This window comes from Mya arenaria, chromosome 4 (genome assembly GCF_026914265.1).
Source record: "Mya arenaria isolate MELC-2E11 chromosome 4, ASM2691426v1".
NCBI lineage: Eukaryota > Metazoa > Mollusca > Bivalvia > Myida > Myidae > Mya > Mya arenaria.
In genome coordinates this window covers 49,780,833-49,898,441 of record NC_069125.1, presented here as the reverse complement: position 1 = coordinate 49,898,441, position 117,609 = coordinate 49,780,833, and the positions used below count along the sequence as shown (strand labels likewise).

Genomic DNA, 117,609 nt, shown 5'->3' with positions numbered 1-117,609 from the left:
AATATAGTATGCCAAGCTGTATAATTCCATTCATTAGGGTTCAAATTGAGAGGTCAGTCTTTTTCATGTCCACTCCTTGAACTTGACAATTAGTTGTTGAACTTCTAGGATTCCAACATTTTGAGTCAAGAATATTCACCATGTCAGTCTAAGGACAAAGCTAGGCATGGATTTGTTGTCAAGTCTTGAAAAAGTGGAAGGATTCAAAATCCTTGAATACTTGATATTTAATTAATTTGAGTTGTTGCTATACTAAGTTGACAAAGGATTGACATTGGGTGTATCTGGAGAATGTTGAATGGTCACCTGTTGGACCAATGGTAACCATTGGCAGCCAGAGTTTACCAACATTGACTGCCGCTCTCACTACGACTGTTCTTTACATCAACCTTCATCAAAGTCAATTGCCATTGGCACTGAAAATAGATGGCACCAATGATTACTCTATATCTGTGCCATGGGATGAAACAACACCAACTCGTTTCATGTTAAGTCTCGCAAGCTTGAACTTCTGATTAATTTGGAAGCAATTAAAAAAAAACAAAACATGCTAACGCAAAGAATACAAAAACTTGTGGAATAAAGTCCTAGTTAACGAAATACCATATCCCTATATCTCATATCCCAGTTGTAGTTACAATGTATAGTATCCCAGTTACATAGCATAATAGATTTTTGCTGAGCTTTATATTTCAAGCGTATTTAATGCATTTTTCAAAAATTGCATGTGCGATTATAGAAAATCATAAGATTATGACAACTATAATTGTGGCTAGATGGCAATGAGAGGAAGTGCAGTGCACAAGCACCATAATCCTATCATGTATATTAAGGCAGCACCACTCTTATGAAAACTTCAACTTGAAACTCTTCTTTTTCAAAGGAGGTTCGATTGCATTTCATGGACATTTCCTGCTCTTTTAATTACATCTCTTCAATAAAACTTTTTGCCACTCAGTATAAATCAATAACTTACATTAAACGATTGCCAAGTCAGCTTGTGCACTGCACCAATATTAAAAACCTTATTTATTTTGTCAGCAATGTAACCTCTTAATTACTGAATGGATTTTAATTAAACAACACACTTTGGTTAAGCATGATAAGTGCAAATACAGTGTACAATAACCTTAGAGTTATGGCCTCTTCTCAAAGAAATACTTTGCCATTCCTATATCCAGGCAACATTCGGGGGTATTCATCACTCCTGTGACAGCTCCAGTTGTTTCAAAATGGATATCATAACAACCAAATGCATTTCCAAACAAGAGGCCCATGAGGGCCTATGCTCTACTAGCATGGCTCTTGTGGTCATTTTCAATCCAGAGCATGTATGTATGGGTAATAGGCAACAAACATATAGTTCACTTGGAACGTTCTGTGCTTGAGTTAGCTGAAAATGTTGCACGTTCAACATCTGAGGACAGAAAATGTTGTAAGCAGATTAGTTGCATGAACTATTTTATGTGCCAAAGACAGAAGTTCATATCCAAATTATGTACATACTAGTTACAGCAAGAGAATCATATGTTTTAAAGAGATGCAAAAATTAGTTTTCATGGCAATACGTCTGAAAACAATTATTTTTTTATCATTATTTTACTCACTGAAACCGAAATTGCAGAAAAAAATACAATTGAAGTATAAAAAAAATATTTTCATTTTAGTGTGTTGTAAATCCACGCCGGTTAAGTTAAGTAAAAATTTAAAAACCAACGCCTACTGGTCCACAAGGACATATACAACAGTTGATGGCTAATTTGACCTTTGAGAATAACATGATAATATCACGTGATTATATCACGTGATCAATAATGCTACAACGAAACGCTGAAGCTCAAAAATAGAAAAGTAGGTCAAAAGGTCACAGTCAAGGCAATCAAAGCACAACATTGATATTTGTTATCAAAACTGTACACATGGTCAAAATCTCATTGCTGTAGCTTTAAAAATAAGAAAGTAGGTCAAAAGGGGTGGGGCCAGCTTTGGCCCAAGGGACATAATTTCAACTGTCTTGGTAGAGGGTGATTATATGAAGCTCCACAACAAATATTAGGTATGAGCCTTTTGGTTTGAAACAAGAAGATTTTTAAAGTTCGAATCGAAGAAACTTGTGACCCCGGAGCAGGGCCAGTTTTGACCCCAGGGGCATAATTTGAACGGTCTTGGTAGAGAACCACTAAATGATTCCTAATTCAAAATATCAAGGGTCTGCGCCTAGCAGTTTCAGACAAAAAGATTTTCAAACATTTCCTTATATAATTATTCTAAACCTTCGAACCCCGCCGCGTGGCCAGTAATGACCCCAGGGGCATAATTTGAACTAATGTTCACAAGCAATTGTGTTCAGATAGATGCACGAACGACAGACACTTCTGGTCTTTGGCCAATACCGCTAAATATCAATCATTTTGATCCCTATTTAAAAAAGACAAGGGAGAGTACAACCTAAAAACAAGTTGTCTCCCTTTAATCCTAGGCTTGGCTAAAATAGCATTTTTATGCCCCCGAAGGTGGGCATATTAAAATCGCAACGTCGGTCCGTCCGTCCGTGTGTCCGGCTCAATAACTTGTGTCCGGGCTGTAACTTTCTCTTGTATTGACAGATTATAAAATAACTTGCCACATATGTTCAACATACCAAGACTACGTGTCGTGTGCAAGACCTGTGTCCCTACCTCTAAGGTCAATATCACACTTAGTGTTTATTCACAATGGAATGCTGCATATAAGTACATAGAATATAGGTTGTCGTGTCCGGGCTGTAACTTTCCCTTGTACGGACAGATTTTAAAATAACTTGCCACATGTGTTTGACATACCAAGACGACGTGTCGCATGCAAGAACCGTGTCTCTACCTCTAAGGTTAAGGTCACACAATGGAATGCTGCATATAAGTACATAGAATATAGGTTGTCGTGTCCGGGCTGTAACTTTTCCTTGTACGGATAGATTTTAAAATAACTTGCCACATGTGTTCAACATACCAAGACAACGTGTCGCGTGCAAGACCTGTGTCCCTACCTCTAAGGTCAAGGTCACACTTAGGTGTTTAATCACAATAGAATGCTGCATATAAGGACATAGAATATAGGTTGTCGTGTCCGGGCAGTAACTTTCTTGTATGGACATATTTTTAAATAACTTGCCACATGTGTTTGACATACCAAGACGATGTGTCGCCTGCAAGACCCGTGTCCCTCCCTCTTAGGTCAAGGTCATACTTAGGTGTTTATTCACAATGGAATGCTGCATATAAGGAAATAAAGTATAGATGGTTGTGTCCGGGCTGTAACTTTCTCTTGTATGAACAGATTTTAAAATGACTTGCCACATGTGTTTGACATACCAAGATGACGTGTCGCCTGCAAGACCCGTGTCCCTACCTCTAAGGTCAAAGTCATACTTAGGTGTTTATTCTCAATGGAATGCTGCATATAAGGACATAGAGTATAGGTTGTCGTGTTCGGGCTGTAACTTTCCCTTGTATGGACATATTTTAAAATAACCTGCCACATGTGTTTGACATACCAAGACAACATGTCGCGTGCAAGATCCGCGTCCCTACCTCTAAGGTCAAGGTCACACTTAGGTGTTTAATAACAATGGAAAGCTGCATATAAGGACATAGAGTATAGATTGTTGTGTCCGGGCTGTAACTTTCTCTTGTATGGACATATTTTAAAATAACTTGGCCACATGTGTTCTACATACCAAGACAACGTGTCGCGTGCAAAACCCGTGTCCCTACCTCTAAGGTCAAGGTCATACTTAGATGTTTATTCACAATGGAATGCTGCATATAAGGACATAGAATATAGGTTGTCTTGTCTGGGCTGTATCTTTCTCTTGTTTTTTTTTTATACTTTCAAGGGCCATAATCTAGTTATGCATGGGCGGATCTGGCTGGTTTTTGAAAGGAACCGAGCTCTTATGGATATCTAACTACTGTACAAGTTTCATTGAGATACAATCAAAACTGAAGACTGTATTGTGTTCACAAACCATTGTTTACAGACGCACTGACGCAAACACATTGCAATCACATTAGCTCTTCTGGCCTAGCTAAAAAAATCAACAGCAATCATAATAGTTAATTTGTAATAAACCATGCGTAAGAATAAAGACTAGGGTGTAAAATAACGTAAACATTAAGATCAGAGATCATGGAGGGCTTTTCTATGAAATATGCTTCATATGATTGAGAAAAGCTACTGCACTCATAATACGGTAAAAGATGTCGAACTTCCTCAGACAAATCTATGTGTCATTATAAAACTGATTAACCAGGTTTATGTGAATATTTTGAGGTTGACACATTCTGGCCAACATTCAAGTGGACATGAAGCAGCTGCTGACACCCAAGTTACTATGTATAGCCAGTCGTTATATCTTTCATGTTTTTGGTGGGTTAAAAAGCCTGACCTGAGGGCATCTGCATAAGCTGGTATCAAGGCTTGCGGAGTTACGGGCAATGCAGCGTGCTCAAGGGCTGGATTTTTCAAACTGGACGGAAAAACACAAGATTGATCTTTTTTCTTGTATCTCATTCCTGATAAAATTGATATAGAAAACACTTCTTAACATTTCACCACATGGCACGTTTGACACTGTTTGGTATATAGTGTTATCTAGTGGTACTCGACCAAGTTTGTTTGTAATGTAACCCCTAGGGGTTATTTGTATAGAAAATATAAAATAAATATAAAATATAATATAAAAATATTCTTGTCCAAAAAAAATGCAGAGAGCTTTGATATTAGGTATATTGCATTTTTGCAAGCCTCGTTACCGGCTTACGCAGGTGCCCTCGGGTCGGATTTTTCTATCCGTACCGGAAACACATGATAGATTAATAATATCTGTCATGTGTTCCCGTTCCGGATAGAAAAATCCGACCCGAGGGCACCTGCGTTGCCAGGTAACGAGGCTTACCGAGTTACCGGCTACGCAGCGTGCCCGAGGGTCGGATTTTTCTATCCGTACCGGAAACACATGATAGATTAATAATATCTGTCATGTGTTCCCGTTCCGAATAGAAAAATCCGACCCGAGGGCACCTGCGTTGCCAGGTAACGAGGCTTACCGAGTTACCGGCTACGCAGCGTGCCCGAGGGTCGGATTTTTCTATCCGGAACGGACACACATGATAGATTTGTTTTCTAGCACACCTTAAATTACATTTTTATGTGAAGAAAATACATAAGAATGCGCGTTTTGTACATTTCACCAAAAAGCGCGTGCGAATTATGTTGACTGACGTCATGACGCGCAGTAATTTGTATTCATTGCATACGTCAATAAGTTCCTTCGCTATCACGTCTTTTAAGGGTAATTTTGTTTTGTTTTTAGGGAATATTTTTGTAAAGTTAATGTTAATGGAACTCATCTATTGAAATCTCATAACTATGGTTACATTAAGTGTTTAATAAAAGAAATAAAAAGTAGTACGTCACAGCGTGTGACTCAACTGGCATGAGGGGATGCCAGATGGAGTTTTCCAGCACGGCTGAATTTACCGGAAATGCCTTTCCGGTGTGCTAGAAACTTATATTTCATATAGATACTTTAAATATATCACAGATTATACAAGGAAAACTTTTTTAATATTAAACTTGAACAACCACCACTAATCCTTGGCAATCGAATGACTACCATTGGAACAGCTTAGCAACTATGGCAAACATTGATTTCCTTAGCAACCATGTATATCCATAGTTAATATCAATGTCTTCTTGTAAATGAATTTAGACCATACATTTATATCTTCACCTCAGTGTAATAACTCAATAACTGCATATAGAAATAGAAGCAGATATTGAGTTCTTGCACTAAGATATATGTGTTTGAAATAAATTTCGGTATTTGCCGCGCATGTCCAATGACCTACATTTTTTGAGCATTGATACTCTGGTGACTGATAGCCATTTTGGCCCCCTTGTTTTTTAGACTATCTGCGCGTGCGCACAGGTAGTCTTAAGACCACAAACTCCAAAGAACTACTTCTATTCATGTCGTTTTAACCCATTTTTTTTGTCTCAATGCGCTCTATGTTTAGCAGAATGACGTCGAAACCATAAAAATAGATTGGTTGTGTTGCAGTCCGAGTATGAGTTTTTGCTTTTTCGGCTATTTCCGTGCTGTAATTATGTATCCCGGCATTTTATTTTAAGCAGAATATAACTATTTTTAGATCGTTATATTTATCAGATTAATGAGGGTTAAGATAGGAGGCTCTGGTAGGAAGATAACATATTGATATTCACTCTGAGGTTAGCCCATGATGTTTCAGAAATGATTACCGACCGCAAGTGTCCCATCGCCTGCAGGATTTGTCATTATTATAACCTGACGTGACCCTGAAGCACGCTTATTTGTAATGGTGCTTGACCTTTATGAGATAAGAAACAAAAATAATTGTCAAAGTTTAAAATAGTTGTATCTCAGGTTTCGCATTGCTAATGATTCAAATACTATACATTGTAATTTACCTGCAATACAATAACAAGATACTATTCATTCTATGACTTTAGGCGTTTATATTTCTAATGAGATGTTTTCATTTTTTGCATAAAAGCTTCGTTCCGGTGTATTCTTGGCATAGTTTTAGACATTAGGCTTTCAATTTATATAAGCACACATGCCCTGATACGACAGTGAGTCATGCATACGTTTGGTAAAGCAAAGTAGTTCGGTTTAAACCTTTTTAACACCAAAAGAGTACGAAGCATTCATAACAGCACTAGTACTATTTCTACACAGGTACTTACATAAAACATTAATAACATTAAATTTATCAATAAACTTTAAAAAGCACAATCATATTCTCATTCATAAAACAGACAAGTTCCGATAATCTAAAAATAGATTCAACTACATTAACTGACCGGTATTCTAGTTTCTATATACATTAACTGACCACATGTTTGTCCTCACCGCGGGAAAACGACCATCTGATAAGTTCTGCATTTTAAAAGGTATTATTGCTAAAGTTGCTCGTAAAAATATAATCAGTTTCCTTAAAGAATTAAAACGTGTAAGTTCATAAAACTTGTCTAACGTATGCTATCTAATCAAAACACCTAAAAACCTTTAGACGCGATTGATAAGAGCATTTACTGTAACTTCAAATACATGGGGATACGTCGACTGAAGTGATATAAGCTGTGTATTTTGAATGAAATTATTGTTGAAGTTGTCTGTAAAAAATGATTGTCCCCTAAACAAAACGTGTATGTTAATGAAAGGAAATGATATATATATATATATGATGTATTGTATTTTCCTATCCTATGGTATCTAATCAAAGCAACGAAAAACCTTTAGAAACGCTTGAAATGGGGCATGCATTGTAACACTAAATACATGGGGATAGGGGATTACGACGATTGAAGTGACATTTACAAAAACAAAATGACACAAGACGCCATAAAGATATAGATATGTTTGTTTCCTCGCCCAGTGTGGGCACAAGCGCTCTCGGCACATTTTTCACTTTTATTTATGTGCCCTTCACCCATTCCCATAGTTCAAATAAAATTTGCAACTCTCACATATTTGCCCGCAGATAGTCTTTCAGCGCCTCGCGCTTTGATTAATCCAAGCATGCAATCTCCAAAATGTCTGGAACAATCTCAAATCCCTCAACAGGATCAAGCAAACCTTGTTTTTGGTTTGATATAAAGTGTGATCTGTGCAAGAACAAGGTCTTAACGATCAAAGATCAGCTAAGTAAACTATTTATGGAAATCAGCAATATTGTCCATATTAAAGGCAAAGACCTTTCTTTAATATTATTTGAAACAGTTTCTTTATAAACCAGAAGACTGTGTTTTGGTTAAAGCTCAGGGCATTACAAAACTGCTTTCACCTTTTTCAGAATTTTATAAAATGTTGTATATAATATTGACTGGTTTCAGCGCATTTCAATGAATTCAACACTGAATCCCCGAGTAAAAGAAACTTGCATTTTTATATAGATGCTGCTGAGGTTTGATCTCAAAACCTACTTACAATAAATAAAAAAGAATCAACTTAAATTAGTTGAAATTTAAATTACAAAGACTCTATTAATTCAATCATCACCCAGGATGAGACCAAGTTTAATTCAAAGTACAGTCACAGCTCACTTCTCATTGTCATACTCTAATGTTCTACCTTTAAAGACTTTAGACTTTTAACTTTCAGTAAGTTCACTTAATAAAATAAGATACGTCTTATGCTCATTAGACAGTTTGAGTAATTGGAGCTGTCAACACAATGTTTACTTCATGTTCTGATACGTTCACGTGCCTCTTAGTTATAACTGGGACAGATAGGAATGTTTCATGACAAAACATAAACAAGTTTTTCCAAATTCATTATAAATTATTCATAACATGTTTTTGCAACAAATCAGCATATGTATTGGAGCTCAACCAATGTTAAAAGAGAAAATAAAACAAGGATGTGAATTTTACACACTTTATTGTCCTTATTAATCAACCGAAATGGCAGTATACATGTATATAAAATAAAAATAAACAATATATTTTGTATTATATAATTAATATAATTCATTGTAAAAAAATCCATCAAACTTAAAATACATATTTTCTTTGAAAATGATATATATATATGTTGGTTGGTATTGGCTGTAAAAGAAGAACTTGTTGGTTGATTTGCTACAGCTACTACTAGTTGCTACAGGGCACCCTTCCCCAGGGGGACGATCATGCCACACAAGTGCTGGGAGAACACTTGCTACTAACCAGGCTGTGTCCAGAACTGGCACCCAAGTATTCAATGCTTCAACGCTTATTGCTTCAATTTAATATTAATAAGGTACTATCGTACAAACCATGGAAAAACACTGACCTGTGCAATGTTTACCTAATTAATCATATTACGAATAGTTAGACTGAGTTATTCAACTTACTCTGATGCATCTGTCTTCATCCAGGCCTAACCAATATTTCAATATTAGGTTATCAGTATTTTGCAAATGAACTAGACATAGGCATGCAAGTTTAACTAATAAATGACATGATCCTGTTCAAATTGCCAACCTGTACCACATTAAAATGTGCAAGTCTATCTGTCACCGACTTTGATAACTATATCAGAGCCGCAGTAAGGGTTGTATTTTGATATGGGATGATGACATGTTATCAAAGTTTGCCCAACTGATGACAATAACCTGAACAGTGACAAGATAATTGGCAGATAACATCCAGGAAGATATTGACACAGACATCATAAAGATATCAGCGCAGACATCATGAATGTAGGCCATACTCATGGCAATGACCATGAATCAGAGAGTGGTAAACTTGACTTTATCATTGGCTAAAATCAGGAACCAATGTCATCATTAAAATTTTATAACAAGTGTACTCTCACTTCATGGACAGTGACCTCATTTAAAATATCACTTGTAGAGAACAGTCCAATGTCAAAATTTAAAATGTATAGATTTGTGGATAGGCTTAATATTAAGTTATGAGATAAGAATAAGTCTTGCATTTCATTCATGTATGTTGGGCTTTTACCTGTCATAATTACATAATAATTTCATGTTTCATTTAGTCACTGAAGCATTGAATCCTGTGCCCCAGGGTCACAATGAGCTTGGATATGTATGGGGTCATGTCCCCCTGGAAACTACCCCACCCCTACGTCCTTATCCTGTGATAGATACAATACATATGCTTGCCACTTCATGCTAACAAAAAATGTGTTCAAGTTCATTTTTTCAAATAGGAACGGATATTTGATCATAAATCACTTCTTTCAGATAACAAACTGCGTCTTTGGTTATCATTCATTTCCTGTGCCTTAGTCTGAACCTTCAAAAGTATGTTTACAGTACTTAAATTAACCAAAAACACAGCATTGGGAGAATAACCAAGCGTTTTTTTATATTGCAAAACTTGAATCAGATGATCAAATATCCATTTATCTTCCTTTTGTTACGACTATTATCAAATATTCATATATCTTCCTTTTGTAAAGAATTAGCATTAACAGCAAAATCAATATTCAAAAAGGAAAAAAGTACAGTTTTAGATTGCATTTTTTACAATGATTGATAAAGGCTTGTATAAAAAGTTTAGAAATTCACTTTGTTATACATTCAATCACTTTCACATACAGGAAATGTCCATTGCAAATACACATAAACACTTCATTATTTTACTAACAGGACACACAAAACCAATACATTTTTTTTCAAAGCAATGCTGAACTTTAATGAAATAAAAAAGAAAAGATTTTGACAATCAAAGGCTTAATGGTTCTTGCAAAAATATGCAAATATACATGAATATACAGTCACTTTTACAGAAGAGGTAAGTAAGCTACCATTGTAAGATTCCTAACAATCAATCTACAAACACATAACCAACTCATATATTTACATAGATCATTTATTACTGTGAAGTCCTCCCCCCATTCAACACATATCCAGCCCTGTCTCCGGGAACCAGTCTCTGTTCTGTTGTCATGCCACTGCCGGGGTTGGCAGGGTCGAACAGTGCCGTTTCCACGGCAACACAGAGACACGCCCACAAGACAGGAAGGAGAATAGCACCTCTAGCCTACTGGCAATACTCAAGAATTGTTTGTTTGCTGTTGCATGACCAACCCAAATTTTTATAGTTGGAAGAAGGAAATTATTTAGATGCTTTGCTCTTTTTGTCTTTCTAGATTAATTTTGATTTTCCTTCATAAATTCTCAAACAGAAAACAGAGAGTCCGGACTGTTTTGGTCAGTTGGTCATGTAATTGCAACATGTTTATACAAATGGCTTAATGCTATATAGAATTGTTACCAGATACCAATTATCACATAAAAATCATTAAGGTGTTAAAGTTACGGTACATTGAAAAGATAGCTACCATAAAATAGTAAGTCACACATACATCAGCACTATTGAAATTGTTTATATTATGACATATAAATAACAACTGTAATATTTAACTTATGCCGTTATTCACACAAAAATTGCATTGCTGAGCACTGTCATAGATACAAATACCAAAAAAGACCAGTTCACACATGATAAAAATCTTCTGTGACTGTTTCAATACCAACAACCAAAATACATCACTAGTCATCTAAGGACTTTCATGTTCATTAAAATATAAACAATAAATTAAAGATGTTTAATTTCTGCCAAACGTTTTAGATTAAAAAAAAGTGAACTATTCTTAATCCATATAAATCATAATGTATGTATACACTCTTAATTAAAACATTTAATTAAAGCAATAAAATGCATATATGACCATTAATATTGATTAAATCAATAAAAAAATCCATTTAAAATGCTGCTTACATGACAAAAATTTTTTAATGCAGTGTCAACATCAATTAAAATATATAAAAAAATCTTTGCGAGATGAAATGGTTAACAAAAATGCGATTTCAAGACACAAAAACAGAAATATGATCCTTTCCACATGAATGATGAAGAAGCAGTATGATCTTTCGAGATTCAGTTCAGGCACAAAGACAATAATGTGAAAACATGATGAGCTGTCTCGAACTAAAAGAGAAATAATTCAGATTTCCTCAATGGTCCCTCCCCACTTGAGGCGATACTTTCGATGCCGCCACACGATTACAGAAGTCATGTGAGATTTCAGAGTGAGGTAAAATGTGGTGCACTCACGCAGGAGCCAAGCACACAGGAAGTCAAACTTGGTGAAGGGGAGGGGGCCGTTCTGGCAGGAAGTGAGAAGTGTGTAGTCGGAAAGAAACCAGAGCAGCATGTGAAGCAGGAAGAATGCCATTGCCGAGAGGCCAAACACGTACTGGAAACACAGAGACATGACCAGGCCTGAAAATAGAAGCATACATATAAAAAATCATGTTAGATGAGTATATGGGGGGTTTAACAGCTGATCATTGTCAATCCTGACAAAAACTGGGGGTCTGTTTGAGTATGAGGATTCATGCCCAAAGGAGCTAACAGATCGTTCATTCAGAATGTTGATGCACATACAAAGTGTATTAGAAGTATTATATTCTTTTTCTTTCTCAAACAGAGCATAAATCAATACATACATATTCTATGGTAGTATTTGCGTACTGAAGGTACCGGGTACATGTACCTTAGAAATGTTCTCACAGAGCCTAAATGATCTTCCAATATAAAACTCATTCACTGTTTAATTAGTTTTGACAAGTAAAGAAAAGAGAGGGTTTACACAACCATTTTCTAAATGAAGCAAACAAGTTTTTCATGTTTCATCAGGATTTACACAAAATATATATATCTTTCACCAAAGTACAAAATGTTTAAATAACTAGGTTTACGAATCAGATTTGTTTCCACCACTTCAAGTAATAAGTCTTCATTTCCTATTAAAATGTAGCAGTTCTTGAACACACATTAATATTGCATCCCAACAATTCTATTCAGCAACCCAATATTTTCATGCCCAGAACATACCTTGCAACAAGCACTCCGACAAAGGTTCCAGGAAGATGAGTGTTGGGACGGTGGCCACCCGGAGCTGGCTCCAGCGCACCAGCCTCCTGTGGAACTGGTCAACACTGTACATACCAGAATTCTGCATAGCCAGCTTGTTACTCAACTTTACCTTGTACCCCCTGGATGAACAAGGTGTGTGCCATTAGGATCACTCAAATAATGCTGTTAAATGCATTAAATAAATACTGCTTAAATTTTCATGATATTATAAATGTTTTAGTAAATATAAGAAGAAAATGACTTTAAATGGGTTTAAATAATGCCTTAGTTAAATCTTCATTTTAGCATTAGGATAAGTCAAAAGAAAAATGATTATTATTAAATCAATTCTGCCAACATTTATTTCATCAGACAGACAAATCAAAAACTCTTCAAAGCCTACCCTGTCTTGTTTGTATACATGTTAGTAATACTTTTGATGTGAACAATCTCAAGCAAGCCCATATTTGGCGATGTACTCACTGTAAGACTGCTTCATGAGCTAGGAAGAAGTCCTCCGCCAGGTACTTGGCAAACGTGTCGAGTCCTCCCGCAGTCTCCACAATTTCTTTGCGAATTAGAGATGACATTCCAGTAGAACAGTTGATGCCAGTGGCAACCGCGCTCAACATGTTCCGAGCTTGCATTGTTCCGAAAAACACCTAAAAAATGAAAAAAGTTTCCAAATATAGGAATCATTGTAATATAAAAGAAGATTAATGATGCTGTTTATAGTCAACAGAATGTCTTTAACAATGAACAGTTTCTTTGACAAATGTTTGTATATTTTCAACTTAAAAAGTTTTGGAGGATTCTGGGAGAAATGAGAGCTGACAATTCAGAAATATGAATTTAACATTCTTGCTTAACAACTAAAATTCCCAGAACTGGACTCACTTAAATGATTGTGTATAGAAAATTTAAGTTTACTAGTCTAGAATAAACAAGTTTTTTAGAGAGTTTGTATTATATTGAAAAAGAAATTTTCACACATATTCCTTATTAGCTAGACCACCAACAGACTGTTTAAAATGTAAGGGGAAAAAATCACACAGTACAAAAGTGATTTTATTAAAGCAACTGTTACTCTGCCCTATAACACAACAGTACACCCATGATTGAAATTAGTTCCAACAAAGCAGAGAAGTGATAACGCAGACAACGATTAGACACAAAGCTATGGAAACACACCATTGTAAGCAGATATAAAATACAAAGTTAACATACAAACACCCACCTACCTATCAGACTATCGAATATAAAGGAGCTATAGAAGGGAGGGGCCTATCAGTTATGGTCAGTACCTGTGAAGAATCCGTTGCTCAAGATTGTAAACAAACATAACCTATATCCGAGCGAGTAGCTTATTTGTTGGAATGTTTTTAGATGTTTTAAGATAACTGATGAACCAAGTGTTAACAAATTTGGCCTGATTTTTTTCCAAATATGAAGTCTTTAGCTCTGGCCAACTGACCCATGCCAATATGACAGTTCACAGATTGTATGGGTGGTATTACTTTCCAAGTTAACATGCATTTTTATATCAAATGTTTTTTTTCTTTGCATTAACACGTAACAGCCAAGTCTATAACCTACGTTCTTGAACATTTCAAAGAATGGTCAATCTATATAGAAACAATTTTTCATAATAACTACCGTAACATTTGTATAAAATTATGCACCCTACCCTATTAAATTTCATTACGAAAGTTTGTTTCAGGCTCACGCAAAGAATTTTGCTCCATTTTATTGCTCTCACAGCCATACTTTTGACAACATATGAACAGGCATGACTCGGATTAGGGGCAATTTAACATTTTCCCCATGAACAGAATAGAATATATATCTAGCCGAGTGAGATATAAAAAGTTCTGGTCAATGGTAGATCGCAGAAATGCAAAAAAAAAAACATATTTAAAACAGAAAGCTAGACAAATGCAAAGGGACAAAGTTGATGAGACAGTCTGTAGAATGTTTACAAACAGAAGATCACATGATCAAGCCAGTTTGTTACCCACTCCTACAATATTCAAATTAAGAAATTGAAGATATGCATTTCTTATTATCAAGAATTTTTTTTTAAATAAAAACTATACTATATGTACACATATGTTTACATATTGATGGAGGCACTATCAAACTACATTCCTAAATTTTTTATGGGATATAGTGATTTGATTTCAGGTTTAAATTTTCAAAAATGCTTCCCTGATTTGAAATGCTTTAAAAAAAACAGGGAAAAAACTCCCTTTTTACACCCCAGTTGGGTCTTTAAGGTGCACATGAAGCAAGCAATGTATAGACATGAACCAATAATCAGTTTAAAGTAAAATATTAAGTGAAAAGGACATAAAGCATGAAGTAAAATATTTGCTCATCACCTTTAACAACACATATTTGCAAGAGATCCATACATAATCTTGATTTTTCAGTTGCTTTGTTTTGAAAGTGGCTTACAAACAGGTACAGCTTCATTCAGGTTGGTACAATTACAAACTATGAAAGCAAGTCTTAACCTACATGAAACCAGTACAGTACCTTCTCATAGATGCCAGCGAAGCCCTTTCTGTCACAGCAAAATGGCATCTGGAGGACGACACCCGTGTCAGCAGTCATGTGACCCACCATGTCGTACAGGTTGTCAGGGGGAGCTGAAACAACAACAGCTTAAAGTGAACTCCAAGACTCTGACTAATTGTTCAAAAGAGATATCATACTTTGATCAATGATTTAACAGTACCGTAAACAGTAAATGGATTGACTTGCATAAAAAATAAATGAATTTACAGCCAAGTACATGCATGTCATGCATGTGTGTATATCATGTTGTAAAATATTAAAGATATTCCGATTCAGAACAAAAAACGAATGGGGAAATATTTTCTTCTGAGTTATTTCTTTACCATGCTAAAATGCACAATATTGAGCCATGAAACTCTTCTTCTATATCTTAGGATGGACGCTCTGCATGTACCTACAGAAATCTATAAAATATTCTTGTGTCTACAGAAATCTATAAAACAATCAATTGAACATTAGCTCATAAAAGAATATTCCATAAAATATTCACCACTTCAATTGCACAGTATGTACAGGTACCTTGTATTGAGCTGTCCGAAATATTGACGAGATGGTAGCGGGAGGCTTGGTAAGCTTTCATCATGTTGTTCACCTTCCCATTTGGGCCAGCATACTGAATTCCTATACAAAAAATTAAATAAAAAAAGCTGTTTGTATTTTTTTCAGACAACTTTCTTAAAATATGTGTACAAAAATATACAGATAACAGAAACCCAGTTCTAATTTCTACATTCTTATCAATGTTGATATTCATATGTATATATAATAAGCAAAGAAGATGGTAAGAGCACAACTTTGTTAAATTAGATTTTTGAAATTACTAATTTTATGTTTATATGTTGGAATTTAGTTTTATTATTAAGGATTAGCTCAGTAGCACAGAGCAACGGAACTTGGAGTTGTCTATTTTAATTTGACACCTATGATGACCCACCTATGAAAAGCTTTGCATCCACTTTGGGGTATCTTTCAATGAGCTTTTGAACAATCATGATTGCTGGGTCCTGCTCATCTTGCACCGAAAATAACAGCTCAAACTGAAATAGAATGAGTTACACTTTGAGTACAGGGTGAAGAACAGCTCAGACTGAAACAGGATAAGTAACTCTTTCAGAACAGATAAAAAACAGTCAAAACTATAAAATATTGATTCAGTATGCATAATATCATTTATATTAATTTGATATATCTTAGAATTACACATTTGAATCAACCTATAGAATTATAAGACAGACTGAAATTCAACATGAGTTAAATTGTTTAAAACTAAAGTATTCTTTTATCACTTAACTGAAAAAATTGAACAGACCCTTTTTGTTAAAATACATGTGTACATGGAACTCAAAGAATGACCAGCCAAAAGCATTTTGATATTTAATGCAACGTTTTTGTTAAGGACACATGTACATACTGATTGATAATTTCTCATAAGGCAAATCATTTTGAAAAGTCCTGTTTCAATAACATCACCAAGTAAATACTGTTCAAGTTATGTAAACACAAGCAACAGGAAGATAAAGCAATAACAAACAAACAAACTTTGTGCAAAGAGAGAGCGCAATGAGAATTCAACTTTTTTACACCATTCTAATATTTACATTCTGTATTAAAATGTTTACATCCTAGGTTAATGTAGGAGAATTAAGCCAAGAACAAAGACTTAAACATCTTGAAATGAAGGATACGTACACATTTCAAGAGGTTAATTAAATACAGCCTGTATCAATCAAATCAAATCTTTTTGTCGTCCTCGGTTTTAAAAATTTAATAAAAATCCCCCTATTATCACAAACAATTTAATTTCGAGTTTGAGACCCAACATTCATATATATTGCAACTCATTCTACTTCTAGATGGGCAGCTGTGGTGAAAATAGTTTAACATGTATCAAATAACATTTTATTTATTACAATTATTTTCACATCTTTTGATAGCATCAGTGAACGCCGGGGCCAATCCAGGGGCAGTGCCAGGACTTGACATTATAGAGGGCACTCACTTTGGAGGCACAACTTTGGAGCCTCCTTTACCAGAAACCCATGGCCCAAACATGTTCACAGTTACGCGCGTTGTCATAAACATGTACTTGCCATCACAATGACCCACATTATATGAACACTCTACTTTGGAGAACTTAAGTATAATAATATTGTTTATAAAGAATAACAAGTCCATGACTGTGAAATCAATGCCAGGGAATATGATTTTCAAAGAACCTTACAGATAAAATAGTTTTTTGTGTGTGAAATTGAATACCACTCTGTAAATGTCACATTTTGAGTAAAATTTAAGCGAATAGTTATTTTGATGGGCTTTGTTAGCTAGCAAAATAGCAATAAAGAAAATAATGTTATAAATATGCATTTGAATAACGTTCTAATAAGCCAGTCAAGAATGGTGGAATGTGCTGAATGGCAGAATTAAGCCTGATCCACAATATAGCCAAACCATTTCTTATCATCTTCTATTTGCTCAATACACAAACAGACATTAATTGTATCTATAGATTTTATAACTATAGAAAGCCCACTCAAGAATTATCAATCAATGCATGATTGTAGACCAGGGATTTTCATCATGTTGATAGAAAAAATCCTATTTGGGCTATTGAAAAAAAATGGCTAGTTTGAGTATTTTCTAAATAAAATGAATAATATTCAAATTATCATCATTTCTTCTTTCCCATATCTTGTATTTCTGTGTCATCTAAAAGTCTGGGAAGTTTGACTAAATTAGCTTCAGCGGAAAAAAAGTTATGCACAAAAAACAGGCCAAAATTGTCAGGAGTGTAACAAAAAAAACGTGACACTTTACAAAAAGCACTCAATTCAAAGCATTACTGTAAACAACATTAGCGAATGACAATGTAATAACTTTAATAACCAGAAAAACACATATGTTGACCTCAAGGTAATTTAAAAATTTAAGCAATATTTCATTTTTATGCATGAAATATTACTGATACTGATAATGTGTGTTAGGAATTTTTCCACATTTGTTTTCTTCAAAAAACTCTTTTTTAAGTATACCTCGAATGAATTATCATATAACTTACAATTAATTTATTTAAAGTTTAGGATAATATATCATTATTACATGTGTACACTATTTTTTGTGTGTTATAACTCTTTATGATGTTTAGCTTTCTAGAAAGAAGCTGGCCTAAAAATGTCAGAGGTGTAACATTTGGTATAAAATGAAACACAGTGTTGGCGAACAGTTAACAAATGTACTAATTAGGGTGTTTCCTGGAAGTCTATGTCATGGAGTGATCGTAAGAAATTATCATTAGTGAAAATAGTGGTGGGTTACTGAGCATGTAGATGATACGTGCCCGTCAGGAGTGTAACATTTTTTCGCGAATTTTTGGCATATTATTATATCATCATTTTCAGAAGTATAACAGTATACTTGTACAAATGTTAAGATTACAAATGAGAAGTGAAGGATACATTTTCAATCTGATGTAAATAAGGTAAGTTTTAACAAATTTTATGCCTATAAATGTTATCAAAAATGTTTGAATTTATAACAACTTAATTACTATGCAACTAATAGAAAAATCATACAGTGACAGACAATCAACAAATGGTATTTTTTGGCTACAATGAGGCAAACTGATGACCCTGATCTATAATTTAATTCATTTAAAACTATGTGACTTTGATTTCCAGCGTGACTATTGACATGTCCTTCAATGTTACACTCCTGACCAAATATAGGTTTTGAGTGTGAATACTATCGTTTTACAGAAGAAATATCATAGGAAACAGGGACAAATTAAGTGTAAGCCATCCAAGTTTCAAAGGGTCACTAAGAAACAAGAAAAGTTTAAATACAAGGAAGAAAGTCATTAAAAGTACATCAAAGGAAAGAATTAGGAAATACAGATAAAATTTAAAAAATGAAAATGTAAAGTTTAAAAAAATAAATAAATAGAAATAAGAAAACACAGGAAACACAAGAAGCAAGCAATAATCAGAAAATTGACGAGTTATGAAGAATCTTTTAGAAAACCCCAGAGCTTGGGCCAAGACAATAAAGCTTTTATTGAAAAGGCAACTTCTAACAGATGATCAAAGTTGGTTGACAAAGATGAAGTTGTGGAGGAAACACTTGAAATAAGCAAAGTTGGCTTTCCAAAAGTATGAGCACAAAAATGGCAAAAGTAAGTGGGCATCTGCAAACAAATAGTCAGGCCAGAAGAATGTCATGTCTAAATAGATACAAGAAGAGGAAAGATACTCAATTGAAAAGTACACTGTCAAAACCAGCAGCTTGGGAAGATAAGCTGTACACCTTGAAAGCTGCATTCAAGAATCATGCCCAACAAAAAAACCACCATGCATGTAAATGGAAGTCATGTACCAGTACCTAAACACCATTTGCTAAGTTCAAAATTGAAGTCTAGAACAGCAGATAAATGTGTCGAAAAAGGCAGCCCAGGCAAATTTACAAACCACAGAGAGCTGTCTGACATATCAGTATGATAATGTCCTTTTGACACTATACCTGGGACTGTGAGAATTGGGGTGTGGACTATATTCATTACTTTCAATTTGTACCGGATCATTTTATGGCTGATAATTCAACAGTATGCAGAAAGAAGAAGTCTCTACAGTGACACAGAGGTGACATCAATTTATTTATATTGTGGTCACAAGTAACTAAATTGTTGCCACATTTTAATAAGTTGCGGCCTAAATAAAGTTACTAAGTTGTGGCCTCAAGTTACAAAGTTGGTGACACAATTTACTAAGTTCTGGCCACAATATATATGAAGTGTTGCGAATGTCACGTCAGTGCCACTGTATTAGTGTAAGTCTGACTTAAAGTAGCAAAGGTAATATAAATATTCAACAGCAGATGTGCAATAAATTTATATTATTACCGGGTAAATTTATCATCATATATGATAGAAGGACAGATATTTTATGAACATGTTGTGAAATATGACTTTCTAATGAACATATCTTAAAAGTGGATGGCTCAGATATTTAGATTAGATTAATGCAGTGAGCTACCTTGAATTGGATGTACACCTGATCAAATGCAAATGATATATCAAGGCCATCCCAAGCATGATATACTAAGAAAACTATCACTGCCAACACTTATGTCTTAGTTTTGGGTTAAATTGAAATTTAATACATAGTAACTTGAAACTTGAAATATTTCGTCAGGAGTGTAACAATTCAAAACAGTTGTATTTAGTTACTTACACTGAATACCATTAGTTAAATGAAATAAAAGTGTTACTGTTGTAGTGCTTTACTGTAATTTCAATTGAGTTTTGCAATTTTTTACAAGTTGAGCAAGTTTAGCAAGAATTATTAATAGTAACAGTAATACTTTTTTATGGTTTTGAAAAAACTTTCTCAGATTATGTAAAATCGCAATGTGTCAATGCTAGATTTGTTTTATAATGTTTCACTGGCTATCAATTACTTTGTAATTGCATGTCTTTTAATTTATACTGAGAAATTTTAAGTGAAATCTATTTAATGGTTGTAATCTACATATGTCAGGAGTGTAACAATTTCTTAAAATATTGTTCCTGTTTTTATTTTTGCTGCGTGAAGTGAAATCATAATGCCTCCTATGATGTCTTTGTTAATGTTACTTGTTATTGTTTGAATTCTACAAAAATGTAAAAAAATAAAAAATTAATTGCACAATTTAAATAGAAAATAAAAAAAAATACCTTTGAATATTACATTTCATCGGTAAAAAAAGTACAAAAAATCAAATTCTTCAGAAATTTTGAGCGACTGAGTAATTCAACATTCTATTAATGAATGCTGACATAAGAGCTACTAAAAATATAATTGAGAGACATGTTAACTTAGGTTATTTCAAGTGTGTTTTTATTCCATGTTTAGTTTAATAAAAGTTTGATAAAAATGTTAATATGAGTTGTTTTCTCTATACAAAACCAAATTTGTACACTACAAAGTTTGTTCATCAAAACTAGGCATACAGCCTTGTATTTAATGATGATTTAAATTTAGACCATTTTTCAACTTTTCTAACCATTTTTTTTTTAAATAGCCCACTTGAGTAATGGGTCCAGGAATAAATCCCCATTTAATAAAGGATAAACACCTTCCAACATGGTAACACTTCTTGGCCATTCAGTGTTTTATTGAATTCCAATAATTATTAAAAACTAGCAAATGGCAACATGTCGAGCCAAAGAGCCTTTGACACAGACATATTAATGCTCTTCAATTGCATACAGAACAACGTGGAGTTCAACAATATGTGGAAGGATCATTTCAACCTTTGACCTCTAATCTTGACCTTGAACTTTAAGGTCCACCTTTGACCTCATAGTGTGACCTTGATCTTTGTTGTACATACCTCATCATAGTGAACCATCATGTCAAGTTTTTTTTTAAATTTTATTATCAATGGGCAAGATACAGCTTGGACAAGGATCATTTCAACTTTGACCTTCAACCTGGACCTTGACTTTTATGTGCAGAGCTGGATCTTGGGCACTACACGCAACCTCATCATGATGAGCCTTCATGGCAAGTTTTTTGCAAATCCTATAATGCATGGTCAAGATATAGCCCGGACAAATTCAGTCTGACAGACGGACGGATGGACGCATTGACATACAAGGAACCGCCATTGTGACAACTATATCTTGCTCATCACAAGCAGGCTTGACAATAATCAACACTTAAACATGATCACAAAATGATGTACATACTTGAGTCTCTATTTACAAACCATGATATGTTTTACAAAGGGACTGGGTGTGCCTTTATATGTGTAGCGTATTAATTTAGTTAAATACCTAGTGTAAAGAAGTCGCAGAAAATATTGATGAGTGAAACATTGTGTTTGTTTTTTAAAAAGTAGCCTACCTTAGGGTATGTCATTTTAAAGAAAGTTTCCAGGTTATAGTACAGGTTAGAGTCTACACCGACAAGAGGCTTGATCACAGAGATTCCCTGGAGGTCTTCCGGGCAAACAGCTGGCGCGGCTCGGTGTAGTTTTACCTTTCTGAAATATAAAACCAGTCTTCATCACCAAATTGATAATTAAAAATAATTGTGAATTGAATAGAAATTTGGTAGGCCAATCATGATAGATATTGTTTTTGTTACCAAGAATTGCAGTGGTATTATACCCTATACTTGGGCCACAAAAAAATATTGTCAATTTGTGTATATAAGGTTACATTTTGTCCAAAAACCAGTAGGGATGGTAGGCATTATTTTATACATTAGTGTCATCATTGGGATATGGTGTCAAAGAAATCTTCAGTATAATGTTTTTTTTATAATCTGCCTATGTTGATTTTTCTTATCCAATTTTTTAGTTTTATCAAAGTCATATATCAGTCCCTGTCGTTGCATTTCACACACTTCCTTTACACTTTATGTTGAACTGCAGTTCAAGCTGGTCAAAGGTGCGAACTTTTCATGATGGTTTGCAGCATATATTGTCACTAAATCCTGTTTTTTTTTTCTATGTAAGTGTACTGTAGTGCTTGAATGTATTATTGTGAATGTGCTTTCATCATGTATTAAATGTACTATATTCTTGTTAATTATGGAATTAATAAATGAATTTGTTGTCAGCAACAGAAAGGTGTATGCAAAATTATTATAACTGCATAACTGTAATAAATAATATTTTTAAATTATAGGTATTTTCCAGACACCTAATGTAGTCATCAAATTTAGACTGGATGAAAAACCCTTAATCTTTACATTTCATTTCGTTTATGAAATTTAATCATGCCTGGCTATTTAATCACTGATTTCCAACTTAAAAATAAGCATGATTAGGCGAAAAATATTTCACAAGGGAATGATCAGTGTGGACCGTTTTCATACACAAATCTGGTGAATACTAGTATATAAGCATTAACAAAATAATGTCAGTGCTCCAGTTGGGCCTAAATTGTAGGAGGGAGCACCCTGCTGCCATTTTCCTGCACCCTTCTGTCTTTTATCTATGCCCCACTGTGTCTTCGTTTGACAGAGCCGCCTTTGGTGATAATGAACTTTATTTGATATTCATTGGACATAATGTCAAGTCAATTTTCAGAAAGAAGTATGAAAATAACAAATACATAGTTTCGAAACTAAGGTAAAGATAACAGCTTAAATATTCATAACAAACTATTAGTATTCGAAATAGTTACAACACATATAGACAATATGAATTGAACCACATCCACTGTAAAAACCATATCCCATGGGTCAATAACATTAATCCAGAAAATCCTTTTTCTAAGTATAGGGTTCTCAATAAGTCTCGGTTGAACCAGACTCATGTAGTTAAGTAACCAACCAGCTTTTATTTATTCTACAGTACATAAAATTCACTAATTACAAAATTTAAACCAGATCAATTTCAATTTGATCTGTTCATTTGACCAGCATTTTCATTTTCATTTGGGGGTGGCGTGGTCATAGGGTGTGGTATAACAACGCACCCGACCCGTATATTAAACTGTTATCCGTAAGCTGACAGAGTGAACAATGAATGCTGGCCTTATGCTATCGTGGATAAGTCAGAACAGTTTTAAACAAAACAATCAAGTATTTGAAAACTGATTATCGAAATCAGAGTTTTATTTATATATAATTTAAATCATTTATTGTAACATTTATGAGTCAGAATCAATGACTGTCTTTATACTGTGTTTGATGAAACTAAATACATGTGACATACGTTTACCTGTATAAATTTTACAACACATGAAAATGATATACACGATGATAAATATGAATAACATGAATAGGACTCCGCCCACATTTTGAAAGCTGTCGCCGGTTAAAAAAAAGAAAAAAAGATCACCATGAAAATTACTTACGCATAAACAAGAGCTATAATGTGAATAAGCCATGATACTATACATCCTCCAAGAAAAACAATTGCAATTGAAAGTAAAATAATGTCGCCAACTGTCATATCTTCATGGCTAGAATGCTAATGGCGACTAGCTCGGTTAAATAGCCCTAAAATAACATTAATTGCGCATGCCCAACTAGCCAAGGGAGAGCAATCACGTCTGAACTAATTTTATCAAAGTCTAAAGTCACAAAAAATATCCATAATGATATACAGGACGATGGTTTATGTATGCATCATTTTTTTGTCTTTAACAAATCTTAATTAAAACTGTAGAACCCATTTGATTTCTTCCTCGTTGTCTCTGTCATGCATTTATTTGTTTGACACATAATTTCGTGTCTTGAGTATTGAGTGCGACAGATCTAGGACTATGTTCTATATTTCAAGAGCCAACAACATTTCTTGCTATGTAATGTTATTAATAACAGTAAGAAGAAGTTTAGTAATTCAAAATTATTCAGAGACGATAAGGTAAAGTTTTCTTTACAGGATACATGGACATAGAATCCCTCATCACCATGGTTGTGTTGGCTACACTGGCAGGCGGTTACATAGTTGCATCTCTCATTTTGCTAAGATTTCCACAGATTCTTCATCGGAGGAAAAAGCTTTTATTTCGCCCAGTTCACATAAGTCACAGAGGAGGTAATATATATTACTTAACCTTTTTCTTTTCCCGCTGCGTACATGCTGAAAGGCTCTGCAGCGTATACATCCAGATCCAGATCCAGATATTATATACAGTGTATATACGTTTAAAACTTTTACATACATTTCTTATCCAGCTCATGCATAATAAAATGGAAAAAATTCAGACACAGACTGGAAAACCCATAAAAAAAACAATATCAAAAATCGGAATACTTTAAAATTCTCCTTTATATGTACATGAGCATTAAAGCCATTTAGAAATATGTAGGGATAAAAAAGGGGGACTTCAGTTTAGGCATGTGTGTGTTTAAATGTTGGCTGCATATCGGTAATGTTTAAACATTTCAGGCGCTGGTGAAAACTGCGAAAACACAGTTACGGCTTTTAAACAGTAAGCGCATTTTGTCTTAATTTTGTTTAAAATATACAAATGTAGTATAATCCCATGTGTCTACAGTCTTAATTACTACATTTATGTTAAAAACAACCAAGAAACAGGCTTAAAAAATACTGCCATTCCAGGATATATAAAACTTGTAGATTTTACCTTTACAAATGATTGTTGTCCTTAAATATATCTGAGTGCATAATTATTCATGCTCTCCATAATTTAAGTTTTATTCCTTTCTGTGTGTTAAGTGCGCTGGCGCAAGGTTCTCAGATGCTTGAGGTGGATGTACATTTGACGCGGGACGGAGAGGTGGTTGTATCACATGACGGTCACCTCAAGGGCAAGTTTGGTGTTGACGCCAACATTGCTGACATTGATCTCATAGTGAGTAGAGAGCAACATCTCGAGTGTTAAAAAGTCCTGGTTTAAGCCTTCTATAAGTGTCTCTCTTGCATATCTTCTCACAAATATAGTTGTATCATTCTTTCAGATCATGAACAGAAGTACATGAGTGAATGAATAAGAAATAATTTACCTATATTTCAAGACCAACATTGAATTTGCGTAATTCAGAAATAACAACATTGATATTACTTTAATGATATTTATGATAATTTTGCAAACCACATAACCTTTTATTTGTATCATTTAAAAGTTATTGTTTTACAGAATCTTCCAAAGTACAAATCTGTGATGTCGGTAGACTTTAAACCAGGTATGCTGTTATCTTTAATATTCACCATAAAAAAACTTAAGTAAACTAATAATTGTTTATTTCCTGTAATATGAAAATTATGCCCATTAAGACACCAGTCTAATGTAACATTAAGCTAAAGAACATGGTAAGTAAAGTCAAAAAGTCTATTTAAAACAAAACCTAAAAATATTTTTTATTTTGCCATTTCTGTAAATAAAAATGTACCATCTGTTTTAAATTTTGTAACAATGTGCAACAAACTAATTATTATACTTCAGGTTTTACCGTGTGTTGTGGTGGGGATTGCAATATACCCACACTTCGTGACGTCTTCACCAAATTTTCTAGTACACCAATCAATATTGACATCAAAGTCCACAATGAAACCCTCATTCATAAGGTCTGTTAGTATTGAAAATACTAGTACATATTGAAGTTTAATGAACATATAATTCAGGAACTAGAATTTAATGAATCAGATGTGTCACCTGCTGTGAGCACAAAGGTTACATTGACTTTGGACATGATTTTAAATCTATAATCTTGGTATCTACCACCATGACTGCTATGAATACCAAGTTTAAAGACTGTACAATAGGTAAATCATAATTTATTAATTGAAAAACAAAAGTGTGACGCGGTCAACAACAATACCATCAAAGTTATCCCAATGTGTCTCACTCTGTTATGTGACACAAAGAACAGAGTATTTGTTGTCTATTTTGCTAAATCCCAGCTCAAAATAGCCAGCATTTTTTGGCAATGTCCTATTTTTAGAGAGCTTTAGTGACTGATATATATGTTTAATTATTAAACACAGACAATGTATTAATGGATTTCCTTGTTTCCAAAATAAATGAACTTTTAATTTATTACTGCATATCATACTTTAACATGTCCATTGATATATATGTATGTACATCAAAAGCAAAGCTAAATGTTCTTCAACTGTTTTGTGTTAGATATTCTGCATGTTTCTCTATTCAGGTTCAATATTCTGCATGTTTCTCTATTCAGGTTCAATATTATGCACGTTTCTCTATTAAAATTCAATATTATGCATGTTTCTTTGTTAAAATTCAATTTTAATCATGTTTTTCTGTTGAGATTTAATAGTCTGCATGTTTCTCTATTCAGGTTCAACATTCTGTGTGTGTGTGTGTGTCTATTCAGGTTAAATATAATGCATGTTTCTCTGTTCAAATTCAATTTTATGCATGTTTCTCTGTTACAATTCAATTTTATTCATGTTTCTCTGTTTAGGTTCAATAGTCTGTTCAGGTTTTCAATATTCTGCATGTTTCTCTGTTCAGGTTCAATATTCTACATGTTTTTCTGTTCAGGCTAAATATAATGCATGTTTTTTTCTGTTCAAATTCAATAGTCTGCATGTTTCTCTGATCAGGTTTAACATAATGCATGTTTCTCTGTTCAATTTCAATATTATGCATGTTTCTCTGATCAGGTTCAATATTATGCTTGTTTCTCTGTTCAGGTTCAATAGTCTGCATGTTTCTCTGATCAGGTTCAATAGTCTGCTTGTTTCTCTGTTCAGGTTCAATAGTCTGCTTGTTTCTCTGATCAGGTTCAACATAATGCATGTTTCTCTGTTCAAATTCAATAGTATGCATGTTTCTCTGTTCAGGTTCAATATTATGCATGTTTCTCTGTTTAGGTTCAATATTATGCATGTTTTTCTGTTCAGGTTCAATAGTCTGCTTGTTTCTTTGATCAGGTTCAACATAATGCATGTTTCTCTGTTCAAATTCAATTTTATGCATGTTTCTCTGTTACAATTCAATTTCATGCATGTTTCTCTACTCAGGTTCATTATTCTGCATGTTTCTCTGTTCAGGTTAAATATTCTGCACGTTTCTCTGATCAGGTTAAACATAATGCATGTTTCTCTGTTCAAATTCAATATTATTTATGTTTCTCTGATCAGGTTCAATATTATGCTTGTTTCTCTGTTCAGGTTTAATTGTCTGCATGTTTCTCTGATCAGGTTCAACATAATGCATGTTTCTCTGTTCAAATTCAATATTATGCATGTTTCTCTGTTCAGGTTCAATGTTATGCATGTTTCTCTGTTCAGGTTCAATATTATGCATGTTTTTCTGATCAGATTCAATATTATGCATGTTTCTCTGTTCAGGTTCATGAGTTGATCAAGGAGTTTCGGAGAGAGGATCTCAGTGTGTGGGGAGGGAGGGCAAGTGTCACAACCAAATATCTCCATAAACTGGTGGGTTCTGCTATTATGTTTTATGAAGTAAATTGTAATAAATCAAACAAACTGGCACAGTTAAGTGTTTGACACGTTTCATCTTGATTACTTATACCCCAATGAATCTGAATTTAAACTTGTTACCAGAAAGCAACTCAGTTTAGTATTCCTTGTATACTGTATCAAAATCAGAAATTTTCAATATGTGAGATGAAGTGACACTGGCATGTGGCAATTAAATGACCATGTAAGTTGATGTCAGCATAGAACAGTCCTAAATTGATATTATCCATGCTCGTTGTTTTTATTCAGTTCTCTTGACAATCATGGTGCCAGCAATAACATATTTACGGTAGTTTGATTTTGCTGATTTGTTTTCATTTCAGGACCCGAGCATTCCATTGTTTTTCTCTTTCCAAAATGTGCTGTCTCTAGTCATCATGTTCTACACAGGGTTATTGCCCTTCGTGCCAATCAAAGAATCCACGCTGGAAATCATCATGCCAAGTATTGCATTTAAGTAAGTTGGTTAACTAACTATCTTGTTCACAGATATCTCATATTTTCTTTCCTTCAATTTTCAAACAATATTATTTTAGCCTTCTTTCTACTGGTGATAACATCCAAACTGATAAACTATTATTATTAAATTATCATGTAATTAAGTGAATGTATGGCACACTAATGTATGCCAATGTTCTCTAAGCCTCAACATTCAACATTTATCAGTTTGTCTAGATGATATTTCAAATTGTCAATACAAATAACATTTACATTATACATATATGACAGAATTTCTTTGAAATATTTGCAAATGTTATTTCAGATCAGGCCGGTTTTCAGCTGATCTACCATTGAAATTCCGAGTGTTGCTCAGGATAGCTGATACGTAAGCTACATCACGTGTATTAATGTCTCTTTGTTTTACATTTGCAGTGTTTTCTCATTGCGAAGTTATTAATATACCATTTTATACAAATTTATCAAGGTTGTACAACTTCCTTTCATCACATAATCAGTCATTATAGATACAAAGTTGTTGGAAACTCGGGAAATACTTCGAGATAACGAAACCTCTATATAACTGAAATAAAAATTGTATAATTAAAACCAACATATTCAAAAAAAATTCCCGACATTACCAAAACATAGAGATAACAGATTTCGACATAGCAAGTTTCAACTGTATTATATGTATATATATCTCTTTTGATTTTGCTACCTGTATTTAAAGCTACATTTTGCTTTGTCGTGCGGCATAAAATAAATCTTACCTTTACCTGTATAGGTTACTAATGAGACCAGCCCTGTTCAGACATTTGGAGAGGAGGGGGATACAGGTAGGCTACACATTTTGTGCTGTTCAATCATTATACATGTTAGTGAATACAATGTGAAAACAATAATGAACAAGAAATGTTTGTCAAACATTATGCCCCCCTGAGTGCCCTGTTGTCAGGATTATTTAGACAACTGAATGAAATATGCATGGACCCAAATGACAGCTGATTTGTCATTGACATTGGATGCCTTTGAGGCAGTTTTATGATTATGACCATTCAAAGTGTGAGCATTTTGATGATGAGCATGAGTAATGACCTTGGCCTTTGACTCCAAGACCTCAAAATCCATAGGGGTCATCAACAGGTCACCCAAAACCTTAATATCAAGTTTGAGGACCATGGGTGCAGGCATTGTCGAGTTATCACACAGACAAGCTTTTTGTGTTCAAGGTCACTGTGACCTTGACCTTTGAACCGATGACCCATAAAATCAAAAGGGGTCGTCTACTGGCCAGGCCCAACCCCAAGTCAAGTTTGAGGGCCATGGGTACAGGCATTGTCGACTTATCAAACAAACTTTTCGCATTCAAGATCACTGTGACCTTGACCTATGACCTGAATACTCGTTAAATCGATAGGGGTCATCAACTGACCATGCCCAGCCCCTGTGTCAAGTTCAATGATCATAGGTCCAGGCATTGTGGAGATATCACTCTGAGAATCTTCGATAACCCTTTTGTGTATAAGGTCACTGTGACCTTGACCTTTGGCCCAATGACCCCAAAAATTTAAAGGCCCGACCTTCATGTCAAGTTTGATGACCATAGGTCTAGGAATTGAGTTTGTGTTCTAGGTCACTGTGACCTTGACCTTTGACCCAACGACACGAAAATCAATAGGGGTCATCTACTGGTAAGGCCCAACCTCTAAGTCAAATTTGAGGGCCATGGGTGTAGGCATTGTCGAGTTATTACTCGTAAAACCTTTTATAATTCAAGATCACTGTGACAAGGGGTCATCTACTGGTAAGGTCCAACCATTACCGGTATGATAAGTTTGATGATCTTACTTCCAGGAATCATCAAGTTATCACTTGGACAAACTTTCAGTATACATACCTACTGACTGACCGACATGTCAAAGCAATATACCCCCTCTTTTTCAAAGGGGAGCATAATAAGACCAAATGTAATGGATGAATCCTCTTGTTGAATCCTCTTGTTAGATGACAGCAACAAATTGTATAAAAGTGGAAAAGTTATCTACAGGTTATCTATTTGCAAATAAAATCAATTTAATTGGACAAGAGTAATTACTGGATAAATGTTGAACAATTAATAAATATTTTGGCTATTTTTAAAGATGCACTCTTAACTCCCAAATAAGATTAACCACAATTATTTTAATATACCCAAAAGGATGAATAAATGTTGAAAACAATGGTTCTTATGAAGGATACCTAGTTTAATTTGAAAGAAAGGTGCACAAAACACGATATTTCTACCTTATGAGATGATAGTAGATCGCACCAGATCTTTTAGAACTCACCAACCATTTAATATTTTTGTGTTTTCAGCTATAAATGCACGATCACAGTCATGTTATCAGTAATTAATATTTTCCATAAATGCATTATTTAGTAAGTTGTTAAAGGTTTATCACTTAAAACTCATGTTTGATATACATGTGTATGTATCGATTTTGAATCAGAGTGTCACTTTAAGGAAACCAAAAAAATAACCAGCTTTATTGAATTGGCTGCAGATCTTTTACTTATTTGAAAATATCACTGGAATTGGGATATGTATTTACAATAGAACAAAATATGTGTTTTAAAATTGTAAAAGTGAAATTACTAAAATGCTTTATGAACAATGATATTTGTATTTTACCCTAGACTTACCTATGGGTGCTAAACGATGATGAAGATTATGAGCGGGCGTTTAAGCTGGGCGTGGCAGGAGTGATGACAGATTTCCCCTCCAAACTCGCCCACTTTCTACAAGAGCACCCGCAGTATGCAGCCCACTGGCGGGGTACAGATTCAAGCACAGTAGAAGAGGCTCAGTGTCTCAACTCTGCTGTCAACCATTGAAGACTGCTGGCCGTTAGTTGTGATAGTGATTTATTTATAATATAATTGTCAATCCAATTGCATTTGCAAATATGGTGTTGTTTTGAGTTTCAATAGATTATATTTCTCACAGATGTTGATATTCATTATTAAGCCTTTCTTAAAATTGGTTAGTTTGCTGTGGCCCAACCCAGACCTTTTCCAATGGGTGATCATTTAATGTTTAACAATAAAGAAAAGAGAAAACATGAAATGAAAAACTGCCATTCTTAAGGTCAAGAATCTTTAGTCTGAACGTTGGTAGGTCAGCTGGGTCAATGCAAACAAAGTGTTTACAAGGATAGCCTATTGTTGCTTTTTTACATTTTTGTTCTTTGATTCAAAATTATGTGATATTATTATTTTTGATCTTAAAATATCATTTTTATTACAGCACATTATTTTACAAAATTTTCTCACGAAATTTGTGATGTGTTCATATTTATGATGTATGTGATTGTTACTACTTTGTCTACAAACATGTGTCACACGCCTGGACATTCATTACTCACAATTTAAATCAAATAAAAAAATAACTTTGCATCTGTTTGTAATTAAAGTGCTTTTCAAGTAAACCATACTCTTTTCCATTGCTTTCATATCTACTTGTTTAAAGATTATATGGTAGTAGTCTTGAGGAGTTTTTATCAGTTTTGATAAACAGTTCAATGAATTACTTATTGAATGACTGCAAATATGATATTCTGTTTATATTATTAAAACATATTTGATTTAAAATGTTTCTATATCCATTTATATGTTATTGTATACGTCCAGCTATGCCATATCAGTTTCTTTTTGGTAATCATTGATAAATGCAAGGACCAACTGTCTCATGCGAGTGATAAGATGTGTCTTGTTGGTGAGTGACTAATTACTAGTCATTTATTCGTTTGTGATTAAGGAGGTTGGTGTCCAATAATAAGGTCATTCTGTAAGTTCAAAAATATAAAGAGGAAAAAACAAATCCAGAATCTATTTAACGGACACATCCATGTCAAATACATCTTACAATATTGACAATATTTTTTGGCCACCATCTGAGCAATTATTTTACAATTGTTTTGATTCACTTGTACTGCAACAACCGTTCTATAGTTAGATGGACGTTTTTTAAATGTGCTTATGGTTATTTTGCTTATAAAAGAATTCAACAGTTTATAGTATTCCAGATTTAGTTTCCTTAGATTTATAAATTTTGTGTAAAAAATGGGGTAGGAACCCATACATAGATATAAAAAATGTATTAACTATAACAACAGATAAAGAGGTGGTTACCCAAATGAAATGTGCTTCTTCAAAGAATAAACATAACCCTGAGTGTTTATAGTATTTACAGGATTATAGTGGTACTTTGCTTTGCTTTTTACAAAGAACCTTACATAGTTTGTTTTATATTGTTATTTTTTTTTTTTTTAAAAGGTTCAGTTTTTGTCATGGTGTCATAATCAGCGTCACTGTGCAATAACTTTAATCTTGATCACATTTCTGAAACAGTTAAAAAATCATCATTGAAACTTTAATAGTCAATATGTTGCCATTGACATATGACACATGTGCAGCAATGCCCACAGTTGCCATTGACATCTGACACATGTGCAGCAATGCCCGCAGTTGCCATTGACATATGACACATGTGCAGCAACGCCCACAGTTGCCAATGACATATGACACATGTGCAGCAACGCCCACAGTTGCCATTGACATATGACACATGTGCAGCAATTCCCACAGTTGCCATTGACATATGACACATGTGCAGCAATTCCCACAGTTGCCATTGACATATGACACATGTGCAGCAATTCCCACAGTTGCCATTGACATATGACACATGTGCAGCCCATTGACATATGACACATGTGCAGCAATTCCCACAGTTGCCATTGACATATGACACATGTGCAGCAATGCCCACAGTTGCCATTGACATACATGACACATGTGCAGTAATGCCCGCAGCTCTGGCTGGAGTAATTGTTGTGTATTGCCTCCCTTATTACTGACAAAAAATAACTAGACAAGTGTTGGTGTTCACTCAGCAGTACTAAGGATGTAATTTGTATGCATGAAAAATATTTATTCATTATGATATTAGAGTGTGATAGATTATCGTTTTAGCTTTTTTCCAAAAACTTCTTATACATTCTTGTTGTCATAAATGTTGTTTATTTGTATTTCAACTTGTTGTTGACAACTAATGAATTGAAACATTGTTCATTTCTACTTTTTAGTTAATATTATTAAAAAGAAAAACAGGATTTGCCGTGCGTTTTATCAGAATGGATTTTTTTAAATAAATGCTAAATGTACTTGTAGACTTAGGTGTCAATTGGGTGCCTATGATGATGCAATTGCCTTTATAACTTCCCATGTTTGGCATTACTGGATACTCACTACATAGGAGAGGATTTCTGAATGTCAGTTATCTGGGGTGACAGCCATTATCAGGAAACTTGTACATGTATAATTTGAAGTCACATCTGTTTCATGCAAACAGTTTTCAGATCATGTTAAGATCATTGGTTAAATTGTGCACAATGTACTATACAAAACTTGAAGCATTGAATTACACTTATCAATTACTTTATTTAGACTGGAAATACATGTACATGTATGTATTCAGTGACAAAGAATATACTTCATCCAATTAACATGACTAATATAAGAAGCCTACTTTAACCATTTTACAAGACTACGAAGCCTACTAGATCCAGTCAAGGATTATTAATATCAAAATTGTGTGTGCCAGCATCACTTTTACACAATTTATAGTTTTTGCCAGTATTTGCCTGTTGTCTTTGTAAGGAGTAAGAAATAACACGGCGTGTCAGTTTCGATCCTTTTACTCAATTATGATATATACAATACAATGGGAGTGACGTTGACATTAAGTCCTAACACCGTGACTGCATGTTACGCAAGTTTGCGCATAATACAATACAAATCATGACACCTGATTGATGAAACAGATGAATTACTAAACTGCCTTCAATGAACATATAGTCCATTTATTCTATGTCTCATCTTTGTTCATCTCTTAAGTCTTGACCACTCCTAGGCATTACTTCAACAGTGATGTTGACTGTTAACCCATTCCCACTGCCTTAAAGTGAAAAGGATCATACATGATGATCTCATTTTCCACTGCACAATTATTGCTTAAGAAAACATTTCATATTTCGGAACTTGTCATTTCATAAAACAAACAAAGATAATGTTCTAGTTAGTTACCATTTATTACATAACGGTACAAGCAATCACACATCAGTGATCACTCTGATCTGAAAATCATTACTACCAGTATGTTGCCATATGAATCAATGCTTGTAAATAAGATAAAATCAGAATCTTTATGGGAACAGTGATACACATTGCAAATATTTCATTTTGATGACATTGTCTATATACAATAGTTATAGTATGATAAAATGTAACAGGGATGATAATTGACCAACAAATCAAATCCTGAAAATCTGATTTGATTTTCAAAGCAGGGATAAGGGGTTTGATAAAATGTAACAGGGATGATAATTGACCAACAAATCAAATCCTGAAAATCTGATTTGATTTTCAAAGCAGGGATAAGGGGTTAGAAACCTGTTTAAAAATCTTTTTTTGTATTCTTTCAAAGTGTTTCCGACTCCTAACACAACTGTCCAGCAAAAAACAACTTTTCAACAATACAGCAATCTTTATAGATTGAAAGATCTCAACCATGATTCCAGGACAAATCCTGAACTTGATCATCCCTGAAGTAAACAAAAGATTACCAATACCTATCTTTGTCTTAACATCTATGGTAACATATAACACTCTGACAACTACTGAAGTCCTTTTTAGAAAAGGCAACTGAATGAGATTACTTTTAATGTTTTTTATTCTGAAAAGAAATTATGTATTCTACAATGAAGACAGTCTACCAATGAACAAAAAGTTCAGGTACAGAATATAAACCATGTTTAAATCAGAAATGTTTCATACAAAATGTTTGCCTAAAACAAAGATGTCTATTAGTCAGTTGCCATTGTAAAATGCCTTTACTAGTATAACAGATAGCCTTTACTACTGGCTGTAATCTACACTAAAAACAAGATTGAGATGCACAGAAGATGCAAGTTAGTACAAAAATACAATACAGAAATAAACCGATAGATGTGCTTACAATAATCATAAAACTCACATAACACACTGAACACACTTTACTATCATCCCTGGCACTTCAGACATTAACATTTTATGATAGATTAATGAATGATGTTCAAAATGAGCAATCTGTTATTGAACAACATGAATATGCTAGCATGTGATACAATGTTTTTCCATAAATGTTGATTCAGTTATCATCATCATACATATACAGAACATATAAACATCAATGATCACATACATTTAAATGATTGCTAAATGTCACATGTTTGGTACAGTGTTGCTGTAACACACTCAGAGCACACCCTCTGCCACTCACTGCCCGAAGAACTTGACGGATCTATCCATGCTTGAAGATGCAATAAACTGACTGTTGTGGCCAAACTTGATGCCTGTGGCCATTGCTGTGTGGTCATTAAAGACTGCCAGCTCCTGCCACTGCTTACACAGGTAAACCCTGAAACACAGTGGTACAACATTTTATATATAATATTTTCTGGTATATAATATTGCTTGATCTTTTCGAAAATAAACAAGAGATGTTTGTCAAACATAATGCCTCCCTGACCAGCATGATGTCAAGAATATTTTGACGATTGAACATAATATGCATGGACCAAACTACCAGCTGATTTGCCCCTATAACTTCAAAATCAAAAGGGGTCATCTATTGGTCACGCCTTTCCTCCACATCAAGTTTGAGTACCATTAGTGCTGGCAATGTCAAGTTATCACCAGGACAAGATTTTCGCTTTCAAAGTCATTATGGCACAGCCTCCATTTTAAGTATGAGGACCATAGGTACAGTCATTGTCCAGTTATTACTCAAACTTTTCATGATCAATGTCACTTTGACCCTGACCTTTGTTCGAGGACCATAGGTCCAAGCTTTGTTGAGTTAACACTTGGACAAGCTTTGATCTACGGACCTACGAACGTATTGACTGATTGACATGTACAAAGCAATACACCCAGATTTTGATCTGTTTGTAAAGGTTTAAGTTGTGCAACTCCTCTCTATTTCATTGTTACTCTTGCCAAGGTTGACTCTTCAATTTCTTTGTAAAGCACCATCTATGAAATTTAATATTCGAAACTAACAAAAATTGTCATGTGATATGAAGGAGATTGACTTACCTAACATCACTTCCAGCCACTGCCAAGTATGTTCCACTCTGGTCAAAGGCAAGGGAACGCACCTGGTACAGACAATAAGAACATGTTCATGCGTCTCATATGTGTAATTTTTCACCTATTCATTGAAGTAAAGGCAAAAATATGTGTCCATTGAATTGGTTGCTAGTAATTATTTCATGACCCACCTCATATTTGTCATCCAGTTGAATAGTTTTGAAGTTCTTCAGTTTACGTAAATCCCACAGTTTCACCACAGAGTCTTCAGCCGATGTTGCAAGGAAATAACCTGGAATGGTGGACAGAACATTACATTTAAGAGTTTCGAAACAAAGTGGATCATTATTGATACTTGATTAATATACAACAGTTGAGTAAAACTTCACCAGTAAGATCTTAGTTGAATCATACAAAACTGCTGAAAATGATAAAAATCATAACCATACACGTTGTTGGTTTGCTTTCAATGACAATGAATATATTGTTATCCCCCGCTGAATCGAAGATTTCGGGAGGGGGATATTGTTTTGGCGTTGTCCATCCGTCATTCCGTCCTTACCGTACCATATCTTGGTAGGCATTGATCAGAAAATGTTCAAACTTGGTCAGAATGTTCCCCTTGATCATATCTTGACCCATTTTAAAAGTGGGTCACATGGGGTCAAAAATTAGGTCACTAGGTCAAATCTTTGAAAAATCTTTGAAACACATTTGAGGCAATATGTATGGTCTTATAATCATTTAACTTGATCAGAATGTTTTCCTTGATGAACTCTTCGACATATTTTAAACTGGGTCACATGTGATAAGAAATTAGGTCACTAGGTCAAATCTTTCAAAAATCTTCCAAGACTTGTCCGAAACTATTTTATGGTGGTTATAGGTCTGATTAAGTTCAAACATGGTCAGAATGTTCTCTTGGGTTAAATTGCGTTTTATAGTGGGTCATATGGGTCAAAAACTAGGTCATATCTTACAAAAATCTTGGGAACACTCTAGAGGCAATACATCTGCTCTAATTTCCATGAAACTTAATAAAAATGCCTCAATGAAATCTTGGAATTGTTTGAAACTAGTAGTCAAAAATGAGGTCACTGAGTCAAATCTTAAAAAAACCTTGTGTACACTCTAGAGGCTATATTTTGTGCAATATATCTGGACCAATCTTCATGAAACTTGATCAGAATGTTTGCCTTGATGAAATCTTAGATTAGTTTGGAACTGGGTAACTTAGAGTCATAAACTAGGTTTCTTGGTCAATTCTAAATGTTACATTATATACATTTTTTTTTTTCAAACAGTTGCAATCAAACTCAAACTGATATATATATATATTTCATCAACAATTGATTTCCATTCCTTGACTGCCCAATCAGGCAGGGGATATAAATTCAACGAATTTGCTTGTTGTACATGATTTGTACAGGTTGACAACAAACATGTCATCATTGTCATACACAATTTGTTGAATTGTATAATGCATTGTCATACATTCACTATTTGTAGAACTGTAGAACTATATAATGCCTTGTCATACATTAACTTTTTGTAGAATTATGTCGAACAATGACACAGAAATCTAACAGAAAACCAAATATGTGTGACAGAAGATTAAAAATAAAAACATTTCTGATAAGGCTAGAAAGTAGTTAAGCCTACTCACCGTTTTCAGAGAAAGCAATGCTGGTGATTGGTCCCTGGTGCCCAGGGAAGTTGGCCACGTTGATTCGTTCTTTCAGATCCCAAACCTTTATCATCGAGTCCTCAGTACCAGTACCAAAAATCAGGCCATCCGGATGAAACTGAGCACATGTCAGCGCTAAAACCATTGGATGGCATTAAAACAGTTATTACAAAGATATTGGAGCGCATATATTTTCATTTCTTTATCAACATTAAATAAAGAAATATGTCGTTTACAAATTATATATATTAAATTTAAAGTATGCTTCTAACAGTTTGGACAACATTTCATTAATAATACAAATACATTTGACATCTAAACAGCAAAATAAAAGAAATTCTCATCACATTGTACCAGGTTTTCAAGGCAAAATAGAGCATAAGGACATACCATTTTGAGATGAAGCATCGGAGACCTTACAAAGTACAGTGCCAGTTCTGATGTCAGAGAAAGCCCAGTGCTGAAAATCAAAATGTTAATCTTAATATTCATCAGGACATAATTACAGCAGACAACTCATACTTTACTGGTCTTGTTATGATGCTTATTTCACTGTTTGTTCAATTTAGACGGATACATGTTACAACTTACTTCATTAGAGAAAGTAAAGCAATATGCAATATGCCAACAGCTCAGGCTTTCTCACCATATCAACAGAGGAGCTGAGTAAGTAGTCGCCCGTAGCGTGAAGGCTTATGCCAGTAACCGGTGAATCGTGGGCTCGGATAACCTGGGCACACTGGGCAGTCTGCACGCCCCATACTCGGATGGTCGAGTCCGGGGAGGCAGTGAACACCAGGTCCTGGAAAGGAGTGGTAAATTACATATGAAAGATCACTGATAAAATCCACAAAAAGTACAAGAAATAACTTTAATATCTCTTATAAATGTAAAAAATGGTAATAACTTCAACAAGTCATTACTGTTTTGCTCTAAGTACCGTTTTGTTCATAGAACAACTATTAATTTTCCACAAATAATGACAATGGGGCATCTTATAAGAAGCATAGGACAAATATAGAATTAAGTATTTTAGATTTACACTTGGTGAGTATCACAAATTAATCTGACAGTTTGGCTTGAATTTATTTTTTTTTCTCGGAAACTGACCCATAAAACTATTGATTTAAAAAAAAATTAATGTAAAAAAGCAATTGTACAATATGAGTGTCAATATGTTGGCCCCTATATGTACATACCTCATCAGGATGGTATATGACACTTGTGACCTTCTTGGTGTGACCTTTAAGGATGGCCATGACCTGCTGGGTGTCCTTGTTAAACACGACGGCATTCTTGTCGTTGCCACCTGTGACGATCTTGGATGTGTCCTTCAGGCAGATGTCCAGGGCCAGGATACCAGGCACACTGGCACTGTGTAGACCCTGAAATGGCCATATACATGTGTAAGGTATTTAAAAATGTTGTAAGGTTGTTCTACAAATTTTGTTCAACATTTGTAAAAAATATAACATTTAACAATGAGATATTTTCACCATTCACATGTGAACTGTTTAACATAAAAGAAAGTTTACGTTATGATCCCATATTACAGAAGGAAAGAATTGCATAAACGTGATGGAGATACTATAATCAATGAATGAGTTCACTTACAGTCTGAGATGCAATTTGTCGGTAGGACCTTATGTCTTCACTTGTTGCAAGACCTTCAGGGACGGTTTTACCACGCTGAAAATGCACAACAATTTTAGTCCACGACATTATGAGGTTCGTATAAGCTTAACAAGTAGACACAATTATGTAAACAGATAATATTGTGTTAAACACACAAACAAACAGTAAAGTTACATACTAAAAAGTGTAAAACAAAGCTTTGCTTTTTAAAAGGTAAACATATGCAACCCTTGAATATCAAGAAATTCTGCAGCCCGTTAGTAAGCATGCTGTTAATACATACTTTCTTTCTCTCAGCAGTGAGGAGGGTGGCCTTGTCCTGGAGTTTCTGTAACACCTCATCTGACATGCCCGCCTCCTCCATAGGCTGTTCAGCTGCCTCGGGACCAGCTTCCGCTCCATACACCTACACAGTAAAGGTGACAGTGGTTTAAAGTTCAGACTTACACACACTATAGGGAAATAAAAACAAATTGTTTCAACAATATGAACTTTATAAATATCGACCTTAAAAGATAATTGAAAACACAAAGACAAGACATAATAAAATAACTGATGGGACTAAAATAATGTTACAGGTGTTAGTGGTTTGGTTATTCATGTCTGCAAATTATGTCAAGAAAATCTTCTGATTAATCAAAAAATCCACTCACAGGTTGTGGAGCAGCAGGAGCTGGATAGCTGCCAGCAGTGATGCCAGCCTGGGGCTTCAGGGTCGCCAAGGCTGAAAGATAATTCCATAATTAATGTGTGAAAATATTTATGCTCCCCATTTTTACCAAATGTAAGTTACAGTTGTTAAAATATGTGTTTCATATTTTCTGGATTTCTTCAAGAATAACAGACAAAAACAGTTTTATCTCTTGATCACACATATCAGAATATGAAACATACCTTCTCTGGCTGCAGTCACTTCCTTTGTTAGACGGGCTATTACACGACAAGCAGCATCGTGCTGATAAAGTGCATGGGACAACTCTGAAATTCAAATAGAATTTGTATTCTTATTAATTTACCTTACACTTTATTTAAAAGAGAAGATCTTTAAATTTCTTTAGAATGCACTATACTTAATGCGAAATTAATTCTTCAGAACAATAGGCAAAGGGGCTATGAGTTTGAAATTGTTCATAGCATATGTCAAAATCTCATAGCAGAACATATCAACATGAACATTAAAAGAATTAGAATGCAATTGTTACATGTTCAGATGCCCAGAAATTGATTGTGGTTTTACCATCATGAACTTTCCTCTTGGATTGTCTTTCAGGTTGTTTAATCAAAAATTAAATTTGGTTTGAATTCCCAACACTAAATATGTACTGACTATGGATGCAACCGACCTTGTCTAGCTGTCTGTAATTGTTGTCTCAAAGTGAAACTGTGTAGCATGACAGCATCCTAAAATGAAAAGCAAATTTTCTTTTTAAAAAAATCCATTATGACATAAACATTTTATTTTAATAAAATAAGGAAATAAGGTTATAATTTATAAGCGAGCATTCAAAACAATCTATAAACACATAGAAGTTTAAAATACATTTATTTATGTCTGTGAAAAATTAACGTCCTGATCTTAAAGAAAAGTATACTTCCTACAATTAATATATATTTTTCTAATTTGATAAAGCTGCTTAATGTATGTTTTCCAATGTAATTACCCATTCATCTTGCAATGCTTTAAGAATGGCTGGAATACTTGTAAATGAAGGAGGTCTTGGTTTGACCAGTGGAGATGCTGAAAATAAAAAGACAAAATATGGTCATTAACAACAATCAGTAATAACAATGGTATCATTCATTATTAAAATGATATATAAAAAATATATCACTTACTTCCTACATGATAATCTTCCAAAAGTTTAAAGCCTAGTGATAAATTTTTCAAAGATGTCTTAAATCAGTATTACATAGTTAAATGCAGAGAGCATAAACTATCAAATGGGTCCTGCTAAGAACTACTTGGAACTTCCACAATAAAATATATCAATCCATTTATTTAACTTTTTATTAAAATTAATTGCACTCAAATAATTTAACGTTGTCGCTCCATCTTTTTGTTTTCATATGATATAAACTCAAGTAGTCTAAGCGCTATAATTAAATATCTTGCAATTTTTGCCATTTGTTTCTCTAAAGATTCAAGACCTTTAATTTCAATTTGTCCTTTCATTCAATTTTAAATCTTATATTTATATCAATTTGATACTTATTGAGACGCCCTTTCTATGAACAACCTGTTATCACGATTCTCACAAAATTCCATAAATATGCAAATACATGCGAAAACTTGAGAATAAGTTTCCTTTCTGAATTTTCAATACCATGATAATTGATTAATCATTTCAATACCTCTTTATTGTTATTTTTAGCTCTTAGTTTTTATTAGATACAATTAAGTAAGGAGTTCCGAATAGAGGGTAGTTCAGAATCAGTCATTTAAGTTCAACTAAAATTTATAATTTAATATCTGCACAAAATAAGAGCTTGTAAACGAATTACGGACCAGACATAACGGACCAGATTTGGGGACATAACAGACCTTATTTCGGGACATTACAGACCATCTTGAGAAACTAAACTATGTTATTAACATTATTTTTTTAATTAATTCACCCCATCGTCTACATTCTTTAATATATACTTGTATATGAGTTCTCATTTTGATATGACACCTGCCAAATAAAGAAAACAAAAAATATTTACATAATAAAGTTAAAACAAACTGTGAGTTAAATTAAAAATCATTGTCTGCAAATATGGTATGTTATAAAGTTAAAACAAAATTTAGGTAAAATTATATATCATGGCTCGTAACGTCCAGAAATATGGTCCGTTATGTCCCCAAATCTGGTCCGTTATGTCTGGTCAGTAGCGTCCATGGACCGTAATGTCAGTGACCAGTGTAAACATCCTAACTGCCTGTTGTATACATGTTTACAAATTTCAATTTTTTTACTGATGCTATCTATCTATCTATCTTTGAATACTGCCGAACCCCTCTTTCGAGTATTACTGGCAGGATGCACTTGTAATAGGAAAACTGAATCTTCATGACAGTACAAGTAGCTGTTAGTGGCTTTTAGCAGCCCTTATCAAATAGCCTTGCTAGAAAAAATATAATTAATGCAATCAGACAAACCTTTAACATCAATAAGCATCTCAATCTCCAGTTTCTCTCCTGTGATAGGGTCCAGACCATTGTCTTTGATGTATTTCTCGATGAGACGACGTTCGAAGATGTGACCCGACACAGGGCTGATCACTGCATGTTCTGGCACCTCGTTACTAACTGTATAAACATACAGAAAAAGATTAAACAAAGTTGTAAATATCGTGTGCACAAATTTGTATATTAAATTAATCTACTTTTGTTTGTTTTTTCGCGAGCAAAAAAGCCGGTTGACAGAAATGCGTTCGAGGATCGTCTCTTCAATTTAAAAAGATTAAGAATTTGACATATATTTGAACAAAGTTAAATATTTCATTATCTGTGATAGTGTCATTATATTCAAACAAGGAATTAATACAATAATACGGAAAAAGTACAAAATAACACGCACTCGCACAGCAAAGCGCCATTTTGATTTTGATCACGTGACCAAAAATACCGAACTCTTTTGCCGTTATCAAATCCAAAAGTCATCATCGTATTCGTCTTTATAATCATCACAATCGTCGTCGTCGTCGTCATCATCATCATCATCATCATCATCATCATCATCATCATCATCATCATCATCATCATCATCATCATCATCATCATCATCATCATCATCATCATCATCAAACACAAGGCTCAATGTCGAAATCCGAATGGGTGGGTGGCGAGGGGGGTTATCGATGGTAAAAACAGTACAGTCAATATACACTGACTTTGCGGAATACATGATAATCAGGGGCGAATTCAGGATTTGACGTTTAAGGGGGCGTCACTTAGGGGCGTATTCTTTTTATTTTCACCCTCCCTCAAAATCAAAATATATTTGGTTTAAAATTGTATCAGGGCGGGTTGGAGGTCCTCCTTCAAGAAAATTTTAACAATTTCTAGTCCGATAATGGTGCATTTGAGCGTATTTTAGTACTTTTTTTCTCCGATATTAACACAAATTGTAAACTTGGACCATTTTAGTGTGTTGGGGGGGGGGGGAGGGGGGGTGGGGGGGGGGCACCGGGTGCACCCCCTGGATCCACTAGTGATACAGTAGAGTATGACTCGCTTTAAAGGCGCACAATGCCAGTGGGTTAATGCAAACTAATAATTTCTTAATTTCAATGCATTATCAAGTTTAACTCATTTGACTTTAATGATAAAAAAGGTGTATGATTTGTGTACAGATCAAAACTTTATATGCCTTCAGATTTTTTTAATTAATAGCTACGTGGACACAAATTTCCTGGTTAAACTAAACGCGCCAAATTATCGCTTATAATTTGTTTTTATCTTTAAGGTTCCTGGAAATACCGTAGTTTCACAAAAACTTACCACCACATGCTTACATTCAGTAAATGCCTATAACGTTTGAAATATGCAATACGTTCCCGAGGAGCGCACGTCCCAAGTGTTGCCTTTCCAAAATTACGCCCTTTCTCGAACCGCCAATGCATATGCCGACAAACTGTTATCACGGGGATTTCGGTGTCAGCACTAAATCTGGTCTCAAGACCGTAAAATTTAGAATATTCTTACATAATTATGCAGTGACATTATTACATACACTTACAAAATTAACCTTATCTACAACAGTAAAAGTGCAGGTCTGACCCTACAACGGCATAGGATGGAACTAAACATTTACAAGCCTTGAAGGCACTGGCTGTTTATCGCATCATACATATAATGTAGTAAACAACATACTATATACATATATATTGATACATATACGAGGATATAATAGAAGCAATGAGGATAATAATTACAGGTATGTTAGCAGTTTTGTTTGTGAAAGACAATCATAAAATCGTCAACATCATTTATATTTTTTTAAAGTAGAAGGAAAAACGTATGCTGTTGCGACTTAATATAATTGAAATTTAATCGCAAAAAAAACCTGTTAAAGGGTCTCGATACCCTCTCATCGCACACAATTTCAGTGTTGACCATACTGCACGAGCTATGTCAAGTGGCGGCGGTGCCCGGCGACTGCACACCCCTTGAAACACATAAACTGGATGACTTTGACCCGCGGACAGTGTACAGCGCTAACCAGGAGCTGGCCACCCATCAACCACCACGCCGGGTACCAGGGGACTTCCGTGCTCATCGCCCACTGCCTACACACCATTTTGCCACAACGGAACTGAAAAAGAACCCGTCCCCAATGATTCTATGGCCATATATGTGTAAGATTTTATATGTATGTATACAGCAAGCGTGTGACTGAATGCATTTAATTGGAGTGAAATAATTGGTGTTCTCATTTCTTTCTTTCCCTGCCTGTTAGAACGGTTGTTAGTATACTCTATGCCTAGTTTACATTAAGTGATTTTTCATCACAGCAATGTAAATCATATTGTGAACTCAATGATGATGTCAACTTCATATTGCCTCTGCACAGCCACCATGAAAGCCGATGGAATCGTTTACGATGCATTCGAGTTTAAGCGTTTTATGGACCCCGAGCGGACTATTTACGCGGACGGACAGTCACTGTGGGAGGAAGGGCGGCCCTGGCACCGTCTGCTCGAGCTGGGAACAAATATGTTCCAGAAGATCAGCGGACCAGACGGCAACCCGCTCGGCAACTTTGACGGTATGACGAGCTGCCAATAAGCATTATATATGTGCTTTAAATTTAATAATTGCATATAATGTATTTGTCATTTCATTTCTTTCTACATTTCATTAACTAATTGAAATGTGTCAGTGTTGAAACAATTAACTTGGTAAAAAATATATATTGCACACACAACACAGGACAATCTGGTGTAAAGGTGGGTATCGCCGGAAGTGGGGAGCCCGAGCTGCAGGACTATGGCGACCTTTTCGCCAACTTCATCTACACTGGCGGCCAGGGGTTCATGGAGGTATTAAAGTGCTATATCAACACCACGTTTTGCCCATTTATTTTATGAGATGAGCCTACAACACCTTAAACGTTTGCCTTGATGTGGAATACCCACCACCTTGATTATGAGTTTTATTTTCTTCCTAAAATCTCAGTTAGGTGAAAGAAAGCTAACTGCATTTTAATGTTTTGTAGGTACCGTTGGTGCGAGGGTCCATCTTACTAACCCATATTTTTAAAAACGCTGACCCCTTGATCACTCCATACTGCCTCGATAACATCAACGGAGAAAGCCACACCTTCGACTGCCCTCACGAACCTGCAAGTAAGTACATGCAATGCCGAATCAATATAATAAATAACTACTTGTAAATACTTTTACAATGGTCTCTCAATTATCAGAAAACTGATACAATGTATGTTTATTACTGAAATGGAAATGCTTATTTTTAATCCGAGTTTATATGTTACTTTTTAACACTGAGTACTGTTATTCAGGTAGTGACGGCGGAAGTGGTTACCTGAGTGCCACATGCCCTGGTTCCGTACTCGAGATAACGCTGCACAACACTCGACCCATCCATGACGTCACGCTCGTGCAATGGGCGGCGAACACTGCAGATGTGTACAGCGGAAGCCACGGCATGCACACGTGCACGACTAGTCAATGCCGTCTTGCGGACGGCGGGAAGACCGTTCATATTTCCGTGCCAAACGCTTCAGGTACACGCTATCAAGATGTCGAATGTTCTGTCCGATTTTTGATACTTTTTTTACCTTATCTGAATAATTATATGGATCGTTACCGTATTTATTTTCATCAAATCGTCATTATTGTCAGTGTCGTGATGATAATAATCAGGTCAGATGTCATTCGCCATCAACTACATCGGTCACTATCTCCTCCCACCTGACTGGGTGAATCACCCGCAACAGGTCTCATGCGGCTCGGGAAAACGTGACGTCCTTGACCACCACAGACGCGCGGTACAGGACATTAATATGCATGCAACGTGCGACAGCAACAAAAACGTCGAGATACGCGTCGATTTAGCAGGCAACTATATCAACGAAACCGATTGGGTAAGAAAGCCTAAATGAAAACGTCCATCATGTGCAAGAACTTGATGAGTATATACTAGTACATATAAAACATCATCAGACATTTGGTAATTGCATTTTGGAGATTGGGCTATATTTCTTCATAAATGTTTAATGCGTACCCACTTCATGTGCCTATTTAACTCGAAAGGTACAATACGCTATAGAGGGCAGTTCTATCTGGGCGCATCCTCCGCCGATGCGCAACTGCGACCCGAGCCACTGCACAAGACAAGGCAACGTCGTCACCATCAAGTACCACTCACAACACGCCCACATCAAGTTAGTGGTACACCGATAGTATAATTTGATTTACCTCTTTATCAGCAAGTGCCAGTTAAAGGATGCCGTATCTCTTTCCGTCCTTCATTTAAGCAAGACTGTATCGTGATATGTATGTTTGGTTCTATCACAGACTGGCGATTAACATTGTTGGTGTGACGACGTTACCATGGTCCTACTGGATAGATAATCCCTTCTACCTTGTGTGCGGCACCGGTCAGGTGGTCAATTATGGAGGCTCAGGAACTGTTACCGTTACCAGTCATACAAACCCTCCAACAACGACGTCCACATCGACAAGCCAGCCCACACAGACTGCTGCTACCGAGCCGGTTGCCCACACGACGGTGCACAACCCCGCACCCACGGGCGTCCCTCTTGGTCCTAACAAAAAGTTCATACTAGAGATGAACGAGCAAGGCAAAGATCTACCGAATCAGGCGAGTGTAAAATAACTAATATTCCTTCTCATGTGGCCCAGCAGGCATCCAAACCGAATACTTATCATAAAACTATTAATAATTTATGTATTGTCCAACGTCAAGGTACTAAAGCACAGGCCGGGTCGAACTCGTAAGGATAAAGGGAAAATGTAACACAAGCTTTGAATAAAAATAGGGCATTTATTAATGCCATAAAAGTGTTTTTACGAAATATCTTAAAATAAAACATAAGAGTCAATAGCATGTGTATAATAACATTTCCCGAAATTATAATAAAACTATTGATAATTTCTCGAAATTTATGAACGGAAGATAGCTGTTAGTTTGACTAACTTTATTTGTCTTAGATGCTTAAACAATCTAAACTTAAACTACTTTATATTTACACTTTCAGACCCGGAAGTTTGTGTTGTATTTTAGCGAGGAGGTATCGCCGCACGTGCACGGGAACTCCCTCACCTTCTCTCCGATCTCGGGTGGTGCTTACACCGGAATCATGCAGCTGGCGTACCTTGGTAATATATACATGTACTATCTATCATTTGCAAAGAAGTGCTTCATTTTAAAATCCCCAAAAGCGTATATTACATTCTTGATTATTCCAGAAAATGTATTTATAATATGACTTGGTTGGTCGTCATTGGTCACATTCCTCACTATTCATTATACAAGTAAACTCGTACCGTATTAATTTTATTAAACCATTCTTTAAATGGATATATTAACTATATATATTATGTAATATTGTTCTTGACTATACCAGATGACACAGTACATATGGGGCAAAACGTGCAGTTTATTAGTAGTAGCTCGTTCATATTTTAAAATACACGTGCACCATAATTTATGAAATGCACGTGTTCTATGCAGGCTCCGGTGTACGCGGGGATTACAGTAACGGTACGATGATGGACAGGTACGCCGGCGTCTATTCATACAAGCCGAGCACGTCGTTTTGCGTGAGCGAGTCCACCAGCCGCGCACACGCCGTGTTCGATTGGCGGCCGAACAATCAGCACGCCGCCTCGCCGACCGCGGAACTGCTCATGCTGCTCATGCCCCATCACGTGAGTTTCTTAAAACTCGCTCTTCAGAATAAACGGGAGATACTATACAGGAAAACTGTGTTAAATAAACAAAGCGCAACTGATTGAATAACCGAAATTCACGTTGATTTCGATTGGTTATAGCTTAAATTGCACCCAACGTCTATTTCTACATGTGCAGTCGTACCTGATGAAGTCGATGTTCGGCGGACGGATGGTAAAGACGGTGTTCGGGTTTGACGCCCTCGAGGAGAGCGTATGGGACCTGTCGATGGACCTTCCCCGGGCCGCCATGACCCCCGACCCCACCGCTCTTTCGTCCCTCGGCGCCCATCAGCGACAGGTGTGTAGATAATAACTGCGAAGGCGGTTAATTATACTTAATATGGGAGGCTTTAGTTATAACATCGAAACAATACAAATTGATCCTTATGTCGAGTACCACAGGACACAGCATTTACTTTACAAGTACGCCGGTATAGCACTCATTGAAAAGGGTAATTTTGCATAACGCTTATTCAAGGACATTCTCAGTGCTGTCGAGAGGGACGCTGCCAACCAGAACCTGGCTGCCATCTGCGGGCAAGCGGACAGCTATAATGTGGGCAAGGCAATCGGAATGGCGGCACGGCTTGCCAGCATCTCTCGCGCCTTCGGCACAAATCACCACACCGCCATTGACACAGATATCCGCAACTGCCTCGAGAAATGGCTTCGGATACAAGGTACATTTGTACTCATTACCCCACGCCAGCTTTAATAATTACAAACCTAAACTACTTATAAATTGTAATTAAAGTCTAAATTTTAATACATTATAGTCTTAAATTTAATACATTTTAATAGCTTAAGCGGTGACTTTGGATAGCAAAGTCATGCAAAGTCATATATAAAATTGTTAGAAAGCACGGTCATATTATAAAGGTGTAGTGTAGGATAGCAGTGTGTTAACTAATTATAATTGTTCTATAAATATGTTTGATATTGGTCTAGTAGTTGAATAGCGGTCAAAAATAGGTCTAGTATTTGAATAGCGGTCAAAAATAGGTCTAGTAGTTGAATAGCAGTGTCAAACATAGGTCTAGTAGTTGAATAGCGGTCAAAAATAGGTCTAGGAGTTGAATAGCAGTCAAAAATAGGTCTAGTAGTTGAATAGCAGTGTCAAACATAGGTCTAGTAGTTGAATAGCGGTCATAAATAGGTCTAGTAGTTGAATAGCAGTGTCAAACATAGGTCTAGTAGTTGAATAGCAGTCAAAAATAGGTCTAGTAGTTGAATAGCAGTGTCAAACATAGGTCTAGTAGTTGAATAGCCGTGTCAAACATAGGTCTAGTAGTTGAATAGCAGTGTCAAACATAGGTCTAGTAGTTGAATAGCAGTGTCAAACATAGGTCTAGTAGTTGAATAGCGGTCATAAATAGGTCTAGTAGTTGAATAGCAGTGTCAAACATAGGTCTAGTAGTTGAATAGCAGTCAAAAATAGGTCTAGTAGTTGAATAGCAGTGTCAAACATAGGTCTAGTAGTTGAATAGCCGTGTCAAACATAGGTCTAGTAGTTGAATAGCAGTGTCAAACATAGGTCTAGTAGTTGAATAGCAGTGTCAAACATAGGTCTAGTAGTTGAATAGCAGTCAAAAATAGGTCTAGTAGTTGAATAGCAGTGTCAAACATAGGTCTAGTAGTTGAATAGCAGTTTCAAACATGGGTTTAGTAGTTGAATAGCAGTGTCAAACATAGGTCTAGTAGTTGAATAGCGGTGTCAAACATAGGTCTAGTAGTTGAATAGCAGTGTCAAACATAGGTCTAGTAGTTGAATAGCAGTGTCAAACATAGGTCTAGTAGTTGAATAGCGGTCAAAAATAGGTCTAGTAGTTGGATAGCAGTGTCAAACATAGGTCTAGTAGTTGAATAACAGTCAAAAATAGGTCTAGTAGTTGAATAGCAGTCAAACATAGGTCTAGTAGTTGAATAGCAGTGTCAAACATAGGTCTAGTAGTTAAATAGCAGTGTCAAACATAGGTCTAGTAGTTCAATAGCAGTGTCAAACATAGGTCTAGTAGCTGAATAGCAGTGTCAAACATAGATCTAGTAGTTGAATAGCAGTGTCAAACATGGGTTTAGTAGTTTAAGCAGTGTCAAACATGGGTTTAGTTGATGAATAGCAGTGTCAAACATAGGTCTAGTAGTTGAATAGCAGTGTCAAACATATGTCTAGTAGTTGAATAGCAATGTCAAACATGGGTTTAGTTGATGAATAGCAGTGTCAAACATTGGTCTAGTAGTTGAATAGCGGTGTCAAACATAGGTCTAGTAGTTGAATAGCAGTGTCAAACATAGGTCTAGTAGTTGAATAGCGGTCTAAAATAGGTCTAGTAGTTGAATAGCAGTGTCAAACATGGGTTTAGTTGATGAATAGCAGTGTCAAACGTAAGTCTAGTAGTTGAATAGCAGTGTCAAACGTAGGTTTAGTTGATGAATAGCAGTGTCAAACGTAGGTTTAGTTGATGAATAGCAGTGTCAAACATAGGTTTAGTTGATGATTTAGTTGAAAATCAGTGTCAGATGTAGGTCTATTTGTTGGAAAACAGTGTCAAACGTAGGTCTAGTTGTCGAAAAGCAGTGTCAGAAATAGTTCTAATTGTCGAAAAGCGGTGTCCTAGGTAGGTCTAGGTGTCGAAAAGCAGTATCAAACTTAAATCTAGTTGTTGAAAAGCAGTGTCAGACGTATGTCTAGTTGACGAAAAGCAGTGTCAGACGTTGGTCTAGTTGTTGGAAACCAGTGTCAGACATAGGTGTAATTGTCGAAAAGCAGGGTCAGAGGTAGGTCTAGTTGTCAAAAAGCAGTGTCAGACATTTGTCTAGTTTTTGAAAAGTAGTGTCAGAGGTAGGTCTAGTTGTCCAAAAGCAGAGTCAAACTTAGGTCTAGTTGTCGGAAAGCAGTCAGAGGTAGGTCTAGTTGTTGAAAAGCAGTGTCAAACGTAGGTCTAGTTGTCGAAAAGCAGTGTCAGATGAAGGTCTGGTTGTTGAAAAGCAGTGTCATGCGTAGGTCTAGTTGTCGAAAAGCGGTGTCAGACGTATGTCTAGTTATCGAAAAACAGTGTCAAGCGTAGGTCCAGTTGTCGAAAAGCAGTGTCAGACGTAGGTCTAGAAAAGCAGTTTCAGACGTATGTCTAGTTTTTGGAAACCAGTGTCAAACATAGGTCTAGTTGTTGAAAAGCAGTGTCAGAGGTAGGTCTAATTGTCGAAATGCAGTGTCAGAGGTAGGTCTAGTTGTCGCAAAGCAGTGTCAGACGTAAGTCTAGTTGTTGGAAAGCAGTGTCAGACGTAGGTCTAGTTATCGAAAAACAGTCAGAGGTAGGTCTAGTTGTTGAAAAGCAGTGTCAAACGTAGGTCTAGTTGTCGAAAAGCAGTGTCAGAGGAAGGTCTGGTTGTTGAAAAGCAGTGTCATGCGTTGGTCTAGTTGTCGAAAAGCGGTGTCAGACGTATGTCTAGTTATCGAAAAACAGTGTCAAGCGTGGGTCCAGTTGTCGAAAAGCAGTGTCAGACGTAGGTCTAGAAAAGCAGTTTCAGACGTATGTCTAGTTTTTGGAAACCAGTGTCAGACATAGGTCTAGTTGTTGAAAAGCAGTGTCAGAGGTAGGTCTAATTGTCGAAATGCAGTGTCAGAGGTAGGTCTAGTTGTCGAAAAGCAGTGTCAGACGTATGTCTAGTTGTTGGAAAGCAGTGTCAGACGTAGGTCTAGTTATCGAAAAACAGTGTCAGACGTAGGTCTTGTTGTCGAAAAGCAGTGTCAGACGTAGGTCTAGTTCTTGGAAAGCAGTGTCAGACGTAGGTCTAGTTTTGGAAACCAGGGTCAGATATATTTCTTATTGTTAAAAAGCAGTGACAAACGTAGGTCTAATTGTCGAAATGCAGTGTCAGAGGTAGGTCTAGTTGTCGAAAAGCAGTTTCAGACGTAAGTCTAGTTGTTGGAAAGCAATGTCAGACGTAGGTCTAGTTGTCGAAATGCAATGTCAGAGGTAGGTCTAGTTGTCGAAAAGCAGTGTCAGACGTAAGTCTAGTTGTTAAAAAGCAGTGACAAACGTAGGTCTTATTGTCGAAATGCAGTGTCAGAGGTTGGTCTAGTTGTCGAAAAGCAGTGTCAGACGTAAGTCTAGTTGTTGGAGAATACAGTGTCAGACGTAGGTATAGTTGTCGAAAGGTAGTGTCAAAAGTAGGTCAAATTGTCGAAAAGCAGTGTCAGACGTGGGTCTAGTTGTTGAAAAGCGGTGTCAGACGTATGTCTAGTTCTCGAAAAGCAATGTCAAATGTGGGTCTAATAGTTGAAAAGCAGTGTCAGGCGTAGGTCTAGTTGTCAATAAGCAGTGTCAGATGTAGGCCTAGTTGTCGAAAAGCAGTGTCAGACTTAGGCCTTGTTTTCGAAAAGCAGTGGAAATAGTGGTTGAATAGGGTTACGAACATATTCTTGTGTTTGATTTACACTTAAAATTGATTTAAAGCTGTTGAAAAGCAGTGTCAGAAAAGGGTATAGTTGTTGAAAAATCGGTCTAGCTGTAACAGTTGAAGAAACAGTGTCAGAAAAGGGTATAGTCGTTGAAAAGCCGTGTCAGACATCAGCTTAACGGTTTAAAGCAGAGTTAATAGTGGTTGAATACGGTGCTAAACATATTCTTTTGTTTGATAAAGTGGCAGGTACCGGTCGTCAGAGAGAAATGTTGATGACAGTGTCTGATATTGTTTAAGTTGTTGAGAAGCAGGGCAGTCATTGGTTAAGTTGTTAATTGACAGTAGACATAGAGTTGTTAGATATGTAAATCTACTTGTGGAATTGCAATGTCAGATGAAGTCTTTGTCTAGTTATTGATAAGGAAAGTTGATGTCAGACGTAGCTTTCGATATTAAAAAGGAGTGTCATACTGAATGTGTAGTTTATTTTTGCCATAGACACGTTATCGGACAAATGGAAGTTTCACTACGACACTGTTTGGGGAGGCCTATTCCTTCGGGCCACAGACGGCGACCTGAATTTCGGAGTGGACTATGGATTCCCCTATTACAACGACCACCACTTTCACCTCGGCTACTTCATCTACGCACTGGCATATTACGCCAAATTCAATCCCCAGTGGGGACAAGGTCAGTGTTTTTCTGATTCTAACGCACACTGACATAGTTATTACTGTGTTTAACCATATATGTTTTTCTAAATTGATAATTTTAGTTTTATTTGTACGATAAAGATATTTTTTGCAGCAAATAAGCACCGGATCTATCTGTTGGTGCGAGACGTGAGCAACCTGAGCCCAAGCGATGAGTTCTTCCCTGTGGCCCGACACAAGGACATGTACACGGGCTTCTCATGGGCGTCCGGGATCGTTCCGGGAACCAGGCAAGAGGAGTCTGCATCAGAGGTGGGCGTTTTATTGGCTATGTACAATTTTAGAGAATTGGCAGATAGACTAGGTATATATATTGCATCGTTATTCCGATTGCCCAATCCATAAATGTAAGCACGTGGCCCAATGACATGCGTTTTTTTGTAAATTATATTCGTTCGAATAATGTGTCTGATCCAAGCGCTACTTTGTATACCTATACAGGGTTTGAATTGTTACCATGGCGTGGCTGCCCTTGGGGAGGCCCTGAACGATAAGCGGTTGCAACACGTTGGACAGGTGATGCTGGCCATGGAACTGATGTCCGTCCGCGAGTATTGGCAGGTGCGCGAGCACAACCGCCCTCATTTCCCGCCCGTCATCCAGGATACGGGTGTGGTAGGAATGGTCGCTGAGGATAGCTTCTACGTGTACACACTGAACTGGCCGTGTGACCCAAACAGGTTCCCCATGCGCCACGCGTGTCTGGTTGGAATCCAGGTCATACCCATAACTTCCGTTTCCAAGTACTGGGTAGATAAGGTACGTAGAATTACTTTCGAACAAATGGAAGCAAACTACATACACTCAGTCGAAACCATGTTTTCATTTTGAAAGATTAGCGTGACCCGACCTCACGAGCTTGCGCTCGAAAACGTTCATGTGACCCTTATTTTGAATTGTAATGCTAGTACTTTTAGATTCCATTAATTTATTGATAGTAACCTTTATTTGGTTTGCCATCAGCATGCTGGCTCAAATCGTTAATCTAAATTCCTACTCCTATCTCGTCAATCGTGCGACTGATATTAAAGGAGTGGGCGGCGTCCATCGAGCACTCTTGCACGTCAGCGATCCACCCAGAACGGGAACCATCATATAGCATTGCCGACCACACGGAGCGATCCAGGAATCTCAGCACTGTGAGTGAACCATATAGATGTTCAAACGATCCATCTAACGATCCGTCAAATGAGCCCAATTACTATTTAATATTTTAAATTAAAATTTTAATTATAAAAGTTTTCTAATCATTGCCAAATAGCTACAAAACTCCTACTGTAGACTGGCAAGTTGTTTAATTATACTTTGTTTCTTCAGGGTTGGGCGGCCTTCTGTTATGCGGCGATGGCACCGCTGGACGCGATCCATCAGGCCGAGGCCGCCAACTACTTAAAGGACAAGCGCCCGCAGGAGCTCGTTGGCGGCACAGGCGTTGCAAGCACTCTGCTGTTTATATTTGCTAGCACATAATGTCATATTAAAATATCAAAACCATCATGTTTTTATGTTTCATTTTCCCTTAGCTGCATGCAATAGACATTATTAAGATAATTTTAGAAAGCAACAACAAAGCGGGTGTCAATTTCGAACGTGTTCTGACACTTACTAAATAATGATTGTATCCTAGCGTAACCGCTGACCTGTGCCTACTGTGATAACAAGGATCTTCTTTATCATCTTTCTTGTGTCCGGTATCAATATTACTAACTTGTTATCTTCTCTTACATATAACGTATACACTCTACCACCATTGTTCACTAATAACAGTTGTACTAGTATACACAAATGCAAGGATACTTTACGTTTCTAGTGGCCTTGTGGGCACCAATTATGGTGATGTGCAGCGACATTGACGCCTGCCCCATGTACGGCTGCCGTCCTAGCGGCACGTTTTCCATGACTTGTGATGTTCCGCGTGATAACGTCACCGTGGGATGGGTCGCAGATTTCTTCATCGGACCAGTGCCAGGTGGGTTGATGCATTGGATTGGGGTTAGTTGATGTTTGATAAATTGATATACATGTATACATACATACATGTATATCATTACCATCGTATCGGTCAAACTTGAATACGACAAAATGTCACTTACTTGAGTTATGCATAACAAATTAATGCAAAAATAGTTTAAAATACCAAAACAAAACACTTCACAGTCTTAAACTCATAGTTTCACATTTTGTGTCGCTTTCTTTAAGATTTCGGCGGTTGCGCAGCTGACGATGCCGTTCTTGTTTGTCAGTCGAATGGACCAGGGCCAGCTGACGTGTGCGTACTTGTTCTTTATGTGTACATTTTCAAATAATGAAATCTTCTTTGAAGAATAAAGCAATGAAATGAGATGAAATATATCAAACCAGGTAATTAATATTACCGTTTCTACTAATTTTAGAGGTTACATGGTGCTAGATAAAACTTCCGGTGCCCTCCTTTGGCGTGATCCGATATTAAAGTTTCCCACACTCCCACTGATCGGCATCGGTGGCGGCTTCTGGGGCACAGACGGCGGAAACCTAGTCCTCTATGACCAGAACGGAAAGCTTCTGCTGCCCCAAATCCAACTGGATCCTAATATGAGGCCACTTTTCGGGTACAAGTTGCACTGTTTTCGGGTAATATATGTATTGGTTTTCGGGTCATAATTACATAAGGATTGGTTTTCGGGTTATAGCTGCATATAAATCCAGGTAAAAATAGCTGCAAAATTTTTGGAGGTAATATTATTTTAAAGCATTAACATAAGGCTAAGGGGAAAAGAGCTGCATTGGTGTTCGGGTTATAGTTGCATTTTTAGGTTTCGGATAATAGGTGCTTTAGTTTTCGGGCAATAGCTGCATACAGTTGCATAGGATTATGGGCAATAGTGGGCACGTGATTACGGTAATAGTTGTATATATGATTATGGGCAATAGTTGCATATGGTTATAGGCAATAGTTACATAGAATTATAGACAATGGTTGCATAGGATTATAGGCAATAGTTGCACAGGATTATGAGCAATAGTTACATAGGATTATGGCCAATAGTTACATAGGGTTATGGGTAATAGTTACATAGGGTTATGAGCAATAGTTGCATAGGGTTATGGGTAATAGTAACATAGGGTTATGGGTAATAGTAACATAGGGTTATGAGCAATAGTTACATAGGGTTATGAGCAATAGTTACATAGGGTTATGAGCAATAGTTACATAGGGTTATGAGCAATAGTTACATAGGGTTATGGGTAATAGTAACATAGGGTTATGGGTAATAGTAACATAGGGTTATGGGTAATAGTAACATAGGGTTATGAGCAATAGTTACATAGGGTTATGAGCAATAGTTACATAGGGTTATGAGCAATAGTTACATAGGGTTATGGGTAATAGTAACATAGGATTATGGCCAATAGTTGCTTAGGGTTATGAGCAATAGTTACATAGGGTTATGAGCAATAGTTACATAGGGTTATGGGTAATAGTAACATAGGGTTATGGGTAATAGTTACATAGGGTTATGAGCAATAGTTACATAGGGTTATGAGCAATAGTTGCATAGGGTTATGGGTAATAGTTACATAGGGTTATGGGTAATAGTTACATAGGGTTATGAGCAATAGTTACATAGGGTTATGGGTAATAGTTGCATAGGATTATAGGCAATAGTTGCATAGGGTTATGAGCAATAGTTGCATAGGGTTATGGGTAATAGTTACATAGGGTTATGGGTAATAGTTACATAGGGTTATGAGCAATAGTTACATAGGGTTATGGGTAATAGTAACATAGGGTTATGGGTAATAGTAACATAGGGTTATGAGCAATAGTTACATAGGGTTATGAGCAATAGTTACATAGGGTTATGGGTAATAGTTGCATAGGATTATAGGCAATAGTTGCATAGGATTATAAGCAAAATAAAGCAATAGTTGCATAGGATTATAGGCAATAGTTGCACAGGATTATGAGCAATAGTTACATAGGATTATGGGCAATAGTTGCATAGAGTTATGAGCAATAGTTACATAGGATTATGGGCCATAGTTACATAGGATTATAGGCCATAGTTACATAGGATTATAGGCAATAGTTACATAGGATTATGAGCAATAGTTACATAGGATTATAGGCCATAGTTACATAGGATTATGAGCAATAGTTACATAGGATTATGGGCCATAGTTACATAGGATTATGGGCCATAGTTACATAGGATTATAGGCCATAGTTACATAGGATTATGAGCAATAGTTACATAGGATTATGAGCAATAGTTACATAGGATTATGGGCAATAGTTGCATAGAGTTATGAGCAATAGTTACATAGGATTATGGGCCATAGTTACATAGGATTATAGGCCATAGTTACATAGGATTATAGGCAATAGTTACATAGGATTATGAGCAATAGTTACATAGGATTATAGGCCATAGTTACATAGGATTATGAGCAATAGTTACATAGGATTATGAGCAATAGTTACATAGGATTATGGGCCATAGTTACATAGGATTATAGGCCATAGTTACATAGGATTATGAGCAATAGTTACATAGGATTATGAGCAATAGTTACATAGGATTATGGGCCATAGTTACATAGGATTATGGGCCATAGTTACATAGGATTATAGGCAATAGTTGCATAAGATTATTGGCAATAGTTGCAAAGGATTATGAGCAATAGTTACATAGGATTATGGGCAATAGTTGCATGTGGTTATGAGCAATAGTTACAAATTTTTATGAGCAATATTAACATAGGGCTATGAGCAATTGTAACATAGGATTATAGGCAATAGTTACATAGGATTATGGGCAATAGTTGCCTTGGCTTTAGGTAGCATTGCATGGTTTTGAGTAATAAAGTTACAATGGTTTTCGGGCAATTATTTCATCGGAGTTTCCTTTAACTCCATTATAAATTACTTGATGTTATCGCCTGAAACGAAACAAACATAAATGAACATTAACAGTTAATTTTCCAGTGCCCAGTATGTGGACGCCGGCGACGGACTAATTTTGCTTGTATCCGAGGGTGGACAAATCGCAACATGGCTTACAGGTAGGATACAAATCTCTATTTAAGTCAAGTGAAATAAATGAATAAATGAATGAATGAATGAATGAATGAATGAATGAATGAATGAATGAATGAATGAATGAATGAATGGATGAATGGATGGATGGATGGATGGATGGATGGATGGATGGATGGATGGATGGATGGATGGATGGATTGATTGATTGATTGATTGATCGAACGAACGAGCGAACAAATAAATAAATTAATAAAACAGATTTATAGAGATAAATAAGAACACTTATCCGAAAGAAAACATTAGATTTTAAAATTTCTCAATACAATGTATCGGCTAGTTGGATTACTCCAAACTCTCGGGCACGGTCCGCTTACAGCCGTAAGAAGACACTTTTTCAATGGCTTTGCTGGGGGTATAGTCGTTAATATTAAAAAGACGTGTTAGATGGTACGTATCACTGTTATTCTTTTAAGATGGGACTCCCCATGCCAGCCTATACCTTAAAGGAACAGTGGAGCGTTCAAACGGGACATTCCTGCCTGTCGCACCTGCCGTCACCAATGGCAACAGAGTATACATCCTCACCGAGTTCAAACCGGACGACAGTGTTTGTAAATTTAGCAATAATGTGATTATTTCTAATATAAGAACGATTTTAAAGCATCCAAACTTTTTTTCCTCCAAAGTAATTCTTAACTGTCCTTTTTTCAGAGAGATGAAGCGAATCTTGGATTGCAGCGACTGTATGCAATAGACATGTTGCTGTCAATGGATGATCGAACACATATTGCGTGGTCAGCGACTTTTGAGAAAGAGCGTGTTTCCGCAAGAGGTGCCTCCAAGCTGCGCTTCAGACCCAAAATGACCGCTCAAAGATTGTACAGAAAACTGCATGATCCGGCGGTGTTAAAACCCTCGATTCTGTGGGACGCTGCGATAAGTACGGTGTATGTCTCACTTCCGCCGCCAATGCTACCCGGAGTGATGGGGAATGGAATAGACATGCTGTATGCTATAAAAGATACAGGAAATGACACTGAGCTGGTCTTCAAGACAGCGCATACTGCAACCAACATGGTTCTCTTCGATACTAGTGGACCAGTCGGAAACGCGGCGGACCAGCTCTGGATATCTTTGTCGGATGGCAAACTTCTTGCCATCGAGAAGTCGGGTGTAGTCGGTAAAGTAATAGATTTATCAAGTTTAGTTAAAGCAAACTTAACAATAACTTCAAAGATAACCACCACCAGGAAGCGATCCGCTGACGAGGACTTTTTACTCTTTGGAATACGCGTGGAAGAACCAACGGAGGCGTTCAAGCGCATTGTTTCTGGTTTTGGTGTGGACACAACGACAGAAACCCCAAAGAACTACGTTGTTGGTATTGATACCCCCGAGAACAATGAGCAGGGGATGCCGTTATCTTGGATGGTCCCCTCGCCCGAGGACGCCGTTGTATTCGGGCAGATTATAGGAATACAGGGAAATGAACATATGGAAACTCTTCTTATTGCTTATGCTCAGGAAGAAGGGAATTTTGCTAAGGTGTTCTCTTTGAGTTGAAAGCTCGATGATGACTATATAGTATATATGGCTTTGATGGGAAAACGGTTTCGGAATTTCATTTCTGTGTGAATATTTAATGAACAAGATTGCTATGAACAAAAAGGGTTCATATTCCACTTGTAATCAATACTCATTCATATGTGATATTGTATAAATGTTACTTCTTATTAAATGGCTTATCACACACATATTGTTTTTTCTTCGGTTGTATTCTGAAAACGCAGTCAAATTGGTTTTTCTTTCCATATTCCGTAATAGATAATTGTCTGGGTTTCGCAAAGCCTAATATTATTGTCAACGAGAATATACGTGGCCTTTGTCCCTTTCGACCATATGTTAATTTCCGGTTCTCTCCTCGTAATTAAATTACTACCAACTTTGTTGAAACTAGGGAAAACCTCTTTGCACACTTGCAGTAGAAATGTTGGCTCAGCTTGCTGTTATTGTTTCGGGATATAGATGTGCATGCTCGTAGGGTTAAAGACGCATGCTAATTAAAGAAATTGTCAAAATGCAGATATGTGATTATAGTAGTCTTATATTTGTTGGGAATACCACCGTGTTGCTCATTCTGGCCTTGACAACAGACTATTGGGAATACCGTAAATTCAACATTGGACAAGTGGTTACATCTCTCGCGGCAACCAATGAGGCCCGCGTTGAGGTGCCGGTGGATACTAACTCTTACATCCAGATTAGAACATTCAAAAATATCAGCCAAAATACTTCCGCCATTACTTCAGACCCATTCAGTGAGAGTGTTTACCATGCGCCAGCGTTTATGGTGAAACGCACAGTTTGGGGTGGCAAAAGTGAACGTGGGAATCAGAGCAAAGATACTCACCATTCATTTATACAAATAAGACATGAGATCAACATTTTTCAACAATATGGAAACTTATTTAGAGACTGCGACGACCTTGAACGTAAGACATTGTTAAACAATTACCATCGCTTTTGTCATATGTTTTACATTATGATGCGTATTTGGACCCGGGTTATCGCTTAGTTATGTAAATCTATTTTTTACTATTTTTCATGCGCAGGTGTTGTCAGAAACCGAATCGGACTACAGCGTTTACGACCAGCCAAGTGTTTATACTTCTTATACCCAGAAGAACAAACTAACTTTGTACATACACAAGCTCCAGCACTTGCTAGTAAGATTTCATTTTAATCAAGATATATAGATAAAATTCAAATATTCCGAAGTAGTTATTTTCAAATTTTCTTAATCTATTCAATTGGCAATTTTTTTTGTTTATATTATCATATTTCATCCCATAAAGCATACATACGAGGACCACTTAAAAACTAACAAGTTTGCATCTTTGCTCTTCCAGCTCTGGAGCCGATGGCGAGCGCATGCGCACTGGCGTGTATACTGCTGATATCTCTTGGGTTTGTTGCCGGCTGGTACGGGACATTTTCTTCATGTCACCGAGTCTCCTTTTTTCAGATTGCCTCTGTTTCATCTCTATGTGCAGGTTGTTTTTCTTCAATAGATATCACATAATTGTGTATTTTCATCAAGAGTTAAACTTAATATTCAATATTATATATTCATAATGAAAAACAGTTATTTCAAAGTTCACAAAACTGTACATACTACTTAAACGTATGAATGAATCATATTCTACGATATGACTATTGTAACAAAATGATTATTACTAGCATACCTAAATGGTGTCTTTAAAGATATGGTGATATACACAAAAGCTTCGGATTATCTAATTACTATTAATTTGCAGGTTTCTGTCTCACCCTCGGTATCGCGTTATTCCATGGAAAGTGCTACGTTCTACGGAAACTGAAGCTGTTCTCGGGAGAGGAGTTTCCAGTCAAGGATCTACTGGAGCGCTCACGTATCACCGTGTATGGCTGGTCGTTCTCCCTTGCTTGGCTTTGCGTGTTTTGCTGCTACATATCCGCATATGTGTGGCTGGTGAAAGCCCAGGGGCCACGGGAATGGCGAGGTGGGCAGGGGGCACCAGGGTCCGTGGCCCTGCAGAAAACCAGTGTTATTGCGAGATGGAGTCCTAAGGAATGTTCTGTCAGTGACATTGCAACTATATAGAATGGTAAAAAATGAAGTATTAAATTGACCTATCAAACTTTTTTTCTAACATGCGTGCGCACGACTACATACTAAATAGTGTATTTCTATATTATAATATAATGAATATAATATAAACTTTGAATTATTTTTATTATTTTTGGGGAATTCAATTAAAGGTAACATAGTGTTCGATCTCAGTTGTTTGACTTAAGTATACAGAATCATTCCTATTATATATTATTATTGTCGACCGACAAACCCATTTCACAGTTTCATTCGAACTATTGTGTCTCAAACACAACTCTATTGAATGTTCTTTTTGGAAAAGACGACAAGCCTGTTTATGTCACTGTTTGGTTTCAATAAAAGTTAGTTTATAGAGCTATTCTGTCGCCTGTGACCATCCGGTAATATTTTCAATTAAAGGGAACCAGGCACACGCCAAGGTTGATTAATAAATGGGATTTTAACAATTGTGATTCCTAGCTGGTTATAACTTTAAACTTTTACACAAAAGGGAGTACGTAAAAGCAGATTTTGATGAACGTTTTTTTATGAAGCTTCGCTGTGAAGGTAAAACTTAAAATATGAACAACCTTGTTTCACTTTGATTAATAAAAATGCCTCTATATAACGTGCACTGGATTTATACTGAAATACCATATTTTGAATAAACTTGCTTCGTATAGGACTTTGTTTACGCTTCCGTCTGTTTTATCTCCAACTCTTGTTTATTTTGGTTGAACAAGTAAAAGTATTTACGAAACGAATTATTTGGTCCTAAGTTTTGCATTTTTTTAAATGTTGAGAATAACTTTAAAGCATAGAACATACGATCTTTTGAAAGAAAACATTTCATCGATATCTTAACATATGTCATATCTATATCATTGCGTTTGGTGTTAAACAACCCACTCTTCAACAGCATATCCCCTCCCCCAGAACATGAAGAAAAAAAAGAATAAAGAAGAATAGAACCTAATTGTGACTTTCTTAATAAACTCTCTTTCTTTTTTCGCTTAGAACTGACTATACTTGTGTTCTTTAATATATCGTTACTCGATGTAAACACTCATCTAATCTACCTTAAACCGTGAACTGAAGAAACCGTTCAATTAATCAAAACTAGGCGGTGCCATCAACAGATATACCCGGGTCGTCATTATTTATGTTTGACAAAAAGTGATTACAGGTAGAATACAATAACTGCATCATTTACATATTCAGAAGTATGAACAAGCTTTAGATATTGATCAGAAATCATACAGTTTGAATACAGATCAGACATTTCAGTCAACATTAATATTTCAGACCGCATGCCTCTAAAATGCGATGATAAAAACAGTTCTCAGGCTCACATTATTCCAGCCCCCTGATTTATGGATCTTCTTTATAAATCAGAATCCGTGCGTTGGGTAATGAAATGGTTTAATGAGTTTGGGACAGAGAGAAACATGTTCAATTCCCACATGCAAAACATTCTTTATCTAGAACATGTTGTATTTATTGAAGCTATTGTCCAGATATATTGATATCCTTAATGAATGTAATATTTATGCTAAGTGTATCAATGAGCACATAAATAATGCCGCGATTTTCAAACGTTTGTAAAAGAGGTTACTGACTACCCTACCAGCGTTTAAATGGGTTATATGCAACTAATATCGGTACATGACATTACAATATTTAAAGACCATTTAACAATGTTCTATCAGCTTTCAATTTACTTATATATGCATATAATTACATTACGGTATCGGCGCTACAATGCTGCACGTCCGTTGTATCCAAAGCTCAGAGGACAATATAGTATCTCAAAAATAGTTAGAGCAGGAGACAGTTCAGCATGAAAGTACAGATGAAGTAATTATACGTATAATGGGACCAACATCACTCAATGAAAAGCGTTCTTTCTAATTGATCTTACAACATTTTTAACTTCAAATAATCATTTTCGTATGTATGTTAAAAACATTTGCAGCCACCTGAATACAATTTGGATGAGTTGTCCACAGGTCATCTTTGGCTAGTTTGCACATATGAATGTTTTGAATGGTTACTAGTGATACTTGGATAAATGTCAATAAACCTTTCGGCTAACTTTGACCATACCAAATAATGAAACAGTTGTATACATTTAACTGCTGCTTTTAAAACTGTGCCGATGTTTAACTCGTCTGCTAGTCAAGAATGACTGTGTGGGCATTTGTTAGCCGTGAGTGGCTAATATATTACGACAATCAATTGACTGAACAGAACGTCTGCCAACAAAGAACACAGCTATAGCATCCAGTCATATTTACATATATATTCATTGTTATATACTTCAGAACAAATTTAATTATAGAAAATTTCACAATCATGCGTTTTATTTACTTTCGCTTAATACTACAGTTTTAAATATGTAATTCATAACTTCTCTTAATGTATGTTTCACTATGTTTATATATGAATTTGCTTTTATCAAATTTACCCTTATTATGAAGGCAAAAAAATACTTCTTTTTTATTGTATAATGTATCACGGCTTGTAATGACATATTGAAACCATAACTTTGTAGTCAATTGACCCCGGCACTATTCGTCCAAAATCAGTGGCGACTTAAAGATTAAATGAAATAACAAGAGTCGAATTAAACGGAGGTTAATCACTTTTCATTATTTTCATTCATGATCTTTGATATGTCACGTTAATGACCTTAAGTTATTAACATTCTCTATTTCCCCAGCTTTGTTTGCGACAGACAATATTTTCATTTGCGAATCCAACGCTGTTACACGTGTACTGAATTAATTAATGTGGGATGCGCCTTTTGTATACTTTACGACGTCACCGGACTATCCATGGTCCCAGTAAGATGTTCAGTGAATGAAGTGCACGTACAGGATGTAACCATAGTTAGAGATTCTCTCTGGTCCGTGAAACCCTTTGTACGTCCGTACCACAAGACGTTTATTTGTGTTAGTGCTGAGGCGGTGGATTTACCCTGCTACCCGTTAATTGACAGTCTATACCACGGATCCGCCACGTCGCTGTATAAGATGCTATTAAGGTATCCGCTGTACACTGTATAAGCTTGTCAATTTATCGGACCATTTGCGATACTATCAACTTGTTTTGCCTGATAACTTCATAATAATTTTGAATAATATGCAAGTATGGTTGCTGATAACTTATATGTTACAAGTGGCATTGGCCTTGAAACGTCTTGGTTTATCAGAGATACAAAGTTTCTCAATTGAACATTGGAAACCTTAGGTACTTATAAATAAAACTAAAAAGAATGTTTTACAAATGAAAGGTACAATGATGCCAGTATCCTAAACGGTTGTTATGCTATTGTTATTTGTGAATCACTGCAAGGAACTCATAGAGCTGCCATATGGTTGGCATGGGTGTGTTCTATTCATCTGTTATGGACACAAATAGCAACATCTCCCCGCTCCTCGGTACACTTATTCCACTCATTCAGACTGCCGCTGAGATGATAACCAGCATTTCAATTACAGTTTCCTTATTAATCCCCGGGTGGATGGTTATGTTCATTAATCTGATCGATCTTTAAGCGGCGATCATTACCTGATTCCGATACCCCATAAAATATAATCATTTACACTTTTTTTATCCGAAGTTAGATGAGCGTTTCACGCATAGCGCATTACTCGGTCCAGCGCGGCTCTTTGTATTTGCTATGAACGCGTTAGGGAATTAAAAGACTACCGTCCATGTGTGATTTATGAATATTCTTTTTCAAACAAGATGTGCAACAGATGCCTATAAGATGGTAGCCAGTTTTATTGATTTTTCTGATAGAATACATGATAGTTTCGCTCTTTTCTCACGAATGAACATTACGGTTATCAGATCAATTGAGCGATAATCTAATAAGAATACTGGAAAAGGAATGACAATAAAACATGTAAGTAGATGGTGGTTAAAGTATATCAATCATCTCATATTGACGCATTTCAGAGACACATGAATTTTGATTTTAATTTTTAATGACAGCTTTTCATGTGCAACACGTAATAATTTTTACTATTCCGTTGATAAGCATTGTTTGTCATTGTTTCCAGTTTAAATATAGAACTTGTATTGAAAGCACTTGAATGCCTTTAACATATTAGATTGATGCATTCAATTTCACTCACAACTGAAGTGAGTAATTTTTCCACTATAAGATCATTTGTAAATGCAATTATTTTGAATAATTGCTTTTTTGTTAACCAGCGCGACTGTGATCTTGTCATATTTATTTTCTTGGAACTATGTATTCGTGTTATTGACAAACTTTGTATGTTCACGGATTAAATTAACAAGTTATCATAGGCTTAATTCGTAAGTATAATCTAGGCATTAGGACATGTTACATGTATACATTGTTACACATGTTTTCCCATCGAAGGTGAGGCGTAGGTCAAAAACCTTCTCCGTCAATGTCTGTAAAGTAAAACAATAATACGAGGCAAGCAAACAAAACATGTGAAGTGTAAACAGAAAATGCATGTAATCAGCTCATAACTTCTTTTTGGTTTATTTAACGTCTGTGTTTAACAATTCAATGCACTTAAAAATACTCATCTTTTGCGAAATAATACATGTGTATCTGTGCTAATTTCAACAAAAGTTTAATGCTTTGATCTATATAAAAAAGCAATGAGGACTTTAGTTAAGTCTAGGCATTATTACATGTGCAGTTTATTCTACGCAATACCCTGGAACGATAATGAATATTTTATTTTTTTAGTTGTTTATCGGTGTTCCGGAAATATTTATATTGTGTCAGGCGTTTCTTTTGATTAACGATCACGTCATTGCTATCGACAAAGTTGTTGTCCAGAACGCTTTTCTTTGGAGAGATAAGCTTCATTATTAATATGCCATATTAGTTTTTAATCGTAAATTAACGACGTGTCTATGGACGTATTTTTCGAAATTGTTCATGATAGTTTGCATATTTAATCCAGAGTTTTCTTTAAATTGATGTATTGAAGATACCTTAACATTTTATCAGTTTGTGTTTGGCTTACAATCGAGGTAACACGTAACTTTGAATGTTATATTCCAGCTGAAGAAACACTGACAAATGATGGGGATACCACAATTTTATTTACGCTTCCCTAAAGGAAACACATTTTGCGGCAGATAAGGAAATACCATTCTGAAATTTTGGAACGGTGGCCCAGTGTCGCCCTTTGAAGCAAGTTACCTCCCTTGTCGGGGGAGTTTCCTTCCGTGGCGAGAGAAAAGACTGAATATGGCGCTACTGTACGAGCGCGTGGTGAACACGGTGAGCAAAGACCCGGATTTGAGAACAGCAGCCGAGATCGAACAGATATTACCATGGTTCCGAAAAAAATCCGAGCTGTTCAAGTCACAGAAAGCAGGTCAGTTGTGAGACATAGTACTTTAAAGGTTGCTCCGTTATACCTGTTATTGTTATTTTTATGATATATTTAATAAGATCCCTCAAAGATGAAGAGACATGATAAAAATAAACAAGCATATCAGGGCCATATAAAAAAATAATATAACTTAGAAAAGACAGATATGATGTTAACAGATATGTTAATAATACACGACAATAATTATGGAGGATTGCTTAATGCAAAATTCATATTGCATTTCGTACAAACATCTATTTCAATAAATTGTATTGCTTTCTCAATTTTCGCAGTAATTTGAGCCGTTCACCTAAATATACCACAAGTTTCTGTACATTTCTTTTCAAAATCATTTTATTGAAGGACTTCGGTAATGTTCTAACTAATCGAGTGATATATTGCTTCTTATTATAATTTATTTATTTTCTGTCATCTTGGATAATAACCTAAAAAGGGGTATTTTCGACACTATGCTGTAGCGCTTTAAAGAATAACATATTTTGATACAAAAATAGATATCTATCAATAGGCAAAGACAGTTCAAAATGAATATATATATAAATGTAGAAAATTTAAAAGGATACTTATATCTGATAATCAGTTGAGGTTGAGAAATTAAAAAACAATGAAAAAGATACTTATATCTGATAATCAGTTGAGGTTGAGAAATTAAAAAACAATGAAAAAGTCAGTTGAGGGTACATTTTCTGCTATTTTGTTTTATTAACTGAAGAATATCAACTACAATGTAAAGTAATGATTTAAACTCATTTATGTCCATAACATTTAAGATAGTGTGAACAGGAAAAAAAAGAAGAGATTGTTTATACATAATAAATATAGCCATAACTGTTCCATCTAGTTTAAACATAAATGCATGGTGTAGTATCCGTGACGCAATATCTACACATCCATTTTAAACCAAATTATCATAAACAAATCTTTGTGTTATTAACGATTAATAAAAAATCTCTTGGTATATTTATATTCCTAAAATATTGGAAAATGTCTGTTCCTGATAAAGTCACAGTACTTGTGCAAATCCTTGATGTAGAGTCCGTGACGCTGTAGGTTTTTCTCATTTTTATAAAGAAATGCTATAAACTGAGGATACTCCCCTAGAGTTAATGGTTTTAAAGACATAAATTATTCACGAAACAATAATAACAGAATGTTTATTGCTCGGAATTTAGAATAACAAAAAAGAGAAATATCACTGACTCTTCAAATGACCAAAGCTGTCAGACTTAATCACGTTAGATTATGAAAAATAGGAAAGTGTACAACACAGATAAAACAAAATTGGAAGAAGTTCATGTTTTACCTCAGTGCAACATAGCTGCTCGGAATACTGTGAAATGGCGCTAATCAAACTGAATGCTTTGCCCGAAATTGATATTCCTGTAATTAACGTTGTTTAAAAAAAAATGTACATTTTCATTTTTTTCAATAATTTCTTTAATATTGTTTGATATATTATTATATAATATATATAGATACAATTTTTTTTAAAAATGATTTAATTTTATTAATACTGCCATATCATTTTAGTTGTGTATAACTAGTTTGTGGAAACCCTTGTTAATAGTCGATTCAAATATACAAGTGTCATTGGGCTGATTGTTGAGCACGTTATTAAAGTTAACAACGTTGTTAACGCCATCGTTGTTAACTGAACCAAATCGTTACTGCTCTGGAAAATTAATGGATATACGTGCGCTCTGCAATATTTCTTACAAGATGTAGCACAACTGTTTCAACTGTACATGTTTATAATTAAATGTGATCACACCTCAACTATTTTACATTTAAAGGTTTACAACGATGTCGTAAATCAAGCTGTTAACTTTAACACAGTTCTGAACACTATGGAAACCCAGTTAAAAGTTCGATCAATTGTTCCTCCGGTTATAAATGGCTGAAATTAAGGACAATTTTGGCTCTCAGACAATTACACAATAAAATCAATAAATCATCTCTGTTTGAGCTGGACATTTTGAAGACCAGTACCATACATATGTAGACTTGTTCCGTAACAGTTTCTCATATTTTGGCATTTAGACACAAATGCCCGTGAGAAGATATGCTATTAACCTTCATAGCAGTCCTGCATTTGTTTTACTTTTAATTGATCACTATTATGGCTAAATTGTCATGTTATAGGATTATACACTTTCTTATCTCTTCTCAATACTGTGAACTGCTACAACCAGCAATTTCAGTAGAACTTTTTAAAACAACAACAACAACAACAACAACAACAACAACTAATGGATCATCGAACGGTTTAATTTCGCTTCATTACAAATGGGGGATTCAGATCGTAATAGTATATAGTACATGTACCAGTATTCATGTTTCCCCGTGGTACTAAGTTGTTCATACATTTACTTCAATTGGATATAGGATTGTTTTCTCTCATGGAAATGTGTTTTTTTGTGCACTCTTATGTATGACAAGTGCACTATGGTCGTCCAACATTGTGATAAACAGCGCTTGATTTTCAAATAATTACAAACCTCGATATTTCACAAAATGTACAAAAGTTCATTCTTACTTAATGCTACCTCATAAACGTTAAACGTTCCAAATAAATCCCGCTCTAAATGAAACTTCGCTATAAAAGTGTTAATATTTGCCTTTGATGCATTCTGTTTACTTCTGTTAATCGATCATATTTTATTTATTAAAATCAAACTTACTTTGACTTGCCATTTATACGAGGTATATTTAATGTTAGGCATTTATTGAAATTCTATTCAGTAGAATTGATGGTGTCAATTCAATGTCGGAAATCTAATTAATTTTTGGTTAACTTCAATTAATGACAAAAGGTCGAAGGGTAAATCGAAATGACTTTCATTAAAATGTTGTTTTTTTCTTTTACCTTATCCATAACTTTCTTAAGTATAGTTTAACTACCATTGAAATTGCAAACGTTGAGTAATATAGCTGAAGAAAAATTCAATCATGTTAAAAAAACTATAACAATATATGTCTTTGGCTTTAAATGAATAAAACTATCTGATTAAGTTTAAATGTTTTTTGGATTTCTAAAGCTGTATTTAGAAGAAATAAACTGTGGCGATGTCACGCCTTTTTAATAAAAGGCCAGAAAACAAAACATGGCATTATTTTCACATACTGTTAAATTTAAATATAAGGGTTTTTCCATTAATGCGTATATAGCTGATGGATCCTTTAAATATTGTCCTCCTATACAGAACTTTGATCGCAATGAACATTGATACTATAATTTACAGGCATCCTAAGGAAACGTTCTTAAGAAAGGCACATACATGAAAGTTCAGTATTTGATATGGTATCATACAATTTGAGATCAGATTCTTCGAAATACTGGAAATACGGACAAACATATACGCACATGTTTTAGATGAAACAGTCACCAAGCAACGCGAGGCACTGTTACACCTCTGAAGCATATTTAATATTGCTTTTAAGCTGGAAATAAGACAACATGTGGCACTGTTAGACCTCTGCAGCATTTGTAATATGGCATGCAAGACTGGACATAAGGCAACGCGCGGCATTGTTACACCTCTGCAGCATTTATAATATGGCATTGAAGACTGGACATAGGGCAACGCGAGGCATTGTTAGACCTCTGCAGCATTTATAATATGGCATGCAAGGCTGGACATAAGGCAACGCGCGGTATTGTTACACCTCTGCAGCATTTATAATATGGCATTAAAGACTGGACATAGGGTAACGCGCGGTATTGTTTCATCTCTGCAGCATTTATAATATGGCATGCAAGACTGGACATAAGGCAACGCGCGGCATTGTTTCATCTCTTCAGCATTTGTAATATGGCATGCAAGACTGGACATAAGGCAACGCGCGGTATTGTTAGACCTCTGCAGCATTTATAATATGGCATGCAAGACTAGACATTAGACAACGCGAGGCATTGTTTCATCTCTGCAGCATTTGTAATATGGCATGCATGACTGGACATAAGGCGACGCCCGGTATTGTTAGACCTCTGCAGCATTTGTAATATGGCATGCAAGACTAGACATAAGACAACGCGAGGCATTGTTTCATCTCTGCAGCATTTGTAATATGGCATGCAAGACTGGACATAAGGCGACGCGAGGCATTGTTAGACCTCTGCAGCATTTATAATATGGCATTGAAGACTGGACATAAGGCAACGTGCGGCATTGTTACACCTCTGCAGCATTTATAATATGGCATTGAAGACTGGACATAGGGTAACGCGCGGTATTGTTTCATCTCTGCAGCATTTGTAATATGGCATGCAAGACTGGACATAAGGCAACGCGCGGCATTTTTACACCTCTGCAGCATTTATAATATGGCATTGAAGACTGGACATAGGGCAACGCGCGGTATTGTTTCATCTCTGCAGCATTTGTTATATGGCATTGAAGACTGGACATAAGGCAACGCGCGGTATTGTTACACCTCTGCAGCATTTATTATATGGCATGCAAGATATGATCAAATAAAAATAGATGAGATCTACTTTTTGTAGTGTATGACAAAAGAAAGTATTTATTTACAATAACAAAAGCTATAATATGTTTTCAATAAACAAAACATACACAGAATAATAGAAGTAGTGTCCTTCTCATTTCTTTTGTTATCCACTTATAACGCCTTCCTGTAAAAGTAAAACCACACGTGTAAAATATATTTATCAGCAGCTACGTATATCTTTTGAAAGAAACAAAATAGTTCTTTACAAAAAAGATTCGACACTGTATAGGTTAATCAAAAGGATTTTTTAATCAAATGACAGCGTAAACTTCCAGAGATAAAAGGAAGAGATAAATGTTTATAAATATCAGAACATGTAACTGATTAGTCTCCTTGATTTTGCCTATAGAGACCAAATTTGGGATAAGATGCAATGTTTATAATGCTTAATTGCAGGACAGGTGTCATAATAAGGTTTAACTCTAATATATGTTTCCAGCATACCGTTCTAAGTACTGTGCATGTACGGCAGCATTGGGTGAGCGAGTACTGATTACACCAATACTCAGGGTCCTTATGTAGCCCCCATATCGATTCTACGTGCAGGTAACGGCAGTCAATGGAGCCGTCCGCCCACCACACGTACCGGTCCGTGCACGTGGTCGCTCCGTGCGCACCTTTAGTCATACATAGAAAACACATTGGTCGCCTTCGCCAAGATGTATACGGAGCTCTATTAGTTATTTTTATTTGCGATAATTCACAAAATAATAACTATGCTAAAACACATTTTAGGTCAATTGTAAAAAAATACAGAACATCTCACGTTCGGTTCAGTTACGTGGAGTACTCGTGTCCGTTTGTGATTCACCTGGAACACTTGGCTGGGATCGAGGTGGACGCCTTTTTCACTATGGCACCACTCGCGTCTTTTATTGATTTATTTATTTCATTTATCTTTAAAAGTATATCAAACTTACGCCAATAATATATTTTATTACTATTATTATTATAATGATTATTGTATACGAAGTATCAATACGCGACATACCAGGAGTAACAAAACTCAGAGCCAGAAGCAGCAAGAATGTGATCGGTGCCCTCATTGTGTCCGTTATGACTATGATATGTGACCTCCGATGTGTACCCTAGTTATGGCTGGACGTCATGTGAATGACATCTGGCAGTGGCCTTATCATTCAATACAAACAATTCCCTAATAGGACTACCAGAGATCAGCGGACAATGTCACGGACCGAAAACAGACTGTCAACCGGAATCAACCCAAATATGTATTCTATTATATAGTACTTCGCGGTTCTTTCACTGCACACAGGAAACGGACACCACCCTACAAATAATTCTTCGAGTTTAACTGCACATATATTTATACTCATAAATGATAAATAACAACGCATATAAAGGAAAAATATATTTTCTTACATTTAACAAACACGCATACAAATATCTGTTTTTACAAAAGGAAAACTGACGCCAGCTAGGGGAACAAACCCGTACTATCCAAAAACCGTTCAATGTTGGGTAATCTATTCCAGCTCACAACATCGCGCTCATTCTCACTCCGGCTCACACAGACTAGTACACCATAAGACAGTTGTTAACATAACACATTATAATGGTTAGAAAGCACAGTTTTGAATAATTCACACATGTCAACAACTCATCAATCTGAGACACCACCCTCTCCACTCCAACTTCCGGTTCCTACTACCGGTTGCCATCTGACTGTATGTTCATTTGCGGTTCCATGTTCATCTCGTCCACGTTGGCAGGCTCCACCACCACCACGTCCAGCAGGTTCCGCTGAAACCAGACAAAAATATACTACCTTGAAACCTCACGTGAGCCCGATGTTATGAAACGTGCCGACATTCATTATTTGTATATGTGTGTTGTGCACAAATAAACTTCACAGTTAAAATCATTTTCATAAATGGTGGTAAAACTAACATTTTATCGTTCATTTCCAATGATATGTGCTGTAAATGGCCGCCGGGAAAGAAAAAGAGTATTAAATATTTATCGTAGGCAAATCAGTTTGTATCACAATCAATATGTCTGACAAGACGCATGGAGTATTCACATCAGGTTATTTGGAGGTGAAAACAAAACTGTTCTGTACTGCAGTACACATTTATATACTCCCGCCCAACCCCGCTGGAAGGCGAAGGGGATATGGTAATGGAAGCCGTATGTGTGCGAGCGAGCGAGCGTGCGTGCGTGCGTGCGTGCGTGTAATTGCCCTTTGTTAATGTTTATACTCTTTCAGTTCAGGAGCATAACTTAAAAAAAACCTTTGCGGTGTTTACTTTAAACTTTATTTATAGGTAGGTCCATTGAGGAGAGGTGCAGTGGTTATGAACCATAACTCTTGCTACAGTAGTTTTTAGTTATTGCACTTTGTTAATTTTTAAACTTATTTCTTAGTCCGTAGAGAGTTACTTGAAAAGTATTTTAGGTATTAACTTCAAATTCCATATACAGATATATCTCAATGTGGAGAAGTACAGTGCACAGGAACCATAACTCTGGCTGTAGTATGTTTTAGTTAATGCGAATTGTTAATTTGCATATTTCTTTGGCTGAAAAGTAACTTGAAAAAAAGTCTTTTAAGATGTTGACTACAAACTTCATATACAGATATATCTCATTGAGGAGATGCGCAGTGCACGGGAACCATTACTGTGGAGTATACAATGTAGTTTTTTTAGTTATTTCCCTTTGTTAGTTTCCATTGTTATCCTTTATCGGAAGGCGAAGTTGATACTGTTCGTTATTTGGCGGGAGATATGACAGTCTGTGACTGCTTTTGTCATTTCAGATAATTCCAGTACACCAAGTACTTTTCCTTTAATTATTATACTGTTTGATCGCCATCAGGTACTGAAAGTTCAACGAAGACCTTTTGGGGTCTGATAGCATAATAGTTGCTGTACAAATTCTTTACCTCCTCTAGCCACCTGCAGGTGGCGCAACACTCGGTGAGCGGATATTCGTGGCACCAGTAGCGCCGGTTGTGGTGGAAGCCGTGGTGAGTGGCCCGCATGAGCAAGTCACAGCCGTAAGACCCCTCTAGCCAGATATGGTCGTCTACACAGTGCTCTACAGGGGGAGACAACTCAATTGTTCTCACAAATCACCAAGAAATACATACATCGACAGATAATGGGACAACAGTAACTGTTGTTATCCAATGTTTATGTTGAAATAGTATTTGCTGTAAGATAATTAATTTAAATTCCGCGTTACATAAACTAGAAATGCAATTCAACTTAAATCAGCATTATCCATAATTTAGTCAGATATTTTTTTTATAATTAAACAAAAATAGCATTCAAACACGAAGCTCATTTTCTACATGTGCCACTTTTCAATGCACATGTCATGAAAATACATTTCTCCCCATTATCTTATATTTACCTAAAATCGTTTAATATACTTTCAATTTGGTATAATGAATCAGCTAATGTAAAGGTTGTAAATACATGATGTAATTATACATTGATTATATAACTTGCCTTGAAATGCCAATGAAGTGCATAACACAGTAAAACATAATAATGATACACTAATTTTACGTCCCATCTTTCTTAAAACACTAAAGATATGATAATTGCGCTTTGTGTTGGTTACCAACTGAAGCGTTGCTTCTGATTTTACTGACCGGAAGCCTTAAAGGGACATACAGACAAGTTAACAAGCTTTATTCATGTAAACAAATCACCACATGTCGATGTTTTATCATGTTTTGCATAAAGTAGCTGTTTTCATTTGTGCTAAAACAATCGAGACTAACACATCAAACCTCATGTTTAACTATTCAGGGCGCTTTAAAAATAAATAAATAACAAAAGCAACGTTCCTATCAAACAATCAGAGTTTTTAAAACTACAACGGAATAAATGCGTGCGGTGTCGCGTCTCTCATTTGTTGTTTTTGCTCCCAAAACCTTCCCCTGCGCATCCCCATAGGCCATCCGCATCAATGTCCCTTTTTTGTACATTGTAATTAAGTCAATAAGAAAAGGCAATCTAGTCAGCTTTTTAGAAAAGCCATTATAAAGTGCTTTAGCTAATGAGGTGGAAAATCATCATAATTTCGTAGATATTCATAATTCAGCAATGCCATAATCTACAATTCATGTTGACGATGAAGACGGAAATGACCCTGATAAGACGATTTCGGATGACAGTGTATTAAAGTGGTTGTTTGTGATAAGTACAACTGTACTGTCCCTCTAATCGCATCATCACACCGGAAATCTGTAAAAAAGTAATTTACTAAGGTATCATATTCCATAAAGAAATATGTTAATATATACAACAATGATATCCCAAATTCATGTTTACATCCGGCGGCATTTGAACTGTAAGCCATATTAATATGTTAATTATGTTGTAATTAATACTTCTTCTTAAATATTTTTGAAAGTAGCCATGTGATATGCATGTATACATAAAATTATATACATTGGATTTCTCCCTGAATGGGACATGTTGCAAACATATTGGTGTGACACAGCCAGACAAAGTATAATACTATCGTGTGACAGAGGACTTGTTCAACATTAGCTTTGTTGTCTTTTTTGACAGCACAGAAATTGATATCCGCAGCATAATTGTTCACAATAATATGAAACTATTCTTACTATTGTAATGACCAAATCATTGTCATCATCATCACCATTGTCATCATCATCATCACCACCACCACCACCACCACCACCACCACCATCATCATCATCATCATCATCATCATCATCATCATCATCATCATCATCATCATCATCATCATCATCATCATCATCATCATCATCATCATCAACATCATCATCAACATCATCATCATCATCATCATCATCATCATCATCATCATCATCATCAATTTTTAAGTGTTCTTGGGTTTTTTTGACACCATATAATTTTTACCTATACCTATTGTATAATTACAGAGATAGTGAAGGACATCCTGAAGAACTGCAAGTTCATGACGTGCCGCCGAGACTACGTTATCATCAAACAGGGCGATATGGGAGACTGGTAGGCTCACGGTTTCATAAGACTGATTTCTTGAAGAAAGATATATATGCAATTAAATACAATATCAATTACATTTTCTAATTTTGTAATGAATGTTTATTTAAAAGACGTTTTAACGAACACTTCTACTTGATCAGAAAGTTATAGTCTCTCACTCTTTCAAAAACATATGCTTAATACAGTCGAAACTCTTTATATGAAACTATGTTATCTCGATGTTCTGGTTATGTCGAGCTGTTTCGATTGTTTTTTGTTTTGTTATACACGGTTATATCGAATACTCGTTATCTCGAAATATTTCACGAGATTCAAACGACTTCGACATAGCGAGTTTTGACTGTAAGAATTAACAAGGCTGGATCTAATGCACGTTATATGACTATGAAACCACGCTTAATTGAAAAATTGTATGATCCATGATTGCAGTTTTTACATCATCTTGAACGGGTCAGTGGCAATCCTTATCCAGACCAACATGCCCGAGGACGGCATTCCTTACAGCCAGGCCGAGCACGACGCAGCCGAAGACGACATCCTCTCTGCCGGGAAGCGGAAACGAGACCTCGATAGATCTATATTCGGAAACTACGTTGGATCTATACGTAAGAACCTTTAAAGCTGCACTCTCACAGATTGAACGTTTTGACAACTTTTTCTGCCTTGGAACGAGCTGATTTATGCAAAAATGAATGTAAACCAGTCATATAAGACTGCTGACAAAAATATCAAGATCGCAGATTTTTATATTTAAGTTAAAAAAATGATGTTTTGTGAATTTTTCTTAAACCGTTAGTAACACTTTTAGCCATTTAACATTAATTTTCGGACGGAAATATGAAAATCTGCGATCTGATCTTTAATCAGCAGTCTTATATCATTGGTTGGCAGATATTTACGCACAAGTTTGCTCATTCCAAGACAAAAAGTAAAAAAAAAAAGTTGTAAAACGGTAAATCTGTGAGAATGCAGCCTTAACTGCATATTTTTTCATTATTAGGTTTGCATACAGTGTAGGAATTCAATACAATGTGAGCTATTTGTGGGGTATTTCTAGTAAAGTATATAGCTGATTCGTACATTAATATCCAATGTTTAGCTGCGGGTCGGAGCTTTGGGGAGCTGGCTTTGATCAACACAGATTGTGTTCGGAACGCCTCGATTATCGCCGATGAAACAACTGATCTAATTGTCGTCAATAGAGATTTATACAACCGCTCACTCAAAGTAAGTTGTCTTATAACCTATTTAACGTGAATTGAATGGGTTTTTTTAAACATCCCTTATGACGAACTCAAAAGAAACCGTATCAATTAAATGAAAATAGTAATTAAGCCAAATATAGCTTGGTGGAAGTAAATGATGAAAAAGATTTAGAAACTCACTATGCTTAAAAGAATTCTAAAAAAAAAACATTGGTCCATGCATTTTTTTCTATACTACATGTATTTTTATACTATATAAACTACATTTCTAATAGTGGCTACAATTTCGGGTCTTGTATTTATGCATTTTGAACAAGAGGTGTAGAATTGTATCGCTATAACTAAGAAGTTTGTAATCGCTATGTATTTTTCGTGATTCCAAAGCTGATATTTGATTATGTAAAGTTATATTATACTAGTAGTTTTTTAAGAATTTATTTAGTTCATTACACAATGGTTACTTCGTACATTCGGGCAATCCTAAATGAAGATGTTCAAGCGTTTCTGTATGAGTTCGACTTGTCGCACAGACTTGTTTCACTTAATTTGCATCTATATTATAACTTTATACACGGAACCCAGTTCTACAAATTACTGTAAACAGATTAATTATACCGAAATAGATAGAAAATAAATTAACAGTTTGATATTCAATAACTGTCTCATCGTTCCATATCGCAGGCATTCCAAGAGAAAGAATTTAACGAGAAGAAGCGATTCGTGGAAGAGTATCCACTCTTCAGGAACTGGCAGGCGCGCTACCGTCGCCAGCTTGCCATGAGCCTCCGGAAGGAGAAGCTCACTTTTGACGGCATACTCACCAAACAAGGAGCTCCGCTAGATGGCATCTGCTTCCTGCTCAGGTAGATTGGTGATATTTTTTTTAGAGTTTGGAACATGTATGTATGGAAAGAACATGTATAGATGTTTGCACTTTTGAGAACCTCAATTTTCTTTACTGGTTCCTACTATGCAGTTTTAATATACTAGTTTGTTCGTAAAGTTGTTTCTTACTTCAAAATGTATGCAAGATCAATATAACGCGCAAATGCCAACACATTGTATGTCATACGTTAACGAAAATATCAGTGACGTTTACATATACAACACTTTATTTACACGCAATGGCTAATGTGTTTTTTCTTAGATTTTTTATTCATTGAAACTTAATCTTTCTTACTATCGTTTTCAACCACCTAAGCGGCCAGGCAAAGGTGATTGTGGACCCTCTACAGCACGAGACTCAGTACGCAGACCGCTTCCCGCTCCCGGATATCGCCGAGCTCGAGAAAGTCGAGGCACGGGAATCCATCCGCAGGTAAACGGTGCAAGGTTTGATCTGGCTTTTTTTAACATTACAAGACTCGTATAGGTACGGGAACATAACTGCAAATGATTTATATCAATGAAATTCGACCTATTTCGTTGCCAAGTGGATTGCGTATCAGGTAGTATGAGCAATGCTATTACCACGTCACAGAAGAGATACATACGGCGCTCGCAGGTTTAGAATGTAATTTCTTAATACTTAAAAGTAAACGTAAATGTTATCCGACCTCAGAGAGATGAACATGTCAGTGCCCAAGGTTGAGGAGAAGCGGCACATCTACGGGCGGCCCCGCTCCCCGAGCCTCGTCGACCGGAAAAGGCCTCATAAAACAGTCGAGGTGTGCGTTATTGGCGCCGTAGAGGTTATAGGTTAGTGGCTTTCGAATTGTTGTTTAAGAGTGTACATATAGTTAAAGTACATTTTGTATATTATCTTATAATGATGCTTTTGCTATAGAAAGTATGAATATTGGGACACAAATTGAACGCCTTACGGTGGAAAGTTTGTCATAAACTATATGTGTCGTCTCATACTCTAATAATCGCATTCGTTGAATATAAATAGAATGCATATGGTACTGTTACAGTACATAATTAATGTCACAGTCTCTGACTACTTAAACATAATTTCTTTCAGGTGATTTGGAAATGACTTTTGGGCTTTCCTCCTACGCACAGACGACACAGTGTACACAGGAAGCGGATATGTTTGTGTTAGGTCAGAAGAACTATGAACGTCTGATCGAAAAACGTAACCCACAGTCGGTCGATATGATGCGAGACTCCTTGCACGAGAAACTTAAGGTGCGCATGTCATGGACACAAGAGGACGAGCTTCCGCTCTTCCGGTACTTTCTTTACAAGCTTGACGAAAGAATGCGGCATGAGAGCAACAGGTTGAGGGACTTCAACCGTAAACGGGACACCAGGGAGAATATTGACTATTGGAAGAGTGGGAAACTTTTTAGTGGGCCTTTGATAGACCAGTTCGGCCCCGGTAGTGTGTTTTATACCATACGAATGCGAGCGAAGTCTAGAAGAGTTCCGGTGCGGGCAAAGATTGGTGCATCCGGTTTCGGCATAACGAGGGCCTTGGCAGCAAATAGAAATCAAAGTGGTGCTTATCTGTCTCGAAGACCTGACCTACGTGGGTCATCTCTCAATAGTAATGCTCAAAACGGAACCGTCTCTAATGCGAACAATACTGTGAACGGTAACATTAAGTCACGACACAAATATGCAAGCAGCGACAGCGAAGGTGCGGGGTCGGAGAGCGACTCCGATATGGATACTGTGGACGGTCCATCGGGGTTGCGACGGAGCAAGGTAGTATGTGACGGGCGCGGGAAGAGCACCCACTCCTCCCGCCCCAACCGGAACCAGAACACGCGCTCCAGTTGCTCCGTGGACGAGATGATGAACCGGGAGATGCACGAGCTCGCCCTAACACATCTGGAGTCACGCATCGAGCAGTGGCACACCCGCGTCAACAAAATGGAGGAGGTCCGCCCTTCCCGCCAGGGCCGGAAACACCTCGTCAAACTACATAGATATAGTGTTGAGGTACTATTATGTTGTTTACAGAAGACAGAACCAATGTCGTTACGTTTGCAACCTATTAAGTATCGTTTTCTCAGGTTCCAGCATTTGCACTTGAATGCAAGTAGTACAAGTTCTCCATCGCGCATTCGCATATACCAATACTGTATTTGCAAACCATATTGTAAAACGCATATCTCTCTTTTTTGCAAAACAACCTAGACACTTATCCCTCTTCACACAGGATAGCAAGAAGCCGCTCCCAGGAAAGAAGATTATCCTTAAACCGCGTGCGCGACCTAAACCCACACCCCTGACGCTCCACCTAGAGGCCGTAAAGAACGCCGAGCGCGGAACCACCCCATCCCCGACGGAGGAACAGAGGTCCGTTCCAATAAAGTTTACATTATTTTTATTTTTATTTGGCAATCCACTACGTGCTTTAACTGCAAAGCTTTATGCACATTTAACTTTATTTGGTTATTTTAGGATCGTCCATTTAGTGGTTAGAATATCAGGTTTAATAAACAATATAGCTTAGCCTTTGACCCGTAACGACACCTTTCACATTAACGCTTCGAGTTCGAATTTCAATATTAGAGTTTATTTGTTATGGTGATCAGAAGAAGACTTAAGAAAGTTGCAGACTGTATGTTTAAGAATTGTTCCCAGGGTTTTGTACTAGTTAAGGAGGTGTTACCATTCATTGACTTATAAGTAAGTGCTATTATGATAAGTAAAATGACCAATTTAAATTTCAACTCTTTGCACGTTTTCAGTTTAATTCTAAAACCTTCCCCTTTTTGAGCACTATTTCATATTTTTACATAATACATTTTATTTCATGTCCTCAGCCTCAGTGCATCACGTGATTTAGCACGTGGCACAGTACGTGATATTGAATCACGTGACACGTGGATGGACGAATCAGGTCTGTTGTTGTAGTTTGATGACAAGTGTGCCGCCTATGTAGCACTGCGAACACTCCTCATTGTTTCTGAGTGATTGGTTTGGCATCAATGATTTACTAAGATAATATTTAATAAAGGAATAATTGCTTAGCATAGTCATAGGTTAGTGCACGTGCTGTGTGTCCGAGGGTGTAAAATACATGCATGTACAGATAACACTGAGCAGGCTTTGTATATGCATTGGCAACGTGATACCAAACCTTTCAACGCAGCTTTGAACCTGGCCACAGTTTGCTTGCTATATAACGATATATAACATGTTCACCTTGTATGTACCCTTGTCATCAATAACCACACAGTTTCCAAGTCAACATTTTGTTTTCTTAACACATAATTGCTTAGACAATATAGTTCGATTAAATTAACCAATGTGGCTACTTACTCAAAGTGTTATATTACTCTAACTTTGAGCCAATGACGGTGATATACTGATTAATCACTTGATGTAATGCAATCACAACCTGCTCGATTTTAGCATTGACTTGAAAGCCTTCATGAAGTATATTTCAGGGCTTGTGTTCTATTTCAGAGGAGTTTTGTCGACGTTCCTCCATAAGGCGACCACAGTCCTCTAAGTTCGCCGCCTCTCGTCCACCCGTTGAGCTCCGCTGCAGGGTAAGGAAGTCTTGGATTATATACCTAAATATGGAAGTTAGGGACCATCAACATGTACCATACCCTATGGCCACGATAGCAGTGATCACTCAAATTCCTCCTTGTCTAAAACCGCAAGCACTCGTGATTTACGTAAAAATCATAATTGAAACGGACTCTAATTCCGACGAGAATCACTTGTAAATAGACTTAAAATCATACTTTGTACAAACATTCCGACATTCTCAGTTTAACTAGTGGCGCCCCTCTCACACCGTGTACTTGTACAAAAATGCGTTTGTCAAACGTTTAGAAAGGCAGATATAGAAGCTCCTACAATGGACAAGCATTGCATTAGATATATTAAATCACACACCTTGTATATTTTCAGCCAAAATCTGCGCGACACTATACAGTCGAGGAATATGCGAGCTTGAAGGAAGAACTGCGTAGGAAACAGATAGCGTACAAGTCCCTCTTTATTAGGTCCGACACCTGCTTTGTGTAGGTCCGATACATTATTTGTTTAGGTTCAACACCTGCATTGTGTAGGTCCGATATATTCTTTGCGTAGGTTCAATACCTGCAATGTGTAGGTCCGATACATTCTTTGAGTAGGTCCGACACCTGCTCTGAGTAGGTCCGACATATTCTATATTTAGATTCAACACCTGCTCTGTGTTGGTCCGGCACATTCTATATTTAGGTTCAACATTTGCTCTGTGTAGGTTCGATACATTCTATATTTAGGTTCAACACCTGCTTTGTGTAGGTTCATTACATTCTTTGTTTAGGTTCAATACCTGCATTGTATAGGTCCGGCACCTGCTTGATGTATCTCTGATACCTGCATTGAGTAGGTTCGACATCTGTTTCATGCACGTGTACATCCGAAATTGTGTAGTAACAAAAGCATGTAGGTTTTTGTAAGAAGATTGGAACATGCCATGTTATGTTATTTACACACTTGTGAAATATAATACACAGTATTTGTTATATTTTCAAAAAATCCTATGAAGAAAACTGAATTTCATATGTACTGTATTAGTTAAATTTATTGTAAATTATTAAATAAATCTTTTTAAGACATGTGTTCTGATAATTTTTTCATCAGTATCCAGCATTTTATCACTTCAATGTTTCTCACTTCACCATTTCTTTATTATGTTTAAAGGCCATAAATTGAGGTTTTGAAGTAAAATAAAAGATCATTTTAGAAAAATTGAAATACATTTACAAGCATGAATGTTACAAATGCAATAATTGTATAAATCTAAATATATTGGAGAAATAAATGAATCAAGAAGGCCAGAAAGTCACCAGGATTCGATCCCGTGACCTCAAGACTAGACGAGGTCTTTACCGCTGAACCGCTTAGGCACAGATATGCTACAGCCTCAGGTGTTATCAAAGACTATAAACACAGTTCACGGAATTGGTCAACATCGCAGCGAAAGTTGTCAAAATTTCGAATGTTTAAGTGTTTAGGTAGAACAAAGTTATATTTTTTGTTGATATTTTGTGTTATCAGGCAGACGGTAAATAAGACGATTTCATGCAACCAGTAATCTGCTTCTTCATTCGTTAAAATGTATACATTAACTGAACAAAACTGAGTGTGTGTGACTTGAATTACCACATGTAACAGGAAAACCTTAATATATATAATAACAATTTACAAAATTCTCTCCATACTTTAATAGACAGTAAATTATAATGAATAATAACAAAAATCAGCTGACTGTACCAGAACAATGTGTAAAAAAACGTAGAAGCAAAACAACAACAATATAAAAAACATTGCCATGCATTAGAACAATACATTATATTACGTATCTAAATTGTAAGCTAAGCTTAAACACATAACACTAAAAACAAAATACACATGCACATGGTAATTTTACATAAGCCGACATTTGTAATGTAAACAAGAGCTGTCACAGTAAGTGACGAATGCCCCCGAATGTGACACTGACCTATGAACAAGGTCAATACATGAAAAGTTAAAGATCAAACACTGACCGTTGATGTATGCATGTGGATCTTGCATACGACACACAATCTTTATATGCCAAACACATGAGCCAAGTTTTGTTGTAAATCTGTCATATACATGACAAAATTACAGCCCGGTTATGACATCTATGAGCATATATGCAGCATTTCATAAAAGTATAAAGCACACTTATGAACAAGTGGAATAATTATAAAAACACTAATTACCTGTCAGTGATGTTTTAAAATCTGTCCATACAAGAGAAAGTGGGACCATGAACTTAGAGGGTCTTGCACGCGACACGTCGTTTTGGTATGTCAAACACATGTGGCAAGTTATTTTAAAATCTTTCCATACAAGAGAAAGTTACAGCCCGGACATGACAACCTATACTCTAGATCCTTATATGCAGCTTTCCATTGTGAATAAACACCAAAGTGTGACCTTGACCTTAGAGGTAGGGACCCGGGTCTTGCACGCGTCACGTCGTCTTGGTATGTCGAACACATGTGGCAAGTTATTTTGAAATATGTCCATACAAGAGAAAGTTACAGCCCGGACAAGACAACCTATACCCTATTTCCTTATATGCAGCATACCATTGTGAATAAACACCTAAGTGTGACCTTGACCTTAGAGGGAGGGACACTGGTCTTGCACGCGACACGTCGTCTTGGTATGTCGAACACATGTGGCAAGTCATGTAAAAATCTGTCCATACAAGGGAAAGTTACAGCCCGGACACGACAACCTATACTCTATGTCCTTATATGCAGCATTCCATTGTGAATAAACACCTAAGTGTGACCTTGACCTTAGAGAATGGGAAACAGGTCTTGCACGCGACACGTCGTCTTGGTATGTTGAACACATGTGGCAAGTCATTTTAAAATCTGTCCAAACAAGAGAAAGTAACAGCACAGACACGACAACCTATACTCTATGTCCTTATATATGCAACATTCCATTGTGAATAACACTAAGTGTGACCTTGACCTTAGTGGTAGGAACACGGGTCTTGCACGCGACACGTCGTCTTGGTATGTCGAACACATGTGGCAAGTTATTTTGATATATGTCCAAACAAGAGAAAGTAACAGCACAGACACGACAACCTATACTCTATGTCCTTATATATGCAACATTCCATTGTGAATAACACTAAGTGTGACCTTGACCTTAGAGTTAGGGACACGGGTCTTGCACGCGACACGTCGTCTTGGTATGTCGAACACATGTGGCAAGTTATTTTAAAATATGTCCAAACAAGAGAAAGTTACAGCCCGGACATGACAACCTATACTCTTATGTTCTTTTATGCAGCATTCCGTTGTGAATAAACACCTCGGGTCTTACACGCGACATGTCGTCTTGGTATGTCAAACACATGTGGCAAGTTATTTTAAAATCTGTTCTAGAGAAAGTTACAGCCCAGACACGAGTTATTGAGCCGGACACACAGACGGATGGACGGACGGAGCGATTTTTATATGCCCACCTTCGGGGGCAAAATTAAAAGGAAACATCTGCCCATGATCATGAATAAAAATTGCTAAATATAAGTGTCAGAGTACTTGAACATGGTCAGAGAAATCGCATACTCAACAATTGAAGAGATGTTTTCTTTCATTTTTATGTGAATCTCCTATTGTCTCCAAAATGTCACTACATTGTTCATATACGGTACCTTCTTCGAGCTACTAACTGGCTGTACTGAGTTAAAACAACATGGAATACATGCACATCTAGATTGCATCAATAAGAACACAAAGGGCAAAATTAATGAAGTATGTGCAGGTAAGAAACTATCAATCTACGATCAAACTACGAAACATTGTCTTATTCTTTCGTTGTTTTGATTACATTGTATGTCATGTTAATACTGAGTTAGAGAATTGTCCTTCTAATCCCTCTTCTGTTGTTTAGAAGCTTGCTTTTTGTTCATTGTTGTACAGAAGAAGAGGTAAACAACCATCAGAATGACAATGATCATTTGTAGAAAGGAAGTGCTCTGCCAGCCAAGCCATGTGACTGCATAGCTAAGGGGGAAACCGGCCATCGTCTGACCAACTGTGAGGCAAACAGAGAGACGTGTGATTAGAGTATAATCAATCATGTATATGCAAAAGTTGCATTGATATTTTAATCTATAGTGTTGATGATGTATTACTAAATGGTATTACAGTTTGAACACTATTTTAAATTCAGTTCTATTTACTTTTATCTTTATCTACATGTGTACTATTGACAATGATTCAATTAAAATCAAATAAAATCCAAGGCAAGGATGGAGCAGACTTTCACCCAGATTATAACATACAAGGCAAAGAAGGAGCAGACTTTCACCCAGATTATAACATACAAGGCACAGATGGAGCAGACTTTCACCCAGATTATAACATACAAGGCAAAGACTGAGCAGACTTTCACCCAGATTATAACATACAAGGCAAAGACTGAGCAGACTTTCACCCAGATTATAACATACAAGGCAAGGATGGAACAGACTCTCACCCAGATTATAACATACAAGGCACAGATGGAGCAGACTTTCACCCAGATTATAACATACAAGGCAAGGATGGAGCAGACTTTCACCCAGATTATAACATACAAGGCTAAGACGGAGCAGACTTTCACCCAGATTATAACATACAAGGCAAAGACTGACCAGACTTTCACCCAGATTATAACATACAAGGCAAAGACTGAGCAGACTTTCACCCAGATTATAACATACAAGGCAAGGATGGAGCAGACTCTCACCCAGATTATAACATACAAGGCCCAGATGGAGCAGACTTTCACCCAGATTATAACATACAAGGCTAAGACGGAGCAGACTTTCACCCAGATTATAACATACAAGGCAAAGACTGAGCAGACTTTCACCCTGATTATGACATACAAGGCAAGGATGGAGCAGACTTTCACCCTAATAATAACATACAAGGCAAGGATGGAGCAGACTCTCACCCAGATTATAACATACAAGGCAAAGAAGGAGCAGACTTTCATCCTTATTATAACATACAAGGCAAAGAAGGAGCAGACTTTCACCCTGATTATAACATACAAGGCAAAGATGGAGCAAAAGATGGAGCAGACTCTCACTCTGATTATAACATACAAGGCAAAGATGGAGCAGACTTTCACCCTGATTATAACATACAAGGCAAAGATGGAGCAGACTTTCACCCAGATTATAACATACAAGGCAAAGATGGAGCAGACTTTCACCCAGATTATAACATACAAGGCAAAGATGGAGCAGACTTTCACCCAGATTATAACATACAAGGCAAAGACTGAGCAGACTTTCACCCTGATTATAACATACAAGGCAAGGATGGAGCAGACTTTCACCCTAATAATAACATACAAGGCAAGGATGGAGCAGACTCTCACCCAGATTATAACATACAAGGCAAAGAAGGAGCAGACTTTCATCCTTATTATAACATACAAGGCAAAGAAGGAGCAGACTTTCACCCAGATTATAACATACAAGGCAAAGATGGAGCAAAAGATGGAGCAGACTCTCACTCTGATTATAACATACAAGGCAAAGATGGAGCAGACTCTCACGCTGATTATAACATACAAGGCAAAGATGGAGCAGACTTTCACCCAGATTATAACATCCAGATAATTACAGGGTTTACTGCTATGTGAACATGAACTGTACTTTCACCCGCAAATACCAAACCGAAATGAATATGCTTCTACTACTCACAGTTGGCAAAGAGACAGGACACAGCATGGGCGGTCCCAGCCATGTGGGTGGGGGCACATTCCATGGCAGTGAGCCCAAGGATAGAGATGGGCCCATACAGGGTTATCCCCATACCAAAACCAATCAGGGTAATCCAGACCTGCAACAAATTATCAGTCAAATCACTTAATTAGTAATTTGCAACAAATATGTTTCATAGCAACACAGCAAATGCACTTGACTTCATCATTATATATAAAACTTTACAGACACAATATTAAAAAAAATCCTTAAAGATGCAATGAAAGATTTTGCACGATCTTCCAAGCTTGTCTGTTGTGTTTTCTCTCTCAGTCAAACAAGGGGGATAATTAAACAATTATTCAAGCCAGAGTTAAGGGCCTGCTTTACATGTGTTAAGTATCCTGATTTATTTTTCATTGACGCAGAAGTTAAAGGTTTTGCATAACAAACGCTGATGATACCAAGGTATCGCAATAACCTGACTTCTCTCTTTGAAAAATAGACATTCCTGTATACTGTACAGTTCTTACCATTGATGAGTATTGTGTAATACAGTAAGTGATAAGGCAGAGGAAGATGGCGAGGCCGCTGGAAAACCAGGCTATCACATGTTGGCGAACGACTTGGTTTGGCACTTCTGACCACTGGGGAAAGAAAGACAAGAAATATTAATAACAAATAAATAAAACCTTTAAAAACTTAACATACCAGGTACCTAATAGATTTTGTTCTTTCAAATGAACGAGAACATAATTAAGTGAATTAAAAAAATTACAGCATCATAGTTAATTGCTTTGAAAATTTCATGATGTTTTCTAAAAAAAAAACGTTTCAAAACTAACATCACTCTCAACATTTACAATGTATTTACTTTATTGTAAAATCAGTCATACTCTGCAATTCCGAAATGAAATACTAGCTACCTCACACCTTTGTTAAAAGTGAGTCAGAATAATAGCCAGCTAGTATTGACCCACAAATGCCACCAACCTCCAGACTGCTAATATAACTGTTACCTGAAATGCATTAAAACATTTTTTATAATAAATCTTAAACTAGAGCTGTTATAAAAGTGATGAATGTGCCCCAACACTGCCTGAATAATGGAATGGTTAATTGTCTTGTTTTAGATGACACAAAAGGCCATAATTCTCTTAGAAAGTGAAATATCACAGAAACCGCAGATGCATCATTTGCCATGTTGACCAATATTCCTATGAAGTTTGAAGTGTGAAGGTGCAATACTTATACATGTGACTTTTTCAGGGTTTTCTTTCTAATGAAGGGCCATTACCTCTTGTTAGACAAAGTGAAATGTCACAGAAATCACAGTTGCACAATTTGCCACATTGACCAACATTGCTATGAAGTTTCATGTGTGTAGTTGAGATACTTTTCACAATCTGCTTTCAAAGATACTCGCATAGAAACACAAACAAGCTACAAAGGAGGATTTAACATATTAAATTATAGCTTCTCAGAAAAGTTTATAGACATGCTAGGGAACATTAACTATCACCATTCTTATCAAATTTAGCAGTTAAGCTTTCACACAACACTAACACTTACTGAAACTGAAGTCAGACTTCAACTTTAAATGACTTTAAATATGTTAAACTGTCTAAGGGTAAATAATGTATAGAATTTGGGTATGAAAAATAAGAGATTTTACATTCATTGCTTTATTGCATACTCCTAAAAATTTAGAAATAAATAATAATAAAAAGAATAGAATAAAAATGATGACCTGTGCATTACCAATAATTGTAATTGTGTGCAGCCTTCATTAAAACTAATTAAAGTTTTCGCTTCTTTTTAACAAATTAAATACCATGTAGAAAAGAAAGAAAAAACAAAAATCAAGAGAAATCATAAGTCAAAAGATCTTAAAATCATCTTACTTTTTTAATATGAATGTACTGACACTGATAATCAGAAGGGCTGCAACTCACCAACAATGATGTTATGACCAAGTTCATTGACCAGGTGTACAGGCTGCCACTGTATTGTACCAAACTGCAGCAGGCTGATGATGAAGTAGGTGGTACACACGCCCAGGTAACCCGGCAACTTGAATAAATCCCATCTCGATATCACAGTTGGAAAATCTAGTAGTCACAGAAACAACAATTGAAAATATAGTAAAACTCAGATTAAATAATAATTATGCAAATAATATTACAAGGAACCTTTGATAAAGTACTAGTTAAGTTACGTTTCCTCATTATAATCCATGCTTTAGTTGAAATTAAATAAACATCATATATATTATTAGGATGCGACATCATTCATTTATAATTGCAACTGCTTTCCAACTATAAACTACTTTAAAAAGGCCCCTTGTTTTTTTAGTGAGTATTTCAGTTGGAAGTAACACAGAGCACATCAGTTTAACAAGCACTGTAAACACAGATGTACCTCCTGAACTTTTCTTTTTATCACCACTCGCATCAGAAGAAACTGGAGCATCCTTAAGAATGATCAACACCAAACATCCATATCCCATGATGATGAACCCTGTAAGAATGAGCAAGAATCAGCATAGGATCATTTTAACCTTTTGACCTCTAAGAATGACCTTGATCTTTGAAGTGCAGACCTAGGTCTTGTGAGCGACACCCCCCCATCATGTTGAACCTTAATGGCAAGTTTTTCGAAAATCCTATAATGCATAGTCAAGATACAGCCTGGACAAAGATCATCTTAACATTTGACCTTTAACCTTGAGTTACAGACCTTAAGAGTTTTACCTATAGAGTTATGGAAGGTTGCTGCACCCTGTCCTTTTTTGGTAGCACCCTTCTGTCCTTATGGAGATCAGCATGTGCACTTAATGCCTTCATTGAATTAGATGCTCAAGATAATCAAAAAAATATTTTGTTTTTATTTCCTAGAGTGCAGGGTCAAGATACAGCCCGGACAAGGTCATTTCAACCTTTGACCTCTAACATTGACCTTTGAATGATAGACCAGGGTCTTGTGTGCAACACACCACCTCATCATAATGAACCTTCATGGAAAGCGATTTGAAAATCCTATAATGCATGGTCAAGATACAGTCTGGACAAGGATCATTTTATTAATAACTTTTGACCTTTAACCTTGACCTTTGAGTTACAGACCTGGGTCTTGAGGGTAACACGCCACCTCATCATGCTGACTCTTCATGCATCAATATTAACTACACATGCTACTGTCATTGACATTATATTATGAAACAGTTACAACACCCACTAACTTCATGATTGAAACTATACAACTGACACTTCGCAGTAGTTGGAATAGTTACTATAACAATAACTTTCTTGGCACCTCCCTATAATTTAATTCTAAATATTGTGCCTTGGAAAATCCTTCATTGTAAATGTACAGCTTTTGATAAATATATGTAAATCAATTACAACCTACGAGAGTCTGCATGTTAGCTATCAGAATATTTTTTTAAAATCTCTATAACAACATATTCATAAAGTCATAACTGACCAGGTAGAGTGAGACTACTTCGCCAGCCGCTGTATGTTGAAATAAACGCCGTAATGAGAGGGCCAACAAAGCCTGCAAGGTTCATTGAAGTGGACAGCATACTCCAGGCCGTCCCAAACTGGTCCTCTCGAAACCACTGATGAAATGATACTGGGTCACAATGGTTTATATTCATATTATAAATCTTACCTTCCAGAAATTTAGAAAAAGTAATGATGTCTACCCTCTCACGCTGTCTTGAAACCCGATATTATTCATTCTTTATAAATATATACAAATAGATACTATACATGCAGGAAATCCCCAAAATCTGTGCAGAAAGTGCTATCACAGTTTTATGGTATTGATAACACTCAGTACTGCAATAGCCAATAGGATGTACGGTAGTCATTTGGCAGGGCACAATAGTACAAGTGATTTGCTTCTCTGATAACCCCCTGCTGAAATTAGCGGGTTTCTAGGGTAAATTCATAGAACTGTGTCTTTAGCTCAAATATAATACAATTTATTCTAAGTATTGTAGCTTATTCTATTAAGGGGAAACATCGGATATTCATGTTGACATAAAATTTATCAGTTGTTGTTTCCCTTGGTTATTACTCTTGCAGCATACGGTCAGAAAGTTGGAACAAAGTTTCCTCCATGTTCGAGGGTACACAACCCTAAAAAAAAACTTGACAAGGTTTAACCATAAGAAATTAAGGCATTACTACCAATTAATCATGGTGGTTATAATGTGTACCTAATCATGGTGGTTATAATGTGTACCAAGTATCAGATTGATACCACTTAATCTGGGGAAAAAGTTCACTCCACAAACTCCAATATAGCATTAAGTGTATCTTATTAAAGGGCACATAACCTTGAGACAAAATGGCAGTAGGTCAGGAAGAATATGCTAGGCACAATTACCCATCATGGTAGTGATGTGTACTAAGTAGTGGACTAATACCTCTAAAACTGTGGGAGAAGTTTGCTCCACAAACTACTAAGTAGTAAACTAATACCTTTAAAACTGTGGGAGAAGTTTGCTCCACAAACTACTAAGTAGTAAACTAATACCTTTAAAACTGTGGGAGAAGTTTGCTCCACAAACTACTAAGTAGTAAACTAATACCTTTAAAACTGTGGGAGAAGTTTGCTCCACAAACTTTTGCGAACTGACTTACTGACCAACTAACCAACCCTATGGTGACTCCAATATACCCACCTTCAATCTTTGATTGTAGGGCAACCAATATATCGCCTCTAAAACTGTTGGATATCCCAAAGACCAACCAATGGTATGGTGACTCCAATATACCCACCTTCAATCTTTGATTGTGGGGCAACCAATATATGTATCACATCTAAAACTGTTGGATATCTCAAAGACCAACCAATGGTATGGTGACTCCAATATACCCTGGTGACCTTCAATCTTTGATTATGGGGCAACCAATATATCACATCTAAAACTGTTGAATATCCCAAAGACCAACCAATGGTATGGTGACTCCAATATACCCACCTTCAATCTTTGATTATGGGGCAACCAATATATCGCCTCTAAAACTGTTGGATATCTCAAAGACCAACCAATGGAATGGTGACTCCAATATACCCACCTTCAATCTTTGATTATGGGGCAACCAATATATCACCTCTAAAACTGTTGGATTTCCCAAAGACCAACCAATGGTATGGTGACTCCAATATACCCACCTTCAATCTTTGATTGTGGGACAACCAATATATCGCATCTAAAACTGTTGGATTTCCCAAAGACCAACCAATGGTATGGTGACTCCAATATACCCACCTTCAATCTTTGATTGTGGGGCAACCAATATATCGCCTCTAAAACTGTTGGATATCCCAAAGACCAACCAATGGAATGGTGACTCCAATATACCCACCTTCAATCTTTGTTTGTGGGGCAACCAATATATTGCATCTAAAACTGTTGGATTTCCCAAAGACCAACCAATGGTATGGTGACTCCAATATACCCACCTTCAATCTTTGTTTGTGGGGCAACCAATATATTGCATCTAAAACTGTTGGATTTCCCAAAGACCAACCAATGGTATGGTGACTCCAATATACCCACCTTCAATCTTTGTTTGTGGGGCAACCAATATATCGCCACTAAAACTGTTGGATATCCCAAAGACCAACCAATGGTATGGTGACTCCAATATACCCACCTTCAAACTTTGTTTGTGGGGCAACCAATATATCACATCTAAAACTGTTGGATTTCCCAAAGACCAACCAATGGTATGGTGACTCCAATATACCCACCTTCAAACTTTGTTTGTGGGGCAACCAATATATCGCCTCTAAAACTGTTGGATATCCCAAAGACCAACCAATGGTATGGTGACTCCAATATACCCACCTTCAATCTTTGATTGTGGGGTAACCAATATATCGCCTCTAAAACTGTTGAATATCCCAAAGACCAACCAATGGTATGGTGACTCCAATATACCCACCTTCAAACTTTGTTTGTGGGGCAACCAATATATCGCCACTAAAACTGTTGGATTTCCCAAAGACCAACCAATGGTATGGTGACTCCAATATACCCACCTTCAAACTTTGTTTGTGGGGCAACCAATATATCGCCTCTAAAACTGTTGGATATCCCAAAGACCAACCAATGGTATGGTGACTCCAATATACCCACCTTCAAACTTTGTTTGTGGGGCAACCAATATATCACATCTAAAACTGTTGGATTTCCCAAAGACCAACCAATGGTATGGTGACTCCAATATACCCACCTTCAAACTTTGTTTGTGGGGCAACCAATATATCGCCACTAAAACTGTTGGATTTCCCAAAGACCAACCAATGGTATGGTGACTCCAATATACCCACCTTCAAACTTTGTTTGTGGGGCAACCAATATATCGCCTCTAAAACTGTTGGATATCCCAAAGACCAACCAATGGTATGGTGACTCCAATATACCCACCTTCAAACTTTGTTTGTGGGGCAACCAATATATCACATCTAAAACTGTTGGATTTCCCAAAGACCAACCAATGGTATGGTGACTCCAATATACCCACCTTCAATCTTTGATTGTGGGACAACCAATATATCGCCTCTAAAACTGTTGGATATCTCAAAGACCAACCAATGGTATGGTGACTCCAATATACCCACCTTCAAACTTTGTTTGTGGGGCAACCAATATATTGCATCTAAAACTGTTGGATTTCCCAAAGACCAACCAATGGTATGGTGACTCCAATATACCCACCTTCAATCTTTGTTTGTGGGGCAACCAATATATTGCATCTAAAACTGTTGGATTTCCCAAAGACCAACCAATGGTATGGTGACTCCAATATACCCACCTTCAATCTTTGATTGTGGGGCAACCAATATATCGCCTCTAAAACTGTTGGATATCCCAAAGACCAACCAATGGAATGGTGACTCCAATATACCCACCTTCAATCTTTGTTTGTGGGGCAACCAATATATCGCCTCTAAAACTGTTGGATATCCCAAAGACCAACCAATGGAATGGTGACTCCAATATACCCACCTTCAATCTTTGTTTGTGGGGCAACCAATATATCGCCACTAAAACTGTTGGATATCCCAAAGACCAACCAATGGTATGGTGACTCCAATATACCCACCTTCAATCTTTGTTTGTGGGGCAACCAATATATCGCCACTAAAACTGTTGGATATCTCAGACCAACCAATGGTATGGTGACCTTCAATCTTTGATTGTGCGGCAACCAATATATATATCGCCTCTAAAACTGTTGGATATCTCAGACCAACCAATGGTATGGTGACTCCAATATACCCACCTTCAATCTTTGTTTGTGGGGCAACCAATATATCGCCTCTAAAACTGTTGGATATCTCAGACCAACCAATGGTATGGTGACCTTCAATCTTTGATTGTGCGGCAACCAATATATATATCGCCTCTAAAACTGTTGGATATCTCAAAGACCAACCAATGGTATGGTGACTCCAATATACCCACCTTCAATCTTTGATTGTGGGGTAACCAATATATCGCCACTAAAACTGTTGGATATCCCAAAGACCAACCAATGGTATGGTGACTCCAATATACCCACCTTCAATCTTTGTTTGTGGGGCAACCAATATATCGCCACTAAAACTGTTGGATATCCCAAAGACCAACCAATGGTATGGTGACTCCAATATACCCACCTTCAATCTTTGATTGTGGGGTAACCAATATATCGCCTCTAAAACTGTTGAATATCTCAGACCAACCAATGGTATGGTGACTCCAATATACCCACCTTCAATCTTTGATTGTGGGGCAACCAATATATCGCCTCTAAAACTGTTGAATATCTCAGACCAACCAATGGTATGGTGACCTTCAATCTTTGATTGTGCGGCAACCAATATATATATCGCCTCTAAAACTGTTGGATATCTCAGACCAACCAATGGTATGGTGACTCCAATATACCCACCTTCAATCTTTGATTGCAGGCGTATAACATGAAAAAAAATCTTAAAATTAAGCCAAGAATATTTACAGATATATATTTAATGTTCAATTACATTTCTGAATTTCAAAACAGGGTCTGTCGCTATCGGGTGAAATGGCCAAACCCACTTCTTCATTCTTTATTCAAGGGTTGACCTAACTCAAAATTTGATACAAATATCTTCCCTTCAACAATTGAGACACTTATCAATAAACAGACCCTTCTCATGATGAGTGCAGATGCAGGCCACCCTGGACTGCAGGCTAGACCATTCAGAATCCATATCACAGTTAACAGCCAGATATTGCTGGGCACACCTGCATAGATATGTTTGAGTTGTTTGATATCATAAAAATAAGAAATTAAGTGTTCATTATAAAAAAAAAATATTTTACCTTCAGTATTTTTAAAACACAACAAATTAAGATTGCAAATAGGCCTTTATCATTAAGAATGGAGAATATAGTGAACATACAAATCTATTACAAAACAACAAGTTGAAAAATGTCATTAATTTCTTATTTTATTAAAAAAGAAAAATAGTATATGTTACCATTGTACTTACTTGCAAAAAGTATAACTGTAACACCAACGGCAATCAGGCTGATAGACAAGAGAATGCGGGGACGCACAAAGTCCAACAATATTCCTGATGCAAATTTCCCGACTGTGTAAGCTAACAACTGACTGCTTAAAATAATACCTGTAATGTAAAATCACATTATAATATGCATGTATACAAGATATTTCTGGAATCTTGACAGAGAGAATCAAATGCTGATGGTATAAACATAGGATTTAAAATATCCAAATTTACTCTGTTATAATGAAAAATGCTTAAATGTGCTGATGTTTAAGAAGTCATAAACCAAATAATGAAAAATAAGACAATGTGTATTTAAAACTCAAGTCTTTTCAATCTTACCAAGTTCATCTTTGTCAATACCCTCAGTTTTTGCAATTTCGGGAAGAGCAAATGTTACAGATCTTTTGCAGTAAACATTCAGCATATAGCTCACATAGAGGCTCCCAAAAATAATACGTTCATTCATTTCCAATTACTGCAATATAGTTAAAATAGAGGATAAAGTTTTTTAGCTGAATTAAATGTAGTATGCATACTGATAATATAAATAATGTAAAAACAAAGTTATAAGTAATATAAATACAAGTTTATCTTCCTTGGGAAATATACTTATAATAATGCACCAATGTGTATTTGTATTATGCAGCTGAAGTAGTAAAAGTTAAGTAAGTGTCACATTGATAAGCCAATATATGGTAACAATTCACTGCCTTAATGATGGCAACATGCTACAGTGCTTTTTTTCAAACAGCTACATTTGAAATAGCTACATTTGAAACCCATTGGCTCAAAATCCCAGGCACCGGCCAAAATACTTTGAGCCTCGCAAATATTGAGCCAAGCAGGAATGCTTAGATAGAGTAACCTTAAATCGGTCCTTTACATGATGTTGGAGCCAACGTGGGAATTGAGCCAAGTGATATCGAGCTAAGGGTTACAACTGTACATGTATTATTGTAAAATCTAATGTGGTTTTCAAAACAATGATGCTTAAGCATGAAATTATGGTTTTCCAAATTTTTGTGCAAATAATTTCCAGGAATGTTAATGTTTTACTATTGTGTTCTTCTTCGATATTTTTCACCACGCTATTGACTTAGATAATTTTATTTGTGTTCATATAAAAACAACAATTAGTCTTAATTGATAGGTTGGTCCAAATTGCACACAAGGAAAACTTTTATAATTGTATATAAATTCCCGTGGATTTTTTTTCCCTGTCGGGAGATATCGCATGTTTGCATAATGATTTTATTAAGAAGATCCTCGTGTATAAACAAACTATGGTAGCCTAAAATGTTCATTACAATGTCCAAAAAGTGTTACCACAGTTGTGTTTTACATTAAGTCAGCCCACTACGAAGTACAATGTAACACACACCTGTGAAAGCCTTCTAATTATGACAACATACTATGCTGCAACCATGCCTTTAAGGCCCAATGTTTAACCAAAAAGTCACAAGACTGAGCTTGACAAAATAGACTATGTCAATGAACACATAATGCAGAGGATGCAAAATGTATGTAAAAGGAGATGGCAAGGCAAATAACCTTGAATTCCATTTGGTTCCCCAGAATGTCAAATTCTTAAATCTTGAGGTCAAAAATAAAAAATTAGTTCTATTATGACTGTATTCTTACAATAATCCCTAACAGAGGGGACTACTCCTACTCCAACCCCGGATAACATTTTACGTTCAAATTAATAGATGACGTCCGCTCATGTATACTTTCGAACAATTCAAAATGCTATAGGTACGCCCCTCTTATTGTTCATTTCAGTGGAATATCAATTTGATTTCACTGAGTGACAGTATGAAATGTCAAAATATTTAATGTATAAAAATAAACGACCAAAAGTTGATTACTTATTTATTATGTGTATCATAGAGTACTAAAACACATTTTTTTATGATTCTCAGTCCAAGAGATCACTCTAGGGACCAATCGCTCGACTGGCCAAAAAATGCAGTCCAAATACCAAGTAAATGTGACAGCTACACATAGGTACACATTTTTGTTCTGCTGATACATGCAAATTAAAGACATCAAACAGTTTAACTGCTTTATTTCCTTACTTCATCACACAGTTTAACTGCTTCATTTCCTTACTTCAGTGTTTGAAAATGAATGCCAAAATACATACCTGGTAATGGTTTGTTATTTTGAAAGCAATGCTGTAGCGCTGAACAAAAAGTAATCAGACACGTACAATACTTTTTGTAGAATAGTAAGGCAAACACGTTAACAGGAGTCTACTTCAGTGACAAGATATCCACCTACATATCGTTTGTGGACGTGTTCAATTTAAATAAAAATCTAATAAATTCAATGGTAAAAATTAAAACAAGGGAAGTAATATGCGCATACCTGGTACTCTAAGGTTACATTGAACTATGAAAATGCAGCGCGTCGCAGGAAACCCCAATAGGCTGAAAGGGTGAATATTAATTTGTATATATCTACAGTATGTCCGTATAAATGATAATTGATTCGTTTTCAGACTTACGAAAGTGTTGCCACTTGGGAACTATAACATGTCACCGTTGTCATGCATTGCCCAAGACCTAGTGTAATACTATGAATCTAAAAGTTTAGGGGAGCCAGTATTTAATGCACCAGTCAATTGTTACCACGGGCCCTCCAGGTCCGGCGAATAGTGGGGACTTTGACTTTCTGTGTATTTTTTCCTCATTAAGAGTTAGTTTTGATGTGTTCTGGCGTAAGTACTATACATAACAGTTATATTTACATGCGCCATAATGTTCTTACGGTTGTGTTAGCAAAGAAGTGTACTTGAAATGCCCCAGTAACGGATCTCAAAGTGTGAACATGTTCGGTTCGGGAGAAAAGCTCCTGGCACCACAAATCGCACAATATTGAAACGAAAACGTAGCCAATCTGCAGTCAATTGTTCTTGCACAGTTCCACATTCTCTGATTGTCGATATGTGTCCGTTTAATAAAATTATGAAATCAGTATAAATCATATTCACGAGTGTAGAAATTAACACAAGGCATAGCTGCACAACGGAAGAGTCGCCAGCTCATTTTCTTTGCATCAACGTTAAGTGGTGGAGCTGGCGTTTAGTGACCATGTAATTGTACATGTAGTTTCTGTACAATCTACATTTTTTTCAGACGGATCAGAAATCAGTGTTTAAAAAAATGTAAGCTGTGAAAAAGACAGATTCTTAATAATATTTAAACATGAAGGACTATTGAACAGATATTTTCTCAAGAGTTTGTATCATTTGATTTTTAAATTCGATGATTTGATAATAACTATGGACACCATTCTTACTACTCGGCTAATGTACAGATGGGACAGTAAATGTGCCTGTTCCAGTGTTAATCATATCATACACCTTAAATACAATATTGAAATATTTACAGGTAAAGAAATGTAATTGTATTGTATTCTTTTTATTATAATAAGTTTAATCCATCTTACCTATTTCGTGTACAACAGGGGAACAAATTTATTAACAAATAGATATTTAAACACAAAACTTAAAGTAAAACAAAAATAATACTTGAAACAATTAATTCCGTCAAATGAACAAGTTCTATACAGGATCAATATACACAAATGAGGACTTGTTTGTAATCAGGAGCTTAGATTTGACTTGCACCAACTCTCAGAACCGGGCGCATCCGCTAGTGATAATAATAGATAAGTAGTTTGGTAATCATAGCTTGTATTTGACAATTTCAGTTCATTTTAATTTTTGTCATGTTATTAATAGATAAATTATATATTTTAAATGCAAGCTGCACTTTGTATGTTTTTCCATTCATTTGCTTGCTTAACTTCGTTTGGTTTTGATTTTTTGCATATCTTTAAACATACAATCAATATCACGACAAAACTGAGTTAAGCGTGTGCGCTCGCGTTCGTGCGTGCTTGCGTGCGTGTGTGTGTAAATGTGTGTGTGTGTGCGTGTGTTTGTGCGCGCGTGTGTGTTTGTATGTGTATGTGGTTTGTTGTTATCTGAATGGATATATTTAAACAGTTCTGTCGTTTGTTTCATTCATTTTATGATATCGAACAATTCAACTTGATTGATAACAGTAATTTACATGGTGCAGACCTGTGCGATCAAACACATTTCTACAGTTGTAATGCAGTCAACTGTATCATCCCATTATGTGGTTATAATGCATCTTAAAATTAGCAGCCGCAACGCTGTATCGTGAGGGTTTTGAAACAAACAGCACCATGTACAAACATCATGATTGAAGATGCTGTTCAAGTAGTAGAGCCTTCACAATTATAAAATGTTTTAACCTGAGCTAAAATGCAATTGTTATTGCTATACCAGGATTCAATTTATCGCTAAAATGTCTTTCTTAAAAAATAACAGAAATTATTAAATAATATGATCTATAAAAAGATACTGATTAACATGGTTTCCATAGATACTAGTATTTCAATTCACAATACTAAATTCTGAATTATCCAAAAATATTTCCATTGGCGTTATCAATGCCATTTGAGCGTTACAATTCTTAGCCTGACCTTTTTAGCGAGAATACGTCCAACGAAAGTCTCTCTTAAGATGATATACGCTTTTACACTTTTGCAGTTCAAACTTGAAGATAACTCCTTGATTTATCTGGGCACCATGGTACATATTTGGATAATTGTCACTAACCCTAAATACAATTTACAAGAACCCCAATAAATCACACACAATAATACCCAAATTTGATAGTATCAAAGGCTTCTGATGGATATATGAAGACAACGATAGGCGACGAACACTTGTATGTATTTATCACTCGAGCAATTCTACTTGCGTACCACCAAAACATTTACACAAGCAGTCATTGAAGTCTTAATTAAAAAAGAATAAGTTACAAAGTATAATTTTCCATCAGGATAGCGCAGACTGAGGGATAAGGATATATTTTATCATAATAACATTGTACATTTATATCGCAAAGGTGAACTGAGTGCCCAGAAAGTTAGTCCGCTAGGGTGCTGCTGAATCACAAAAAGCGAAAAATATATTCGGATAACAGTGGAGGAGTTGACACTGGGTGTCTTACGGTTTCGTGCAGCTGAGCTTACCCGATGTTGCGGACCTGCTACCGTCCTCTGCCCCTGGATCTACTGGCTCTACCAGGGGCGGTAACTGCTTTCCTCATGCACGTGGTTGGCACCGCAACGCCGTACTGGTGGGTCGTGCACGAGGAGGATGTTACGCACGTGGAACTCATATTTTACTACGGCATCTGGGAGATAGTGGACTGTGAAAATAACACGTGCGTTAAAACTCCATCCAAGATGCATGGAGACAGGGGTAAAAGAGCATTTCTCCTCCGTTGTTTGGTTTACTCTGACGCCTAAAAAGGATTTAAATAGCATAACCGTTTCCTAACTAATCAACATTGACTGTCATAATTATGCAAAATCGCCGCGAGTATAATGTGTTAACGGTATATTGATTTCCATGTGCAGCGTGGCTGATAGGCCCGGCAGTGTTGCTGGTGATGGCAGGTGCGCTACTGCTGTTGTCGCTCGTGGCGTCGATCGTCCTCCTTTGGCGCCGCTCTGTTGCACACAACCTACGAAAGATCGCCGTGATTTTCTCCGGTGGCGCTGGTGAGTTGTTTTATTTAAAACAAACCGCTAGTATTGCTTAAGGTAAAGGCCGTTTAAAAGTTAAATGTTGCCTAAACAATTAGTATTGCACCTAAAATCATTTTTATTATTATTATTCAAAATGATAGTAATTTTTCTCCGTACTAAGAATTTATCTTAAATCACTGAACTCCATGCCTATAATAACTCGAACTCCTGATGTTGCAAGAAGATAGTCCGACAATCAAATATGCAAAGAAAAGTTACAGTCTAACACTATGTATGCGGTTAAGAATCGGTATTGTGGCTGGTTTTGTATTTTGTGTTTAAAAGTTCAAAGAAGTTCTTTCACCAGGGATGGTGAAAATATATTTCAATTATACGTCAAATTTAAAACAGGCACAGTGATCATTATGGCGGTGCTCATATTCTATAAGAAAAAGGCAGGCTTGCGACCGTCCGACGCCCCGGAAACCTCCGACGGCGACCCTGACTGGGCACTCTTCCTCTCAACCGGCAGCGCTCTCGTCGCCATAGCAAACTCTGTCCTCATTGGATATGCGGCTAAGAGATATTCCAAGAAAAATCTTGACAAGTTTTCAACTATTTTTGGGCTTTGGGCCGCAGGTATATATATATATATATATATACCGGAAATGCTAAAACACGTTATGTACCTTAAACATTTATACAAATAACATAACGTGATAAAACTTGACCTTAAACGTACTATTACAACTTTGCCTTGTGGCATTATACGTATAAAGGTTTCATTTGCATTTCTGTACGTTGGGGCAAGATAGATATATAGTATATACATTTAAAATTCTGTTTTTACACACACTTGCATGTTTGTGTACTGGAAAGTGTTTCGCTGTAACAGCACAGTGTACAAATCTGCTTCAGATTTGGAGATAGACGTTAATGCGTTGCGTGAGGGGGAGTTACGTCAAGGCAGAAAGGTGAACATTACGTCCCTTAACGACGGCTCCCTGGAAGACATGTACAAGCGCCCCCGAGTGAACGTCGTTCCCTCCCCACGGTCACCCGTCAGTCCCGCCCCCAGAGGAGATGGCTACTTTTAGCAGACGTCAATTTACCTTGTGTTTCGCCGATGTTGTTTAGTTCGTTCGTATTGACCGAACACACAAAACAATCTGATTAATACATATATTGTATACATTTATGTATATTATGACGCAATTATGTACCTTCTAACCTGTCTTGATTTTTAAACTAATTGATCAAATGTTGTTCCTTTTGTTGTGCGATGCATTTCTTAACATTTTTCACTAAACACAGTATGCCGTTCTCTCGATAAATGGACAGAATTACGTCCTTTGTTGACATTTTAACAGTCACGAAATACGCCTGTTCTAATTTAGGACACAAGCTTTGGTGATAAGTGGTTGTACGTCACGCCATATTAAGAGTGTGGACACTGTTATTACAGCTTTTGCCAATTCAAGGATCATAACTCTCGAGTGACTAAAGCGATTGCCTGATTATCAAACTTGTCCGAGATATTATGTCCATACACATTCTGACCAAATCTGATAACTGGACTAGGGTGTCTCAAGTATTTGATCGGAGGAGACCCATTTGAAGAATGTTTATACTTAAATGGCGACAACTCTCGAGTGAATACAGCAATGAAGCGGGTTTTCGAACTTGTCCGAGATATACACAAATGACCAAATTTGGTGATGCTTAGACTAAGGCTTCAAAAGTATTTGATTGGACAAGACCGATTTACTTGTCCAAGACTTTATGCCAATACACATTCTGACTCAAAGTGCTGGTAATCGGACAAAAGCTTCTAAATTTATTGAGACAATACCAAGTTTAGGTTATTTCTATTATTAAAGTGCGAGAACTCTAAAGTGACGATATGACTGGTATTTGATCTTGTCCAAGATATTATACATTCTAATCAAATTTGGACATAAACTTCAAAAGTTTAACTTTTGTATGACCGTTACCTTAAACCCACCCTTTTCCATCAATTGCATCACCTATAGTCTTTCGATCAACTTATCATAAAAAGAACTAAAAACAACCATCAAGTGTTTTTTTGGCTAAAACTGTTGACACATTACCAGGAATAACACATCACCAGGGATTTACTACTGAAGAGGTATGCTCATACCCCCGCAAATAAGAAAATGTTCTATTTCCATTGGGCAATCAGGCAATTAAATCGTAGACTTTAAATATTAAAAGTTACTTGGCATGAAGGTGCACTGAGCAAGTGCAAGTTGACTGTCTCTCAAGAGCAGAATTGCATTGCGATCATGCTTCATTTAGCTGGTTGTGGAAGACGTTTTGCTAAGTTTATTTGCAAACAGAAGTACTCTTAATGAGAATCTGCCATTCAAAAGGCTACAAGACTGAGTAAATTTAGGATACTTTTGCCTTGAGGCCAAATGTTGCTAATAAGAAGTTGGTTAAAAGTACCTAAAATATATATGAAAATAAAACTTAATTAATTATTGCGATTTCAAAAAGATGATATACCATGGGTGAAAAGTGCACAGAAAACAACGAATGAAAAAGGAACAGATTTTAATATAAAATAATTACAAGAATTGGTAATGTACCAGTTTTGCGTGGAAATAAAAATATCACATAGAGGCCATTAAATCATAATAGCACATATATATATATATTCAATTTAGACATATGCAAACATCACATACATTTCAACACACTGATTACAAAGTATCCATTACTTTTGGACAGGAATCTGATAAAACATAAATTAGAAATCTCAATTACTTTACACCATCCAATATTCAAAATCAACATTTCTAAAATGCCTCTATGTAACACCAATAATAGCAAGTGTTTATTATTGGTATTCTAAATGATTAATCATTTTGACGACCAAAATTAATGCAATCTTTCTTAGTGTTCAGTGCAAAATGCCTTTGGAATGCCTTTATTTAAGAAAGTATAAATGCGAGGGCTTATAAATAACCAATTAATGACTAATTTTGTGTTCAATTTTGTTACTTAATTGAAATATGGCGGCTTTGTAATCAGCTCAATGGATTTTGGGTTGTCAGAGAACTTCTAAATCATTAAATGTTCATCTTTTCGGCAATCCCATTGCTGGAGGCATGAAGATGAACACTAGTATTTGTTGGTATGATAGTTACACATCGCTTTCTTACATGGGACAATACATTTATTATTCTTCTATATATGATACCAATGATATGAAACATTGTTCAGTTAGACATTTTGTTAATCTTGTGCAAGTAAAATTTTTACTGTGAACAGTCTAATGTAGTGTATACAGTGTAAATATGGCTACTTCTTTAATGTAACAATTAAAATAATGGCAATTACACCAGCTATTACAAGTAAAACCACAACTAAGCAGCATAATTTCTTTCTTGACTTTTTCTGAAAAAAAAGAAAAAAGAGTTCCATGAGTAAGAATTTTGTTAATCATAAATAAGACATCAATACATAGTTTAAAAGCAAAAAATTCACATTTATTATCAGCTAGAGTTGTAACCACAGTTTTCTCATGAGACAGGATACAATGAATAAATAGACATGAATAAATACATGTACCTGGGCCTTTGCTTAAGAAAAGTCTCTCAAGTTAAGATTTGAACTTGCAAACCTTAGCCATTATTACCTGGTATACAGATGCCTTGTGTAGCTGACCGACGCCTTCCTCCACATGCGTGGCAGCTGCCTCCACGTTTGCCTCTATTGTGTCTATCTGTTCACCCTGATCATGAACCATTGCACCCAGGTCCCGGAATATCTCATTTACATCGAGGATATCACCCTGCACCAAGATATATCAGAATATTGTTTACAAATGCACTGTAAAATGTATCATCAGTGTATATGATTTGCATTGCCCTTGGACTGTATGTTCTGAAACCATGCCTTATCATTATCCTGCGTTTTGAAGTGAAATGATTAGATTACCTAACCTTGTCCCATTATTTTCTAACCACACTATAATCCTCTTTGAATTGGTCAACTCAATATAAAGAGAAATCTGTTGCCTAAAATATTAAATATCAAATGATAAAATACTTTTTTTGTATATTGATATCAGTTCCACATGATTTTAGAAGCAGTACAACTTTGTTTTTATCATATACACTTGACTCAAAGTAATTATTCAAAAGGATTCTAAACTAAAATTGATTCACGGTTGATATTATTCTTAAGAAGGGTTGCCACCTCTAATGCACGTATTTGGTCTTCACGTTCCCCGATAAGGGCGAGATCATCATCGATAACTTGTTCCTGTGCCAGCAGCTGCTGTCGCCTTGTGTCATCCACCACTAACTGAGCTTTGTCATCCTCGTCATCCTATATGATTACATGAGTATTATTTCACATAATCAAATTTGTTAAATACAAGTACAAAGACATATCCAGCAGCTAAGAATTTCAAAAGATCTGTATTTGGTTAAATGTTTCAAAGAGACTGTTACTCATCATTACAGTTATGCATCTATTGCCAAATGTTTTCATAACCTACAAAAATCTACATGCTTGTTAATTTCTCAAGATATCATAGGCAAGGAAGAGCCTTCAGGGAAACTAGTTTGTCACAAACTTATTTACATACAGATCAATCTTATAAATCCTTCAATTGGAAATTTTCTGCAATCAGAAAATGTTCAATAAAATAGATTATCTCCAAAATGTTTGTTACTCACCAGCCAGGTGGAGACTTTAGGCTTTGGTTTTTCCTTTCTTCCAACTGTCTTTGCTTTCTCTGCAGCTTTCTGAAGTACATAATCATGTTGTTTCCAAGGGGGTCATGACACAACAGCTTGACTTTTTAAACATTTTGGTAAACAATGACCATGATATGAGTGAGAGTTGTAACAGGAACCATGTCTTAGCATGTTTAATGTCTAAAATTCTATTGATTAAATCTTCGAATTTTTTGTTTTCAACTGTGTATTCGACAAAGATATGCAATACAGACTACCTAAGCTATAATGCATACCTTTTGTAAGGTCTGGAACCTCTGGAGACTTTCCTGGTAGTCACTGGTCACCTTGTCCAGCTGTAGTCTCTGGGTCTGCAGTGGACAGTAGTCAATATATTTATAATATTTTTATGTAATCCCATATTGCAGAGTTAAGTTCTTTCTTCTTGTCTATACATTAACTCCACTATCAGAACAATAATTACGAAGGCGGAGCTTAACCATGCAATAAGTTGCATGAGGTTAAATTAAAACAATATTCACTTATATGCATGCTTCTTTTTTAACGTTGTCCTTGACAACATGGTACATAAAAATAACTACACCCACTACCCTTCTGTTCCAATAACTTGGGTAGTGGTTGCAGTAACTATTACTTTATGAATTTACTACCTTCAAAATGAGTAAGAAGTGTATATACAGTATATCAACATCCAACCTTATAATCAAAGCCCTAGCAGTATGAAGTGATTCACTATGTTATTCATAAGGTTTTCAAAAGCAAGGTCTAAAACAGCAAACCTCATAAAATTAATGACAAGTAATGTCACAGGCTTCTGTATTTTCAATATTAGATGAATCATGTTTTGTACCATTGACGACTGAACTTACCCTGTCCAGTCTTCTTGAGCCCAACTGTTTTAAGATTTTGGTTGTGTTTGACACAGTTCTGTTCGTCTCTTGGGAAACATGGTGACTGAAACAGTAACAGAAATGGGGGTTTTCTCCAACAAATTGTAGAAATAACAAATATTTTATAGATTGTAAAAGCCAAATACAGTAAAATGAAGTGCAAGTATTTTACACAAAAAGAACAAAAGCTATTTCACAAAATACTGTAGTACACGCAAAAACTTTTATGAGAATGTTTATTATTACAGCAATACTCAATCCATGTATCGCTTGTTCTTGTGTCATCTTTTAATAGATGGAAAATAAGAATCAAAAGGCTTACATTTTATCTCCTGCCTGGCCGTTGTCCCGATCTGTTCCGATGATTCTTGCTGCTTTCTCAATAACATTGGCTATTCAAGAAAAAAAGTGAAATCAATTCACCAGTAAGTATTTGAAATAAGAAATCCTGCCTATGGTAATACTGTATAATACCGGTAGAACTTAATAATTTGAATATAAAAATCATATTTGATGAAGTTTTACTATACGGACATCTGCATAAGTGAACTAGTTGTAAAACATTTTGATTTTTAAACTACATCATCATATTAGATTGTTTTAGAAAATGCTTTAGTTTTTATTAATTACCTCCATTGTTGATGCTAGAAATATTCCTTGTTATCTGTGAGAAAAGCTCATCGAAACCTAAAAACAGGATAGGACAATACAAATACAGCAGTACATTTTTATTTTATTTAACAACAACTATGTTATATCAGTATATCACTGTAATTATTCCTCTGTATGAATCCTATCGTAAACTTTTAATTTAACTTTTCGGCCTAGAGGGCTTTTTCAAAATATTAACAAAGAAATTCTTGTTACTGTTTTAGACTTTACATGAAAATTGAATGAAACAATACAAAAAATGATGTCATTAGAATGGATTTTTTGGTGCAATTTACTGCCTTCTAAAGGCTGTTCCCCCTTGCAAAAAACTGTCCCTTTTTCCCGTTTTTTATAACAAAAATCAAATTTGATAAATGCAGATTACGTTAATGAATTAAAAAGCAATGAATTCTTGAAATATAGACAAAATCTTGACAAGACTTACTCTTTCAGAGCATAATGTATGCATAAAACATGTATATTTGCCATTTTATTAGAGGTGTTGGCCTCATTTTGTATTTTTCCCATAGTCAACCTTTTTTCCCCAACTTGCAAAGCACAGGTGGTAAAAATAATTCCAAAAAAAATCATTGCATTATATAAATGTACCACAAATAAACACATGACATTACTTAGCAATTCAGTAGAAGCAGAGTATATGTTAAGAGAACATGCCAACAGGAAACATAATATGGTGAATGAATTATATATGCATATGTATCACAAGGTGGCACTTCTTACGTGGCCCATCAGAATATTCTTGATAGTTTGGATCATCTCTGTATTCTGTAACTGCCCCATAACTCTGATAACCTCCACCTTTGGACATGGTTTACATAGCAGCTGCAAGTATATGGAAGTTCTTATCTAAGAAACATGAATTAATACAATTTGTTTTCACTGTGTATGACAAAGATATAGAGAACAAGTGTTTGCTTCAGGGTTTACCTGGTAAGATATCATTATAGTTCAAATTGAATACCACAAGTTACATCACACAAGCACAGTGGTTTGTTGATAGGTGAGCAATTCACGGCCTTAATAGTTCTCTGGAAAAAGGTTAAGATTATATTTTATATACCACGACACATATATAATGTAAATAGAATGCATTTCAATAAAAAAAATAAAATGCATGGACCGAAATATGCCAGCTATTTCCTCAGAATCTATAGGGACATCTACTGGTCACGCCCAACCTCCACATCAAATTTGGGGACCGTCTATGCAGACACTGTCAAGTTTCCACTCAGACAAGTTTTTCACATTCAAGATCATTCTGACCTTAACCTTTGGACCCAAAACTCAATAGCGGTCATTTACTGGTCACACCCAACCTCCACATCCAGTTTAAAATCTGTAGGTGCAGGCATTATCAAGTTACCACTCACACAAGACCTTAACCTGGGACCTAATGACCCACAAATCAAAACGGGTCATCTATAAGTCACTCAACCTTCACGTCAAGTTTTAGGAACGTCATTGCAGGCATTGTCAAGTAACCACTCCGACAAGATTTTCAAGTTCATAATCATTATGACCTTGACCTTCACACCAAATGACCCCAAAATAAATGGTGGTCATCTACTGGTCACAACCAACTTCTATGTTGTTTAATGCATTGACTAGGACAAGCTTTTCGCATTTTTCCATGGTGGATTTATTAGTGGCTTGATAGGCCATTAAGAGATTCTCCCTATCAGAGTTACTTTCATAGGGTTTGGCTTCTGTAATGCAAAAAACAAATACTGCAAGAGCCTAGCCCAGAAATTTTCTTAGCAGGAGTTCAATGTCCTAAGAAGTTGTCCTTGTACATAACATTATCTATGGTTTTAAGGTAAGTCATATGGAAATGCAAATAGTGGAAACAGTGGGGAAGGCCATGCATGTTTATGAGTTTTCATAATATTTCATGCAAATACAAGTATTTTCATTTGTTTGGGCAATAATTTATCAAAATATTAATCATAACAGATGGAAGTTGTTTTCAATAAGAATGCAACGTAGGTAATTGACCTGGCATTGTAAACATCATTTCAAAAATGCTGCGAACCAACAGTGACACAACAGCATGGAAGTCCAGTATACAATGTTTCATGCAAATATATTAAATTATTGCGAGGATTAAACTGTTAAAGCTTTTGCACACAGAAGATAACAATGAAGCCAAGGCAATGACAATATCTCAACTATTTTTCCTCTTATTAAAGAAAAGATGGACCTGATTTTAGACTCATTGCAGGTGTACCATTATAAAATTATTATCTTACCAAGGCCCCAACTCCCTCACTAGCAACGTACAGCTGACAGTGTACAACTACAAGAGGGGCTTTGCCATGCACAGTTTACTGCCGCCACTCTTTCATACGCCAGAGGAAGTGTTACAAATGCAAACTTATACAACGCTTAATATATTTTGATCCATTATGGAGACAATCAGGATTCAGGAAGTAAATTGTTCGTACCCATGGTGTGAAAGGAGTTGAGTGCCATTTGTGATTTAACGCATCAAAACGTTTTGTTCTAGAGATTTAAAAAAGTAAAATATACATACATAAGACGTCACGATGAGTAGATCAACACTTTCTGTCACTTTATTTATGAATGAATGGTATTAATAAGAGCTAATTTCGATAAATTACGTACTATCATATGACAGATGAGTTTGTCAATAAACGAACCCAACGGAAATATCAATGAATGAAAAGGGAGCAGTCAACAATTTGTGGATCAATAGTGCTGGCACGGACCAGTGCTGGCACTGACCTAGGTCCGTGGTACTGGTCAAAGAATATCTCTTTAAGTTAATCCCATATGTACATGTACGCACATTCATGATGTCTTTTGCAAGCATCTTAACAAAAATACACATGTTCTTATTGAATGGTTAATAATCATGGAAAGAACATGGATGAAGAGGCGGCTAGCCTAGACAGGCAGTTCCGTGACCTTGTGTAACGGTCCGCTGTAGGCGGCCGAGGTGCGTTCATAATAATATTTCGTATAAAACGGAAGTACGTTCATACCTGATGCCCGGGCTATGTGAGAATAGAGAAGTTAGTGTATATAAAGACCAGTGGACCCCTTCAATGTCGAGTATGCTTTTCCCTGAAGTGATCTGTTGGTGTTTGTTTCATAACGCCAGAAAGCTCGGCTGTCTGGTGTTTGTTTGTTTCACGGTCGCACGTTACAAATGGTGGCAGCGGTGGGATAGACAACTGCCGGCTTACATCAACGAAACAATTGGTAATAATCAACTTGAACTTTGTAGTTGCTTATCTAAATAATTAACTATATTTACCGGCCCTAATTTCTCGAAACTTCTTAAATCTCTTATAACAGGATTAAGCTAATCACACTATTGTTGTTGCTCTATAAAGTGCGTATTATTTACTTCTTCGAGTTTTTAGAAATTTTGTTGGAATATTCTAAATGATAATGACAATAAGACATTTCTCATTTATCAAAATCATTTTTAAGTATGTATTTAGGCTAATTGAAATAAGCGACTTAAGCCTGTTAAGCTTAAGAAGTTTCGAGAAATTGGGGCCAGACAAGCTCAGCTTTGACGTATTGTAAAGTTAATAGCTGACGAGTGGACCGGGTTGTTGATGAAAGATACGATAGATAATTCATGGAACGAAGTTGCCTTACCCTTAAGAGTCCCAGACCAAGACTCGGGACGATTCTTCTCGGAGGGGAAAGTAATGTAACGGTCCGCTGTAGGCGGCCGAGGAGCGTTCATAATAATATTCCGTATAAAACGGAAGTACGTTCATACCGGATGTAAACTTGGTTGGTAATATGCAAATTAGCAAAGCCCGGGCTATGTGAGAATAGAGAAGTTAGTGTATATAAAGACCAGTGGACACCTTTAGGGTCGAGCATGCTTTTCCCTGAAATGAATCTGTTGGTGTTTGTTTCATTACGCCAAAAATTCTGGTGTTATTAAAATAGACAACCTGTATAGTACTATGCTGCAGAAGTAGTATTCATTTTCAGCTGTTCAACGACTAGTTTATCAGCCTGAAAAACAAATTCAAAACACGTTTAAGATTACGTAGTGCTTGGTTCGAACAATATTTCGTAAGTGCTTGGTTCTAAAAATGATTGTAACATTATTTCGGAAACATACGTACGTTGCTGTGGAAACAAAACTTAGGGCATACCGAACGGTGTTCATGTAATGTTTTTAAATAGCTCTGTAAACGAAATTGCGTATATTAAGGACAACATTTAAAAATAAATGGCAGTTCATGCTTGGTTCTAAGATTTCCGAAGCACATTTCGCCTCGATTGAAAACTTGTGACACGCATTCCAAATAAACTACAGAACTGTCTAACAAAATATAGGTACCAAATAACGGGGAAAATTGGGCGCTGGAACATGGTCGATGTTACGAAATTTAATTGTTTCATTATTGAGAGAAACTTAACAAAAATACATACCGTCTCACTGGGCGCTGCCATTTTTTAATGCTTAGTATCAAAACAATGTATAACGTGATTTCCGCCTCTGAATACGTATCCATTAATAATTATCCATATTATTTACCTCCCACAACTATTCTGTAAATTTAGAACGCTCGTTGTGGGAGCTTCTTGTACCATTTATAGTGAAATAAATAGTGTCATAGCCGGGGATCAACCCTGCGACCACCTGCTTCCTGAGTGAACACTCCACAAGGACTGAGGTATTCTTACTGATATGAGCCTTTTAGAGAACATACAGAACATCAATATTACATATTTTTGAACACAGTTAAACACACTAAACATGTCATATAGAGAATGTGTGTACAAATACATAAAGGCAAAATGCTGACCGGAACACATAGAACAGAACTGTTCTGTTCTATTCATAAAGGCAAAATCCTGAACAGAACACATATAATGATGGCAAACATATTTCAAGATATAGTCAAGGTACAACTTAATAAGCAAATCATACAACGTGGCACATGTACTGGGTGGGCATGCAAGTGGTCACAGTGGCGGGCATGCAGGTGGTCACAGTGGCGGGCATGCAGCTGGTCACGTTGGCGAGCAAGCAAGTGGTCACAGTGGCTGGGCTTTTAGTTGGTCACAGTGGTGGGCATTCAGGTGATCACAGTGATGGGGATGCAGATGGTCACAGTGGCGAGCAAGCAGGTGGTCACAGTGGCGAGCAAGCAGGTGTTCACAGAGGTGGGCATTCAGATGGTCACAGTGGCGGGCATTCAATTGGTCACAGTGGCGGGCATTCAGTTGGTCACAGTAGCGGGCATGCAGGTGGTCACAAAGTGGACATGCAGGTGGTCACAGTGGCGAGTAAGCAGGTGGTCACAATGGTGGACATTCAGATGGTCACAGTGGCGGGCATTCAATTGGTCACAGTGGTGGGCGTTCAGTTGGTCACAGTAGCGGGCATGCAGGTGGTCACAGAGTGGACATGCAGGTGGTCACAGTGGCGAGCAAGCAGGTGGTCACAATGGTGGACATTCAGATGGTCACAGTGGCGGGCATGCAGGTGGTCACAGTGGGTGGGCATTCAGGTGGTCACAGTGGTGGGCATGCAGGTGTTCACAGTAATCGGGCATTCAGGTGGTTAAAGAGGTGGGCTTTCAGGTGGTCACAATGGTGAGCAAGCAGGTGGTCACAGTGGCGAGCAAGCATGTGGTCACAGTGGTGGCCATTCAGATGGTCACAGTGGCGGGCATACAGGTGGTCACAGTGGTGGGCATTAAGATTGTCACAATGGCTGGGCATTCAGGTGATCACAGAGTGGACATGCAGGTGGTCACAGTGGCGAGCAAGCAGGTGGTCACAGTGATGGGCATTCAGGTGGTCACAGTGATGGGGATGCAGGTGGTCCCAGTAGCGAGCAAGCGGGTGGTCACAGTGACTGGGCATTCAGGTTGTCACAGTGGTGGGCATTCAGGTGGTTACAGTGGCAGGCATTCAGGTGGTCACAGTGGTTGGCATTTAGGTGGTCATAGTGGTGGGCATGCAGGTGGTCACAGTGGCAAGCAAGCAGGTGGTCACAGTGGCGAGCAAGCAGGTGGTTACAGTTGCTGGGCATTCAGGTGGTCACAGTGGCGGGCTTGCAGTTGGTCACAGTGGGGGTATGCAGGTGGTCACAGTGGCTGGGCATTCAGGTGGCCACAGTGGTGTGCATGCAGGTGGTAACAGTGGTGGGCATTCAGGTGATCACAGTGGTGGGCATTCAGATGGTCACAGTGGTGGTCATTCAGGTGGTCACAGTGGCTGGGAATTAAGGTGGTCACATTAATCGGGCATTCAGGTGGTCACAGAGGTGGGCATTCAGGTGGTCACTGTGGTGAGCAAGCATGTGGTCACAGTGGCGAGCAAGCAGGTGGTCACAGTGCTGGGCGCACAGGTGGTCACAGTGGCTGTGCATTCAGGTGGTCACAGTGGTTGGGCATTCAGTTGGTCACAGTGGCGGGCATGCGGTTGGTCATAGTGGCGAGGCATTCAGGTGGTCACGGTAATTGAGCATTCAGGTGGTCACAGAGGTGGGCATTCAGGTTGTCACAGTGGTGAGCAAGCAGGTGGTCACAGTGTCGGGCAAGCAGGTGGTCACAGTGGTGGGCATTAAGGTGGTCACAGTGGTGGGCATTCAGGTGGTCACAGTGGTGGCCATTCAGGTGGTCACAGTGGTGGTCATTTAGGTGGTCACAGTGGCGAGCAAGCAGATGGTCACAGTGATCGGGCATTCAGGTGGTCACAGAGGTGGGGATTCAGGTGATCACAGTGGTGAGCAAGCATGTGGTCACAGTGGCGAGCAAGCAGGTTGTCACAGTGGTGGCCATTCAGGTGGTCACAGTGGTTGGCATTCAGGTGGTAACAGTTGAAAGCAAGCAGGTGGTCACAGTGGCGAGCAAGCAGGTTGTCACAGTGGTGGCCATTCAGGTGGTCACAGTGGTTGGCATTCAGGTGGGTACAGTTGCAAGCAAGCAGGTGGTCACAGTGGTGGGCATTCAGATCGTCAAAGTGGCGGGCAAACAGGTGGTCACAGTGGTGGGCATTCAGGTTGTGACAGTTGCTGGCCATTCAGGTGGTCACAGAGTGGACATGCAGGTGGTCACAGTGGCGAGCAAACAGGAGGTCACAGTGGCTGGGCATTCTGATGGTCACAGTGGCGGGCATTCAGTTGGGCACAGTGATGGGGATGCAGATGGTCACAGTGGCGAGCAAGCAGGTGGTCACAGTGGCGAGCAAGCAGGTGTTCACAGAGGTGGGCATTCAGATGGTCACAGTGGCGGGCATTCAATTGGTCACAGTGGCGGGCATTCAGTTGGTCACAGTAGCGGGCATGCAGGTGGTCACAAAGTGGACATGCAGGTGGTCACAGTGGCGAGTAAGCAGGTGGTCACAATGGTGGACATTCAGATGGTCACAGTGGCGGGCATTCAATTGGTCACAGTGGTGGGCATTCAGTTGGTCACAGTAGCGGGCATGCAGGTGGTCACAGAGTGGACATGCAGGTGGTCACAGTGGCGAGCAAGCAGGTGGTCACAATGGTGGACATTCAGATGGTCACAGTGGCGGGCATGCAGGTGGTCACAGTGGGTGGGCATTCAGGTGGTCACAGTGGTGGGCATGCAGGTGTTCACAGTAATCGGGCATTCAGGTGGTTAAAGAGGTGGGCTTTCAGGTGGTCACAATGGTGAGCAAGCAGGTGGTCACAGTGGCGAGCAAGCATGTGGTCACAGTGGTGGCCATTCAGATGGTCACAGTGGCGGGCATACAGGTGGTCACAGTGGTGGGCATTAAGATTGTCACAATGGCTGGGCATTCAGGTGATCACAGAGTGGACATGCAGGTGGTCACAGTGGCGAGCAAGCAGGTGGTCACAGTGATGGGCATTCAGGTGGTCACAGTGATGGGGATGCAGGTGGTCCCAGTAGCGAGCAAGCGGGTGGTCACAGTGACTGGGCATTCAGGTTGTCACAGTGGTGGGCATTCAGGTGGTTACAGTGGCAGGCATTCAGGTGGTCACAGTGGTTGGCATTTAGGTGGTCATAGTGGTGGGCATGCAGGTGGTCACAGTGGCAAGCAAGCAGGTGGTCACAGTGGCGAGCAAGCAGGTGGTTACAGTTGCTGGGCATTCAGGTGGTCACAGTGGCGGGCTTGCAGTTGGTCACAGTGGGGGTATGCAGGTGGTCACAGTGGCTGGGCATTCAGGTGGCCACAGTGGTGTGCATGCAGGTGGTAACAGTGGTGGGCATTCAGGTGATCACAGTGGTGGGCATTCAGATGGTCACAGTGGTGGTCATTCAGGTGGTCACAGTGGCTGGGAATTAAGGTGGTCACATTAATCGGGCATTCAGGTG

General features: G+C 36.8%; 11 protein-coding genes across 16 annotated transcripts; 6 read left to right on the top strand and 5 right to left on the bottom strand.

Moving 5' to 3' along the window:
* Nucleotides 1-8,450: 8,450 nt before the first annotated feature.
* On the bottom strand, nt 8,451-24,127 carry LOC128231207 (ceramide glucosyltransferase-B-like). Its single transcript, XM_052943713.1, has 8 exons — nt 23,882-24,127; nt 21,918-22,056; nt 15,974-16,076; nt 15,559-15,660; nt 14,998-15,110; nt 12,943-13,121; nt 12,439-12,599; nt 8,451-11,823 (listed from the first exon to the last, which is right to left on the bottom strand). The coding sequence occupies exons 1-8, from the start codon at nt 23,977-23,979 to the stop codon at nt 11,546-11,548; spliced, it is 1,173 nt and encodes a 390-aa protein (XP_052799673.1). The 5' UTR covers nt 23,980-24,127; the 3' UTR covers nt 8,451-11,545.
* LOC128231209 (lysophospholipase D GDPD1-like) lies at nt 24,057-33,545 on the top strand. 2 transcript variants are annotated; one of them, XM_052943714.1, is made up of 11 exons: nt 24,057-24,148; nt 24,412-24,567; nt 24,922-24,964; nt 25,213-25,348; nt 25,634-25,679; nt 25,940-26,061; nt 27,817-27,906; nt 28,275-28,408; nt 28,715-28,777; nt 29,177-29,228; nt 31,069-33,545. In XM_052943714.1, exons 2-11 carry the CDS (start codon nt 24,417-24,419, stop codon nt 31,264-31,266), a joined length of 1,035 nt encoding a protein of 344 aa, XP_052799674.1. In that variant the 5' UTR covers nt 24,057-24,148; nt 24,412-24,416; the 3' UTR covers nt 31,267-33,545. The 2 variants fall into 2 exon arrangements, with proteins under 2 accessions (XP_052799674.1, XP_052799675.1); XM_052943715.1 differs by lacking the exon at nt 24,057-24,148 and having other exon boundaries at nt 24,275-24,567.
* A 569-nt stretch (nt 33,546-34,114) lies between these two features.
* On the bottom strand, nt 34,115-43,489 carry LOC128232691 (pre-mRNA-processing factor 19-like). Its single transcript, XM_052946391.1, has 15 exons — nt 43,450-43,489; nt 43,029-43,178; nt 41,548-41,624; nt 41,230-41,287; nt 40,781-40,864; nt 40,540-40,610; nt 40,170-40,292; nt 39,866-39,940; nt 39,451-39,636; nt 38,898-39,053; nt 38,642-38,711; nt 38,231-38,386; nt 36,756-36,856; nt 36,571-36,632; nt 34,115-35,890 (listed from the first exon to the last, which is right to left on the bottom strand). Exons 1-15 carry the CDS (start codon nt 43,466-43,468, stop codon nt 35,749-35,751), a joined length of 1,530 nt encoding a protein of 509 aa, XP_052802351.1. The 5' UTR covers nt 43,469-43,489; the 3' UTR covers nt 34,115-35,748.
* A 1,177-nt stretch (nt 43,490-44,666) lies between these two features.
* Nucleotides 44,667-55,419, top strand: LOC128232367 (uncharacterized). The gene is made up of 18 exons (XM_052945878.1): nt 44,667-44,808; nt 44,981-45,229; nt 45,445-45,639; nt 45,804-45,913; nt 46,090-46,219; nt 46,393-46,617; nt 46,757-46,977; nt 47,147-47,277; nt 47,411-47,717; nt 48,115-48,235; nt 48,591-48,787; nt 48,948-49,109; nt 49,290-49,491; nt 53,711-53,902; nt 54,020-54,177; nt 54,367-54,684; nt 54,957-55,064; nt 55,243-55,419. The coding sequence occupies exons 1-18, from the start codon at nt 44,790-44,792 to the stop codon at nt 55,393-55,395; spliced, it is 3,198 nt and encodes a 1,065-aa protein (XP_052801838.1). The 5' UTR covers nt 44,667-44,789; the 3' UTR covers nt 55,396-55,419.
* Nucleotides 55,420-55,683: 264 nt separating this feature from the next.
* LOC128232764 (uncharacterized) lies at nt 55,684-60,529 on the top strand. The gene is made up of 6 exons (XM_052946494.1): nt 55,684-55,894; nt 56,125-56,194; nt 56,319-56,516; nt 58,898-58,974; nt 59,425-59,558; nt 59,663-60,529. The coding sequence occupies exons 1-6, from the start codon at nt 55,711-55,713 to the stop codon at nt 60,512-60,514; spliced, it is 1,515 nt and encodes a 504-aa protein (XP_052802454.1). The 5' UTR covers nt 55,684-55,710; the 3' UTR covers nt 60,515-60,529.
* A 499-nt stretch (nt 60,530-61,028) lies between these two features.
* LOC128230887 (uncharacterized) lies at nt 61,029-62,656 on the top strand. Its single transcript, XM_052943313.1, has 3 exons — nt 61,029-61,443; nt 61,840-62,004; nt 62,269-62,656. Exons 1-3 carry the CDS (start codon nt 61,029-61,031, stop codon nt 62,592-62,594), a joined length of 906 nt encoding a protein of 301 aa, XP_052799273.1. The 3' UTR covers nt 62,595-62,656.
* A 307-nt stretch (nt 62,657-62,963) lies between these two features.
* On the top strand, nt 62,964-84,200 carry LOC128230299 (uncharacterized). 3 transcript variants are annotated; one of them, XM_052942457.1, is made up of 13 exons: nt 62,964-63,149; nt 67,645-67,963; nt 77,403-77,490; nt 77,917-78,092; nt 78,587-78,714; nt 79,374-79,555; nt 79,894-80,010; nt 80,254-80,390; nt 80,659-81,584; nt 81,805-81,944; nt 82,415-82,491; nt 83,061-83,146; nt 83,517-84,200. In XM_052942457.1, exons 2-13 carry the CDS (start codon nt 67,834-67,836, stop codon nt 83,631-83,633), a joined length of 2,304 nt encoding a protein of 767 aa, XP_052798417.1. In that variant the 5' UTR covers nt 62,964-63,149; nt 67,645-67,833; the 3' UTR covers nt 83,634-84,200. The 3 variants fall into 3 exon arrangements, with proteins under 3 accessions (XP_052798417.1, XP_052798416.1, XP_052798418.1); XM_052942456.1 differs by lacking the exon at nt 62,964-63,149 and adding an exon at nt 66,252-66,495; XM_052942458.1 differs by lacking the exons at nt 62,964-63,149; nt 82,415-82,491 and adding an exon at nt 66,254-66,495 and having other exon boundaries at nt 83,517-83,657.
* Nucleotides 73,850-76,099, bottom strand: LOC128230300 (uncharacterized). The gene is made up of 3 exons (XM_052942459.1): nt 75,970-76,099; nt 75,399-75,553; nt 73,850-74,254 (listed from the first exon to the last, which is right to left on the bottom strand). The coding sequence occupies exons 1-3, from the start codon at nt 76,034-76,036 to the stop codon at nt 74,159-74,161; spliced, it is 318 nt and encodes a 105-aa protein (XP_052798419.1). The 5' UTR covers nt 76,037-76,099; the 3' UTR covers nt 73,850-74,158.
* Nucleotides 84,201-84,815: 615 nt separating the features above from the next.
* Nucleotides 84,816-99,776, bottom strand: LOC128232024 (glucose-6-phosphate exchanger SLC37A4-like). Its single transcript, XM_052945362.1, has 11 exons — nt 99,569-99,776; nt 97,762-97,897; nt 97,402-97,539; nt 97,056-97,153; nt 92,344-92,479; nt 91,279-91,377; nt 90,813-90,968; nt 89,791-89,876; nt 89,391-89,504; nt 88,858-88,996; nt 84,816-87,191 (listed from the first exon to the last, which is right to left on the bottom strand). Exons 2-11 carry the CDS (start codon nt 97,886-97,888, stop codon nt 87,025-87,027), a joined length of 1,260 nt encoding a protein of 419 aa, XP_052801322.1. The 5' UTR covers nt 97,889-97,897; nt 99,569-99,776; the 3' UTR covers nt 84,816-87,024.
* A 716-nt stretch (nt 99,777-100,492) lies between these two features.
* On the top strand, nt 100,493-104,345 carry LOC128232025 (uncharacterized). Of its 3 annotated transcripts, none has more exons than XM_052945363.1 (5): nt 100,493-100,591; nt 102,372-102,730; nt 102,889-103,032; nt 103,411-103,638; nt 103,918-104,345. In XM_052945363.1, exons 2-5 carry the CDS (start codon nt 102,502-102,504, stop codon nt 104,094-104,096), a joined length of 780 nt encoding a protein of 259 aa, XP_052801323.1. In that variant the 5' UTR covers nt 100,493-100,591; nt 102,372-102,501; the 3' UTR covers nt 104,097-104,345. The 3 variants fall into 3 exon arrangements, with proteins under 3 accessions (XP_052801323.1, XP_052801325.1, XP_052801324.1); XM_052945365.1 differs by having other exon boundaries at nt 100,584-100,664; XM_052945364.1 differs by lacking the exon at nt 100,493-100,591 and adding an exon at nt 100,680-100,817.
* A 1,218-nt stretch (nt 104,346-105,563) lies between these two features.
* Nucleotides 105,564-111,959, bottom strand: LOC128229792 (syntaxin-12-like). The gene is made up of 10 exons (XM_052941614.1): nt 111,828-111,959; nt 110,015-110,116; nt 109,253-109,309; nt 108,945-109,014; nt 108,602-108,686; nt 108,008-108,082; nt 107,712-107,780; nt 107,227-107,358; nt 106,664-106,819; nt 105,564-106,422 (listed from the first exon to the last, which is right to left on the bottom strand). The coding sequence occupies exons 2-10, from the start codon at nt 110,100-110,102 to the stop codon at nt 106,327-106,329; spliced, it is 828 nt and encodes a 275-aa protein (XP_052797574.1). The 5' UTR covers nt 110,103-110,116; nt 111,828-111,959; the 3' UTR covers nt 105,564-106,326.
* Nucleotides 111,960-117,609: the final 5,650 nt, after the last annotated feature.

What these genes read in the sequence shown, in the direction of transcription:
- LOC128232764 (XM_052946494.1), top strand. Translation starts at nt 55,711, where the DNA reads ATGCAAGGATACTTTACGTTTCTAGTGGCCTTGTGGGCACCAATTATG. An exon ending in GGACCAGGGCCAGCTGACGT is followed by an intron (nt 56,195 to 56,318) that starts GTGCGTACTTGT and finishes TACTAATTTTAG; the next exon opens with AGGTTACATGGTGCTAGATA. An exon ending in AGTTCAAACCGGACGACAGT is followed by an intron (nt 59,559 to 59,662) that starts GTTTGTAAATTT and finishes TCCTTTTTTCAG; the next exon opens with AGAGATGAAGCGAATCTTGG.
- LOC128230887 (XM_052943313.1), top strand. Translation starts at nt 61,029, where the DNA reads ATGCAGATATGTGATTATAGTAGTCTTATATTTGTTGGGAATACCACC. An exon ending in AGACTGCGACGACCTTGAAC is followed by an intron (nt 61,444 to 61,839) that starts GTAAGACATTGT and finishes AAAACTAACAAG; the next exon opens with TTTGCATCTTTGCTCTTCCA. An exon ending in TGTTTCATCTCTATGTGCAG is followed by an intron (nt 62,005 to 62,268) that starts GTTGTTTTTCTT and finishes ATTAATTTGCAG; the next exon opens with GTTTCTGTCTCACCCTCGGT.
- LOC128230300 (XM_052942459.1), bottom strand. Translation starts at nt 76,036, where the DNA reads ATGGGACGTAAAATTAGTGTATCATTATTATGTTTTACTGTGTTATGC. An exon ending in CACTTCATTGGCATTTCAAG is followed by an intron (nt 75,554 to 75,969) that starts GCAAGTTATATA and finishes CTCCCCCTGTAG; the next exon opens with AGCACTGTGTAGACGACCAT. An exon ending in CCTGCAGGTGGCTAGAGGAG is followed by an intron (nt 74,255 to 75,398) that starts GTAAAGAATTTG and finishes GTCTGGTTTCAG; the next exon opens with CGGAACCTGCTGGACGTGGT.
- LOC128232367 (XM_052945878.1), top strand. An exon ending in TCACAACACGCCCACATCAA is followed by an intron (nt 47,278 to 47,410) that starts GTTAGTGGTACA and finishes GTTCTATCACAG; the next exon opens with ACTGGCGATTAACATTGTTG. An exon ending in TCGGCGCCCATCAGCGACAG is followed by an intron (nt 49,110 to 49,289) that starts GTGTGTAGATAA and finishes CGCTTATTCAAG; the next exon opens with GACATTCTCAGTGCTGTCGA.
- LOC128231209 (XM_052943714.1), top strand. Translation starts at nt 24,417, where the DNA reads ATGGACATAGAATCCCTCATCACCATGGTTGTGTTGGCTACACTGGCA. An exon ending in TTGCTGACATTGATCTCATA is followed by an intron (nt 25,349 to 25,633) that starts GTGAGTAGAGAG and finishes ATTGTTTTACAG; the next exon opens with AATCTTCCAAAGTACAAATC. An exon ending in TGGAGAGGAGGGGGATACAG is followed by an intron (nt 29,229 to 31,068) that starts GTAGGCTACACA and finishes ATTTTACCCTAG; the next exon opens with ACTTACCTATGGGTGCTAAA.
- LOC128232024 (XM_052945362.1), bottom strand. Translation starts at nt 97,888, where the DNA reads ATGAATGAACGTATTATTTTTGGGAGCCTCTATGTGAGCTATATGCTG. An exon ending in CTGACTCACTTTTAACAAAG is followed by an intron (nt 89,505 to 89,790) that starts GTGTGAGGTAGC and finishes TTCTTTCCCCAG; the next exon opens with TGGTCAGAAGTGCCAAACCA. An exon ending in GTCCTGTCTCTTTGCCAACT is followed by an intron (nt 87,192 to 88,857) that starts GTGAGTAGTAGA and finishes TTTGCCTCACAG; the next exon opens with TTGGTCAGACGATGGCCGGT.
- LOC128232025 (XM_052945363.1), top strand. Translation starts at nt 102,502, where the DNA reads ATGTTGCGGACCTGCTACCGTCCTCTGCCCCTGGATCTACTGGCTCTA. An exon ending in GATTTTCTCCGGTGGCGCTG is followed by an intron (nt 103,033 to 103,410) that starts GTGAGTTGTTTT and finishes AATTTAAAACAG; the next exon opens with GCACAGTGATCATTATGGCG. An exon ending in TTTTGGGCTTTGGGCCGCAG is followed by an intron (nt 103,639 to 103,917) that starts GTATATATATAT and finishes AATCTGCTTCAG; the next exon opens with ATTTGGAGATAGACGTTAAT.
- LOC128229792 (XM_052941614.1), bottom strand. Translation starts at nt 110,102, where the DNA reads ATGTCCAAAGGTGGAGGTTATCAGAGTTATGGGGCAGTTACAGAATAC. An exon ending in GGTTCCAGACCTTACAAAAG is followed by an intron (nt 107,781 to 108,007) that starts GTATGCATTATA and finishes TATGTACTTCAG; the next exon opens with AAAGCTGCAGAGAAAGCAAA. An exon ending in CTAAAGTCTCCACCTGGCTG is followed by an intron (nt 107,359 to 107,711) that starts GTGAGTAACAAA and finishes GTAATCATATAG; the next exon opens with GATGACGAGGATGACAAAGC.
- LOC128232691 (XM_052946391.1), bottom strand. An exon ending in AGTGACTGCAGCCAGAGAAG is followed by an intron (nt 40,611 to 40,780) that starts GTATGTTTCATA and finishes ATTATCTTTCAG; the next exon opens with CCTTGGCGACCCTGAAGCCC. An exon ending in TCACTGCTGAGAGAAAGAAA is followed by an intron (nt 39,941 to 40,169) that starts GTATGTATTAAC and finishes GTGCATTTTCAG; the next exon opens with CGTGGTAAAACCGTCCCTGA.
- LOC128231207 (XM_052943713.1), bottom strand. Translation starts at nt 23,979, where the DNA reads ATGACAGTTGGCGACATTATTTTACTTTCAATTGCAATTGTTTTTCTT. An exon ending in TTAAAATGACATACCCTAAG is followed by an intron (nt 16,077 to 21,917) that starts GTAGGCTACTTT and finishes ATTCTATTTCAG; the next exon opens with TTTGAGCTGTTATTTTCGGT. An exon ending in TCGCTGGCATCTATGAGAAG is followed by an intron (nt 13,122 to 14,997) that starts GTACTGTACTGG and finishes TTCATTTTTTAG; the next exon opens with GTGTTTTTCGGAACAATGCA.
- LOC128230299 (XM_052942457.1), top strand. Translation starts at nt 67,834, where the DNA reads ATGGCGCTACTGTACGAGCGCGTGGTGAACACGGTGAGCAAAGACCCG. An exon ending in CACGTGGATGGACGAATCAG is followed by an intron (nt 82,492 to 83,060) that starts GTCTGTTGTTGT and finishes GTTCTATTTCAG; the next exon opens with AGGAGTTTTGTCGACGTTCC. An exon ending in CCGTTGAGCTCCGCTGCAGG is followed by an intron (nt 83,147 to 83,516) that starts GTAAGGAAGTCT and finishes GTATATTTTCAG; the next exon opens with CCAAAATCTGCGCGACACTA.